Source organism: Drosophila montana, unplaced genomic scaffold (genome assembly GCF_035044405.1).
Source record: "Drosophila montana isolate Dmon_TW-CO22-7 unplaced genomic scaffold, ASM3504440v1 contig_1_1, whole genome shotgun sequence".
Classification (NCBI taxonomy): Eukaryota; Metazoa; Arthropoda; class Insecta; order Diptera; family Drosophilidae; genus Drosophila; species Drosophila montana.
In genome coordinates this window covers 1,912,310-2,056,488 of record NW_026996920.1, presented here as the reverse complement: position 1 = coordinate 2,056,488, position 144,179 = coordinate 1,912,310, and the positions used below count along the sequence as shown (strand labels likewise).

Sequence of the window (144,179 nt, the reverse complement as noted above, 5' to 3'; positions counted from 1 at the left end):
TCGCCGATCTGTTTGCAGATGTTTTTTAAACTACTTAATCTTCTTTAGTTTTAAGAGTACGTATTCAGTCATAGACGGATGAGTTATATATGTCAAACTGCAGCACATATCCAGTTTTTACTCAGAGACTTTAATATAGTCAAACCCTTGTCCAACCCGCCTTTTAAGACTAGGTACTGTGCGGCAGCCCATTGTTAACCCCTCTTAAAGACTCGTTACTTTGACAAACGTATTAAAGCATTTGTTACCAATGACATAAATATTATCTACTGTAATATATTGAAGTTGTGTGGCTATCTCTGGTTTGTAATGAAATGGCATTCTTCGTTTGAATCATAGAGAGAATTTAAAAATTCAGAGAGGTATCGCTGTCAGATTTAAATTTTCTCCAAGACAATCGCCACAGAAACACGCGCCGTTTTCAGATTATTGTTTCCTTCTCACACAGTTAAAAACAATTTACAGCAAACAAAAAGCAAACTTAATTATTTTATAAAAATATTTTTGTGCGTCAAAGAAAATTTTCAATTTTTCGCTCCCCTTAATACCCGAACAGTCCTTTTATTTTCAATGCTTCGTCGATATTAAATAAAAACAACAAAGAACATCTATCTTCGCGGTGTCGAGGAACGAATACCCTTGCGAAAACATAACGAATAATGTTTCGATAGCTATATGCATATCTGAATAGGTTATTGCTAAAAACTTAGAGTACACATGCTAATTGTGTGAGCTTGGTTTTCTAAACAGAATATGACTGACTATATTGACGCGGAGTTTGATACTGATCAAGGATATATACTTTATACAAACGGGGAGGTCTGTTTAAATGCGTAACAAAAGTATAATATTCTCTGGAAGGGTAAGGAAATAAAACGCCTCGCTACTGCTCTTTTTTTTTTTTTCTTATTTGTTGCTGCTTCCTTGTGTCGAATACCTGTATAGCTGAGCAGGTGGTAAGTACTTTTTTCCCTCCCTTTGTTTTCGTTTGGCGCGCAGTCGACAATTTTTTCTTTAAATATTTCCAGGGCAAAATCAGCTTAGGGGCTCATTATCCTTCAACGTTCATTCATGTAATTTTTAATTAATTTTCAGCGCCACAAAATCGAAACAAAGAGAAAACAAATTAATATACAAAGAATTGTGAAACCGTATATGGCATGGCTGCGGGTATGGACTGCCATTAACATTCGCACGCTTTTGGCTATTTGTGGCTAAAGTATCCCTTTTGCTTCTTTTTGCTTTACTTTTAATGAACAGTCAAAAAAAAAGTTATTTCCCTCCACAAATGTTGCACAACCAGACACTCTGTTTCCAGTCCAATAGAACATAACACAAGTAATCTTTAATGAATTAATAAGTACACTTTCTGTCTCTGCTCATTAGATTGTGGGTATGAGATGATGATTATAGTTTTATAAAATAACAACAATTATGTTGCTAGCTTTAGATGCCAAACTGATGAAGAGGCCGAACCATGATCAAAGAGCCAAGCCTCGTGCAAATCTGATGAGATTTGACCAAGTTATGGGGGTTTTTGACCTATGTCTCTAAAGGATATTTGAGGGTACCATTTTGACTAAGAATATGAATATATATGAATGTATGTATGTATGTATGTATGTATGTATGTATCTATGTATATATGTATGTATGTATGTATGTATGTATCTGTATATATGGATGCATGTATGAATGAAAGTAGGAATGATTGCATGAATGTGTTTATGTCTGTGTGTGTGAATGTGCGTGTTTGTGTTTGCGTGTGTGTATGTATGTGTGTGCGTATATATGTGCGTATGTATGCATCTGAATTGTCTTATAAAATCTCAATAGCAGAACAATTTGTCTAGCTGCATGGTAAATTTAAATAAGAAGACGTATTTATTAAAGCTGCCCTCCTCCTCGATTCTCAAAAATGTAAGTAAGGCTTGCAGGCTTCAACGCTGGAAGGTGAGGATCCGGAGGAGCACCAAGGGGGTGGAGCAGGTGGCGTATGTTTGTAGGTATGTATGCTTGTATGTTTGTATGTTTGTATGTTTGTATGTTTGTATGTATGTATGTATGTATGTATGTATGTACGTATGTATGTTTGTACGTATGTATGTATACATGCATGCATGTATGCATGTATGTATGTATGTATGTATGTATGTATGATTGTATGTATGTATGTATGTATGTATGTATGTATGTATGTATGTATGTATGTATGTATGTATGTATGTATGTATGTATATATGTATGTATGTATGTATGTATGTATGTATGTATGTATGTATGTATGTATGTATGTATGTATGTAAGTATGTATGTATGTGTATGAGTGTATATATGTATGTATGTGTATGAGTGTATATATGTATGTGTGTGTATGAATGTATATATGTATGCGTGTGTATGTATGTATTTTCACATAAATTTTGAGCAAGAATAATGTTGCCAGGCCTTGTCCGTGGAACGTTTAAAATAAGTTCTCTTAAAGACCTTTGAAAATGAGTTGCCAACGTTTTTCCACATATACGGATGGAATTTTCCGAATCCCCGTCTTAACGTGCACCTTTATCACTTAAGGTAACTACAGTGAAAATTTCAGCTTCCCAGCTCTTACGGTATGGGCTGTGCGTTGATCACCAATCAGTCAGTCAGTCAGTCATGACAAACAGTTTTATATATAGAGATATAGTCGGAGGAAAATGTCATGCAACCAATATTGTTTTTTCTTTCTTTTCCTTTTTCTTTTTCTTGTCCTTTTCGCTTTTCTAGTATGATTATGATTAGTATGATGACAAACAGATATACATTTAAAAACGCGTTAATTGATTTGTTTGTTTTCCTTGTTTTTTTGGTGCCCAAATAGTGCGAACCCATTTTACTTCTACCTCCTGCTATTACTGTCTGGCGTTGCTCTTTTATGCTTAATTAAATATTCATCAAACACACAATGGAAAACTTTTAAATACTCATCAAGTTGTGGCTTCCTCCTAAGATACAAACAAGGAGCATCTGTCTCTGCTTCGCAACCGTATTCCCCTGGTCTCGTTTCGATACCCTTATAGCAAGTTCGCACTAATCAATATCAACAAATCACCGTTTACTTTGTATTTTAAATCCATGTCCACCCTCTGTCTTTGGCCTTACCCACAACCTCTATGCATATAGCTGGAATTCCCCTATGGAACATTAAAATCTCGTTTATGTACAGAAAACTATAAACCTAAGAAGGAAATCTCAACCCTTTTGTTACACATTTCTTGTTTTGTTTATCGACGTTGTACGTGCAACAATATGAGCAACAACATCCACAGGGCTCAGGTCGAGAGTGCGCGACAAGGGATACTCTGAACCTTGTTCAAAAGTTTCAAACACTATTCGTACAGTTAACTTATTTTAACTTCATACCGAATTTGCTGTTCCCCGCACCGCCCCACAAAAAATGGGCCCAAAAATTAATTGACTTGAGCGGCTACGGGATTGGCACTACATTTTAATTGATTTGAGTGAGAGCATTCGAGTTTAGGAGAAAAAATTAAAAGAAACTTCCAGCGTTCTTAATTTAATTTCGGTAAACATATGTGTATACGAACATGGGAACACTTCCATGCAGTTCATTATCGTTGAAGAATATATAAAGAAAATAATAAAATATGTAAATTACATTTTGGAAATACACAAACGGTTTAGTAAGGGAAGTTGACCTATATCGCAATTGGGCAAAATTTGTATACTTTACTTTTAAATATAAAATTGCTTTTCATTCGACTTTGGAACATAGAATCAGTTTCATCGAACGCACTAACAGAAAATTTAATTCTGTTGCAAAGTAAATAAAACTGAATAAAGTCAGCAAAAAGAGTTCAGCGACAAATGAGCGTACGGGGGAATTATATATATGTATAAAGATAAAATATTATTACCAGATATCAACAGCTTCCAAAATCAGATTAGCCAGCTTCTAATAAGTAATACGTTTCACTGCTCTCTGCCAATACGACAGGCAACCCTCAATCAAGAGCTCTAGCTAATTTTAGTACTGCAGCCAACCAAAACGAATCTTCCATAAAACCCCTTTAAGAGCACACTTCTATCATTGCTATCATTGCCCTGAGTACAATTAACTAGCTGTAACGCCCATACATTAAGCAGCGCGAGGAATGCATAAATGGGAAAACAAAGGCTTTTTGATGTCACTCTGCTTGCGGGTGCTCCACTACTCTAGTATCGTACATCAAACGCGCTCCTCGTCATCATATGTGACATATTTGAAGGCAGATAAGCATAACTCACGGTATGTGGGGCTCGACAATAATTACACTAATGCATTTACAGGCAAATGGAATGTTTTAATGAATTTATATTTCGAGTGCCAAATAGGGTGAAAATTAAAGTCGAAGTAAAATCATATCAATATATATCAAACATTATTTTTGGTATAAGTTCCAAAATAGAACGACCTACAGTACCTTAAACAAGGTGATTGAACTGTATAGATTTTGTGCTTCCTAACTAAGAATATCTGTACATACCCAATACACAAACTCGAAATAATTTTGAGTAAACCACGGGAGGTTGACAAACATTAAAATTTATTTTGATCTGTGTATGCTATAGTAGGGCCTACACACTATACTTGGTGCCCTTGGCTCTTCTCATATTCGAGATATGCTTGGTCTGAATACAAAAAATTATCAATAATAAAAGAATTATCGGCAGCCAGACGGGCGACTAGTTGAACGAACATGACTGCCTGTCGAAGCGGCTATTAATGTTGAAGAGCACTTTATGGTATTTGGTTTTATTTTTTTTTTACCTATTTTTCATCGGTTCAGTAACTTTATAACCGACCAATAACAGCTTTAAGTTGGCTATCTGCAAAATTAATAAAGAGTTATAAATTTTTCTGATTTGCACATCCTCTTTCTGGATGGATCTTTAGAGAAGATTATAAGCTTCATTTTTGATTTGGTCACAGACAAAATATTTTGGGATCAATCTCTGTCAGTTTTTAAGCTAGTCACTAAATTTTGCCGTGAGGCTGCACGCCTCGAGAAAATCGTTATCTTCCCAAGTCTAAGAGTCAAATTTAAAATGAAGCTCGAGGGCAAATCAGAAAAGTCAATATCGCTTAATTAATTTGGCGGATGGCCAGTTTTAACCTGTTGTATTACGCAGTCGGCTGTACCGGACTGCAGCATTGATACTTGTCTCACTTTATGAACGAGTGTCGAAAAAGTACATATGTAAATAGTTCGATTTACATTTCAATGGGGTGTTACGTGGCATGCGTTTGTAAAGAGGAAGCGTTGTTAATCTCAAATGACCTAGAACTTGAACTGTTTTGTCCGATTTTCAATGTAGCAAAGCTAACGAGGTCGCCAATGCTTTTGTGATGTTTAGCGTTGTGCATCAATAATCGATTGGATTATGTAGGTTTATATGCTATACCCTGTAACCATTGCAAGGGATGTATTCCTACACCTTAGCACCTTTATCACTGGCATGTAATTTAAATTCTCTCTATAAGACATCGAATTGCACACCGAAAAAAACGTTTTTCTATCTTATAAAAATCCATATTTATATTGCTTTCATGACAATTTGACAATATCCACAGAATTTATTAAATATTTTAAATAATTAATTATATGAACAAATTTTTGAAAATTTATATAAATTAGAAAGTAAACAATGTTGAATATTTTGAAAATTCGTATTTTGTATTTAAGTATTTATATAGTAAAAATATTTGGAAAAGTCATTTATGTGAATTCTATAAACCATCGAAAAGATGATAATTTAGCCAATCAAGTTTTAGTTCGTGACCACGAATTTGATTAATCTAAATAACTATTACACCGTTCAATGATTCACGAAGATAACCAAACATAAAACTATGCCTTCACGGCAGTCTTTAAAAATGTATGCTTCCAATGAAAAATAATGATAAGATAACATAACAAAACTGGATACATCTTATTACAATTTTCTTTGGTTTGAGATTTGAGAGATTAAAAACATTAGAAAATAACACAGGGCAGCTGACTTGTTTCACTCGAAGCTTCAAAAATAAACCGACATTGAGCGCCGATGTCACCAAAGCTGCGACAGATCGCTGACGACGTTGTCTATTCTCTCTGCGCATCTAAAAACGGCTATAAAAGCAGTGTATTCATGCTTCCGATATCAGTGGGCGCAATGAACCTGGCCTCGCTCTACCAACGCGCTAACAAGGTGCAGCGTCACGATGCGAAGCTCATATTGGATGAGTACGCCACCATTCTTCAGTGGCGCTCCGATGGGCAAGACACTTTATTAGATGTTGGGTCCGGACCAGGAAATGTGCTAATGGACTTTGTGCATCCACTTCTACCGAAGAGCTATGAGCTGCTAGTTGGCACGGATGTCTCAAAAAAGATGGTGGGTTATGCGAACAAATTATACGAGCGTTACGCACGGACGCAGTTTCAAGTCCTCGACATTGGCTGCGAACAATTACCTGATCAGCTCAAGGGTCGATTTGACCACGTCACATCATTTTACTGCCTGCATTGGGTACAGAATCTCCAGACCGCTTTGCATAACATTTACAGTCTACTGCGAAATGAAGGTGGCGATTGCTTACTTGTCTTTCTGGCCACCAATCCAGTTTATGAAGTATACAAGGTGCTGCAAACTAATAGGAAATGGGCTACTTTTATGCAAGATGTGGAACAGTTCATTTCCCCTTTACATTATAGCGATGATCCTGTCAAGCAGTTTGATAAACTTTTAAACGAAGCTGGCTTCGTTTACAGGAATGTCGAGCTACGAAGCGAAGTTTTTGTCTACGAGGGGGTGCGCACATTAAAAGGTGAGACTGGTATTCTTTCGTTTGTTATTTATTTTATGAATTTACTTACTTTTTCAGACAATGTTAAGGCCGTTTGCCCTTTCCTGGAGCGTATTCCAACGTCCTTGCACGAGGAGTTTCTGGATGATTTTGTTGACATTGTTATCTCCATGAACCTCAAAGAAGATCAGAAATTCGATTGCGAAAACGATCGGTCAGAAGAACGCTTTATATCGCCTTATAAACTAGTCGTTGCCTATGCCCGAAAGTCGCCAGAGTTTATACGCAATGTGTATAGCGAAACTTCGAATATAAAAGGCGTTAAATAAAAGACATTATATAGCAGGGCAGAATATAATGGGATAGATCAATGTGTGTATGTAGTAGCTAAAAATAAACTATTAATATTATAGAATTTTAAACAAATTTACATTTTCATACCGTGAATCTATTGAAAATGGCTAAAAAGACTATTATGGTTTTGTGCATACTATATGTTACACACATACATACAGGCAGAAGGAAGCATCTCTGTCCGTCTGCCTGCCTATCCGTATGCTCGAAGGCGTTGAACTCAGAACCTGTAAAAGCTAGAGGCATGAGATTTTGAACGTAGGTCCTCCTAGTGCCAGCACAGTACGTTTTTGTACTTACTCCGTTTCCCAGCAACCGATAAGAATCGATATTTCAAGCAAATCTTGTAGGTCAGACGGTCATGGCTATTGATGCGGATCAAGGACATTTATACCCTTTTTATCCATTTTCAATGGATTGTGGGTATAAAAAGGGAATAAATGTTATTGAAAAGTAAAGTAGTAGAGACAGATGGGAATCCATAATATAGTTTTAAGTTATACTAAATTATATTATGTAAATATGTTAGAGGGATAGTGCAGGGGAATCACTGACCAGATGGAGGGAGCGTCATAATTCCTGGTAGGTCTGAAGGGAGCAGATTTTAGATTCCTTTTGATTTTCGTTTAATATATATTTGTAAATCACATAGTATATACATTATTAAAATGTTCAATATTCGGAGTCAGCTTGATTATCTAATCGCTGTGTGCATTCTAAGTAATGTCTGTTTTTGACATACTAATTATTGAAAAGAATTCCCTCACACCCAACTACGACGCTAATTTTTGCTGCCAGCGTGACTTCCACGTGATATGAGTTCTCAAAAATGTTGCAACAGAGTGCCGCTGCCGCTATGAAAGCTGAGGCGGTAAAAGGGTTGAAATCCTGTTACTCTTGGATATCATACTATATAGGATTTAGCAGTTATAATTATCCGCTACCTGAAGCTGAACACGGCAACAATTTTAATTGTTTTTCGGGCAAAAATGTACGTATGCAACGTTGTCGGCGGAATTTTCAAATGAGTTATTAACGCGACGGCGGCAAAATGTTGATCCAACAAATGCGCATCATGTCATTTATCATGGAGTGGAAGGCGTGAGGCAACAACAGCACCATAACATTTACAGTTTAAGAGTTGGACAGCTTCAAGGCAAGGCCTGCCGGTTTTATCAATTTTGTTGGGTCCCTTTGGTGGTGGGTTAGAAGTAGTAAATGTTTGTCTTAATCTTTGATTTTTGTTGCTGTTCTGTTCTGGCAAATGTAAACGACAGGAATTAATTTAGACAAATGATTTCTCAAGTGGAAAGCTTCAGCCACAGTTTTAGACGATTTGCCGGCTGTCAGTCTTGCCCCATCGCTATTTTTTTGGGATGTGCGAAGCGTTTGGGCGTGGCATGCGATTTGTGATACCCCATACAACAGCATCCGGAACCCCACTCAAAATTGTTTTCGCAAACACAAATTTTCGTATTGAAATTTGATTTATTTGTTAATTTGTTTGTAATGAATTTTCCGTTTGCTTCGCTGCGTGCACTGCCGAAGAGCCTGAGGGAGATGCCAGCGAGTAGTGGGAGCAGCTTGGTTGGGCGTCGTTTAATTGCCCGACAGTGGTGGAGACTGTGCTTGGCATTTGGTTTCTCTTGCATCATTTGTTTGGCTAATTCTCTTGGCTTAAAGACGAATAAGTTCTGCTTACAACCAAATTCTTATACTTTGATTTTTTAAAATAACAATTTAAAATTGAATTTTTGACCTAATGAAATTTTTTCTTCTTTCAATGGACATTGATTACATTGACCTTACATTGGCTGGAAAACATTTGTAAGATTGCTGTCATTAATATAATTAGTGTGAAAATACGTACGTTTTGAATGCATTATAAAAAAATATGTTAATTGTGTCGGTCAAATCTATTTAGCCAAACACGTCGTAATCTAATTGGAGTAAACATATAGAAAGGATCCTGATACGGCGTGTAAGCCCAGGTGGTCTGCAAGGCTACTTGCGTCTAAAGCTTTGAAATTGGGTACAAGGGTAACTGTGGAAATGTATGGAAGAGGCTCAAGGAAGCATCTCCGATCCCATAAAGTATGTATATTCCTTATCTAGATGATCAGCGGAGTAGATCTAGTCATATCCGTCTGCCATCTGTTTGACTGTCTCTCCATCTATGTTTTTCAACTGTTTTCATCAAAACTTATTAAGCTGCGGGGTGGAATTTCAAAAACTTCTGAAACAGGTATTCATTTACTTGTTGCAAATAAGTTCACAGCCGATCGGTCTAAATTTCAAACTTGACCCAAACAACCTCTGACCCCCCATTTCCCGGAACGTCTTAATTGAATTTTTATAAAAATATTTGGAAATGAGTTTAAGTCGACCGGATAAAAACCCACACACAAGTAGACACCTATAATACTAAAAAACCATTGAAGGCTTATTTCAGATCATGACCAAATCGTAAGTAAAAATAAGTTTAAAATTTGCTATTCAATAACCAATATATTTGGCGAGTTCGTTATTTCAGTCGGGAACCCAAATAGAAAATTATGCCCACAAATCAAAATGTAACTTATTTTTTGTGTTAACAAGAAGCTAGTGGTTCTACCTAATTTAAATATCTACCTGTGTTACGGTGCCATTCTTGCGTAGTAAATAGGAATTTTAATAAATCATATTGCAATATGGCGAAATATGCAAGCGCTTTTTCTGCTTTTTTGTTTACCTTTTTTTATTCGGCCAGCCCAATAATAAAATTTTTAAAGGGTTTGCCATTCCCGCCCTCCGTTTATGAATATTTCAACTAATTTTTCTTTGAAAAGTAAAAAACATGTTATGCTAAGCTAATTATGCACAACGTTTTTAACCCGGACTCGCGGGAAAGCAAAGAAAATCCTTTTTCATTTTGGCCACTTTATTACGTTTGCTTTGCTCGGCTTTGGTTTATTTTAATTTCATTTTATGATTTAACTTTACACCTGCTTGCAGCATGTCAGACGAAATGGGGGCAAAATGGGACAACGAAAACAATACCGGAAATAGCAACGACAACGCGATCACTGCAGCACTTCATTTAAAAATCCAAGTCCTGGCCGAGGCACTTAAGTGCTTTCACTCCTTTTCATTTTTGGCATGCCAGGTTTGAGACTATTACTTTTGCCTAAAATAATTTGAAACATTTTTGATGACGTCAACAACGACAATGTGAGATGGGCCCAAAGGGACGGCAGTAATACGAGGCATGCCGGGTCAACGGGTTACTTTGGGTTGCCTGCGAAAATCTTCGTGTAATCGGATAAGGTAATTGGAGGCTTTGTCTAGACATTAAGTGTACATAGTAAATTTGTTTTTCAAGTTGTTCGAACCGTGAGGGCGTAGCCAATGCTTGATGCACAGCTACTGTGCACAGTGGGGTAACCAAACCATTTTCTATACGACAATTTACACTGCATATGCATTATATTTTATAAAAATTTTATGCAGAATATAGTTTTATAACTTGGCACGAAACGTGGAATGCAATCAGCAGGTGAGTCGTTGCAGCCACGTTCATATTCGGACTGTACCTATCCCTCTCATGTGCGTCTATTTCCTTTTTCATTTTTTTTTTGTAAATAGTCAAACTAATTTTAAATTTTTTTACAAATAAGTATAAATATTTAATTACTTAAACTTAAGAAAGCTTCAACCATCCAAAAAGTAGGCTGCCTTATAAACAATTTCAATCCTAAGTTTTATTAAATATTTAGTATCCACAGTGCTCGCTCGGCAACAGTTACATCTTCGCTCTTTAATGAGTAGTTTGAAAGAGCCCTTTGCCTATTTCTGGCATAAAGTTTTTGGTAACATATGTTTGTATATACGGGCTGGACCTTTTTCGTACAGCAACGACAACAACGGTGGCTTTTAATAAATCGATTTTAATCATATTTTCATCTCTTGAGAAATTTAATAGTTTTTTACAATAACATTTTATGCGGCCTTTCTTCGTTCACTTACGGTCCCCACACACCGTCTGAGTCCAAAAACTAGTAGAGCAGCCAACTAAAATAATAATAACAGCAACAAATTTGCCACAACAACAACACTGAAAAGAATTCTAGTTGGGAGTGCCTGACTAGGAGATACCATGATTCCAGCGCCAAGCTGCCATTACGTGCAGTCTTCTTCTATAAAAAATCCTAAATGCCGTGCACTATGGGAAACGTTTTCTTGCTTAACTTCTGCTTTTGTAGCCCGATCTTTATAATATGAAATACAAAAGTTTGCTTATGCCGAGGCACAAGGTCCTCCCTTTAAAAATATGTTAGTTTATTTTTTTCTAATTTAGGAGAAAATGGGAGAGCTATTAAAAAAAAAAACAATTATTCTTAATCTGAATCTAGCTTATCTTAAAACGATAAACATTATGAAAAAATACGGAGAATCGAGGAAAAAGCATATACTAATTCGGTTCTTGATATTTTATAATTTATATTTCAAATTGCAAAAATATATACTTTAAAAAGACGTGCGTCCTTCTGTCTGTTACATACATTTACGCAAAAACATTATACCCTTCTTACCCGTTTTCAATGGGGTCAGGGTATAACAATAACTGTAAGCTCGTTGGTTTAAGTCCAAACAAAGAAACTGTAAAGTTTACGGGTCACACGATGCATGCTCCCATGACTCCACAGCACTATGCCGGCGACGATGGCGTCGTCTATGCAGCTTCCTGTGCATGGCAATAAAATTACTTTGGGCCAAAGTATGGTACAGTTTTCATACCATGACAATGGTAGCTTATGCTGCAAATAGTTTGCACGCCCTCGGAGCCGAGTTCCATGCTGCACAAAACATCATAATTAATGCAAAGCTGGCCAATGTATGCAACACCTGCGGTTTGTTTAAAAAGACCGCAAGAATTCCCAAACTGTAGCGAGTGCTTGGCACCCATTTCAGTGGAGGGCCTCCGTTCCGAAACCGTGTTTTAGTTATTGGCATTATTTTCCAAGTCGCTGACATTTTATGTTTATTTAATTGCAACAATTTTGTGAACAGCCGTTTCTGTCGGCCCCCAAGCTTGCCTGCGGGCCTGCTGCCTCGTTTTGTGGGTAAGTCCAATCAAATTTCAATTTAATTTCAATTTGGCATTCAATACGCTTCACTTTTCGATTTCAATGCTTTGCCGCTGGCATAAAATTGACTTGAATTTTATGGCATATTTTGCGGTCAACTGGACAACTGCTTTCATTGCCAGGACGAGGTCTGTGTCATTCCTCATCCCATTGAAAGCAGAAAAGGCCATGACGATACGGCATACTCTGGAGTTGTTCTGTCTCCACAAACGTTTGTGGTTTGCTACTTATAATTACATAGTAATTTTTCTAATTGCCAATGTCAATTGTTTTTAAGCATGTGTTGAATTGTAATCAGCTACTTAATGGATGGTTCTGTTTCTATAGCTTGCAAATGAGCTTACTTCTTGTTATCGTACTTTTAAAAAAAGGCCACTTGCGGTTTCATATTCAGAGCTTACCCTGACAGTTGGTTAGCCAACTACATTGAGTTGTTAGCCTTAACATGGTAATTTTTTCCGGATGAAACAGGCGACACATATGAGGGCGGAAAGTAATATTTGTCATCATGTTAAACTCAACAAAAATTAACGTTTCTATTATCAATGAATGTTATACTCTGTTCAAAAAGTACATAAGAAAGAATGGATATTTTTATCACGCCTAAAATTAAATACTCTTTATAGAAATATGGATTGGTGTACTTTTATAATGCATCATTATTACCAATCGATTGTACCAGTCAGAGCCATATGATATCGATTTGGTACGTTTTGCAGAAGTTGGACATGATATCGTGAAAACCATTTTCTATATCATAACTTTCTTTTGACGGATCTTTCCTATAATTCTTTATAATATACTGAAAAACTCGTATATGCCAAGGGAAACAAATATCAACCCAGTCAGATAGACGGACTGCATATATATATTGTATGTGGTCGGAGATGTCAGCTTTAATGCAAAAGACCCTCTGCAAATTAATTTCGCGTATACCTAGCAAAATTAATCTCTTAAAAAATGCATATTTGTATTAGACGTGTTCGTCAACGTAGTGTCCGTGACGCTCTGTTTAATGTTGTGGGACCAGTAACTTTTGGGTCTTGGACAGATTATGTGGCCACTTGATAAACTCAATTAGATTCATTACGCGCAAATTGCGCAAGTGTCCAATCTAACTTTGACCATCTGCTGACTGTCCTGTCTAAGCCCAGTCGTCGTTTCGGAAAAGGTCAGCAAAAATAACAAACGAGGGACACATTAAATAAATGATTATTACTCAGACTCTTTTAGCAACACGGAAAATAAAAGTACAGCTGAAATTTATTTTATTTGCAAAGGAGATACAAGTTCTTGCAGGCGTTGACTGCGAAACGGCAAATAAAAATTATCAACGTGTTCGACGTGCAAATAAAACTCTGTTCATATGAAAAATTATTATGATTGTTTCGAACTGGTCAGCATTGGTCCATAAAAACTGATTATGCCAGTTGATTAGATTATTTTCTGTGCAGGATTTTTGGATTTTATTAGCGAGACAATCGTATAAAGTCGATATACAATACACATACACATATATTTATGTTTATTGTTCAGCGATTTATGATCTGTGTTACACTCGATGTGGGCCATAAATATATAGGATTTTGTTACAACCCTGTTTTTACTGTCGCTCCGCCAAACCATAATTAAAATAATAATTTTCACGAAAAACTTAAGACCTTGTAATTATAATTGTCAGTTTTGTAGCCCAGCCGCGCGATTCAACCCTAGCACAAGGGTAACAGCAATAGACAAGGACGACGGCGGGGTCTCTCATTAAACATAATTCTTCTGTAAACAAAAGCTAGCGTAACTTGAGAACAAAATCGATGCGACGTCTACAAAACGCGCAGGGAGGGGAAGCATAATTATGTGGGGTGTTGCTATTACATCTTTATATTGCTCCAATGTAAGTAGGCATCACCCGTGGACAAGATTCAACTATGCCGCAAAACATGAAAGTTGCTAAAATCGATGCACAGATGTATGTAGACAACCATACTGATAAGATTCAAGTTTTCCTATTATCGTTAACCTGCAATATTTACAAATATTTGTTGTTAAAGAGTTTTCGCTGGAAGACTTGATAGAAAAAGCTTATAAAACCAAAAAGAAAAATCGGACTTCGATTTTATTACCGCCTCTAGTGGGGTCTCAACGTAAGTTGCGGCGTCAAAAAACTAACTACATCTCTTGTACTTGGCTTTCAAAATGTGAGTCGTCTTAATCTAAGATTTCTAACCTTGTTTAACCCTCGGAAATTTTTTAACTTTGTTAATTCTGCTATTCCTAAAGTCTTTGAGTTCGATTATGTCGAAGGCTTGTGAAGCGTAGTTCTGCAATCACTAACCTTCTGCAGTTTACTGTCCTAGTAATTGATTGTTTTAAGAAAAGAATACAGACTGACGTCATCTTATTGATTGTAATAAAGATAATTAATAATTAACTCACTAATTTTTCTGTAGTGATATCCGACATCCGAATATGAGCACCAAAAACGTCATTTGCTGCAAGGTGGGATTGATTTTGCAAAAAGTGTTAAACACCTCCCGAATCAAACTGAACAAAATAAGTTTGAGGCCCAAATGATGGTAAACAATAAAGTTTCATACAAATGTTTTCCACAATTATTTTTATATGTGTGCTTACCTGTAAATGGGATTTAATATAATTTATTTCGGAAGGGGGGAAGAATCCATGAAATAAAATTAATAAATCTGTCTACTTTCTACAAGAACATACTTCCCAAATGTGGCGTCTTTAGTCTTATAAACTCCGATAAAAATGAATACTTATCTATTTCAGTGAGTTATCGATCATTTAAAACAAATTTGATCTGCGCGGGAAATATTCAATAGATATTATTCGACTGTCAGACAGACAAGCAGACAGACATTGATGCTTAACTAAAATATATATACCTTATAAAGTTGGAGATACCTTTTTTTGCCTATTACATACATTTCCACAAATCTTTTTTAATCAATTTTCAATGGGATATAATAAAAATACCTAGATGTAGAAAGAAAAACATATATGTACATTCATGCGTTATTATTTTGTTTTGAAATTTAATTTTAATTTAAAAAAGCGAAGAAAAAGATACAAATAAAGCTTAAATTTGGGCTAATAGAAAAAAAAAAAATATTTCCAACTCATTGATTGCCATTTTTGTTTTGGGTTCCTAAGTTTGCATATTCCCGTACATGAAGTAGGAATCAAAATATTTCAACGGTATTTATATATGGGGATGAGCTGGGCATGCGACTCGCTCAACTCGTAGTCTATGAAATAATGAACGCATGAATGATTGCCGTACGAAAGCATTGCATATTTTTGGGCTGTTAAAGCCAGCGGATAGCCATATTTATACCCTGTACCTACACATAGTAATCAATAGCCCTGGCTACTTTTTCCTTCGAGTATTAATATCATTCATTAGCCTATGAATCGTACCCGGAATGCCCAATTGACTTAGACAGCTCATCTAGCAAGTAAAGTCGTGGATTACCTAATCTATATGATTCCATTATGAGGTAAAACCTGGGATCTCCACAAAGGATAACTTCTAGTCGAGCGCTCTCAACGAGATCATTTATACTTGATTTCTATTTGGTTGGTGAGGTATGTGCTTTTACTGTTGTTGTTGGTCTTTTATGAAAAAATACCAAAATCGGTTAATGTTTATTGAAAAGGCATAAAATTCGTTCTACTAGAATGGAAAATATGCTTTTGATACAATTATTGTGCCTATCTGCAGGCGCTGGCAAACCTGGGACAAGCCCGAACCCACCCTGAACCCAATGCAGACCCACCCCGAAACCTTTTATTTCCCACTTTGCGCATTGGCTTTTAAAAAAATATTTTTTTTTGCGTCTGTTCTTCGGCGATTTTTTCGCTCTTGCCGTCGGCGCTTCAGCATAAGCCCCCCTCCCGCCGAGGCCTGCAGTTATATGGGTCGCTTGCCGCTTGATAACAATTCTTGTAGCCCAGGCCAAGAATGGGGCGTCAAGCGGAAAGCAATTTCATGGCTATGGGGTGGAACAATGTGAAATTGGTAGAGATGATACTTTATTTTTTTTATTACTAACCTATATGACTGTTTGACATATAGTATCTATTGTTGAAGATGGTCAGTGCTATCATTGTTTTACTCGCTCAACTAGTTTCACAAATAAATACAAAAAACCAAATTTTGTAGGTGACTATTTAAAATTGCCAAGACAGTGTTCAACTAAAGTCAATAAATTAGCTGGACTTAGGCCAATTTGTAGGAAGGGTGTAGGAAGGAATTGACTTGCAGATACCTTGAACATAGCACACTTCCGAGTGGATGTCGATTATTACCACATTAATAAGGTTTATAAGGGAAATTAATACAACAAACTATCAACAATTCTAATTAAAAGTAGTTGTGTTTAGCTTTTTTAAGCTTTGCATAACAAGCGGTAAATATTTAACATAAATAACTGTTTTTTTTTCACTTTTTAATCTTGTTTTTCTTATTATTTTTAATCGATGCAGGGTATTACGAAGAAGAAAGAGTACAATGGCAACGAATGTCCGACATGGCATTATTCTGAACCTAGTTCCAAATATTTGTAAGACACGCACACTTTTCGCATAAAAGAACATAGATTTCATAGATGGCGAATTTAATCAATTGAACAGCACTAAAGGAGTTAATAAGTTCTTCCTAACATCAGTGGTAGGTTTTCACTTTTTCATATAAATTGTCCTTATTTATAATTCATCCTTATGGTCCTGAAGTTCGCAATGAAATTAATTTTTACCTAGTTAGTCTTCCAACCCAAGGTACTCTCCAAAAGTGCTATTAGTAAAAAGTTTAGCACCTTTGTACAATTAAAACATTCCAAGCAATTTCTTACCGTTCAGAAGTATTACCCTTAACAAACATAAAATTTTTCTAAAAATCGCAGCAGCTTCACATAAAATACACCTGCGGGGCTAGCAGGAACGAAAAAATCAAGAAAAACACGCAAAACAATTATTCTTAAGATATCTCTGCGGCAACATTAAAAGCCAATTTCACTTGATGACAATAGAAACAAAACGCAACAGCATCACCTGCCCTTGGGGGAAGATGTTAGGTCGACTGGCATCAGATATGCAAAGAATCAGCGGGGCAAACAAAACGTTGCGAACAACTGAAAGCCCAAGACTTTTGGTCTTTTTAGGCATCGACATGAAAAATAATGTCACCCCCAGCCATTGTCGTTTATATACTTTTTGGAGTCCCTCGACTGTGTGCTTTTAAAAACGCGTACTAAGTTTTTTTAAATGAAATTTTCTGACAAAGCTGCGTGCAGGTGGTAGGGGATTTTTCAAACTGTGCTTGAATGAAAGTATGACAAGTAGAACATGAACTTGATTCTAAAGTCGGAAAAGGTCATTTTGAATGCCTATTTAGTGCTCAAAGCTAGATAATGCATTGCAAGAATAAATATTTTAAGCAGTTTTTTTTTGTCTGATATGCAATATATATTTATATTTATCCTATTTTTATACCAAAAAAGGTTTTGTTCAATTGTATGCAACAAGCAAAAGAAGGTTCGCGAAATCCCGACTAGGGCACTTTTGTTTCTTATTCAAAATTTGATTTTATATCCAGATGGATTTTTTGTAATATTTTTTTATTTTATTTGTCGTTGCGTTTAAAAGCCAAAAAGCGTGAAAGCCTAAGGGCAGGGCTGCCCAAACATGGGCTTCTTTGCATTGCTCTGTATGAGTATAATTGTCACCATGGGTGTCGGTGAAGCCTGCTGCAGGCCATGTTGAATTGCCAAACCGTTTAAGCGCAAATTGTGGCAATTAAAAATGGGTCCATTGATAATACTCTGTCCTGCAAATGCCAACAACAAACAGATGTCAACAACCCGATAAGCAGTTGACAAAAAGTGTACTAAAACAAGTAAGAACGTTGCAGTCGGGTGTAACCGACTGTGCAATACTCAAATTACAGATAATGTTTGATAATTATCCTAAGCCCATCGAAAAACTGAAAAATGGGGTACCACTATTTTTGCGAATGTGTAAATCAGGCTGAAGAATCTTCTCTTTCATAAAATATAAATGTTCTTGTTCAAGACGTAGAGATTAGACAATATGGCTATGCTTATGCTTATACTATGCTTATAATTTGAGATAAAGTCGTGAAACTCAAGTTTTAAAATTATGGTAGATATCGGTTTTGACAGTTTGTCTTGGATACATATAGCGAACACTGCACAAAACCAATATACCCTTTCGTGTACAGTGTATAAATATACGAAACACGGGCCCAAAACCAATTTATATGCAAATGGTAGAGTCTAAAGCGACTGCCACGTCGGTAATGACAGCTCTGACGACGTCAATGTGCACATCAAGTCAATTGATGAAATTCATTGCATTTATTTGGGCATGAAACCATGAAATATGAAATATGTTGTAGAGTCCGCGATGCTTAACCCTTGGTGGACTGAAGCGCCTAGTGGCTACTTTTGAATTATGCATTAAAATTGAAATAAGCAAAACAAAACTTTATAGCGGAATTTGCATATCAAAGCATCTTTTCTGGCGGCATGTAAAGAGTTTAAATTCATTTTAATTATAATCAGATTTTACTAAAGGAGAGAGGGACGCAAGTAAAAATAATTCTGGCTACGAGTGCCTGACTAAGAGTCACTCTGGCTTTGTAAATGCACGTAAGAGACAGAAGGAAGGTATTCCCGAACCGAAGTAGATATATTCTTCATCAGAACGAGCGTTTCCTCTGTCTTATTAAGTATTATGGAAAATTGATAATATTTCGATAAACCTTCATTTCTTGCCATATTTCATTTCATTTTCATTTGCCATATCTTTCAGATAATAATATCTAAGAAGAGGTTTTAACACTGGAAGATCGGGAAAAACTTTTTCCCATCTCAAAATTTATGTGAAAATGGTTCCCTCAAATATCCTGTGTAGACATACATATGTCAAAATTTCCCACTCCCATAACTCCGCCAAATCTCATCAGATTTTCACGAGTTTTGGTTCTTTGTTCATGGTTTGTCCTCTAGATCAATTTGGCATCTTAATCTGGAAACATTATTATTGTTTTAAGGCTCGGTCCGTTTTGCTTCAAACTTATATTCAAAGCTCTTCATAAGAACGGGATATACCCGCTAGTTGTAAATATATTTCAAATTTTGTCCAACACTGCTTCCATTATTATGTCAGCGGTTACTGAAGAGGCCGGCGAATAACTTTTGTCTTATTTAAATTAAAAGTTTTCTTGAATGAAAGTTGTGTGCTCCTTTTATTTGGTCCATTTGGGTCGTAATTTGGCAAGTGTCAATTTCACTTGTAGGCCTGGAAACAAGGCACGGCATTAATTATTGAAATATTTATATCTGTATGCATGTGTATACATGTGTATTTTAAATGTTAAGACTAGGTATTTTAAAATTAAATCCAGGAAAAATATCAATTTTATAGTCATTAGAGTAAAACTCGCAATGTTAGGAAAAGGGTGTAGTTATAAAAAAGATCATAAACCTTTTCGGGTCAAAGAAGACTCTGTCTGTCTATTACATACAAATATTTGCACAAAACTATTATAATATTTGATCGATTTTCAATGATGAAACTATTCTGAGCATGATATACAAGAATATACATTTCCAATTTTAAGCTTGTAGATTTTATAGCTTCCAATATCAACGGCAGTGCTTCTTTCTGTCTGTTAAATAAGTTGGCACAAGACGATTATATTATTTTATTCGAAAGTTGATATCTGCATCCGACTGCACTGTTTTCTCTTGTTACTTTTAAATGTTTGCCCGCGAAAATTCAACGTCTTAAATTTCACCCTGCGTAAGTACTATAGTCTTTACTCTAAAAACTGCGGGGCGTCTCTGAACTTCCGCTCCCCCCTATCTTATTACCATTGGAAGCGTTCAATGTTATGCTTTCATTTCTGTTTGCGGAGTGTTTGTACTAGGCGCGTGCTTGCTGACGAAGAACAGACTGGATCCCGACCGTTGCAACCCTAGTTACCTTCCCAACTGATGCGCTTGCATAGATAATGCTGGCCGGCGAATGTTCAACTGCCCCTGCTGTTGTTGATGCTGATGATGACACTCATAACATTTCCTAGCTATTGCGCGGCGGCATTTTACCTGCACAAACTTTGATATATGGAGCTGGCTTCGAATTGGCACTGGTGCTTGCCGGAGGCAAACGGGTAAAGCCAAACCAAATGTAAACTTAAATGAAGGTAAAATGCATCAATGTCGGGGGAAGCTCAAACAATGCAATGCAACAACAACAATGCGCTGGATGCAAACACAACAAGAGAGTGGCGCCCAGAGAGGGATAGGCGAGCTAGGAGTGAGAATTGGACCTTATCAAGCGCCCGGTCAATTGGCAGTTGGCACTCGAATGCAATTTCAGTAATTAAAATAAACATTGTAACCGAGCCAGTGGTCAATGGTCGATGAAAGAGCCGTTTTCAGCTGTAACATTGTCATTATTATCATTCTCTTCCACATATCATTATCAGTTCTACACCGTGCATCTCCCTGCTGCGATGGTAAAATGAAAACGATAGCAATTTTCAGTTGTTACAGCGAAGCTTTTCTACCCTGATTAATTTCAGTTTTTATAAATACAACGTATAGTCGAGATATTCAATTTGAATATTAAATTATCGGGTGAAGCAAATGGAAAGAGCCTTTAAACAATATCGTTGTGCAGCATCAAAATTTTTATGTAGTAGTATTGTATATATATAGATATATGTAAATATGTATACACCAAACTTCATAGGTAAGCTAAGATAGTCTGTTGAGTTTCATGCAGAGCGAAATACCCCCAAATCCAAAAAGTATGCAATGGCTTTTGTGACAGGGCTGGACGAGAATTGACTTAATTAAATGCAATATTGAATGCGTTTTGGTCATTTGAGTGCGCAATTTTCCGTTTGTGGTTGTTTTTCTTGTGAGGCTGAGGGCATTGCCACTTGGTTTGTTTTTATGTTTGTTTAATTGTCGATGCGTCGCTTTATGCTTATTTATGATTTAATTAAGTGCCGTACAGCCGCAAAATGAGCATGCAATAGATGGAGTGATGGAGTGTGAGAGAAACGGACGTCTCGTCTGGGAGCTAACCTTTCTCCAATTTTTGTTGTCGATCAACTTCGTTTGAATTTGAATTCGAGATGTACCTATTGGCAATAACATGTCATGTACTTAATCTATTACACTCATATGTGTATTATAATAAAATTTATTTTTTTAGGTGATAAATGTAGTGCCAAAATGTACAAGGACAATACATTCACTATCATTTTTTGACTCCACAATCACATAAAATAAAAAAAGGTTTTACAGTAAAAAATCTATTGGGCGGACAGCAACGGGCGGATTATTTTCCAAATAAAGGAGCAATAGGTATGGCTATATTCATATCGGCTTTCGAGAAAATGTAATTTTTTCGTTAACGAGGTAAGGATAAGAAAAGTTTCCTGGATTTATTTAAATCGCGTCTCTGTCTCTTTTAAGTCCGAGAAATTATCAAAACATAATTTTTTTTTTTTACCAAATTTGCATTTCAGGGATTTGACCGATGATTTGAAACAAGCTTGATTTTAATAGGAAGGACCACGATCCAAATATCAAGTCTTAGGTTCTGTATAGTATACAGTTTTTGATTGATTAAATGCAGCCTTTTATTATCCGTTCGAGAATAAAGTTGAGAAAAGTTTTTCTTTTGAAACACCATAAATGGCCACATGCTTTTCACTTTACGTAAAGCATTATAACAAGGAGTCATCAGGCTTATGCTTGAACTTAAATAAACCCCATCAGTTTCGTATGAACACATACGTAAGCATTCACGCGACTGTAACCAACCCCTTTAATGCTTTCAGGGATTATTATTTATACATCGCACCCATGCGTGTGTGTGTTCGTGTATGTTAGTTTCGGTGTGTAATTATAAACATTTATACGTGTGCTCATTTGGACTGAATAAATCAGAAATATGATGAATACTAAATAAATGTGCCATGTTAAGGACATGATTCGGGTTATTCTGCCATAGCAATACTCTGAACACTTCTTGGCAAACCTTTGGAGCTAAGCCACCAAAAATGAGAGAAAACAACAGAACTCGAAAAACCGGTTTTTAATTAAGATTAAATGCACGAAGCGCACACATGTGGATTTAAATTTAAATGAGCCCAGGCCTATACGGAGGCCTTTGTTTGTCTGCTAGGGAGCTATTTGTCGAGCTCATTAATTTTACAAAAGCGTGTTAAAATATTCATTTATATTTAAATCGATTATACGGCATGTGCCCACAAAAAAATCATAGGTTTATGCTAACGCTGTATTCATATTTGGCCGTTAGGGATCAGAAAAAACTTATACATTCTGGCCAAAATTGTTACTTACCTTTGTGCATACGCTGGCAAAAGCTATAAATAAAAAAAATATTTGGCCTAAATTACTGACCCCTTTGTGATTATTGTACTGCCCAAACTTTAAGCACTAGAGAGCGTTTGCCAATTACACGTGGCATGGTTTGGATTCTTGACTCTCGATGAAGGGATAAAGGATTCTGAAGCTTGAGATTATTGTTTGCGTGGTCCTCCTACGGGGTTATTGGCTTGAAGGAAATTAGAAGGAAGATTGCTAATTATCGGAAGACTTTTTAGCGGATGCTACCTCTGATTTTGGGCAAAAATCACTCTCTAGAAGTACATAATCAAAATGATTTAATCATGAGAATCGAATATGATTGGCTCAAGTTATCATAATGGAACAAACAGTTTTATTACCGAAAAAATCAGGCAAGATTTGTGACAGTGTAATTATTCCTATGGTTCTCCGAACCCCTTTTTACTAAGTTTAATTAATTTACTGTTGTTTAATTTTGCGTCCTTATGATCGTTTTAAACAAAAAATCCTCTTCAACATCAAAGAGCAATAATTTGCATTCGACAGAAGCAACGTCGCTTCGTCAATTGTACATTATACACCTATTTATAAATCCTTCGTGGGGCTCTTTTAAATAGTACTTTGGGTAAATATTTATATTTCTTTTGTCAGCAGTTTTTTCAATAACTTTTAATACCAACATATACCATGTCAATAACAATGGACGTGGAATAAACGAAATTGGTATGCCGTCGGTTTTTGTTCCGGGGGTGTGCAGGACATTGGGTGAGATTATAGGCAAAAGTTGTGCAAAAAATTGTTAGCTCAGACGAACAGATACTAACACACACTCAGATAATATAATATGTGATATATAACCGCCCTTATGTGCCAACCGTTGTAATGAATAGCTCAGACTCGCATTTGCGTGGGCAATGAAACCGCACTTATCTGCGATTATGACTTTTTAAAATTACACTTTTTAGCACACATACCTAACAGAGGATAGAAGTGAATTCAAGACAAGGGAAATTTATTGATGCAAAAAAAAAAAGCCTGCTATTTGCCATATCCCAGGATATCAGCATATTCACACATGCCATATGGACGCTACCTCAATTTAAAACAGGAAATGCCTCTTGAAGTGATGCGTTCATTGGTTTGGGGGTTGACTTTGATTTACTTTTATTGATAGATTAAGAACGTCAAAAGGTAACGCTTACCCCAAAATTGTACTCAACCACCCTCCACCCGTATAAATGCGTTCGGTTTTGTGCATAAAAATTCACCAGAAATAATCATTTTTTAGTGGACTCGGATATACCCTATGCCCGCGAGTACAGTACCCTATGTTATGCATATTAGAATGAATAATTCTTCTTACTTATTCTATTCTACGATTGTCTACGACTTATTTGGAATTTTATCGCAGACTTTCGGTATTCAGTTCTCTCAATGAACTATTCCATGCCGAAATTTTTTAAATTTGAATTGTAAAAATTTATGATATATATTTTTTTATGATTACAGGGTATTGAAATGTGCGAGTATTGAAAATTGAGTGTGTAAGGAGCATTCTTCAATATTTTATGTCACAGTCAAAAAGTCACATTTGATGTTTATCTTTTGGTTATAAAACTGTACATTGGTAGTTTACAATTTTCACATCAGTTGCTGGAAGTCCGGACCAGCGACTTGTGTTAGGCGTTAAGGACAGATTCCTTACGAACTTAAGAGCCTTTCTTTAAATAATAGGCCGAGCGGATACTACCCGACTTTACCCGGGACAAGTCTTTAACTTTATATTCAGACATTAGTTTCCACCTGTTTCTTACCCGCGGGAAAATAGTAAGTTTACTTATTTGCCGTCGCCTCTTACCTATAAAATAACCACAGCACAGCATACAATACAATCGCATTAACTATTCTTTTATAGAATTAATAAAAGAGCATACGCACATATGTGTATGTGTGCACGTGCCTTACCGAAATTTTCATTTACAACTTCTGTGCTTCTGAACAGATGATATTGTTGGTATCAGTATGTACAAAGCAATATATAGTTGTTTTCTCTAGCTTATGTATGTTTTAATCAATTCCATACTGTTCCTAAATTTATTGGAATCGACCCATCCGAATCTGTTTTAAAAGCCAAACTTACTGTAAATGTCACCGATAATTTATTTCATTTTATCCCTCAGAGATTCATGACTGAAGTGTATTATTACAACTTTAAGACATCTTAACCTAACGCTTGTCTTCACGCTGAGTCCGAGATCGGCATCGGTTCAACTGTGCTCTCGAGATGCGGAGATCTCAGGTGAGTTCGAGAACCGATTAATAATGCATGTACCCTGTACAACTCAAGTTGCGATTAACTCGTGTACAAAAATTATTTATATGGACCTAAGCTAAGAACGACATGATGCTTTATAGATTCTCTCTAATCCATCGAGTAATAATACCTTTTGTTACTTACTACTTAATTGACCTGAGCTAACTTCCACTAAACCATATAAATTAAAGCAACAATATATACAACTGTCTGCGTGGCATGCATTAGCAAAGGTAACCTGCAGATTTAGGTTTCATTTATGCACCTATTTTAATTGTTGTAATAATAAAACGGGATGGTTGTTCTTGTAAACTGCGTGGTATAGTAAAAAACGTTGTGTGGGTAAGACCTAAATATTATATCGTTCTTTCCGAGGATAATTCATATTTCCTGTTCTTTTCTTTTTAATTAATTTCTGCCCCAAATACCTCCATTATACATTTTGGAGAAACACATACCTTTTTTGTCTATCTGCCAGAAGTTCGCTTATAAATAAAAACCGAAATGCTATAAATTTTATGCTAAATATAATTACGTGGAAGCATTGTTTTCATTTTGCGGGTGTAAAACTGTGTTAGATGTTCGTGTAATTGTTTTGTTTTGCACCTTGTACACGTCTCAGATCTTTTGCTTTCTAAGAGAGTCGTACATATAAAAATAAATGTTCGCAGTAGCAGCAATATTATTAAGACAATTATACCACATATAAAATAAAAGTATGCTCCAGCGTTTCCGTTAACCTACCCTATTCGAAGGACTAACAAGGATGCCACATTGACAAATTGTTTGTCGCTGTTTGTTAAGAAGAAAATTGAAATTAAAACCAAATAAAACAAGTGTGCACGCTGTAGTCGAGTGTGCTCGACTACAAAATACCCTGTGCCCCTCTGGCAATATAATATTTGTGTAACTAGCTTTCATATTTTTTGAGCTATGCTTAAAAACCAAGTCTTAAACTCGATTTTTATCGATATTTTGGAAATGGGAGGGGATATTGCTGAACTTTCTGAGATCGCTGCGTTCAAGTCGACGGACATAGAGGTGTCGACTGTGCCTGCTACATACATGTGCACAAAACCATAATACCCTTCCTCACCCAATTGGTACAGGATATCAAAATTAAAAAAATTCAAGAAGAGGCGTCTGAACTGTTAACAACTTCTTGTTGTGAGTCTGACAGGGAGGCTTTTCTATCTTGGTAAGGACAGTTTGAGGAATAGCGCTATGGGAAATTATCGCATTTTTGGTGATAAATCACGCAGGTGTCGTCGTTGCCTGTTGTTAAGCTTGTAGACTCTTTGTCTTTACGGTGGCTGTGGTCGCATTTAAAATTCACCAAGTTGCTACTGTTAACTACCCTACCGCTCAACATTTTAATATTTCATGTATAAGCGCAAGTAATTAAATTCAAGGAAAAGTTACAGCGAGTGCTGCAGTGTAAAAATGCCATAATTACACTGCACATTGTGTGGGCTTAGAACCCACCCCATAATACTCGCACATACGCCAAGCGTCATAACCTTTTACAGCCCGTAACGCCAGCTTCGTTTCTTGTCGACTCCTTGGCATTGTCGTATTCAATAACCCACGCTTAACAGTGGGTATACAGACGTGAGCAATTGAAATAGTCGGGAATATATTAAAAAACATAAATGAAGTCATAAACTTATTACCTTAATATAGACCCGAAACCTGGTTTGTTTAAATAATAATTTATAAATAATATTCCGATCATCTATATTGGGGCTTCGAACCCCTATATTTGTTGTATATTATTCATATGAATATTAACATAACTTATATATCGTTATATTCTTTATAAAATATAGTGAAAAATCAACGAAAATTAGCTTATGGTAATATTATTAATAATTAAAAATTTTAATTTATACTGTTATTAATTTCTTTGAATATTTCCTTTAAACATGAATGGTATGATTAAGGGGTATATTTATGTGCAGAACAAAGTCATATGTTGCACTTTCTTGTGGTGGCTGCTCATGTCTAGCACTAGCAACCACTCGCTTATGCTGATGGCGAAGGCTGTGGAAATGCGTACGACCGTAGCCGTCTTAATCCTTTTTCCATTATTATTTTCATAATTCTTATTTACGTGACGCCAAACATCTTCGCCATCGTCGGCTTGTATGTCGCCTGTTCTGCTGAGATTTTGTTCTATTCTTGTTGCTCCAACCACGTAGTCACCGCCATGGGGAGCGGCTGTCTCTTTCGTTTTGCTCTTTTTTAATGTTTGGCGAAAAATTATTTTCTTATAACTGAATTATTTACTGATTACTTGCCGTGCTTTCTCGCTGCCGCTGCTATTTACCAACCCCTTTTCCATCTCAAAAATGTATTGCTCATTCCACCAAGAAAAATATTGCCTATCTGCTTTTTAACATAAAGTGGATTTTTAATACCCTGAACCCATTGAAAATGGTTAAAAAGGGTATAATATTTTTGTGCAAATGTATGTAACAGGCTTAAGAAAGCATTTCTGACGCCATAAAATATATATATTTTTGATCAGCACGGCAAGCGAATTCGATTTACCCATGTCCTGCTCAGAACCTATAAGAGGTGGAGAATTTTAAACGTGGGTCCTTTAGTGCCAGCGCCGTTTCTAAGCAATCGATAAAAATCGACATCATATACCAATATCGATGTCGATTTTTTTTTTATCATATATCTCAGGTTTTATTATTTTGAGCAACCACATTTGGGTAGAAGAAGGTGAATGGTATTTGCTAGCTGAGCACTCCCGAAGAATACATTTGTATATATATAATTATTTCTTAACCTATTCAATCAGTAGCCAAACAATTTTTATGGCTTAGTAGCTGATCTTGTCTCGACTAGAGAAAAAACCTATTTGATCCTGCTCTAGGTTCAAATTTTTATGTAACATAGAATTTCACAATTTCCACTTACTACGATCTATTATGTAGCATTGTGTCTCGTTTATATTAGGGTTATAGTTAATATTAGAGTGTATAGCCAATTCCTTTAATTAGGCTCCACTATTTGTTGATAGGTCTTTTTTATATTTTTAAGTGAAAGTTCGATCTTAGAAGCCCGGCCGGTTGGTTAGTTCAGAGATATAGTTTCTGACAATATGATTATTCAATCAAAATACTCAAATATTCTGCTCTGTTAGCGTTTTGAAGGACTCGAGAAGTTATGCTATATGAATTGCATGTAGGAAGTTTTTTCTCAGTTAGAAGTAGACATTTGTGCATTCTCATCATCATCAATTCATCATTCAAAGACTGATTTTCTGTAACATGTGGAAGAGTGGAAAAGCCCAACGTTATCAACAGAGGCCACTGGCAGCATATTAATCGGTTAATATCTGTGACTTCGGCCCAATATAAATGCCAGCGTTTCTATCCAACGCGAAATAAATATTTTAAAGAGACTTCAAAGAAGATCGGATAGTAAGGAGGAAATGTTCAGACGAACATTTTCGAGATTTTTTCATACGTAGAATTCTCAATTTCTTAGCGTAAGTACAGTAAAAATGCCAGCTTCGTATCTCTTACGGCGTGGGCTGTGCGTTGCTCATCCATTCAGTGTGTCAGTTAGTCAAGACAAACAGTTTGAAGCCAAACTTATATGTCTCACGAGTAAGCATTACAGTGTTGAGCTAACTCATGCTCAATCCACAAAAGTTACTCACACTAAAATCTAGCCGTCCGTTTAGCGAGTCTCGACATCACTTTGGTGTCGGAGTTGTGCTTTTGGCACTTAATTCATTTGTGAATGTGACAAGTGGCTCAAAAGACGCTAAGCCGTAAGCTTATGGGCACGAGCAGAGACTGAGACCCGGACAGCTCCTTAATAAGAATTGGAGAGGTGTAGTAGCGAGTTGACAACATCGCTGTCAACGTTCAACTTTATGTTGATTACCTTTTTTGATTATGTCTAAGTGTATGAAAGCACACGGCACACGGCAAAAAGCTGGCAAAACAATAAACATAAACCAAATGACGACGGCGAGGATGCTGGCAAAGTCGACGCGCATGAAATATGATTGAAGTCGAAATAAAACAGAGCAACCACTTGCTGGGCCCCATGTGTAGAGCACTTGATGCGCAGGGGAAGGTGACAGTGGATGCCACTGGGGACCAAATTCGAGTTGAGTTGGAAAGGTGCGCCTCACACAGGACATAATCACTTGTGCCAGAAACAAAATTAAATCCAAGAAATATGCATAAACACACGAAACCAGAGCAACGGCCGCCTTCTGTGCTCCCAGGCCTTTTTGTATGCGAAATATTCTAATTGCAATAAAAAGAGACATTTGCTGCGACATAAAAGTAAGGGGTACAAGTCGCGCACTCAAAAACGGAGTTTCTGTTTCGACGACTCTGTAATAATCATCGAATAAATTATGCAAAAATCATTCCCATTGTTGTAAGTGGCTTGTCGTCGCCGGCATCTCTTATTAACCTTCTCCCCATCTTGTTTGAAAACATTTGGTATCACATTACATTTCCGTTATTGGGACAACACAGTATAGAAAGGAACATTTGAATTTTTAATAACGCTAAGTTCTTTTTTTCTTTTTTTTTAGCTCAGTGTGACAACTTTAACTTTTAACATATCCTAGAGTATTGAGCATAATGAAAAACTTCCTTGGATACGAATATGAACCAAAACCACCAAAAAGTGATGGATTTTGCGAAAAGCGCAAAACACCTCTCAAACGAATCTTTGAAAATGACTTTGAGGCCGATCGGTTGGTAAGCAAAAAATAAAGAGCAATATTTAGGGTCCTGTTGGACGCATAAACAGAAAGGCGGGCATTTGATACGTGGCTACCATAGGGTTAGTAAGTTTTGCCTGCTATTTGTCTGACCTAATAATTGGCACGCAGTCGCCTGCCGAATCGACTCTGACATGCCGATGCATTAACTGTCTGCTGCAGATATTTGTATAATGTGACCAACTACTGACGGATTTCTCTTACAATCTGTTTGTATGAACCGACTCGACCCGACTTTTGTAATTATTCTTAATATTAAAAAGGACTTCCTTGCAAATTTTAGACTCTGATGCTGGATCTTAGATTTTGAAGGCGTGACACACATCGCGTGATTGTGCCGAATAAATATTATTGTACTGATTAAAACGGAATAAAAGGGTATAATGATTAAAAGGGTATATTGACGCTGTGTCCGTTCCCGCATATGTATGCTTACTTTTAAAGGCAGATCAAGCTTGATGAATATACAGATATATATGTATTTATTCTTAGTATTCGTGTTTTGCTCATTCTCCGTTTTATATGTATATGATTGTTTCGTTGTGAAAATCTCCTGTACTTGACACCACCAAATTCTCAATGCAAGATTGGGCCATTTAGTTTCTTCATCTGTGATAAAAAACACATTTAACATTGAGGATTATCAAGAGTTTTATTTTCCACTTTGCTTGTATATATTTTTAAATTTGTACTCTGTTTATACGGACAATATTGCCATTATAGCAAGTCGATACCAAGAACTGTGGCTTATCGCTTGCTCAGCTTATTTGCACAGGCGATTGCTGAAAACCAATCGGCGTAAAATTGAAACCAGCGCGCAGGACATGCAAAAATCGTAAACAGGGATCAGGGCGGTTTCAATGTTTGGGTGCTACGGAAGGGCATGTGCCAGAGCATAATAATAAATAAAAAACAAATAAAAATGAAGTGAGCGCATTGTAAAAGTCAGTCAATGTTTGCCAACTTATGGGCGACGAAATATGAATTTTCAAATTAAACATACCGTTGGGAGTGCAGTAGGAGTTGCCTGCCTGACACGCACATGAACATCGATTGACTGACGCGCGATTTGACACGTTAAAAATGCATAAAAAAAAAATCCAAAGCCTGTCATCTGTAATTGTTGCACCAACCCCAAGGATGCTCAGGTTTGCTTCCCGTCGCGACGGTTCCGAATTTCGTATGCAAATCGACGACAGTCAACAGGAAAACCGCGTTGTTAAGCGTGAAATTTGTTTTTTACTCGTTACTGGGGTTCACTTTGGTTGACATACAATCAAATCGAATTTTAGCCAGAGAGTCATAAGAAAATATTTGAATAAAAACAAGCGTAACGAAAAAACGAACGTTTGGGGTGACGCTAGGCTCTTGAGTGGGTTCGACTTGACGCAGTTTTAAGACATATTATGCAAAGTGAACATGCAAATAAGTTGTGCTCGTGATAAGATTGCCGTTCACCGCTGTTGCTCATGTCGCCAAGATAAGAACTCCCCTTAAGATAAAAAATCCTCCATATGCCACATTGGGGAACAATTATACGCGAGTTTTATTTGATTGCTAAATGATTTTTGCCAAGTTAATTTCAAGAGTTCTGCCATATAAGCGGGGCGGTAGTGGCGGGTATTGCCCTTACTTGCCCGGGCCAAGTTTTTTGCATATTATACCCTGAACCTTTCGAAAATTGGCATGAAGGGTATTATGATATTATGTAACAGGCGAAATGAAGCATCTCCAACCCCATAATGTAGTATATATATTCTTGCTCAGTGTCAAAAATCGTTTTGATTTAGGCATCTCCGTTTGCCTGTCTGTCGATCCCTCCGTCAAAAAAATTTAGAAAGTAGGCTCCTCTCTAGTCCGCGGAGAGCGAGTATCTTTCAAATCAGCGATTACTTGCCTTATTTCCATCAAAGTGTAAGAAATCTATTAGGTAATCCGGTCGGTTGATCAAATTTCAGATCTTATAAAAAAAGATTTACACAGATCTAGAATAATTCAATTTTAATTAATTAATTTTTTCTCTCCACCACTTTTCATCACGGAGCTAAAATGGGTGTAGGGCAATAGTTCTAAACTTTTGGTTCTTAATTCAATTTTAACTGTACCGGACAAGGCCGGGAATCGCTATTCAGCATAAAGAAGTTTGCTTTCAAATACTTTTTAAATTTTTGGTAATATCGTCTTCCATTCACCAGTGCGACACTTAGCTAAGTGACACCATCTAAGTGTTCCCGGGCAAGGTCGGGAATTGCTAGTAGTGCTATGCAAACTTTTCTGTAAAGTCTCAATATACTTTTTAGTGCATTTATTAAGAGTTTCATATGCGTTTCAAATAAAAATGTTTAATTAAAATTTAATAATGTTGTAGTAATATTATATGTATTTACAAAATTCTATCAGTCCAATGTATATCTATCGACTTCTTTCTTCTACTTTCTTTTGTGGTCTCACGAGTATTATTCCGTAAAATCTTGAAGCTAGAATGTTTGTAATGGCAACTCGGCGCTAGATTCAGGTTATCTCCTATTCTGGCACTCCTGACGTACTTCATTTTGCTTTTTCAATATATATGATGATATATAATTATATAGCACAACAAGTAGCCAAAACCCAGTTCTCTACTAGGCATTTCAGTTGATTATATCTACAAGGCGATGCGATCGATTTCTTAATATAAGTAGACAGAAAATCATCTATAGACTATATCGTACACTCTGCTTAGTTACCAATTTGTATTTTAACTTCCTAAAACAGAAGTGCAAGGTAATAAATTATGAGTAGAAGTAAGCCGTTTCCCAAACAGCTGCGTCCATGAAATCAACATAAAAAGTCATTTATATATTTCACCGACGTTTTTTCTTTTAATGTATTCTGCAGTTGATGTTTTTGCTGCTACGGTTTTTTCTGCTTCACGCTTGTTACTCAGATTCATATTCCTGACGCGGGCGAAGCACCCAAAAGTATGCAAAGTATGTGGTACTGGAATGACTGAGATGGCGTCTAAGTTGTGTTCCCGTAACTCCGACATTCATTTATCTAACCGTCCGTGTCTTTGGCTTGTTTCTTTGTTGTTCCGCTTATTAGCTTACATTTTACGTGCGGTGTATTGTGACTTTTGGCAGGGGTTCAAAATAAAAGAAAAAATCAGAGAAAAGCAATGAGAAAAGCTATATGAAAAATTATGAAGGGGACGGACGGTTGTGTGCTGCGGCATAAAGGATGGTTATTTATATTAAAAACCATAATTTCAGTATTTTGTTTGTCATTTATTATCATTATTTACTTCTACTTTTAGTAGATGCTTTCTTGCCAAATAATTTGGTACGAATTTACTGAATAGGACTGACATCGATTTGCTTCATACTCATTTTCAACGATCGGGCTTCGTATTTTGCGTGAAATCCACCACATGGCCGAAAAGTCTGCTAATTCTGTATGAGCGAGCTATGGGCGAATGCATTATGAAACAAGTAAGAGTGCTCTGGTGAGGAGTGCCCGACTAGGCGATACCCTGAACCTTCTACTAACAACACCAAATTCAATAACTTCAGTATATGCTGCTTACTCTGCGCGCTCGTTGCCTTAGCCTTACACATTTTTTTTAACATTTTTAATAGGTTAAGGGTCGTGAAAATTACAGCCACACATACAACCTGCACAGTATACATTACAATCCCAATTGTAATTCTTTTATAGAATTAAAAAAGACGCGCTTATAGATATATGTGTGCACAGAAGTTCTTGCACTTTGCGCGTGCTTGCCAAGGTATAAATACGTTTTCTTTAATAACTTCTGTGTTTCTTAGCCGAACTTGATGAATTTTCTTCATTATATATTATTGTGCTACAGAATATTCAAATATTCGCCTAAAGAAATCATCAAACATGTGGCTTGATTGTGTTTTATACAGATTGTGTTAAATACATTTTCAGAAAGATCTCTGAAAACAGTTTTAAATTTTAAGCCAAAAATTCGCACTTGTACGTTGAATTTTCAACATCGTAGAGTTTTGAAAATAATTGGAGGACATGTTTAGATATGATTTTAAAAAATAGACGGACCTACGCAAAGTTTTGTGACCATGGCTAGATCAAATCAGCTGTTAATATTGATTAGGATTATATACCTTATGGTGTCGAAGGTGCCTCATTCTGCATGTTATATACACTTTGCGCAAAACCATTAGACAGGCCATAAACACCAATTTCAAAGTAAAGGACTGATAAAGTTCATCTACTCCAGGGTGCGTAAATATTAGGACTATTCTTTATATACTCCACGGTGCTGGCACAACCCTTGCTTGCGACATGATAAATGACCGGTGTTATTCAAATTAATTGATCAAATCCGAATGTCAGACTGAAATCTGCGAGAAATTGCCAAATTACGGCATCAAATGATTTAAGTGGCGCACGGCGGGAACGCGTCTCACATAACACAGGATGTGGATGGATATACCACTGTTCATGGAACCGTGGTATGAGCTGGGGATGCGTACCAGCTGGAAATTTGCATGTGTCATGAGAGTGTAAGAGTGCGGGTGTTTCAAGTGACACCCGGCGGGCCAGAGTGCACGGCTGACAGGATGAGAGTACCATGAGGTATATGTGTGTCAAACGGTATAGCTTCCGGTTGAGTGATTGAACAAATGAATGGCTTACAACCGGTCGGACGCGGGGAAAACGGACAGGAAGCCACATGCACACACATTCATGGCTGGGGGCTATACTGACCAAACACGTCGACTGTTTGCGGTTCGACCCAGACCCAGACCCAGACCCAGGCTCTTTAACCAGTTGGATGCCAACGGAGCCACAAATCCCCGCCAGCATATTTTTCGGTGCAAAAATTTCTGAAATTGAAATGGGAATTGCAAATTAACAGCAGCGATTTATTGCTTAGCAGGGCGACTGCGGACATGATTTGGATTCCTCATAGGATTGAGTAAGACATCATTTAGTCAGTAAATTGAGTTAGATTAATTGCATGTGCTCGTCGTCGTTTGAAAAGTACTGATTAATTTAAGAAATTTAACGTTCGGAAAACAGTTGCAGACAAACAAGGCCAACAATATTGAGGCTTGAACTTTAGTATACACTATACTGTGCAAATAAAACCTTATAATGGCTCACAATTGTAGTATTGGCATTATCCCACGTTTATCGAGTCTGACTGGCAAGTGACATAGCCACTTAACACCCACTCATGTCACACACACAATCCGCTTAGCTTAAATACCCGAAAGGCTAAATAAAAAAACGGTAGTGAAACCACCAAGCTACCACACACAGCAACTCAGTGTGAAGGGAGAATTGTGATGGCGACGACGAGGACTTTCTGCAAAATTTAACAAAAACAACAAGGGTGACACACCCTGCTCAAACTTTTTTCTACACTAATCGTCCCTTTATGCGTTGGTTTTCTTTTAGACAGGGTTGAACGAGCCTCCGTGTGTGTATATTGCTGGGCCAAACAACCACCAAGCACTACAAGGGAACGCGTTGCTAAAGTTTCAACTTGTGTGCAAAAGAAATGCCACCCGTTGAGGAAACTAAAGCAACAAGTGCCCACTTGAGAAAAACGCATTTTAATCGCCAAAAAATGAATGAAATCAATATGCACAATATACGAAGTGTGAATCCTATTAAGTAAGTCACCATGAATTGGGGGGACATTGCAGCATTTCTTAGTAGCTTAGAACTTTTAAATATAAATAAATATATATTAAGTTGATTTAATATATGCTGATCATACATTATAATCGTACAACCTCACCAACAAGTTCTCCATCAATTCAGTCAATGCATAGTACACTGTATGTCTCCGACAAGTACACCTTATAAATTCAAGAATCGAATGATAGAAATAAACAATGCAGTTCCGCAAACGTTTTTTTAAAGAGATTCTAATTTATAGCAAGCAATGCTACCCAAGACAGAATGCAGAAGAGACTTTGTCAACGTTGTTAAATTCTCAGGCTTGTTGGGCTAGTCGGGGGGAAACGACAGACTTGGCTGACCAAATGAGTGACCCTCTGTCTGGACTTTCAAAATTGTTTACCTTGGCATCAATTTCAATTTCCATGTGTACATTAAAAAAACAAAACGTAATTCAAATTTAAAAGTGTTTATGGCAGCGAAATGTAAATTTGTATTTGCACAAGCGAGCGAGTCCGCTAATATCAGTGACCGTACGAGTATAAAAAAACGGAATCTTTTTTGAGAAAAGCCACCCCCGTAATGCCCAACTGGGTTGAGATTTTAAACTCGTACAATATAAAGTCGACGGCCCTGCAGATTATTACTGAACGATAGGTAAGAATGCAGCAAGGTAACCTCCAATAGTATCAATTAACTGGCGTCACCTCGCGCAGCTTTATGTTTGATCTTAATTAGGGATCGCAGATTGAAAAAAGGATGCCAAGGCTGTTCATTATAAAATGGCAAATTGTGGAGGAAATAAGTAATTATGAATTTGAAGTAAATGGGATGAAAAAATGAAATATTTTTCATTACACAATTTCTTTATTATACCCTGAACCCATTAAAAATGGGTAAAAAGGAAGAAAGGCAGAAGGACGCATCTCCGATCCCATAAAGTGTATATATTCTTGATTAGCGTCAACAGCCGACTCGATCTAGCCATATCCGTCTGTCCGTCCGTCCGTATGTATAAACGCAAGGATCTCAGAACCTATAAGAGCTAGAGACTTTAAATTTAGCTGAAGGTCCTCCTAGTGCCCGCGCAGACTGAGTTTGTTTCTGATATTCGAAAACTTGCCCCGTTTCCAAGTAATCGATAAAAATCGATATCGAAATCTTGTTTTTTGAGCAATTTCGGTAAATAATATGAGCTGGAGTCACCAAACTTGACATGAAGCTTTAAGAATAGTATATATATGTCAAGTATCTTTCATTTTATACCTATCGCCTGTTGGAAGAAGAGGGTTCAGGGTAGCCCCTAGTCGGGAGCTCCCGACTAGAACCTCTTACTTGTTTTTGTCTTATTTTACGAAAATTGGGGTGGACTTTTCAAAAGCCGAAACTTTGTAACGAGAATGAGGGCTTTTCTAAACGGCTTTGCAATAGACATTGCCAATGCAACGGGCACATAGTATTTCAAAATGCAATTTTTAATAATAGCTTGGATTGAAGCTCGCTTTTGTTGTAATATAAAATCGCGTTGCATACTTGCAAGCGCATTGCATCGTCTGCAGCTGGCGTCGCCGGTTTGCCGATGGCCAGGATCTGGGAATGGCAAAACATTTTGCCGCATTTAATTAATTGTTCAATAAAATTAATAAACATTTGTGGCCCTGGCGAAATTGCAACGAGCCCCCTACCAGCACCCCCAACCCTTCCTGGTACACGCTGTCGTTCGGCTAAAATTCATGGAATTTTTTGGTGGCTGCAATGGCATTGCAATATGTGAACTGCCAGTGAGGCTGTTTTGACTGGACTGCAATCTGTGCATTGTTTGTACAAGCGTCAGAGCACCAATTGGAGTCTGCCCCGAGCGAGCACATGTGAAAAAGTCGTTTGGAGTAAAAACATTTTGTAAATTGCTTCATAAATATCAATTTGTAAAATAATAATTGTTGGTCGACTGTGTTTGGTTTGAGTTTCAACTGGTATGTGTGTCTGCTGTCTTTCTGTGCATATTGTGTTCTTTTGTATGAGGGGTCAAACGGTAACCGAAATGTTATGCATCGCTTTCTATTGCTGTTGACAAGGAGCGTCCCTTTATGGCTTGTTAACATTATGAAGTGTTGTTCCCTAAGACCATACTGATGTTTATGCCATGTGTGTCCCGTATAAAAGTTGTGTTTGACAGTAATAGAAGAAAGATGTATGATTAAATTTGGTGCTGTCATAGCTAGTGGCTAGAAAAGATATAATACGTAGTACCTTGGAGAACTGTTGCCATTCGCTTGAAGTTGGTGTATTTCAATTTAAATTTATATTTTATTTCATTTATTTAAGTGCCAGTTGTTCAGTACTGGCCCACCTATTATCGCATCACCAGTGAAAAGTTTTGCTCAAAAGTGCATGAACAATTTGGTTTGTAAAATTTCATTTTCGTTTTTTTTTTTTTATTGCCAACTCATAATTCCCATTACATTTACGCATTTGAAATGTGAAAATTCGTTCTCGTTCTCTGCCACTTCGACTGCCAAAATTGAAAAGTTCAAATTGAATTTGAATTCAATTTGGCTGCTATCACCACCAGTACTTGAGCAAAGGTTGTGCGGGCCAGGTTGTGCCAGACAATGAAAATCGAGTGTGTAATGGGTAGTTTACATGCTGCGTAGGCCTAAGAAGGGGGATGTAAAAATTGAATGAGCTGCCAAGAGGAATGCATTTTAGAAAGGGAGTGCATTTACCAATGTTGCAAAGTCAATTATTATGAGCAACTACATAAAATGTATCCGTGCAACTATTTTTGTCCAACGGACAGTTTTTAACTTTTCTTCATACATTGTATAACAAATGATTATCATGATTGACTGAAAGCTGAATTTCCAACTAGGCATAGATTAAATTATATGGTATTATTATTATTCTTATTATGTACTTTTGGTAATCGTAATAGATTTTGTATGCACATTCAAAATGCATAATATTGATGTTGTTCATTTCTAAGAAAAAGATAAAAACTGCAGACTGGAAAAGGCATTGATAAGCGTAGAATGAAATTTCATTTCAATTTATTTAAAATAAAAATATAAATAGTATAGTGGAGTGTCGACACCCCTGAATCACGTTTAAATTACATTTACATAGACAGTGTCCACGTTTCTCAGCATGATTTGCTTGATATTGATTGCTGTGATATTGATATTGTATCATGATAGTAGAAGAATCTGTGATTTTCTTACCATCAGCTGTTATTATCGAAAGACTTTATATATTTATCAATAATAGCTTGTATGTAATTAAAATTAATTTAAATAAAAATATCATCAACTGAAATTGATTTATGTTAGTTAATAATTAGTTAACAATTAATAATTAAACATTTTAATTGATTTTCTTAGCGGCACTGTCCATGGTTTAGTTATTTAAAGTAAATAACATTGTAACGCTTCTAGACCTCCATTAGTCCTCGTGAGAGACCACGTTTTTGCAACTACCACAGATTGAAAATTCATGCTGCGTGATTTCTAACCTTGTTCTTTTGGTATATTACGCCAACTTGGAGCTGTGTAAATGGCATCTCTCAGTCGGACATGCTCGCATAGACCACTCTTACTTGTTCTTTCAAATACTAATGCGAACGAACATAAATTTCATTAAAAATGCATTTACGGAAACTCGACCCACCGCAGTCGAAAAGTTTTGACCAACCCTCCACTTAGTTGTATAAAAATAGTCTACAGGAAACCCAGCTGCGACTCGGCCAATTTCAACTCCAACTTCAGTTCGTGTTTTTTGGGCTTAATATTCATGGTAATTGTATGCTGGGTTCAGCTGTTCACCGAATATTTTAGTAATATCTAAAAGGTCCTACCTACCCCTTAACGCGTCAACTACAAAATCAACAGCATAAAAGTTAAAAGCGATAAATATTTACCTTTTTAGCGGCCCTTCGACTCTGCCTATAAAAATTTTTTTAATTCTAGGTATAATTTTGTTGCACTTTTAGAGTAACTGTAAAGTCCAGCTAATGAGCTGTTGGGTGGAGGAGTTATATATAATCTTACAAATCCTTGAAAACAAGAAAGAAAATAAGAAGTAAAAATGTCCTTAGGGTGCACTAGATAAAATAACCTTGAAGAAGCTGTTTAAAAAAATCAAACAAAATCTCAGCCAATTGCTTCTAAAGAAGTTATACTATATAAGCTACGAAATAGTTGTTCATGAGATTTTCATATGTAAAAAGCATATTGAATGGCGAATAGTAAGTTGTGCCGCAGATATGTTATATAGTTATCCCATCTGGATACCTTAGTCTGCATTAAAGCAGCTAGCCGAAAGAGGCTATATTGGCCCTTGTCCTGATGCTCAATGGAGTCGGAGTTTCTCCACGATGCGTGACGCATTTTGTGAAAATATTATAATACCATCTGCAAGGGTATAAAAAAGTGTAACGAATAGCAAAATTAGGATAGGCAGGACTTGACAGAACCTGCCGTGGACACAAATTAGTCGCACCCTGCCGCGGTAAATGTCTTGAGTTACATTTTGATGACTTCTTTACATTTGGGGGGTCTGTGATCCCATTATGTAAAAAAATTACAGCTTTTAAATGTAAAAATTTCTTTTATGACAGAGACACCGCGTGGGGAGTTTTTATTTTGTTTCCGTTATTGTACTCAGCAGTTTCCGAAAATATTTAGCATAAAATTGCCATAACAATTTTAAACAGATTTTCGCCGTGTTTTGGTGTTGAATTGCGTCAAGTTGCAGGCATTTTATTTATTTTAAGTAATAAAATAGTTATTTAAAGTGATAAAATATTTAAGGAATAAGTTCGGTCCACACGATTTTCTTAAATGATAACATAAAACGATTAGATTAAGTAATTAAATAATAAGGACAACTTTCTCTATAAAGGAAATATCAATTGGCGTGGTATAAACTTCTGCTGATGTACACATGTACATGAGGTTAGACAAAATGGGCTAGTAGATACCCAACACCAATTGCTCAATTGCTGGCCTATTTCATAGGCTTATCTTAGTTGGAGAGGATGGTTCAAAGGGCAGGTGACGCGACGAAAAATCGATCTTAATGTCGAAATACCCATCACGCCATGACTATGCTATGTCTCGACTACGTTAAATTGGAAAAGGGGCTGTGTTTGGAAAAGGGGCTGTGTTTCTTGACTCTGTATTTGTCAGTTATTTTTCTCGTTTGCACTAGTGCGGAAGATATTAAAGCGCTAGTGAACTTTATAAGGATCTAAATGGAGAGCTAATCTACAAAAAAGTCAAAAGTGAGTACACATGCACATAAGTAAATAAATTGTAAATATGCTTATATGAGGTCTACATGTCAAAAAATCTAAAACGTTTTTGAAAACTATGAATTATAATATCGCGAAATTATCTTTATTTCGCTTGAGGTTTTAAAGCGGAACCATCTCTGTTGAGAATTTATTGTTATTTTAACTATTTAATGTATTCATACGCCCTGAGCAACTAAATTGTTTTGTGGTGCAAAGTGCAAGTGAAAGTACAAACGCGTTATTATTGTGAAATACTTTCTATCGCCTTTGGCCATTTTAAAATGTAATTTGTGTGAAATTAATTAAAAATAATACAGAGGTGTATCTAAAAATTGTTCAATTTTTTCAGGCTATAGTGCGTTGACGGGATTCAAGGGAAGATAGCGTTTAAAATACTCGAGTGATGCATTAAGTAAATCGGATTCAATTCCTGACGTCAGCGGACAGTCTGTCGAACAGCTGTTGTGCATGATATTCAATTATTAATATAATCTGTAATCGTGACGTCGTTTGATTTCCCTGTGTATTTTTTTTGTATTCAGAAAAAAAAATACGTATATTAAGCAATGAGTGACCTCAGAAAGCTTTTATTTGTTTATTTCATTAACATTCTGATTAAAAACATTTTTTTTAAGTTTTTACAATTTTATATAATAAATAAATTGTGAGTGAAAAATTCAAATCGATATCGAAACCCGGTTTTTTGGGCAGATGTCTTAACTTATATTACTCATCAATTTGAGTCACAATTTTAATAATGTTTTTTGCGAATATACGAAGAGCCTTTTTTAAGAGTTTTTCAATTTGGTTTGTTATACGCCCTGAATAAGGGTATATTGCAATTTTGTAGCTTACTGTGGGATATTTACAATGAAACAGATTGAGAATATTGTAAGGTATTTTAAAGATTCGCCTCATAGGTAGGTCGCTGGGGGGTAACCTTTGGAGGCGCCTCTCTGTGATAGGGTCAGTCAGGACCGTGTTCGGATGCCGCAGCAGTTAGTCGGCGTAGCGGCTGCAGAAGAAGTGGCTCTGATTCCGATCTATGCTAGATCGACATCGCCTTTAATGCCGTCTAAAGCATTTCTTCTTGCTGCGATGTGGGACCCAAAGATAAGCCTGCTAACGCCCAGATAGCAAAGTGAGCTGTCGTGCTTGATGGTCCATCCTCGAACCGTTAAATCTCACTAGCAGTGGCTCTAAGGTGCCTTTTATTTGTGGTGGTGCTTGTAATATAATTTCCGGATCTGCCTAAAACTATGCAATATAATTTTGCGTTCCCACCACTCACCAACCCAACCACTAAGTAAGCATCGCCACAATAGAAAATCCCTTACTACAAATAAAAGACACCCTGTTAAGAACCTTAAAAAATTAAATAATTGTCAACAATATATACTCGATATCATTGTGCCTTGATTAAATGCTTAAACAGAATAATACATTTTCATGAGTGCAACCAACCTAGCTGCCGCGTAGTCATAAATTCATGTAAATATACAGTACGCAGATTTATAGTTTGGAAAAATAATAATTATTTGCACACGGCCAAGCGAGCACGGAGAGACGGAGACATAAGCCCGACGGCAGCACAGGCCCCACAGCCTCTGTCCAAGGGGAATTGCCATCCACCACTAGATTCTTATGGCTGTACCTCTATCAACTTGTGCCTCAGTTTGTCTCTGATGCTGCTGGTGCTTATTAAAGGCTTGGACGCAGATTAGTTTATCATTTAATTATTTTTTGCCTTTGCGTCCAAAAAACAACCAAAAATATAATTAAATGGTTGTACCGAGGCTTATGAGAGCGTCTCCTTTGCGAAAAACCTTGTGTATATGAACATATAAATACATTTTGCACACTTTTAATTCGGTTATATTAGTTTGCCGAAATGATTCAATTTGTTGCTCGTGAGGGGCCGGTCGGCTAAAGAATTGCAATGGTAATCCCAGTGGAAATTTCATATATTTGATTTTGTCTCCAAATCAGATTTTGTGAAGAGTGTGTGGTATTAATAAAATAAACGCCTCTGTTTGTGTACAAATCTGTTCGGACGAAAAAGGGAAAAACACATTTGATCCCGTTAAAATTAATTTCTGGTTAGCTTTTTTAAACCCTTGTTGAAGGTATTATAATTTTGTAACGCATACAAGGAGATATCTCCGACCTCATAAAGTATTTATATTCTAGATCAGCAACAACAGCCTATGGTCTGATAGTAATACTTTTGAATGGCAAGTTTGGGTAAGATATTTTAATAAACAAAACAATTTTCAATACAAGTACCTAATTTTCGATCCAGCCGGTTCCAACATAGAGACTAGTTCACATAGAAACAGACAGACGGACAGTCGGACATGCCCATATTGATTCGGCTGTTGATACTGATCCAGATTATATATACTATATAGGGTAGGAGATGTCTCTTTCTATGCGTTACACATTTCGAGATACAATAATAATACCCTCTGCAAGGGTATAAAAATACTTTAAGCCGTGAAGAGCAAGTGTTTTAAAAACACAAAATGGCGATAGGTTGCTTAAAGCGTTGCCTAATCGCAATATATTTTGTTATTTATACAAACAACAATAATAACGCAAGTGAAAGTTCTTACACTCCCATTCTGCTTATGCCAAACAAGAACTGTCATGTGTATATCCACAAAATTAAGGTTTAAGGTAAGATTTTTCATGACATATCCTTGGAACCCGAAACACGTAACCAAATTTAGTTGAATTAACGAAAAAAAAAGTCAAATAATTTTGAACAAAGATCTTGGAAAGTGAGTTTAGTCCGATCGAAAAGTGTGACATCAACTGAAACTGTTTTCTGTGATTTTTTTACACTTTTGGGTGGAATTTTCTCCACGGTTGGTAACTCTTTCGGTTCGCTGAGTGCATTGATCACCAATCAGTCAGTCAGCGCAAACAGTTTTATATACTTATATTGCAAATTTATGTTTATTCAATTATTTTTTAAGAAAGTGTAATTGTTTAAGTAGTACAATCAGATTTACTTTAATCATTGACCCGGCTCCAAGGCTATATTTTGATTGTATACAAAAGTGCTGTTGGGTTGGCCTGGCGTTGAAACTCGGGAGTTACAGTTGTCAGTTGACACTTATGGCCAGCTGGTCAGCAGCCTGAACTGTCTAATTGTTTGAGTTCCTTTGTGACCTTTTTGGAAGGTGTCAAACGCATTTGCTGTCACACCTCCTCCGCCCAGGCACGTGCGAGGCTTTGATGCCGCCAACGTCACATTTCATATTGAAGTTGAATATTTGGTAGCTGACCACGGACTTTTACATATGACCATTAGGGGCTGGTTTATGGCGATTTTAACTTTGCCTTTGTCAACAGTTGCCTTTTAATTTCGCTTCATTTATATTAAAAAAGAAGACCAGAAGCAACACACTCTGCTCTCTAATTGCTGTCGAAATTTGTTTGTTAAGTGTTGGCCACCTCCCACAATACCACTCCCCTTCGCATGCGACTGTCGAAGACCAAAACACAGACGGGAGATTTTCAAACGGATGTTTTCACAATGTTACGTGTGCTTTGTTTATTTTCGTTTCCGTCCAGTCACAGTCCAGTCTCTCTCTTGCATAAATTCTCTGCTCTGATATCCATAACTTGTCAGTAATGTAGCATAAAATGATACCATAAATACAAATTACAGTCACAAATTATTGAATTGAAATACAACACTCTTAATATATACATTTAATGGCGCTTATTAATCCAATTCGATGGTTTGGTTTGCCCTAGCCAAGAACAATAATCTAATAAGAAAATTGACTTCCCGAATAACTGCAGGACTAGCATCAAAACATTTTGCAAATCTAATGAGCCTCAACGGCATAAAAATGAAAAAATTAAAAAACGAATGGAAAATAAAGTACATCTTGTTACGCAGAACTCTATATACCCTGTTTGATTTAAAAGACTTTGCCTACATTTGGTTATTCCATGCTTGTCGCTTAGTGTATATATAGATAAAATATATATAAAGTAAATGTTAAAAAATATATTTTATAATTATTGTCAATATTTATTTTCAATTAGTAATTTTTTGCATACTTAGCGTGAAAGCAAAAAAAGTAGAATTAATGTGACATTAATATTATAATTCTTGTTTTTTATTGTTTAAATGTTAACGAACATCAATAAAATATTGTTTAATGGCAAAAATATATGATTGTATAATATGTGTCAAGCTTTATGCTACAGTTTTGTTGTCTTTTCTTCAAGGGTATAAAAGTTAGCTTACGCGAGGCGACAAACATTTGGCGTGCATCAAAGCATTAAGCACAAAAATTGACAGCGCGTAGGTCGCTAACTTCGAGCTAAAACTGGTCGCTATTGTGGTTGGGGCGCATTGCTGGGGCTCTCGGCTCTCAGTGGGGTGCAAAATCAGGAATTAAAACGTCTTAATGGCTGTGTTTTTATGAGCTGTTTGTCTGTAAGGCATTGGGGTGGTTTGCTATTGTCCTTGGAATCTTCCTTAGCAAGTTGGTATGATGCCCTAAATTTAGTTTCTCCTTAAAGGTCCAAGCAAAAATATTATCTGTGACTTCTACTAGTCAATTTTCATGCGAATAGGGCAAAATAAAAAAATAAGACAAAATGCCTGTTTTTATGGCTTCACTTACACTTACTTTCTATATCTCAAATTTAGTGACGTCGGAATGTAGCTATGGTTCTTTTTGGTATTTTGTTGCTTATGCTTGTTCATACAATGAGGAATTTCCTGATCTTATAAAACATTCTAGTTGAATACGAACAAATATGTTTATTTAATTTGTATGACATCAACAGGTTTGTAGACAGCATGGTTTTTTTTTTTTTGATAACATAGTTTTGACAAAGTTTTGTAGCAAAAAATTGGAGTTGTCCAAAAATTGGTAAAAAATTGAAACTTGGACTTTTCCGTTCAACTCAGCAATGAGCACGGAAAACGATTTTACCAACAATTAATCTATTTAATTTATATTTGTGTAATAATTAAAATTTAACAGCCAGAAAATTTGGGTAACATTTTTGTGACTTTATATAGTCCGAATTTTGGATAACAGGGAAATCATCTAAATCGGCAAAACCGTTAGAAACTTTAAAATGTCTCTCTATCGACTAAAATTATTATTAAGATTGATATTTTAAGCGATGCCTTATTATGCAATTAGGGAAATACAGAAGGGAGGCAAAAAATAAAAAATCTTAAAATAATCGCAAAAAATAGAATAATTTTCTTAATTTCAAGTAATATAGTTGCAAAATGAAAGATTTAAAATTTTGTTAATGAAGCGTAATGCTTATGAAAATCTGTTAATGATTAGGATAAAATATTTACATCTATTTGAATGCCTTAGCCGTATTTTATACCCTAAAATCATTAAAACTGAGTAAGTAGGATATAATAGTTATGTGTTAACAGGAAGAAGGGGCTACATATATTCTTCATCAGAATAAACATTCGAGTCGCTCTAGCAACGTCAGTCTAGGGTCCATCACATTGCGACCTTCGACCTCAGTTAGTATGTGAATCTTATTTTGTTGAGCATATCTAAGAGCTTATGAAAGCTAATGGTAAAGAATCGGTATGTTAAGTGTACTAATCCAAAATAAAAAATCTGTTGAATCGGTGCATACACAGATAAGATTTTTGTGTATGCTGGTAAAGGTCTTGCTGGTGTAGTTGGTCGACCGGAACCCATTAACCCATTAATGGACTAAAAAAACGTTTTGCAAATAACTTTAATCCATTATTTATTAATAACCTTATTACAATGTAGAATTGTTTGTTTTTGTCTCAATTGTAATTTTAAATTCTTGTTTTGTTCTATGTATTTATTGATTTGTTCGATTTGCCTGCTTCGATAATTTTAATTATTTTCCACCAAATGTTTTAGGATTGCATTTTTGATTAGATCGTCATATTTGCACCAACAATCACCAAATTAATTAAATGCATTCAAGCATTTTTAATTGTTTAGCTAATTTGATGCTTATGTATTGGTTGTGCTGGTTGGGGGATGGGAACTTGGTCACACAAACATTGCATATTTTATGTGTTTGTATTATTGCCATTTGCTCTTTTTATGGTTGGTTGCCTATTGTTGTTTTGTAAGCTAGCCGATGGGTTAATATAAATATAAATTTATATATACAATTAAATTGCCACAACCGATTTTTGACGAATCAGTACGATTGCAAATGTTAAACTTATGACCACAAATTGTAATTCATCCACTTATTCATATATATTAGTATACACATAACTACAAAACTGCGCACTTCAAGCAGAACTGCTGAAAATTACCAATTATTAAAAGATTTAATTTGAATTTAACTCGATTGATAATTTTATATTTCCAAATTGATTTGACTCAGAGACAATAATTTGACACCTACTGCCAAAAATGCTAGATTTAAATATCGATTTTATCGATGGCATGAAAATGGGGCAAGCTAGCTTGATCTGCGCATAAGCTAGGAGCTACGTTCAAAATTCTTCGTCTCGAAGATCGACGCGATCGTCCAGGTAGGTGAACGGATAGACAGTCAGGTGGACATAGCTAGGTCAACTCCTATGTTGGTGCTGTGTTGGAATTTAAATTCTTTATACATTTGCACAAAACCATTATACACTTTTTACTAATTCTCTATGGGTTCATGTTAAACTCAATAGTTGTTTAAGCGTGAATGTTGCGGCTTGCCCAGGCTGAATACAATAGCTACATATGCAGCTAGCTGCATTTGATTGGACGCCCAATGGAGCATTATATTCGAAGACCGACTATTTGAAATCGGATACGTATTTACTCATCAGACAGCAATATGTATACTGCCGCTTGGTTTTCAAATGCGAGCAGCTAATAAATTAAACTAATGCGAATCGAAAAATGTTATTATTGCACGCCGGCCTTTTGTTTGGCGAACAATGCAGTGGCAACAATTACGTGGAACATTTTGAAAGCATGCTCATAGAGAAAACCTCTACAGGCCTGCCATACTGCCATAGTGTAAACAAAGGTGTCAGGGAATTTCTTAGTCTACCAGAAGCAAACAACCCGACAAACAATAAAAAATAGAAATGCAGGACCATTTTGACGGCAAACAGCGGAGGTACCAAAAGGATATCGCGTGCCAAAAAATCAGCATGTAAACACCGTGCAGAAGACAAAGGTATAATGGAGACTACGAAAAAGCTTTCAGCACAGCGCCAGCGATTGTCCTAACATTCAATTTCATCCCCAAAGTGTGTGTGTGTGTGTGATGTAAGGAATGCTTCCCTTTGAAAGCCAGCCGTTCTGCTTTGTTTTATTTTATTGTGATTTTATGTTAGTTGTTTTGTTTTGGCATATTGGCAAATATTAGTTTCATTCTTTCATAGAAAATGGTATGTCTCTTTGTTGATTTATAGTAGAATGTAGACTCAAGTAAGTAAAAGAACATATGTACGTATTTAACGGCATGCATATTTATGTATACTAAACATATTCTAGATTTTCAATCGATTATATATCTAATTCAGCTCACGACACTACTGATTCACATTACTGTTTACTGTTAAGCATTCTACTTGTAAGATGTAAGTTTATATATTATGGTCTAATTTAAGATCCAACTAGGATATACACCGAACTCATGCGAACTTTCTTCTATGCACATAAATACTATAACATACATGCGTACACTATACGTATACCAAAGCACACTGATTTTAACTTATTTAAATTATTCGCATTTATGTGTTTGTGGGAATCGCAGAAGGTATACAAGATCCCATACACCAAGTTCGGTGTATATAGGTCTTCAAATGATCGAGTTATGCATAAAAACCAAGTCTAAAAATCGATATTTATCGATGTGTGTGTGCGTGGAGATGCTTTCTTCTTTCTTATACTTACAGTTGCAATTGCACGCACGCAGAAAGAGTAACGGCAAACGGCTAGTAAGTAAAAATAAATATCTTATAATGAGGTAGACTTACAGCAGTTTAAGAATTTCACTTGTATCAATAACACAATAGCTGAAAATGTGTTGGTTGAATATAAATCAGAAGAAGATCTTTATTTATAGAACAGTTTGATAATCATAAACATTTTGACGATGTAAACCTAGTTATGCGTTCCAATTAGAAGTAGACTTAAGATAATATTTAATTATAATATAATTGGTGTCCCTTTTTTTTGCATTTGTCACTCATGGAAAACTGAAAAAATAGATATTAATTTTTAGTACCGTATAAAGCCAAATTAATTTAACTAATTGAATTTACATTTTTATTTAATTGATATTTACTTAGGCTTTTATGAAATCATTGGTTATATGTAGGCTATAATTGCATTAACTTAGGCTTCAGTAAGTACGCCTGTTGGAGTATGTGAAGCATTAAAAAATTTAAGCTCTTACAATTCCAGCACAAATCATTTTTCTACCCAATGCTGACAGTTCAAATTTTTACTTCTATGCTGTGCAAAATTTGTTTATTTCAAGTGTGCATACAACTTTAATACCAAGCCCAACGACCAAGAGCAACCAATCCCAACGAAAACACTTCTATGTTTGCCCCTCGCACAAACGCAAATCAATTAAATTCAATTAAATCCGGAAAACCACAAGCCAAGTGCATTTGTCTTGGGAAGGCGTTTAACCTTATCGCACAGTGTCAGTGGAGCCTCGTTGAAGTCCGGGCTACATCCATTGTTATGCTCTTGGACAACCCCGTGCTTAGCTGTCAATCTTATTCTAATTGAAATGCACACAGGCTCTGCGTCAGCTCACAAATTGACTTTTACGGACAAACAATTGAAATTGCAAGGCTCTGGGAGGCTCACAATTATAGGTTACACTAGCTTACAAAACATCGCCTTTTGTCTGCGCCTTAGATGCCGAATGCCATTTCATATCTAATATGCAACTCTTAATCGGTAAAACGTAAATAACACTTCTGTAGCGCTTTTATTTTTAGGGAGAAGCAAATCGTCGAATAAAGTTAAAGCTGCATTACATCATCTGCACATGCCGAATGTAAATGGAGTCCTTAAATCTAAATTATTTTTACATTTTTATGTGAATTTTTAGCCTTTAAAATATAAGTCTGGTCAATTCAATATGGTCAATTTATTCTATTTTATAATTTTTTCATTTTTTTCTGGATGCCTAGGATTATATTTACCTGGGTCGAAATTCATCGAAATAGGCGAACATATGAACAAAGCTAAATCAACTTAATCAGTAAAAGAGATACTTTTCTGGATCTGAGATGACTTTATCGATGCACTACATATTTTTTGGCACAACATTTCAAAGTTTTTTATGTAAGTACTGTTGAAAAATAATTTTGTTTGTAGACTAGTATTATAAAAATCAACAAGTTAACTGCATTGACTGCATTTTGGATGCCGGGTTTTTATCCTGCCATTCATTTAAGCCAGACTGCAGGACGTTGCATTTCATTGTTTCTCGAATTCAAATTGACTGTGCCACTTGACTTTTGTTTGGGATACCAGACAGTGAACTAACTAATCCTAGCTTCAGAATAAATTCAATGTTTTACGATATGCCCGAAATCTTTACCATTGTGTGTTTTCACGCTGTAAAAAATGCAGCTGAAGAGGACGCTTAATTAATTAAAAAAGTTTTCACCTTTTACACTTAATGTTTTTTTATGCCGCTGGCCCAAAAATGTTAAAAATTTTTATTTCGCACACGCTTGGGTTTGGCAAATTAGCACGGCTTCCTCGCATGCCTTGTTAAAATATTTGAAAATATTTAAATTGGCATTTTTTTTTTGTCAGTTTGCAGGTTTGCATTTTTGCTCCCATGTTATGAATATGAACAATGTCAAATTGTCGGCAAGCCGCCTCAAGGCACAAAGGTTAACAGCATGATGATACATTTATTTTTTTCTATAAAGATTGTTGTATCACATTGAGCGGGAAACGAACGAAGAGCTTGCATTTTCGACAGGCGGACTTTAAATTTGTTTGCTGTCAACGCATACCCGTATGGCAAACACTTTAAGTTTTATTTGCAAAATGCTGCGCATCCATATGAACATCGCAGAGCTACAACTAATCAAAACAAATTCAATTAAACGACACGAAATACGGAATGGCCAAGTGGCGGCCAGGCAAGCGGCAGTCCAAGCCCAAGTCTAAGGCCCAGCCTTTGCATGGGTTTCTTATCTGGCAGCACAATCCATTAAAATTGCACATCGTTTACACCAAAAATCAATTCGCCAAAGCATTTAGGCATTACAAATGCCAAGCCAGCCACTGACTAGCTATACGAGTAGACAGCCAACACGGGACTCGTCGACAGAATCCACGTCCTCATCCACGCTCGGCCACCAGTCGGGGGCCCGCTTCAAAATGAACGTTGATGCCCATAAATTTCATATACGGCGGTTGTGTTTTTCGTTTGTTTGTTCCTGGCTGCTGTTGTCGTCTGCCCTCTACAAAGCGATAAACGCAGCTTATAAGGCTGCAGTTCGTTCACCGGGTATTGCTTTGAAATAAATCCGCCAGATACTGCTACACAGCTATGTTTCTAAACAACCACGAGTGTCATTTGTACGGTATGTATGTTAGTTTTGAATATTGGGATTGCAATACAATCGAATAGGAACATTAAAAACGCAGCTTAAGAATTCAGTGTTCCAGTCGAGACGCCTCAGATAAAGGATGCCCCCTACTGTCATAACATTTGTTCATACTCCCTAATACTACCAGATGGAAACATTGCCTTATTTTAGTCACGTGAACTTTCATCAAGCTCGCCGTGTGTCATACTTAAAAAAGTTACTCAACATATCCTCTTAAATAAGTATATATCTAGAGCAAGAGTTGCGGATTTAGATGGGGTCCAAAATGTTATTATTCCTGCAAGGCGAATTTAAATTTAACAGGTTATAGCTCGGGAAATAAATGCATTAATTAACTACTAACAGAATCTAAAACAGAGTTAAGTATCGAATGAGAAATCATCATAAAAATGTACTTTTCTTGCATGTAGAAAATATATTCCAAATCTGATATATAGTCACACATATTAAGGAATTCATATATATAGATTCTTTCAAAGTGTTTATACACTTTGTTAGATAGAGAAAAAAGAGACATGCCTAGATTGACCAAATCGTTGAACAAGATCAAGACTACTTATACTATCAGTAGAAGGAGATGCTTTCTACTGGATGGATTTGAGCGTTACCTTAATAGTGCGTCTATCCGGCTCGACTGTCCAGTGAGCCGGTTGCTAGCAGAACCGGCCATACAACATTTTAGTTTGTGCAATATGTCCCTTCCATATATTGTATATTCTTTGGTACTCAACACACATCTGTACTCTGAAGAATACCGCCCTCAATATTAGCCTACCATTCAGAGCTCCTATCAGTGCAATGTGTCCCACGACAAATTAGTCGCTCGCAAGGAAGAAAATCCCGATGGACAATGTATGTGACACAATCGGAATAAATGCATTTTCTGTAGTACGGTGATCTCAGCCTACTGTATGCTGGTGGCGTCAGTTTGCCGTGCGTTTTATTAGTGGCACCTGAAACAGCAAGTTAAGATTAGAGTGCCGCCGCGAACTAAAAGTGTGCAGTCCCAGAAAGCACACGTTAAGCCGATGAGTTATGGCATGCATTAACACGCAGTAAAATGTGACTCAAACGCAGACTTGAAACTGATATTGAATATATTGTCTAATACATACGTACAGACGCATGTCTTTGGTTGCACACTCACACACACACACTCTCGCTCTTTCTCCACCTCTTTTTTTGCAAGTTTGAAACTTAAATAGGACATTTTGAGTATCCTTTATATAATATTTGTTTGAAGTTAAGTTTTTATTTCTTCTACTTCAATTCGTTTGTATGCTAAGACGTTCAGAAATGCTTTGCTTTATTTTGTTACTTCACGCTTGCAATTCCCAACAAGTTAAAGCTTCGAAAAGAGGATAATGCGTTTTAATCCTATAGTTTTCCTATAGTTTGTTGATAATGTTATACACAAAAAAAAGTAAGAGGCTCTAGTCGAGAGTTCTCGACTAAGAGATACCCTCTTTTGCCACGAATTAAAATAGCATCACATATACACAGCAAAGAATACAATACAATCGCACCTGCAATGCTGTAGATAGAAATCAATAATGACGCGCATGAAAGTGCGTGTGTAAATGTATGCAGAAATTCCTGCAATTTGCGCTGGCTTCCGCAAACTCGTGGCCAGCCAAACCACGGTTTCTTTAATAAATTTTGTGTTTCTTAACCGATCTTAATGAAATTGTGAAATGTAGATATTATTGTGCTATAGAATATTCGTGTATTCTCAAAAAGACAATTTCAATAAAATTGTGGCTTAAATTGATGGGCAATACAAATTGGTTTATCCACTTGATTTATGGCTATGGGGTGGCGATAGTTATAAAATGAAAGATACTTGATATATATATATATATATATACTATTCTAGAAGAATCATGTAAGGTTTGGTGACTCTAGCTCTAGAGTAGGGGCGTAAAGGTGTGTTTTTGTGAGTTTTTATAGAAGGATGATCGAATGCCGACTGCAGGGTATCTCTAAGACTTGCAATCCCGACTAGAGAATTCTTATTTGTTTCCATATTACTTCATACAAGCTAAGCATGTAAACGACACGCGTCTGACTCTAATTTGAATTCTTAAATCGGTTATTTTGCTGTTTTGTGTAGTTCAGTTAACCTGCATACATTACCCTATTGCTCTACAAAATTAAAACTTTGCTTACAAAGTTTACTCAAAAAAAATGTAAGGCGTTATTTGATTTAACATATCGCGCCCGTTTCCATTAATGAAACAGTAACAGATGAACAAACGCAAAGTTTTGTATATTTTATCCGCACCATCCCTTGCCACAAATCAGAAGATAAATTGTTTTTGTTCATGATTTATACACAACAATATGGTGTTGACTTCCCAGCAGTCTCCCTAGCCTACTTTTTCAAGGAATTACTTCCCTCTCGCCTTTTAAAGAAAGCAAAAAATAATAATGTTGTTTGTGTATCTGATGCCTTTTTATTTCAATTTCAAAGCGCGAATCTGCTTTAGAGTAAATTTAATATTGTAAAATGTGAAAGAAAATTGATTTTACCAGTAATGTTGTACAACAGTCATATCCAAATGGCTTCTATACACTCTGTTAATAACAAGTAAGAACGCTGCAGTCGGGTGTGCTTGACTACAAAATGCCACCCGCCTTTAATTCTTTTTATCAAAAAATATACAAAAATGAGTTTGCAGGCACTTATACGATTTATGCAAATAATAAAATATTGGGTGTTTTGTCTTAAGCTAACCGATTATTAGCCCGATTGTACAAAAATTGAAATATATTCTATACAGTCTTCTCACCGATTTCTACCCTGGGGAATGGGTTTTTCGAAAAGGCAAGAGATTTGCTTATTGTATGAAATCATCATCAGATTTGTATACTCACTCTCTTGCTTTGGAGTCGATTAGGACATGTGGAGGCGATGAAGGCGATGTTCGAAAACCTTACGATTGAGGACCTCAATCAGTTTTCCAGGATCGTTAGGCTTGTTGCATATTTCCTTCGCTGAAAAGTGATCCAGGTACTCGTCACGTTTGCAGTAGAGGCAAACACCATTGATATACTCCTCCTCGCATAGCGTAGCGTTCGTGGATCGCGCCCAATCTGCGTTATTTAGTTGCTTAAACAGATCTCCAATATAAATGCGAGCCGAGGCCACAGCGGAAAATGCATTGGACGCAACAGTTGTAATTGGATTGTGCTCCAGGTTTAAGACCAAGAGATTCTTTAGCTTATTGAAAAGGCCGCTAGTAAGAAAAGAACAGTGTGGAATTGTAGAGCAAGAAGAAGGTTATCAGCACATGAGGACCTACCCTTGTATGCGATCCAAATTGTTGTGGGCCAGGTGAATTTCAAGCAGCATTGGTGAGTGGTGGAAAAGTTCGTCCGGTAGCCTGGCAATGTTGTTGCGCTCTAAGTGTAGCATCAGCAGTTGCTTTTGCGATTTGAGGAAATCCCTGCCCAGATAACTAATGTTGCTACGAATGCCAATGTAGGATAGATTCTCGGATTTCCAAAATAGCTCGGCGGGCACATTGTCGCCGCAGTTGTGCAACTCGAAGCCGCGGAGCTTGGTCATGTGCCACAACTCTTTTGAGCTAAGCAAGGACATATCCACACTGCTGTTCTTTAGCGAGCAGTCAAGCGACAGTTGGAGCAACTCCGTCTGCTTGGCAAAAATCTCGCTGGCCACGCTAGCCATATTCCTGACAACAATTGATAGCCTCGTCAAATGTTTGAGAGGATGCAGCAATGTGCCTGGCAAATCACTTCTGCCCTTTAGCGTGAGTTCGGTGATCTCGGTAACATTCTCGAAAAAATTTGCGGGTAGCATCGCCTTAAACCCAATTAAAGAGATTTTTTTGAGCCCGGGGTAATTTGTAAAATGTTGTTCCAGCAGCTCATCTCGCTCGTCGCGCGTCTCAAAGTAGTTGGAGACCTCCAGTTCGGTGTAGTTACTAACACCCAGCTTCAAAAGCAGGCTGCGTATAGTTTGCGGGTTGGGTATTGCGCAGTTGTCGATGCTTAGCCGACCAATGCTACCGGCCTTGAGAGGTGGCAAGTAACCAAAGCCGCGTACATCAAAAATGCTGCAACTGATACTGTAGAGCTGGGATGAGCTGCTAAGAGTTACCATACCGCACTTGATGCGCTTATCCTGGCACTCGCACTCATTGTTACTCTTCAATAATGACTCACAGCCCTCTTTGGTGGTATATATTGCAGGTGCTTCCTCAGAGACAGTTGCATTGTCCTGCATGCTGGACACGAAAAGGTTCAGCAACAAGAACGCGACCAACATCCTCGAGTTGTGCTTCGGCATCGACTGAACGCTGTAAGGAAACAAAGTCAGCATAAATAAAGTAGAGTAGCAGAACCAAAACTCAACCATCAAATGTGTTTACCTGCCTACCTACTTACCATTGCTTCATTAAAAAGCTGATCTCACCTCTCAGGTAAGGTAAAATTTCAATGGAAATGAAATGCGCTGGAAATTTAGACAGAATTTCTGCTCTACTAGGATGTAGCCATTTTGCAAATTACCTGGAAGTTCTTCTCTTTCTTAAAGGCCATCTACTTGCCTATCTATCTATCTGCAATTTACTGTGCAACTTGTTGCATATATTCATTAGAGATGAGAGCGTGTAGTCTTACGTGTCACGAACACAATCGCCGCTGTACGATGTTAAGAAAAAACAATACGATTTAGGAATCCTGTGTTTTTATTATGAAATTTGTAGCGCAAAGAATGTGACATGTCCGACCTTATACAGTTTATATACTCTTAATTAGTGTAAAAAAAAAGAATTATTTACCCAATAAACTGAATCTAAAGAGCGATATTTATCTATTTATTTCTAGTGAACATGATCTGCACTTCTCGAATTCCAATTATGACCTTAATCGATATCGACGCGATCAAAGGCATGATATATTATATAGGATCGGGCTCGGGTAAGTTAAAATTTAAAGTCGTTCTCTAGGTAAATTTTGCTTAAATATATATAGAAAGCATTTTAAACAAATTCTATCCAAGACTGTATCTGACAGGTTGAGTCGATATAGCTTTTTCCGCTTTTTTGCCTGTTTCTTCACAAACTAGCTTTTATACTCTTTTGTCTTTTTAGGAAGCCTTGTGCTAGCATGTGCAAAGCGTCACAGAATGGTTTTATTTGTCAGGATGGTATCATGCATTCCATGCCTTTAATTATTTATTATTTCAACTTTCATCGAGTTATTGAGTCCGCGGTTTCTATATGTCCGCTCTGCACAACATCACAAACCTGACTTTCGATAATTGCTTACATTTCTAGAAATCAACATGTGTCTTATACAGCTATCTTACACTACTATCTATCTGTCTGTTGACATTTGGATGAATTTAAGAGCTTATATATTTTCTTGATCAGGACGAGCAGTGTTTTCGAGCATATACCAAAAATCTCATTTAGATCTGATGATAAGCACTAAAGCGGGCAGGTGAATTTAAATCCTACTTTTCTTAGTTAATTTGCATAGGGTAATAGGGCTTAAGAACAGTAGAATAGGATTTCAAATTTGGCTTTATGGGCAGAGTTTTATTTTATTTACTTTTTGTTTAATTGAGCCATATCTCAGAAAGTCATTTTTTAACCAATGCATTTGAAAGTGAGTATAAGTCTGTGTTTTCTGTATTGAGCGAACAATCACTAAAAATAAAAAAAAATCGATATAATAAAATGTTGAAATTTGTTTGGCACACAAAACCGAAACTTACTTAAAATATATACAACTTAATATGGATACATAATTATATCATTTAAGCCCTTACTATCTGCTTATTATCTTCTCATATGTATGTGGATTCTGTGCGACTCCAAAAGTTCAATGCGCCTTTTAGTTCGCATTCAATAAGAGCATGTCGATCAACTATGCTGTGCGACTGTATTTTTTGTTGTTGTGTGCTGCTGCGGCTTGGTTGTGGATATGGCTGCTTGGTTCAAAAATTACATTTCATTCTGGTTTTTAGTTTCATTACAAATGCAAAAATGCAAAATGGCAAGTCGGCCATTATCTTCATTCGCGTCTGCTGATCGATAATCGCAGGCAGACTATCCAGTCCAAGTTGAAGTCGAAGTCGAAGTCGAAGACCGGGCCTGGTGAATCGTTCGAGGCGTTCATGCGTAAATGGCTGCCCACCTTTACGCAGTTGCACTCGCAGATCTGCCCAATGCATTTGAATTTGCAGCCGCCAGCCTTATGATCACATCAACATGAACCAATCAGCCGGCCAGGCTCACGCCAGGCCACTTTCCTCCATCTCATTCCCCGTCCCCTGCTGGAGGCTTCAGGCAGCGCGGTGGCAAACATTTTTTACGATTTGCTTTTGGTGCCTCGAATCGCCGTTTCGTATTCCCAAGAGCTAAATCAATAAATTACGTGACAGGCATGCAGAAAACTTGATTACTCCCAACTAAATGTGTACATGGACTGAGCGTACTCCAACGATCTTCGTTCATTTCGTTCATTTTGATTGAATCAATCAAAAATAAGCATTTATATTTAAAGGCAAGACGTCATATATCTTCCGAGATCTTTCGTATAGGCAACCCAATAAATTATTACCAACGCAAGCCAATATAAGCTTTGGTTTTGGATTCGAGCATTTCGTTTGATAATATCCATTTCTTCAACGCAAGAAATATAAAATTCGTTTCTCCCCTGTTCATGTTAGCTTTATCTACCTTGGTAAAGTTGCAGTGAATTCCACTTAGATTGCAAATAGGAAGTCTGCAGCGCGCTTTAAAGCCAATCCTGAACTGATCTTAAAACTTAAAAAAAAAAAACAAAATTACTATATGATCTGTAGGACATTTTTAGGGCTTTAACATGTCATATAATAGTATGTATGTAGCACAGCCCAAGTCTACACCTCTAGATGGGGCAGGCACAAGTTTGAAAAAATAATATCCTGGATACGTACGAGACTCTGTCTCTAGCTCTTAAAGGCACCAAGATATGGTGAAAACCTTACTTGAAAATCTAATTTGATCGATTTCGTTAAAATAGAAAAGTTAGTTATCAATGATTCGAAACAAAATACATAAGGACAGACCGTCGATCAGGCGGGCAGCTAAATGCTTTTGATGCTTTTTTTGATTAAGGGTATATATAAACGCAGGTTCTATGATCTATTCTAAATACTCGATACTTCCTCATTTCCCTGAAAGCGATAAAAACAATCGGCAACATCTCAAGCCCTTTGATTATGGTTATAAGATTTGGGGACTCTAAATTTGGTATGTATATTGACAAGAAATGGGGCATAAGAACTCTTACTCGTGGCAAGTTTAATTAGCTTTCTTAAGACTTATCCCAAGCCTTATGACACAAAAATCAAGAGCATATTTTAGTGGCATTTAACTGTTTCCAAATTAATATTAAATAATTTACGGTTTGTTTAAAGTTTGCATCAACTTGGCGTTCAATAATCCAAGCGGGGATTCAGTGGCCTCAAAAGTTGATGAATTCTGGCAATCGAGGCAAGGGAGTGAGAGGGGGTGGATGAACTGGAAGCCATGTTACTATTGAACTTTATTGTGCCACAAATCTTCATTGATTTTGATTTCTTGGACTGCAATGTGGAATCGCCTTATTCTAAAGCTTTTTCCCAGACTCGCTGAACGGACTTCAGGCCAGCTCGAATGGGAAATACTTTTGTAAGACTACCACACAACATGACAAGCAAATAAATGGTCTTAATCCAGGCCAGACAAAGGGCTGCTCTCATAAAAGGGCAAGGCATGGACTCGGCTTCAGCTAATAACTCACTCACACACTCCGCCGTGAATGTCTGGGCGTCTAATGGAATAGCCATGAATGGGGTTGGTGGTCTTCTATTTATGCGATTTGCATTTGATTTATTTATTGTAAATTATACGCCGCATGCAAATTGGTAGCTATACAAAAAAAAAATTAAGTTGTTGCGCTATGGTTTTCCAAGAAACGTTTCCAGTTGCGCCAAAATTGGCCTGAAGGGCTTTTCCGTTGCTCAAATAATAATTCGCTTCAAATTCGAATACGCACGTTTCATAACAGAAATAATATACCAAGTACAAGAAGGCAGCCAAAACATATTATGTAGCCCGGAGCGCCCACGCAATGAGAAAGCGTCTCTGCCAAACCCTTTGCCTTAGGCCTGACCGTCCGTATCCCACTCGCCCCCTTACCCGTGGCGCCCTTAGTGGCAAATCAAATAGACGCATGAAATTTAATAGCACGTACAATTTTTGACATTTGCCTTTGAAAACAAATGAAAATGGAAATGGAAATGGTAATGGCAACATGAACTGGGGCAACGCCCATACCGCGCAATTTGGGTGTTTGGACTGTTTAGTGCAGGGAATGGTAGTTTTTTCTATTTGGCTTATTTCTATGTTTCCGCCTGTTTATTTATTTTAATTAAAATGGACACGTGTTGCTGTTTTCTTGTTTTCATTTGTCAGGGAAACATTGCGACAAGAAACGGAATAATGGCCTTCTGGAGATGTTTTGCAGTACGAGAAGTAAAAGAAATTGTGAAAAGTGTAACTAAGAACTGTTTTAATTCTGACTGTCAACAATTACGTCAGTAACCAAGTAAACTGGCACTACAGAAAGCCTTAGGACATGGTAAGTTGTGTTAACCCGTTGACAAACAGCTAAAATAATTTATTTTAGGGAAAACCGTATGATTTATATATTTGTCCTTGTAAGGGAGTTAACCAAAATAAGATCTAGAATCTAACATTGTTAATGAGCCAGCCAGAAATAACGTTGAGCATTATAAAGATGAATTTTCGTGCTTAAAATTTAATTTTTCTTCAACTGGCTTGAGTACGAAGAGTTTATATGTGAATCAATATTTTTACAACAGCCTTAAGTTGGTTTGCGCTCCTTAGTTACGTTGCATGCTCCCATGACAATTGCTATTGTCTACCATAAAGAAATGGGCGTGGCCATTCATGTTGCACAGTGTTCAACAGCAAATTTGCATACCGCCTCCTTGCAGAAGCTGCAGCTCGCGCATAAATGCCCCTGAGTGGTATTTGCAAAATTGCGCTGGTATATGAATGCCTAAATCATGATCGTGCCTAGAAAACGGCTAAGTCTCTTAACAGCCAGTCACCGGCTGCTTATCGCCTTAAAATAAAAAGAAGCTGGTAGCCAGTAGCCGGCCGGTCGTCAGAAGTCCGAAATTAGCAAAGCCGGATTGCTGCCGTTCAATGCCTAAGCCAGATTGTTGTTGTTGCTGTTTTTTTGAATGATGTTTAATGTTTTAATGCACTTGCAGCTATTTTTAAAGTGCGTTGCAAATTATAGAAATGACTACGGAGCGCTGAGCGGACTGAGCGGGACACAGGCTCCATTCCAGGAGTCAACGGCATTAATTCTATGCAATTAATGGAAATTATGAGTGGAACATTGAAATTCCTTGTGAACATCGCCCAGGACAACCGAGCCAAAAACCGAGCGACTCAATTGCGAACTTTGTAGCAACGTATCGGGGGTTCGGCTTGGGTGGCCCTCTTCAGAATATTTTCATTCCAGATTGCTTGCCAAATGAAAGAAAATTAAATTTTTCACTGTCTACTTAATTGAAACATTAGCCGAAAACATTTTATCTACTCTGTCCCAGTTATGTTCTGTTTCTGTCTTTTTCTCTTTTGGCCCTGTGTTCATTTACATTCAAATTAACTCGTAATGAAAACGAGTTCACAAACTTTGACTTTGGGGGTTGCGGCATTTAATTAGTTGTTCTGATTGTTGTTGTTACTGATGTTTGTTGGCCATTTCTTTTAGCTTAGTCAGTTCAATTATCCACGCACAATGTGCTGCGCCATCGTAGAAAGCTTTATGGTCTGTTTGTTTAGACACTATCAAAGCTCGTTTGTTGAATTTAATGTGAGCTCAAATAAAATCAGTTAACGCAAGAGCGCTCTGAAATGGAGCGCTCGACTAGTTAATACCCTGAACGCAGCGCCGAGCTGCCGTTAAAAATTGTCAAACATCCTTCTACACCAAAACACGCATAGATCGGATGTGCTTCTTCCTTAGCCCGCATATCATCAAGAATTCGCTCCTGAATATCTTCGGTGTTTCTTCTCCGATCCTTAGGTTTGAAATGTATGAAAGTATCAGAGCCCAAGGTTATACAAAAAGGAGATTCTTCAAGTTTTGGATCCTTCAAAAGAACTCGGAATTTCAGAATACTATACTGTATTCGATTTCATGGATATGGAAAAGATTTTTGATAACTGGACACAAACTTGATTTGTGCGTGATATAAAGGAAGACGTACGTTTCAATTTTGAAGTCTCCAACTCTAGTATACCAAAACGCGACAAGAATGTTTAGTATCTATAAGGTCGGAGACGCGTCCTTCTACCTGTTGCATACTCTTGGCCAAAACCATTATACCCTTTTTAACAATTGTCAATGAGTTGGGGTATACAAAAGTACGAACACGTATTGAACTATTTATTTGTTGCCTCCAAGGTGTTGGGTTTCCCAATGCATGAAGTCATTTTAGAGTGAATATATTCATGCCAATTTTAATGTAGGTGGTCTCATCTCATGTCGAGATAAGATTTGGATGTGAAACAACTCAATCGAATATTCCGTTGGTTATCGAAAAAATCGTACATTTGTTTGCATACTTTTTGATACCAAACACTCAAATCTAGGGCCATTGCCCATTCACCATTTACCACAGCACTTGGACATGGACCCCATTTTTTGCACACACTGCACAAACTGCAATCAAAGTCTGCTGCATCATCCGTCCCAAGCTGCCAGGCATGCCCTCCACTTCCCGTCATTTTGGCACTTCAAATTGGCAAACAAACAAGCTCACGTTCAAATGAAATGTGAGCATAAATAGACATTTTTCACACAGCTCCCGTCACCGTCACATTTGCCAAGGTAAACAACTTGAATGCGTCCTGGCGGGGACGAGGAAACAGAATTAAGGGGAAGCATTGCTCATACGGCGAGATGCACGGAGTGGCTAAGAGTGAGAGAAATATATGGAGATGGCAAGACAGAGAGAGAGAGAGCGACATACAGCTAAAGAAATGGAACGGTATGGGAGCGGGGATGGAAGCAATTCACTTGACACGCAAATGTGCATAAACAAGGCATGAATATTCATGCACAGATACATATAGTCACTTCTGTGGCTGCAACTTGAAAGGGTCTCGTTGTCCTGGTCTGTGATATCTCGACTAAGAGATGAAATGCAATGCGCATAGAAAAATTTGTCCGCAAATGTTTGCACATATGGTTTAGGAAGCGTCGGCTGCTGGGGCACATTGGCCAAGTTGACTGAACCGGGTGTTTGGTGTAATACATGTTATGCAATCTTCACAGCACATGAATGAGCGATGTTTGCCAGTCTTTTGAAATGATCTAAGCAGGTCGTTCACATCGAGCCCTTCGATATTAAAATTTCAACTGACTAAAAACATTTGCACAACAATCATAAATCCTTGTCAATCACACGCGGGACACACTCCCCTGTCCCTCCTACTGCTTCGAACGACAGCCATCATCATCAGCCTTATCCTAATCCTCAGACCCCATATGATTCCAACAGCAAACCATCTATTGCCTATCGCTAGTTGCAACTTTCGGGCTTCGAGACAACAGCTTCGGCGACGACTTCGACTTCTGACTTGCGTAAGCGGAACTGATTACATCTGTCGTCATTGCCAACGTTTTTGAAGCTGCGTGACAAAAATTTTTGACTGTCGCCGTCATTTATTTGATGCGTCGCTTTGACAGCTGTGTCTTCGATAGCGACTTTGACTAGCCCTTGACGGTGGCTGAAAAAGTTTCGTCGTGATTGGGTGTAGGCTGTTTTGTGCTGCTCTCATTGATAGTAAGTTTAATTCTTTTCATCTTCTTGCCAACAATAGCCTACAATCAATCATTGTATATTAAACGTACAAATATTATATAAATATTGGTGGTTTTCGACATGAACGAGATGAGTGCTGCACAATGTTTTTCTACAATAGTATGTGAGATGTTATTTAACACTGTTTTCTGCAAAACAGAAGCACAATATTTCATTGAAAACAACAACGAACAATCCTCTTTTTGTGTACAACTGCATATAATTCTTTTGGTTTTTGCAGTTTTTCGTTGCTTCAAGCGTTACAATTCGCAACGAGTTTAAAGTCCGAATGAATGGGACCGGGACTTACTTAAAATAGCTTCACCATGACCTTACCTCTGTGTTTATGTATTTTGGTTGTTGTATAAAATAAGAAGAAGAAAAACTCCGTATTGATAGCCAGCATGCAATTTTACTTTAAAAAAGGACTTCATTTACATTTGTAATTCAACAAAGCCTGATAAATACAATTTAAGATTACGCTAAATACATCATAAATTAAAATGTTTAAAAAAATGCAAAGCAATACGGCTTGGCCGCAAACCCAACGGTAGCCGATTTAGGCTTTTGTCGGCAAAACAACATTAACAAAATTGTTTAATTTGAGCTGCAAATTGCTTGCAAAGTAAAGTGACTGAAACCAACACCGAAACCGCAAGAGTTTATGGCCCGCTCGCTCCTAACAGTATCTCATTGTCAGGCCTAAATCATATTTAACGATCAATAAAAGAAACAACTAAGAAGTCGTCTGAGACTTTGGATCTCCTTCCAAAGCGTCCAGACGCATTGTCAGTGTGCATTCGGATTTTGTTTCCTTAGAACTCATCCTCTGTTTTTCGTTTTGTGTGGGCTAGTTCAGGGTAGAGTTGAACATCGCAAATTGAGTGCCCGAGCGGTAACTTCAAAGCTTCGACGGCAACTTTGTTGTCAGGCCGAGCTACTTGTTACAGAAATTCCATCTCGGATCTCTATTACTTTGCTGTCATAGCGTTAGCAGCGACAGCCCAATAAAGGCTACCGAGGATTTGCAGACTATCACAACTATCGTCTATCGAGCTAATACAAAACAAACATAAAAACCAGACATTACTAACTACAACATTGTAAACAATTCTATCAATGGTTTACCTATCATTGCTTTATCAGTCTGTGGTACTTTATTTACTGAGTACTTCACATTGACAGCTGTAGCTGGACACATGCAATAAAGAATTTAATAAATTTATCGAAGCCACGTGGAGATCAAATTGCAATTTTCCAACAGCTGTCCAAAAAAATTAGCTTTTATTTCAAAAAATAACAGCGGATATTAGGACAACATTATTTCCGCTCATTTTAATATCAAGCGCGTGGAGAAACAGTACAAATTCGAAAGATAAACACACAAATCAAAATCATCCTAAGCCAAAGGAAAGTGAAACCCGAATAGGAAAGAGATTTTAAAAAATTCAAACATTCTTGGCATTTTTGGGGTAATTTCTGTAACAAATTTTATGATGGAGGGGAGAGCTTATAAAGGAAGCACGTGCTGGGAGTTTTCATGATATTGTTAAAAAAACACCGCAAAATCTTATTAAAAAATTAAACGACTTATTTGGTTTCTGTTTTTTCCTTTTCAGTAGCATTAGCGAGCCTCAAAGAAACAGAAAAGGTTGTTGGTATTGGGGGTGTATCAAATGCATTGGGCAATATCACGAGCAACTGCAATTATTGTTGGTAATAAACATAGAAACAAGTAAAAAGTGGCAGTGGGGTGTAAGAGACCGCGCAATACTCTTTTCTATGTATAATAACAGCTTAACTCAGTGGAAGAGAGTCTCGTTGACTTTTACCATAAAGTATTGACTTTAAGACTTTGGGAAATATTGATTTTTAGAATAAGCTGAGGGGTGAATGGGCGAGGCTGCAACAATTTTGTTAAAATTTTTCAATATTGGTGAGACAAGATCTAATAATATTATTTGATTTCCAGAATGAATGTCCATGAATAGTCAACCAGCAGAAGTTACGACAGATACCAATACCAGTCTATATGTTAAGCTTCAATAGCCGCGAAAATACGGAACGCGAATAAAGGAATGGAGTTTGCGCGAAACCACTCTCTTTCACTTTGTGAACAGTGTATAATGAAAAGAACATAAAAAGCAGGCGCTTACAGCGAAATGGCATTTAGCCAGGTAACCCACTGTGCACAGTAGGCAAAGCTACGCAGGGTGGGGAACAACGACTAATGCACAAAGGAAATTATAATAAGCGCAGCATTTCCTTGTACGATTCCCCCAAATAAGAGGAAAATAAGAGACGCCGCAAAGTAAGTAATGTAAATCGTCTGACGGCCCTTGGTTTGTCATGTTTTGCCCATGCCCGGCATTTATCGGACTTATATAAAGGCTTTTCCTCGAAGGAGTCTCGTGTTTCGTTTTATTATTATACAGAAGTCAGTAGGTGGTCAAGGCGGGTGGAGCCCTATTTTTTACAAGACTTGTCATATTGCAACGACTTCTCGCCTGGCTTATTATTATTTTTATTTAGCTTTTTATTTTCTCCGACAGGGCCGTTTCGTATTGTACACTACCTTCCATAAATGGATTACGGCAATTAGACTGTGTAACCGGAGCCAAGACGGGTGCAAGCCAAGTAGCTAGCGAAAATTACGTTGTATACTCGACTGTTGATGCTAATCAAGAATATTTATACTAAATGTAACCCCGTTTTGGTTTTTTATACATAGATTCTATGGATACAGGGTATAATGGGGAATAACCTGTCATAACACGAACACATTGTTCATTTTATGAAAGCAAGCTAGAGATTGTAGAGCAATACAACTTGTCAATAATTCGATTAAATATGGAGTATGTTTTGTTCTGTTGGAAATACCACAATTGATCAGACTTACATCAAAAATTTGATAAAGCTTGAATCCGAACGCATGAGAAGCGTGAAAATAAAATAAGATTTGTGAAAATAGTAAAGCACGCAAATGTTGTTTGAGAACACATAATATTTAATATTTAATAACTAATTTTTCGACCGGTTCTTCCTATAGAGCTATATAATATAGTAGTGCGACCTTGTCAAGACTTAGCCTATATATAAGCAGCGTAATAACTAGTAAATGCCGGGTTATCTTGTGTTTTATGCAAAAACCTACTTTTCGAACGAAAAGTCCTATTGTCCGATCCGGCCGGTTCCGTCGGGCACATACAATCTCTCATCTCCATTATTAACCCAGAAGGTGTGGATTTACCGAGAACATCACATCACAAATGAATTTTCCAAATAACTTTCTTACTTTTACGGTTCGCAATCAGTTAAACATATATCATAGACTAATGCACTACTAAAAAGATTATCGAATCGATCGCAATGGATATTTCAAAGCTATGATTAACATTCTTTTACATTTCATTTTAGTTTTCGATTTCTTGGTAGTCATTCGAAAAGTAATTAAACAGCAGCCAATCATCATTAGGCAATGCTACAAAATATACTAAATGATTCGGTTGAGTTGTAAAAACGGATTTCACAGATACCAGCAATAAATTATTCGTCGATTGCATGGACAAACACAAGATTAAAAAGTTGCAGTTGGACTCTCCCGACTGTGTACTACTCTATTTCTAGTGTAACAAAAGTAAGAGAAAGAATCTCCTTTTATTATGGGCGTGGCAGCGGATCCTTGTTGTTAATTTGCCGTCGACAGAGATTCATTAGTAATGCAACATCTCGAACTTTTCGATCGCTAAAACTTTGATAGACATCGAGATTTGTGAAAAGATGAGTTGGTTAGAGTATTAGTAAGTAAGTAAAAGGTAATCGTCTAGATTGACAGACCGACAGACACGAAACCGATATACTGTTTTCGGTTGAGAACACAGTATCATAACAAATTTGAATCTATACAAATATGTACCGTGAAATTAAACAAATAATGTTTCAGGAAAGTAGGCGAATCAACTCGAAAAACTCGAAACAACCTGGAGGTTATTAATGATCTGATGTATCAATCCCCTTTTAGGCCAGCATATAAAGCACACACACGGCATACTTAAAATAACTGTTAGCATACCTGGCAAACGTGTGTGCTTTCTTCTTTCTTTTTGCTGTTCCCATAGACGTTCATTCTTGGCTATATATATTAGATATGTACGTGGTGCGGATGTAATTAATTTTCGTTATAGTTGTTTGAAAATATTTGCAATGCGACTGAAAACTCTGCGAATACTTTGAAGTGCACAAAATGCCAAGCCGAAACAAAAATTCATCGAGTATTTTGTTGGAGAAGAGAATAGTTTGCAATTGGGTTTGTGCCACACAGCTACCCATCAAAGACATTTAAATATTTTGCGGTTTATTCTGCATGCTTCAGCCAGGACAGCGCTCCCAGGGCCATAGCTACTACCGGGACAGGACATGTAGACAAAAGTGTTGTCTGTAGCTCGTTGAATACTGGGCACATGCGACATTCTTTTTTATGCCACACTCAAACTAATGTGAGATTTATGCTGGAATCATGCAAAAGCCGCCCTTGCTTGACATTTATAAAATTTGTGCGGAATTTTAGACGAGCAACTTGAAAGCCGCATCCCGAGCAGCGAAACAAGAAACTGTTTCGCATAGCGTCTGCCCCAGCAGCAGTCATTCCCGTAGTCATGTAGTCGTGGTAGTTAGTATTATGATCAAATTATGGGCGTATGTGTTCTCGGCTTCTTTTTGAGCTACTTTTAAGTTTTAATTTATATGCAAATAAGCTGCCTGTCGACGCTGTTTTGCGGTTCGTCAGCCATTTTTCAAGCAAGAAACTCAAACTACAAGCACAAAGCTGCAAATAATGACACATTGAGCGAAATTTGATGACAATTGCAATCTATTTCCAGCTGGCCACTGCGTGCTACACGTTGACAAATAAGCTGGTCGGAGTTTATTGATCACTTGCGAGGTAAGAATCAAATTCATATTTTGTTAGTTTAACGTTTAACTCATAGACGAAGCTCAATATGTAGCAATAATACACAAATAGTTTCGAAAATATATTCATTCAAAGCATTTATTTAAACTCATATACGCTTGTCAAATCAAACCAAATCTGGTATATTTTTTTACATTTTAATAAATGCCGGATAATGCTCGCTAGTTTCTTATATATTTAAATAACTGCCTTTTGCTGTCTATTTACCATCTACATATATTTTCGATTCAACTTGTTTGAGCAAAGTAACGAACTGAGAGCTTTATTGTGATACATATATAAAGATAGAAAATGTGGAGGGATGATACCCTTCAGAAATGTAAACAAACTTTGCAGAAAATATCCCCGGCTTCACACCAATACCTTTTTATTTGAATTAATACTTTGAGTTATTAAAATCTATCATATGAAATATTTGATTCTCTGTAGTGCTTACTTTAGTTTAAAATTTACCTAAAGAAAATTGATTAAAACAGAGGGATTATAATATTCTGAAACCTTGTTGACCGTACCCACACCACCTGAAACACCTGCCAATTCCGCAACCCCAATACTCCAAACTAAACAAAACACATATTATCGGACTGCCAACACTTTCGCAGACTCAGACAAAAACATTTTCCAATAGCGACCCCTTTTCAACCCTTTTAAAGTGAACCGTAAAAAACTATTCGAAATTCATAAATCATTAAGCATGTTATACGAATTATAGTAAAGGTAACCACGCACAAATTTCATAATATAAACATCAACTCATAAACACTCAATGTAAAAATCCATTAATATTTACCATCTACATTCTTATTTAAGGCTAAGGCTTACAATAACTTTAATTTAGCTGTAATTTTATCAGAAATAATATATTAAAGTTGGAGCTAGAGATTCGGTATTCAAAACAGATTAAGAATCTACATTCTCTATTAAGTGGAAAAAGTCTGCTTCTGATACCCATTTAATTAAAGTCAATTATTACCAAGCGTAAATAAAGCAGCCAAAATCCATTGATCAATAATATTGATGATCATTTTGGCGTTCAGCAGAGCCAAGTTGTCTTGAGGCAGCTGCCGAAAAAAAACTATCGCTTCTTTTTTATTTACTAATAATTAAATGTTCAGGCTGGGAATACGTGCAAGCTGCCAAACAGATAAAAAGCAACAACAACAACAAAACGAATATGGTGCTAAATGAGAGCTTTGCCAGTGGATTTATTTGACTGGGGCTGTTTATTAGCCGCAAACGGCAGTTGGCAATCATAATCACAATCGTACTCGTAGTCGTACATGTAATCGGCAATCGTCATAATTTATGGGGCCTGCTGGCGGACCCCATCAAAAAGCCACGACAAAATTGATAAAAAGAGAGAGAGAGAAAAAAAAACAGAACACAAAAGGACAGTCGGCAAACAACAGGCGACAGTTGTATTGGACAAAAAACTAATGGAATCGAAGCCCAGTGGCAATTGGGAATCGAAAATTGGCAAGAGGCGACAACAACTGAAAGCAATGCTCGACAGCTGCCAGCATTCACACGTCATTTAATTTCGATTAGTCCACAGACAAACGACCCAACACACAACAAATAAAGCGAACAAATTTGTCTTGCAATTGGAAAGCGCGGCAAATTCTCGTAATATCGGCCAAGAGACACCTGACCTGCTCCTGAGCATAATTGTCGCCTTTGAAATGTACAAAATGCCTAATTGGCACCTGAGGGCGCGTGCATCATGCGACAGGGGATAAATCAACAGGATGGGATGGGAGCTTCCAGTAAGTGCCCTCTAATCGCCGGCTTGCATTCTGACGGCTTGCAGTTTCATATTTGGCAGTTTCCACATTCGTTCCCATGCCTAGGTCACTAATTTCTTGATTGATTATAGCCACGTCTCAGTGGCGGGCTTAATTAAATAAATACATTAGGCAGACCTGAGTTCCAGCTATTTCTCGCTATGACTAGCTAGCTGACTGATTAAGTCTTATTTAAGATTTAGCCTCTGGGATACGCCATGCACCTAATGACAGGCCCAGCGATAAGTGTGAGAACTGGATTCCCAAACATTATGCGAGGGACAACTGTCACAATCAGAATTTGAAATAGGATTGTGTTACTTATACACTCAGAAGCATTTTATTTTCAATCTTCTTAGTATCTACAAACTAAATAGTGATGAATAGCGTACATTTTCATGACATATTGGCATATCTAGTCATATTCCTGCCTCTCCTCATAGTCTAACTCTTCCGGCTAGTCCCGTTTAGGAGTCTATAGAATTAGGAACAAGACTTTTGCCAAGCAAAAAGGATAAAAATAAAACGTTTAACACGCAACGAACAATAACAACAAAAGAAGCAGCGACGTCAACGTTAACACAGGGGGCTATGTTTTTTGTGTAGCGGCCGCTTTGTAAATGATTATTAGTCCAGTTGCCGACAGGCCCTGAACGCATCCGAGGTAGGAACACTGGAGGTAGAGACTTGCCCGAAGCGTCGCACCGCGTCGCGTCGCGTCGCAGCGATAGCAGCAGGACATGTTGCTTGGGGTCGTCGAGGGTCGTGTTGCATGCCTATGTGTTCTCGTCGAGTAGTGAACGGGGTTCAGGTACAAGTCGGCCTTACACGAAAATAGCTGGCATTCCTTTTGAAGTTTACGCACAAATATGCCCCATCCCCGTCCCCATCCCCAGCCACATCCCCAGCCACATCCCCAGCCCCAGCCATGTTGCCCATCAGCGTGCCAGGCAGCCAACAGGATAATAATTAACGCAATAATCATCGATGAATGAATATGAGTGAGCAGCGAGCGAGCAGCGAGAGATGACCTGTTTGGCATGGCGAGTGCGCTTAACCCGCTGCCAGCTATCCATGTGCCCGGATGTCCAACGCCATGAAAGGTTCCCAGATGCCTGACCGGTCACCCACACAAGCCCCGGCTTGGGGGACCCCCCCTTTTATTTCTGGTGCGTGTGTTCATTTTGTAATTTGCGTAGGTGATGCCATGGAATTTGATTTTCACACGTGTTACTGCTGCCGCAGCTGCTGCCCCCCGTCTCCTTTTCCTTTTTGTTGTTCATTTTATTGTTAATAATAATGCAAATACTCTGTACAATTATCTTCCAGCCGATGATTCCGCACACGCGCCGCATAAAAATAGAAGTCCAAAATAAACGTCAGACCTGCGACTAGCGAGCGTACAAGAAGAACTCAAATAAATAAGTATGAGTTACACGCAGGCCAAAGCTCACGAGCGAGTCGTAATACCCATAATTGTAAATATATGAAATGATGACAACTTTAAACACTCAAGATGTTCATTGCTGACAACTTAAACTGTTGCCCTTTGGTGCACTATTATAAATCACGGCCAATTTGCGAATTGTACGAGGGTCACCTGAGTTGGCAGTTGCTCTCACGTGCCTCAAATGCCTTACAACTGGCTTGGGATGAAATTTTGCGAGGACTTGACAGCTTTGCGGCCTGTTGACAAGAAACTACTTGTGGTGTACATCGGGCAAATAAATATTTATACGAGTCCATTCATACATATGCACAGTGTAAGTTAAGTCTAGTTACACACGAATGCAAGTCTCGGAACGCTCAAATTATACAAACAAGAACAACGATTAAATACCCTGGTAGGTGAGGAAAAGTGTTCCGCTCCAACGCATTTTTCACCCCATTTTTCCTATAGATACTTAGTCCGATAATAATAAGATCCTACACAAGTTTGGCTTAGATATTTCGAAAAACAAAAGGTGATTTATATATATATTAGTTTGATCTGCAATAGAAAGACGGATCTAGAGGCAAGTCTTTATAAAAACGGACAAACGGGCAGGGCAATATCAACAACCTTTATACTTATCAAGAATATATGTACTTCTTGGGGTCGGAGATGTCTCCTTCCATTCATGACAAATTAAAATACCCTCCACAGGGCCACAAGCATGCAAAATGCATTGCACTAACGCAATCGACTGAGGAAGGGGCCCAGGCTTTTGCCCTATTTTAATGGCAGATAAGCATCAAGAGCCGCTCAGCCATTTTGTTGGACGAAAAGTTAGCGTGTGTTTTGTAATTTATCAAAACATTTGATTTAGTTGTAAGAGCTGCAACTTAATTTCTGGACTCTCTGAGAAAGAAATGTAAAACTTGCAACTACCACCGACGGATGTTCCGCAATGTTTGGTGCTTTGTAAATACAAATTTAGTAGTTGTCAATTTTAGACTGTGTGCATTTCTTAATATAAATTAAAATAAAGTTTATACCAGCAGCAATGCAAACAAATATGTGTGTATCCACTGAAATCTAAAATATATAAATTAATATTGCTAAAAGACTCCAAAATATGTTTGTCCAAAAAGCATCTCATTTGAATGATGTAAATTTTGTTAAAGTCCGATTTTGGCTTAATATGTCGTTATACTTTAATGCAAATTGGACATTTATATCGATACGAAGAGGATGTTGACTTATGCGACATCTCTATAAAAATGTCAATAAGCTATTAATGTTTTTTTTTCTTTTTTAATTATAGATTGATTAAATATACATACATAGTAATCAAATGACGAGTATTATCCCAAAGAAATGTGAGTTCAAATTAGGAGAATCGCAGCGAAGAATGAAGAAGAAGCTCATAAACGAAAGTTCCCAGATTCGACTTCAGATAATAAAGTTCAAGCAGGTAAGTATGAGCAAAAGTTATTGATAAGAAACTTAATAAATTTGTTCTGGTCTTCCTGAAAACGCATTTTTAATTCTTTGCAGATGTTTCGACGTTGCCAAATCAAAATCAGTTTTGCAGCAAGCGAAAAAAATGTACATTAAATGGTGGAAAGTATATATTAATATACTTATGTATACACCATTTACGTGCACATACATATGTATAAATAAATAAACAAGAAGCTGATAGGCAGGCGGTGGTCCGGGTGATGGGCGGGACAATGCCGGCATAAGCAGCGCGATAATAAAACACATACATACACCGACACACTATTGAGAACGTGAACTTTAAATAAGGAAAGGATTTATGTGTGAAGGCTCCAATTGCGTTTTTTTATTTAAATCTATACGCATATTTGTTTTTTTATTATTATTCATTCACACGTTTTGCGGCTGTTATTCGGCTATCGGCTACATTAATACTTACAAAAGCGTAGAAATTACTAAATAGCATCTGCAGACGCCGCTGTCTGAGCAACAACAATTGCAGAGTCTTTTTGGCAGCCAATACAAGAGCCGAGAGCCAACTGCTGCTGCATCTGTTTGTATGCAGATATTTGTATTTGTTGGGTTCAGCTCTCGCATGCATTGGTATTTGTTTCGTTATTGCGCTCTCTGAGCGTGCGTATGTGTTAGTGTACGTCTCTCTCTCTCGGTATTTGCTTGCTTGTGTGTGGACGAAATGGTTGTTCAATTCCCATTTCTATTTCATTGCGAGATTTCGTTTCTATGCCAGTCGCTTGACTCCGCCCTCAAACGCGACGCGCCGCAGTGTTCCGTTCTCATTTCGTTCCTTATATACAAACCGACTGCGCTGTGTTTTTGCTTTTGCTTTTCTGTTATTGCATTTGCTGTCTTTGTATATTCCCTTGGTTTTTAAGAGTACCTTTTTCATTATTTACTTAAGAGCTTTTGCGTCTGTTTTTACAATTTTATTATTGTATGTGTGCGTTTATGTTCTCCTGCCTGCTATGCATTTGTTTATGCATCTCGTTTTACAATTTAAAGGCATTTTCATTCATTCGGCTCCCCGCCACCCGCACCCATTCAAGAAAATATTGTACTATATTGAATAAATATTTTCTTTCCAAGGTAATAACAATATTTTGGTTTAAGTCTCTGCCTAATTTGGGCCGCTGTCAGGTCTGGGTTAGCTGTCCTGTCGCTGCTGCTGGTCTCTGGCCAATTTAAAATTTATGCTTTTGCAATTTTGTTGGGCCATTCGGCGCTGCAGCAGTAGTTTTTAATGAAAATTTTATGACAATGATAAAATACAAATGCATTCTTTGGGAATTCTTATTCGAATGCAATTAAAGTTCCTAAAATCGTTCTTCTCGTTTCTTCTCTCTTTTTTCAATTTGTCCGCATTCTTATATCCATTATTTTATTGCTATTTCTGCTCGCCTCGAAACACCTCAGCATTTCATTCATTTGCAGTTTTCTTCTGTTGTTCGTGTTTTATGACTTTTTCTTAAGCTCTTCTTAACTGCCTCACCCGCACCAGGCACAGGACTCTGCTTCGTGCAGTTGGCAACATCTGCGTAATGCAATTTTCTTGACTTGCCAGTGAAAATTTGCTTTTCCTAGCGCTTGCTCTGTGCTCCCGATTTTCTTCATTTTTCCTGCAATTATACTGTTGCCAGCTGCCATCTTTATTCCTTGCTGCCACTGCATTTGAATTTCGCGGCAACGCCCACAATGCTGGCAGCCGCAGGCATCGCAGTTGCAGCAGCCAAAAGTTTTTCCCAAGCTCATAATATGATTTCTTTTTATCAAATCGAGCATCTTTATATTAGTTCTGGTTTGTACACATTTATATGCGAATGCATATGTATTTCTATACTGTAGGCGCCTTGACGTATAAGAACGCACCTCTTTTTTAACCACGACTTTTTAATGCTCTTGACAGTGCCAGCGAGTGGCAGACGGCAAGCGAAATATCTTAATATGAACAGTTTTTGAAATCCCAAACATTATTTTGCTTTTTATTAGGGCTCTGCTCGTATCGAGTGATCAGCAAAAAGACATCCGACAATGCTGTGTACATAGAATACGACATACATATGTATATGTAAGTCTGCAAGTGGATGGGCGCCTTACGTTACTTTATATCTCTATCCGATGGCTGGCCATATCCTGAGTGTCCTTTGTTAAAAGTTTATGACACTGCCCAAGTTTCACGTCGCCAGAGAAGTGACAATAATTCAAAGGTACACAAAAGGCTAGCTCACTTCACCTACAAATTTATGATCACCCCAACCATTCTGGGCAGCCAGTCCCCAATCCCCATGCTTTGCTCGAACATTTTTGGCATTTTTTATTTCAAATTTGGCAAAACGACTTATTTTATAGTGCAGAAAGCCCATAAATACCAGTAAGGCTTAAAGAGAAAGCCTTTAAGACGCAAACTTGTTTTCTCTATATTTATACCCTATTACTATGCACGTAGAAGGCGCGATTTCCAAATGTCGATCTGCAATTGGTGAAGTTGATCACATCCAGAGATAGATTGATTGGTTAATCAATCAAGAGATTGATTATTTCAAGATAGAGAGTTAGGAAATCAAATGTTTTTGTTTTTGTCAATACATTTGCCAGCCACATTTGTGATTTACGCCTGTGGAGCCCAAGAGTAAGAATGCACTACTTCCCAAACTTCTAGTCCTTGCCTTGAGTAATGGGTAGAGGTCATCAATATGACTTCGTTATGCTGATTATGTTACCAACGCACTCCCGACCAGAACCATTTTATCATATTTGCTTAATATATTAGAATTTCTATGGAAGTTTCTCACCCGTATGTTTTCCCATTTCCATCCCCTGTCCACGATTCCATTTTTTATTATCAGTTTGCTGACTGACTTGTGAAAACTTTGCTCAGCAGTTTTTGACATTTTCTATGATGGATTGCACTTTATGCTAATTGAGTTTAAACACACATACACACACACTTACACACGGACATCTTTCCGAATCACTGTTTCCCTGCTCTATCGCCTTTTTTTGCAGTCATTGCCTTTTTTTTCGCCAGCAACTTCTGTTCTATTTGTGCCCCGGCTGGAATGGGTTTAAGGGTTCCAAGTGGTGGCAAGGCCAACAACCAGAGGGCTTGGCTGCAATCATATAGCGTCGGAGTTGCTGGAAATCGCCGAGAATCAGGGAAATGAAGTCGGGCTTATGTGAAGCATGTTAACTTTTTCATTTACAGCCCAAATACCCGACTGTTCCTATAGTAGCCCGTAATTAGAAAAACGAAAAACTTCTTTGTAATTCGACCCTATATTCCCTTGCTGCCAGCAGGATCTGTGCAAAGTCACAAATAGTATAAAAACAGAGAGTCTAACCTGACTAAGTTTTGATAAGATAACAGCAGTTGTTATTGGATAGTTTCCATACCGGAGACAACTTTTGGCCACAAGCTGAACCTTTTAAATTAATTTTCTAGCAATCACAATGCATATGCATTAAACAAATTGTCGAAAATTAGAAAATTATATGCGCCAGACAGAAGAATAAAAATACAAATGAGCATATCAATGCAGAGACAAACAAATTTTGTAAAAATTGCCTTGGCCTGATGATGATGTATGATGATGGATTGTCAACTTAATTACAATGCCAAACAAAGGCAAATTGCATAAAACACTTTTCCGAGAGTACATTTTCACATTGTGTGATGCCAACTGGCCGCAACTTCCCAACTGGCTTTACAAATGCGAGTATGCAAAAGCAAACATTCAAGGGACAAAAGGACTCGACGGGCAACATGCGGCATCTGAATAAAGAGCAAGGGCAGCAGCAGCAGCAGCAGCACCGGGAGCAGGAGCAGGAGGGGAGTGACGGCTTAGCTGCCTAATCTTGGTTGCAATTGTTCACCAGGCGACGTCCACAGACGGCAGCAGGCGTCGGCAGGCGGCAAGCGGCAGCGAAAATCAACGTTTCGAGCAGACCATATATTCTTTATAGTGCTGGAACGAACCCAAAACCGCATAATAATTACACTATCACATTCCACGCACACATGGCTCACATGTCCTGCATCCTTCCGCGCACTTAATAAGCATAGCATCGTAAATTAGAATGTTTTTGCTTTTTCACACAATTAAAGTCAACACACAGCCCCGTGGGGAAGCAATTAAAATTCTCAGTCGCCGTGCATTGTTTTCTTCTCTTGCCGTTTAGTTTTCGCTTGTCATGTGATATATGTTGACATGGGGCTTTGATATAGAGACGCACTGCAATTCTATTAATTATTGTCAGAGCGAGTCCATCTCTCGATCTGTGAATAGCGCCCGGAAACTTAGACCGTCTCTGATTTATACGAGTTTCAGCCACTTCACTAAAAGGCGCTCAATCATTGAGCTAATCGACTGGCTGAAAATGAGTCCTTCGTAACTTCTTCGACTTCCTCCTACTCTACACGCACGCTCTGAGGGTTAATTATTTAATTTAAGGCCTTTTAGACAAGTGACAAGATATTGCAGTAGTTTTATCTTGCGGTTCTTCTCCTCTGTTGGCCAAATGAAAAGTTTAATTCATTTTTTAGACACAAATGTTTCCTTTGTCCCGCCCCCAAACATTGCTTCCTTCGACTCTTGAGCCTTTCCTCGTTTGCTGACCTTTTAATGGCATCAATTAAAATTTTGCGTACGTGACAAGAATTTCGTGCAGCACTTCGAAACTTCACTTTTGATGTTTAGGCCAAGGAATTAGCCACGAGAGAAGCCCATCAGCAACAACATCCAACAACATAAAGTGTAAAATTTTAAATTTTGAAGCGTAAAATTAAATTTATAAAAAGAGAACGAACTCAAGTGAAGAAGACGCACCAAAGCAGACGACTGGAAGTCAGATGACTTCAAAAAGAGGCCAAACATTGTGGGCGTTGCCAGATGTTGCACCAATAACAAGTAACAATCAAAAAGGGCTTGCCAATGTGCGCCAGGCTCGCTGATGATGGCAGAAATGTGAATAGGATTGCCGGGGGTACTACAAGTTAACAATTATTGGCATTTAGATAAGTTCCAATAGGAGTCGACAGATGAACAAAACAATTAACTTAAATGTTAATATCTAACAAATACATACATGTCCATGCTGCGACATTCTTTTATAAGTGCTTTGAACGTCTTTTAAATTGCCTTTCGGAGTAATACAATTATGCAACTACCTATTTATAATACAATAATTATTAATAGATATGCTGCACAAATTTGTATGCTTTTATACTTTATGGGGTCGGAGCTGTTTTCTTCTCCCTGTTACATACGTTTGCTTTAAAACAATTTACCATTTTTACCCATTTTCAGTGGGTTCAGGATATAAATATATCAAACTTAATTTTGTTCCACGCCCACGAATAGTAAATAAAAAGAAACTATTATAATATTCTACATATTTTTATAGTTGGCCTATTACCTGTTTCTGTTTTACAATTTCACCAAAAGGAGAAAATATTAATCGTTTCTATAAAAATATGTCAAAAGATATATGGAGAGTAGTATAAGATAGAATGCATTTTTATAACAAATGATTTCTTGCATAGAAAATCATAATAGTTGATGTTATGATAATTATATGATGTAATATTCTAATATTTTTTTATAACTGCTTAAGTGTTAAAAGGAATGATTGTTAGCTTGGTCGCGATATTCTGAAAAAGCCAATAGCATACCCTATAAAAAAACTCAATTTTCGGCCAAATTCGATAGCATATCCTTCCATATTGTATCTCCCACTACGCTTGATCAATAAACAAATAGCAGGCCGCAACGCATTTATTTGTGCAATGGTGCGTGAAATAAATGTCAACCGCAACTTAAACCGCATATGCTGATATCGCCCCCAGTCTCTCGTGGTGGTAACCCACCCGAGACTCGAGTCCCGAGGCCCGAGACCGCCGCACATGTCCCAGGCGCAGGCACATGCTTGGAACTATAGCCAGACGGGGGCGATATGAGTCGTCGCTTTATCTTTTTATTGGCTGCCGTCGTCACCGTCGTCGAATCCCTAGACACAGAAAGCGAAACAAGTGCCACATTACGAGCTTGTTTTTTTTTTTTTTTTCAATTTTTCCAGTCAATTTTTCATGCGATTTTCCCTCAGCTTTTTGCGATGTTAATTTTTTGGCATCTTCGATATTTGCAATGTGCGAAAAGGCCTCCCATATACGTACGCAGGCAGACTTAGGATTATGATTCCGATTTTATTTCCTATCGCGACACACATGGGAGTTGACTTAGCGCAGTAGTTGGGGCAACGAGTGTTGCTAATAAATTTCACATCCAACAGAGTGTCGAACCGATAGACAACTATGGGACGTGGATGTGAATGTGGATGTGGACATGGACATGGACAGAAGTTCAACGAAGATTGATCTGGCGGAATAAATGGGGCTCGTGCGAAGAGTGGGTGAGAGTCCAACGAGAATGACTGCCAACGGCTGACTGCAGGCGATTTCGGCTAGCTGAGTCGAGTATTATTCATTGTTTTCGCTCCTAAAGGGCAGACACCCCAAGCGATGGCTGTATAAAAACAAAAACTTGGCCAGACGGTGACAAAGCGCAAATAAATTTTCGGTGAGCACATGAAACGGAGAGCGGGGCTCAACAGACATTTAAACGTTTGTACAAGCCCATGAAATGTCCTTGCCAGAGAGACAAACGACAGAGGAAAAAATTTGGTAACTGGTCAGGGGCTCTCCATGGACTTGACTGCGTTTGGGGAGCCAAACACATTTAGTCAGTCAATAAAACTTGTTAACGCCGTAATTGCCGGCAATTTATTTATGTGGCTAGAATTAAGGAGTGGGCCTTCGATTGGTCTGAGTAGTTTCAATTTCGCATAGAGTCGAGCAAATCTTTTTGGTTTACCTCACAAATAATTAAAAATTTATTAGAACGCACATAAATTGTCCAATAGCACGCTATGCGCAAAGTACTGGGAATGCAACAGCTCCAGCTTGATTAATTTAAATTGGATATTAGACTTAGACCTTTGACTCGGACCCAGAAACAGCGACGGCAACTTGGACTTTGCATGCTTGGTAAAAATAAAGTTGTCGCAAGTGTTGCCCCTAAGCTCTTTTGGGGGAAGTGAGACCCACCATAGCTCTCGATGTGAATGAGCCGTGACGCCAACATTCGCCATACACAACTCGGAAGAGCGTTCTAATTGTAAATTAAGTTTAGCCCTGGGCAATGGACCATGGCAATGGCGATGCCAGAAGTGATAAGTAAGACTATGTACTGTGTTAGTCAGAAGTACTTAGCTGCCACACATTAATGATTAGTAGCTTGATGTCTTCACTGGCCAAATAAAAAAGAATATTCGAGCAGCTAAGATATATTTTCTCAGTAGCTTGATGACTTTACTTGCCAAATAAAAATGATATTCAAGCAGCTAAGATACATTTTCTCACCTCCTACTGTCCCCTTTACTCTAACAAAGGAATTTTAGTTACATTTAAGTTTTGTAAAGCAGCACGCTTTGATCAAGTTTACTTAATTGTTATGCGGTAGTATACCATATGCATAGAAAATAGATTTTCAATTGCAACCATTAGCACAATTTGTAAGACACTGCCTCTTTCGAATAATGGCATATAAATATATATATAGCATAATAGCTAGTATCTAGTTTGGTTTTTTGTTCTCATTGTGCCGATGTGTTAGTCCCAGTTACACTCTAGGAAAATTGTTTCTATGTCTAGCATATGCACTCTTCATGAGAGTGACAAAAATGCATAATGTCATTGTCAGACATCATTGAAAAAACTGACTTGCTTGGCAATTCCCTTTTTCTAGCCGGTAGGCCTTTTCGCATGAAATAAATGTAAATATCATTAAGTTCGTAGAATAAGATTTTTTTTTTTGCATTTTATAAACTCTTTGCTGGTCATCGTTGCCCCATCCAAAGATCAAATAACAGCACTTTGTTTTCATAGTCAAACGGCTAACAATTTGCATAAGCATCGCGACATCGACAATCCACACGCCGCCCACCAGCAAGGCCCCTACCTACAACTAAGCCTCATCAAAGGGTTGGCATCAGAAAAGTGGGCGACTGAAGTGAGTATATATGTTTCTCCGTTGGTGGTTCTGCTGTTCTGTTAGTGGGTATTTTCCCTCATTGTCGTTTTTACGCCACGCTGAATGTAATAGAAAGCATCCAAGCGTCCAATACCCAATATGGCTAACATCCCTATCCACGACTCTCTCCTGTTTTGCAACTCAAATGTTGAAGACTCGAAGCATTTTGTTTCAAGTGTCAAATCTATAACAAGTAGGAGCGCGCTTTTAGATAGTGTCCGAATAGGTGATACCCTGTACTTAGCTCCGAGGTAACATAACACAATCAATCTGTGGCTGTGTTTTTTTTAATAGGAAATACTTGTTGAAATGTGTGGGACTTAAATATTGCATTAATATGTGAGTTTATGCCAAAGTGCAAGATTATAACTAAAAGATCAAATTGGGGATATTCTTATTTTATCGAAAACGGAAAATTTTTTGAATACTGAATTGGGGATCTCTAGCTCGGATCTTGACTCTAACTAGGAGTATAGACAGTCTAGGGCCGGCCATGCCTACTTCTCCCCGTTAAATACATTTGGACAACTGCAAATCCTTTTATAGACACATTTGCAATGGGCACAGGGTATAATGGGTACAGCACATGCAGACGATTAAAGCTTTAGTTGCATTGAAGGGTTTCACATGTTCGAAAAGGGGCTGCGTCAGTTGGAGGCGCGTTAGTTTAACAACTGGCAGAAAAGATTCCAGGGATTAAATTTAATTGTTGCGGCTTTGAAATGAACAATTTTTACATAAAAGTTTTTCACCTTGGACCATGAATGGAAACTTTGTACAGCTAAATTTAATTGAAATGAAATGTCTGTTTGTCATGATATCGTAAAGCGCACAACACTTATTTCTTGCTGCCATTAGCATAAGTTGTTGGCATGGGTTTTGTTTAGTTCGAAAGGTGTCTGCCTTACATATTAGAAGAGGCTACCTGCATGTCCGATCACTTAAGACTGTCTGTAAAAGCCATGGACTGCTAGCTCGCAAAATAATTATATTAAAATTCAAGTTATAATTTTCATTAACTTGGTTAAAACTTTCAATGTACATTAGCTTAAATATTGTATACGGTATGGAAAAAAAACAAAAATATTTTTAATAGCTTAAATTTGAAATGAAAATTTCATGTTCTATGTAGAAAAATGCATGTAAATTCTGTTATTTATTATGTTGTTTTTTAAATAATTTAAAGTATGCAGTCACTTTGCCTTTCACTAATAATAATATAATAATTCTTATTATAATGCAAAAATTATTGCAAATGATCAAAGATTAAAGCCAATCAGATCAGTTTTGACCGAGCTACGAGGTTGGGAAAATTTGACCTATGTCTTTATACTTAGGATATTTGAGCGTACCATTTTTACATGAATTTTAACCAAGAATAATGTTGTCAGATTAAGATGCTAAATTGATCAACTTGATATATACTAGTTTTGTACAAATGTATAGGCACAATATCAACCCCATTTAGTATATAAGTTAAAGGACGAGGAGCGAGATAATCTAGCCATGTCCGTTGGTACGAACGTATTGACCATGATATCTACAGTCTACACTTTCAATCTATAATATTGAAATAATATTGAAATATATGTTCATATATAGTAATCGCAGTACAGGTTTATCATTTAATATACAACTTCGCCAATTTTCTTAATATCAGATCAAATCATAGAGATTATACGGGCTGGAGATACAAAAGCTGGTATTTAGGTTTCAAGATCAGATCAAGAATGTTTAACTTGAAATTGAATTGAATTAGTAGCTGTGTATTCTATAATAATTAAAGGATCGTAAAGTTAAAGTTGATCAGTTCAATCGACTATTTTTTTAAACTAGCATAGAATTTTTCTGAATTCTCGTTAGTTACTAAACATACACTTTTGTGAAGAAGCAATCAAAACAATTTTCCTAACATATTGCATTTCTTCCTAAGAATGTTTGTACACTATAAGGCTGTCATGTTAGTACAACTATATTTCATCCATATTATTTTTTTAATAGATACTTTACATTGTACTCGACCCTAATGCCTTATTAGAGGGAAAGCTGCATGCTATGTTAGGAAGAAAAAGCAATGTCGGTTGCATTTTAGCAATAATCAGAAAGCTAAAGGGATAGTGAAACAATTTAATATGATTGATAGCCCCTTCCTCGGTTTACGCCTTTTTCAACTGTGCACCCCATACAAAATCTACCATCACTTAATGAAGTCACAAATCAAGTCGCAGTCTGGCCTGAAGCTCGCATGTTTGCCTGCATGCAACCAATTTCTGACTATGACAGCCTCACAAAAGTTCAAATCTGATGATACATTGTGGCAGGAACTGCAGTCCACATATACAACGCAACACAACACAACACCAGATTTAGTCTCTCAATTGCAGTTGCAGCAAAGAGTCTCGCAGTTCATTGTTTCAGTTTTGAGTTCGTGTTGTGGTACCAAAATTTTCAAACTGTAACCAAATGCCTAGGCCAAGAGCAGGAGCAGGAGCTGAAACGGATGCGGGACCTGGACGTGCAAGAGTCGCTGGTTTATGAAATAAAGGCAAAGATAAGCGCCGAGCCGAGTCGCCCCGAACACATCCAAAAAACCTTGGCAGTGGTGGCGGCAAATTGCATATTGCATGCGACCTGGACGTGTTGTGGTAGGGGCGAGGCATAACAGTGTGAAAGGCACAGGCTGCACAGAGAGATGCACACGGCCTGATAGGAGACGGAGTGGGATGTCAGAAAGTTGACAATGTGCGAACAAATAATTCCATCAGCAAGAACAAAAGCGTCGAGTGTTTGTTTGGGTGGCGACGCGTCTGTACCACTTCCCCTTACATCCCAGTCCCTGTCCCTGTCCCTGTCCATGCCTGCCCTTGTTCAAAGAACCAATGCATATGCATGTGCAAGGACTCCAATATGGGGCTGACAATATGTTACAGATGATAGCCACACAGTCGGTAATCTAGCAACGCCCCCAACACTTGTGTCCGCCTCGACAATCATTGCTAAAATTTATGAATTGCCCAGGAAGAGTAGAGCAGAAGGGAAATAGAGATATGTTTCTGCCTCTTACGCAACCAGCTCATGCAACAAATATTCACTTGGGTTTGAAATCAAGATAACATTGTTTTTTTGCATAATATATTTTTAGGTCCAGCCCGAATTCAAAGGAAAAAATGTTAATAGTTATGGTGGTAAATAAATTAAATGAACGTATATAACAAAACAAAAATGCACTCAATAATTAAAATGTTTGTACTCTAGGAGACAGTTTTATTATATTGTTTACAAGAATAAAAATAAAAAGTTGTGTGTATGTGTAGGAAAAAGTGTATATGTAAAACTAACCTGCTGATATGACGTAGTCGGCTGGCTTAGACTATTACCTTTTAAACAATTATTTCTAAGTTTTAAAGATGTATTGAGTATACCAACCGAATCTTGACCGAAATCGCTGATCATAAAAATGGGGGTCAAGGGTTGACTACATCTCCAACATACCTATTGCATCAAAGTGCACTCTATTTATTCCTTACTTTTCGTCCATTAGAAAATTTAAGCCATCTAAGCCTTTTCCAAATAGAGTTGTGTGTGGCAACCAATATTTTTGTCAAGAATTTTAAATGTTTGTTTTGTTCTTCAAATTTTAGATTTTACTTTATCGACTATTTTCCGCCCGTGGACATTTTAAATCGTGGACCCTTCATTTTTCATCGAAGAAATAAATGTTCACTAAGATCTTTGAAAATGAGTTTGAAACCGATCCAATGTTTGTAGCGGGTATACCACAGTTGCGGTTGGAATTGCCAAAATCGCTGAAACATATGTTTATTAAGTTCTAATGTAGGGCTTTGAAATAATAAGACGATCGGCCGAAACAAAAAAATTCGCTCACCGCGGAAGCTTGGAGTCTGCAAAAAGTGTGAAACACGTATCAAATGATTTTTCAGAAGGTCCTGGAAAATGAATTTGATAACGAAACTTCATCCGCCAAATCTTTAACGCCCATATCCACCAAGGGATAGATTAAAAACAAGTGTGATTCCCCCCTCAAATGAAGTTGAGCAAAGATCTATGAAAATGCGTTAGAGGCCGATCGGATAGTAAACAAAAAAGTTTCATACAACCGTTTTTCGCGATTTTACCACATTTGTGACTGTAATTTCACAAATCCGTGTATTAGCTTTATTTATTTTATGGGGTCGGATATGTTTCCTTCTGCCTGTTACATACATGAGCACAAAAACATTATGCCCTTTTTTTTTTATCGATTTTCAGTAGGTTCAGGATATGAAGATAATTTAAACTGTCATGCATGCCTTCGTCTGACAGTTAAATTATATATTTTGCCCTTTTAGGGGTAATTTTATGAAGGAAGGAAAACGAAAATATTTAATATTCAACGATTTAAAAAATGTAATTTACGATTGAATCACAGTTTGGAAACTAACAAGTACATGCTTTGATAATATTTTCCACTTCCGAGTTTTCTTTTGGTTTTTGGTCAAATAACATATATACCATAACGCAGCCTATATTGGCATATTTGGTCCCCTATTGGTTGGCGTACTTGCCAGTTAATTTCGGGCGGTCCGCGGAAGCGTCCCACCTACCTTGCAACATTCGCAACACTCAATGGTTCTTGTTCATTTGTCGTACTCTTGTAACACCCAACGAAAGCTATATTTTTTGCATGCATACCAAAAATTTGCATATAAATGCGAAAACACATTCAGGCTAACAAAAAGCAGCGCCAAAGCAATGGCTGTGAGGAAGGAGGCCCCAACGGACCCCGGCTGTTGATATGGATGCAGCTGAAAATGGGGGCAGCTCCAAGTGCAGTGAAATAAATAAAATTTTTGTGCGAACGGCCATCGAAAATGTACGTGAAAGTAATTAACTAGCAACTGGGCAAGACGGGACGGGATGGGCGGTGCTGGGTGTTGGCAGAGAGAACTGGAGAGAGGAAATGTGCGCAGAAACTACCAGGGAAACTACACTCCATACCCATCTACCCATTATCCTTCTCCCATTCTCGCATATGCAAATTTGCCAAATGCAATGCACTTTTGGCTGATGGTGGACATCGTTGTCGTTCTCGTCGTCGTCGTCGGTTGCAGGCGGCCATTGCACAGCTCAATTGCATGTAGAGAATAGAGCCGGCCGTACGGCGCTCACACTTGCCCGCCGTACACCCATTGCCGGCAAAATAATATCATTTGCGATCAAAGTAATTATTTTGCTTTGGTCTACAGAATAATTACGGCTTCTGCGCCGCGGCCCGGCATTGAATGGCCGGCGCGGCGCTTTGGTTGGCTGACTGCTCGTCTCCTACCAGCGGACCAACGAACCAGTTGGTTTTCAACTGGCAATGGGCTCTGCTCATGGTTGACACTTTCCGAGTATTTGCGGCGGCCATTTTGGCGCTCTGTTTTATGCTGTTCCAAATGAAATGTCGTGTACCGCAGTCTAATGCAAAATGCAAAATGCCTGAAATATGCGTTTGTATATGGCCAGCAATTTTCGAACCTGTCACGACGCCATTTTGTATATGCATGTGACTTTTAAAAACCAACCAACTGGCAATAGGAAAACCCCAACCATCTTTATGCTAACGTTTAGTATGCAATTGCATGTAACCCACGAAAAATACAAAATGGGGTTATAACATTAATAAACTTTATTAATCATGGCGACCGACATATTAAATTAATCAGCTGATTGTTAAGAGGAGAATTTTAAAGTTTCTTCTTAGAAATATAGACTTTTGCAATTTGTGGGAGCGCAATGTTTACCTTGAATTTAAGGGAAGGTTTAGAAAATCATCAATTATCTACATTTTCATGTTTTGAAATTTTAGCTTTATGTTTATTGATTTTTTGTACATTATTAGCTTACAAATAAGATTTCATTAGAAGAGGATATTTACAAAATACACTTATTTAAAGCCCAGAACCTCTTATTTGTATTTAGTATTTATATCCTTTTAAGTACTTATATCCTGGGTAAATACAAATATGTATGAACAAAAGAAGAACTAGTACCTTGGCAGATACATAGCAGATGTACAAAATATTGCAACACTTGGAATTTCGTTCCAAGTTCCTATTGAAGTTATAAATTATTTTACGCATATTTCAGACACATATTAAACTCATATTTGTCTTAAAAACGAAGAGTTTTTTATAAAAGAATTTTTGACCGATGCGCTTAGTGATAAAGTAGTCCAATGTTTACTTCTTAAGAAACAAAAACCTTTTTTTTTGTGCAAAAACTAATTTTTTGGGGGAAGTAGTCAGACATAGAAGTCCGATTGAACCGCAGCTTTGTAGATGCTTGCCTGAACACAATGACAATAATTAAATGAATAAAAAAATGGTTGTACTGAATCGATTTTTGTTTTTTATTTTAATTAGTTAGCAATATCGGGTTTTCTGCAAATTCTTCATACCTTAACTTCAAAGAATGAAAATCTTCAGTTGGCAACAATCTGCACAATCTCCAAAAATAAGAAAACTCCAACTCCTTTAAGCTTCTACCGAAAAAAAGCAATCAAAATGCAGAGCGCAACCAAAGTAGCGGATGCGGGAATAACACCATGGCTTCGGGCTATACCACCAAACTGCATTCCAAATCAACAACAGAAGCTAACAAAACATGCATCAAACTCATCCACAACCCCATCAGCAGAGGCAGCGGCGAAGTAGACAACAGAGGCAACAGCATGGCGCAAGGTAGCAGTCGAAAATGGACTACGATGAGATGATGATGATGAAGGCAAGGAGGCCTGCCTCCGCCTGGCCTGGTGTCTCGCCCGCCTAAGTCAGCAACTATTCCATCAGCCCGACAACTTTTACAACAACAACAACAACAACAACAACAAAAACAATAACAACAACAACGACCCGGTTCGAAGCTTATTACTTACCAAACAACTCCAGCAGATTGTAATGAACTTGAGACATTTGATTGACTTTACTCGCGACTGCGACTGCGACTGCGACTCCGCCATGTTGCAATGAAAAATCGCAGCACTATGTATGAATGATGAATGCCAATCCCCGTCCCAGGCAGACAGACCCTGTTGTGGCAACATGGAAGCCACAGCCGCTGAGCAATATCTAAATGTGAATTTTATGCATTTTATACAAGGTGAGCAAGGCACAGTGGCATATGAAACTACAAATTTATTTTAAATTTGCAAGCATTATTCGGGCGGGTCAATGTTGAAAATTTAAGATCAATTTTCTTCATTAGGTAGATCGAGTATTTGAATTTTGCGAATATTATTGCGAGAGTACCATTTTAGGCTTACATTTTACTTTAACAATTAAAAATTGATAAAGATGGCATAAGTCGAACAAATGTAAGCAATAGGCAGAAGAAGAACAATGACTATAAGTAAATAATATTGTTCGGCTCTTTTGTTTGGGAAAATAAATCTCAAACTTCAAAATATACCACTATTATGGAAAAGCACAGTTGAAAGAAATGATTTTCAAAGATCTATAAAAATCTATAAAATTTATTTAAAGTTGCATTTCACATTATACAAATATTATACCACCAGGTAAATAAAATACTGGTGAGACTTAAATCGCAAAAATCTATTTAAAGCAAAATTTTTAACAGAAAAGAATACGAAATTAAAAAAGTTTACAGTATCTTAGGTTAGTACATAAGCCAATCCGCTTGGCAAATGCACAAACCTCAAGAAGTGTATATACGCTTAGTATAACAAAAAACTAAAGATGAAACTATATACGTATAAATTTTTTTTCAAAAATTAATCGATTTGTTTTCACTGTAGCAGAAGGAAGCCTTCAGCTCTGTGGCCCAGCAAGCACAACCTGAAATCCTTGGCGATTCTTGGCGGGATACATCTCTTAAACGTGCACATGTATGTAGAAATATAACATTATATAATATAATATTCACATATATTTATATATATACATGTATATGTATATATGTACTTATGTATATCATATAGAGCTTTAGGCGCGGCACAGCTATCCTTAACGGCAGATGGTAGAGAGATGCAAAGGTGTATAGAAGATGTAGAGAGGACAGAAGAGGAGGACAACATCTTTCGTTTTGAGTAGGTTGCCAAAGTGGTAAAAGCGCGGAAGACTGAGTGCAGACATTGCTAATAATTGCGAGTATGTTTCGTGAATTTGTAATTTTAAAATTATTATTGTCAGAGTTTCAGGGGAGGAGCGCAGATGCAGCGCGCGGCTGGAGTTGATAGCGTTGAAACTTAGCTTAGCAAAAACAAAAACATGGTGCGCATTGTTTTTGTTGGAATGAATTTTATGTGATTTAATACCCTGTAAGTATAAATACTCGAAAACGAATAGTTGCATGGGTCCCAAAAATGTTAAATAACTTTAATTTATATGTAAGGAATTTCTTGCTCTCCAATCTTCGTAAGTTACAGATCATTTAATGTGCCTTTGGCCATTTCTTACGCAATTTCAGCATTGATAAAAAGAAAACAAGTAAAGTGCGCTAGTCGAAAGCATTTCAAAAGTAGATACCCTACACACAAGTCTCCTCTCAACGAACATTTCAACTTAATTAAAGACATATATAACATACGCTTCAAAAACGTGCATTTCTGATACCCACTTGCTCGAACTTTACATGAGAATGCCCGACTGGGCGATAATAATAATTTTCACCCATTATAACAGGTTAAGGAATATGTAACTACGTTATAAATTATAGACAATAACTAGGTTTAGAAGGGATTTTAGTCCCGTTGTATGGCTTGAATCCGAAAAACAAACTTTCGTGTATACTACATACTGGCATGTATCAAATGAATTTTTACAATGATCTATGATAATGAGCCAGTCGACAGTTTTATGTATAAAGGAACACAGTGAGCTGATAAAAAAAATTAAACTACATTTTAGAACAATCGTTTCTCTTGCACCCACGTAAATATGTACTGCCTGCAACCAAAATTATGGATCTATGAAAAGTTTCAAGACATAAGTTTCAGCTGACGGTTGATTTTGCAAAGAAATTGTTCGTCGCGGATGTAGACACTGATCAGTATCAAGAATACAATAACGATCTTGTAGGGGTCAGAGACCTCTGTGTGTTACCCACGGTACCACAAAATTATAATATCCCTTGCAAGGGTATAATAATTAAACCCTGGCATTGTCGTTAATTTACACGCAACCCAACAACGAGGTCTGAGACCCCACATATTGACTTGAGCTCCACTGTTTGTTCATATAAATAATTAAATAAAAAATTTGGCGCAGGACCAACAACAATAAAGCAAAAAGGACCTTTTTTATGCGGCTGTGATTTTTTCACGCTAACACACACATGTGCGACGTACATACGTGTGTGTGTGTATGTTCGGGTGTCAACAAAAGACAAAATAACGTTTATTGTTTGGCCTTTTTCATCGCAACCACGACCCTGCGCCGCCCCATTTGCTTTCTGTACTGTTATGTCCATCTCCACAAAGATTTTTTGTCTTTTTTTTTTTTGCTGCGTGACCGGTGAATGAAAATAAAAGCCAGGATTTCAATTCCCTTACAGCTGGTTTTTGAAATTTATATTTAAGATATTTATATTTATATAATGAAATGCGTTAATTTCTTGATCAGGAAGAAAATATAATACTTGTCTACCTGTCTTCCTCAGAGTTTCTTTACCGCCAACGTTACCTAAAAGAAAGATCGGCATCTTCCCCCCCAAAAAAAGTAAATAAAGTAAGGGAACGAAAAAGCCCAATTAGATTTAAGCTTGTTTTCCAATATCTTTGTGAGAAGTTATTTGATAAGTTTTTCAAACATTTAATGAACGAAAGTCTATTTTTCGGCTTCAAGATTCGGTCGGGAAACATTGGATCTAATCTTGGGTTCTTTATTAGTCGGACTTTAAACTTATTTTCATGTAAAATATAAACTTAGACGTAAAGTTCAGGATTTTCTGAGCCCCTTTTTAATGGCTATAAAAGTTTTGTGCAATTGTATGTAACAGACAGGAAATGTACCGCATAAAGTATATATATTCTTGATCAGGACGACAAGCTGTGTCAATTTATGTCGGGCACTTCCGACTAGAGACCTTCTACTTGCTTCACATGCATGTGTATATACCTAACTACACGTAGAATCACAAACGCTGTTTGCCAAGTTTGGACAACCCCTCCAACTTTCACCGAGCTTAATTTGTTTCTACACAGATTTTCTATCTGTGCTACCACAAAAAGTACACCAAGTTATTTTCTATTTACCTTGACGCAAACAACATTTGCCAGCTGAAAAGTAAAATCTAAATGAATTATTGGATCCATTAGCAAAATCCATTTACACAAATTTAATGCAAAAGCAGCTTCAGTACTGTCAGGCAGAAAAACTTTATACACTTCGTTGAACTTTTGGCAGTGGCTAAGTTCTTAAGGGTTGGGGCATGTTTTGGTACATTTCGGGGTTCGACGTTTGCAAGGCGATGCTGTGGGGTTGGGGAGAAATAAAAACTTAACAATTAAAAAATAAGCACGCCAAAGAAAACATTTTGAGATTTACGCATAATGCGTAAAGGGTTGCGACTCAAGTGAAATAACTGGGTTCAGTCTGAGACCTCAACAGTTGCATTAAAAACAAGTTAGACCTTCCAACTCGTCAATTCCCAACCACAACATACTCTGTTCTCGCTCAAAACAGACAAAGAAGAGCCTTGTCTATTACTAGTTCAACAAAACCGTCTGATCATTCTCATAGTCAAACATTGGTCAAATGGATACAACCAATATCAATTCATAGATAGTTTAGCATAGATGTATTTCAAAAAGAGTTGGAATAATATTGAAAAATTGAATGTTTGCAGGTAGGCGAACATTGCAATATATTACTTTTCTTCGCGAACAGAGTATATACAGACAAAGGTTAACAGCCAGTCTGTAATATTGGCCTGTAGCGTATAAAGCTTTTACACAGTAATGGGGAAATTTGGGGTTGATTTGGAAAAAGAAAATATTGTTTTAACTTTTTTCGGCAAGGCTAAGTCGAACTAAGTAGTAAGATGTTAAAATGCTTATTCCTAATTCTAGAGAATTGAATTATAAGGAAATTATTTAGTTTGAAAATGCCTGTACTGGATCACCAAATATACATACATGAATATTATTTATATCTAACAAAGTTTTATTGTATACACAATTAACATTAAATGTATATATTAATATATGATATAGTGGAATAGAAAAAAAAATAGAATATGGGGCTTAATGGAATTTAATGAAAAGATTATTTTTATTTAATCTTAAAACGTTTTAAAATATTCCCAATAATAATGTACTTATTTGTTTAATATTGTGTGCATAAAAAAGTGTTTTATATTTAATATATATTATTTACCACAGCAGTTGGAGTAGAATCAATGGACATTTTTTAATTTATTTACAAACCACTTAATTTGTTGTTATTCTGTTTTAATTACATTCTGTATACGGCGTTAAATTTGAAATTAAAAATGCATGCGCCGCCATTGTGGCAGAGTTTTTTCTGGTTTTGATGAAAGCCGTTGACATTAATGCATTCAGCTCTTACATAAAAAAATATATATATTAATAAATGTAGCTCACATCAATATGTATACATATACAATTATACAAATAATTATGGTTTGGAAATTCCCTGTGGTTATACCTTTTAAGCTTTTAAAATGAAAGCTAAAGCAGCAGTTAAGAATATTGACACCTAAATCAGTCTATCAATCATGCCTCAACGCAAAATTCGAAAAAATAGACGAATTCGGGGACAGTTTTTATTTGTAAATGAAATTATCAATATTTAGGTCCTAAAATTGTAAATTGCAAATATTTTGGTGCATATATGAATATGCCAAATATAATAAAAGCTTGGTTATTTTTGCCCATATTCTAAATAATATATAATATAACACTGCAGACTTAAATGAGGAGTATGTTCAAGTCGGACGCACCCCATTTTACACTTAACTTGCATTTTATTTATATTGGAAAAAAAACATATTTATTATATTATTATTTATGACTATATTTTGTGATACAATTAAGATAAAATATTTTAATTTTTTCCAGCCGCCGTTTTTATGTAACTCATTTTAGGTTTTACCGAAATTAATTATTAATATGAAGGAAAAAAACAAAGAACTCTTATTGGTGGTCATAACCGTACCATATAAGGATAATTCGTACTTTGATGCTGTGTTTTTTTAGCCGAAAGTAGTAGCAAATGATAATCAACTGGTGGTAGCTTGTAAAAATTATCTATATCATATTTGAACGCGAAAGCACACCCACCAAATCTTTGACATCCATTTTGATCAGGGAGGAATGGATTTTCCGAAAAGTGTGAGAATTAATTTGAACAAATTTGAGGCCGAGGTAAACATAAAAGTTTCATAAAACCGAACTTCGCGATTTTTCCACACTTACGGGTGGAATTTCCCACAATCCCGTCCATCACAAAAAGTAACTACAGTAAAAATCTCAGCTTCCTAGTTCTTACGGTTTGGGCTGTGCGCTGATCACCAATCAGTCAGTTAGTCAGTCAATCAGTCAGTCAGTCAGTCAGTCAGTCAGTCAGTCAGTCAGTCAGTCAGTCAGTCAGTCAGTCAGTCACTCAGTCGGTCACTCAGTCGGTCACTCAGTCAGTCAGTAAGTCAGTCGGATAAGCAGTTTTTTGTAAAGAGATATGTTTTTTAAGTGTAGACATTGATTTCAGAGAGCTAAAGTAATAAAATAATAATAACCAATGTTGCCCCTGCCACATGCCACCACTAAGGATTCTTCAATAGCTTTTTCTGACACTTGGACCCGGGCTGGAATTGGCGAATCAGGTCAAAACCAAGAGGAGCCCAAGCTTAACCAACATGCAGTCACTCAGTAAACTGCAACCGGTAACCCGATATCAAGCAACGAAACAAAAGCAAATTGAGCAGAAAACCAGAAGGCGCCAGCTCAGCCACTGGTCAATCTTGAACCCTTGGCCGGTATTTTGACACTTGCCGTTTGTAAACAACAGTTGTTAAGGCTTATAATAAATATGAGCAACAGCACGAAGGTCACCCCGAAAGCGAAGTCTTTCAAGTTTGGTGATATGTGGCGTCCTCATGCCAGCGTGCGGTTTTTTCGATCGCATTATCTTAAGCAAACAATGAAAGGATAAGCAGAAAAATATAAAAATATTGTTTTGAATCAACGGCCAAAGTCAGCTTCGCTTTGGGCAGCTAGTTTAGTTCTTATCAAGAATAAGATTAGAATTTCGGGCTTAGTAAACATAAAGTTATCAAGTTTTGGCCTAATCAAGTTAGACGCCGGGCATAATTTTATTATAATTTTACTCTCGTCCCTTTGGGCTTGAGTTGTTGTTCTTGAAAAATACATTACAAATTGTCAATATACACATTATTATTATTCTAATGAAAAATCAGCCCGGGAAAACTGTACCGCTTGCAAAAAGAATGGACTTATAAAACTAACGTAGAAATAGTCGGATTACCTTTATTGGCTAACATAAAACTGTTTGTACTGATTGACTGAGGGATTGGTGGTTAGGGCACAGTCCAAACCATGAGAGAATCAGAAATTTTATCTTCAGTTACCGTATGTCAATTTTGGTCCCAGCTAAGGAGTTGATGTAGAAAACTTATTTACAAAATTGGAGAAGGAATGCAAAATTATGTTGTTTACCCTCCAATCGGCTTCAAGCTCATATTCAGGACCTTCTTTGAAGATGTGTTTCACTCTGCCGGAATACTTAAAGAAAAACATTTGACCCGGGCAATGCCGACTTATAACCGTTCGTATACATATACATTTAAATAAAATTAAATATTGTTCCAACATTTTTGGAAAATGCACACACAGAAAACATACAAGGCTTCAAAATAAATGTAAAAACTTATTTAATAGTGCATACATTTTAAAAGCTCTAAAATGTTTATGTGGCGCTTGTCAAAAAATCCGTTTTAGGACATTTAAGATTCGACTACATTTTGTTGTTTTTAGGCTATTTGAATTCCCCGTGCTTAATGACACTATGTACCCATTAAAAATTGGTAAGAAGAGGTATATTACAGATATGCAAATGTATGTAACAGGCCATTTTAAGATTCTTTGATGATGATATTCCTTATCAGCGTTAAGAAGCAAGTCAATCTGCCCATGCTTATCTGTTATGTTTGTCAATTTGTGTGAACGCATCTTGAAAACTATAAAAACTGGGGATTACAATCTTAAAATATTATTTTCGAATATCAAGGGCGAAAGAAATTCATATTTTATTTTCGCTAGAGCTAGAGAGACCAAGTGTACAAGATAGGTATTCGTGGATTTATATAAAGTTCCCCCTTCTTTGATATAACACCCACCGTTCCTAACAAAATTAAAAAGCACATTTTTAAAGGTAAAGCCCTGCGCTTTGGTACACACTTGGACGTTATATTTATGCTCTAAACAACTCATAAACACCGAAGCTATGCGAGAATTCAAAGCCCACTATGTGGGGCTGAGAGAAGTAAAAGAACAGCCACTGCGTTAATTGCGCAGCTTGTGTTTTTGTTTATGCTTGTAAAATAAAAACTCGGATGTTTGTTAGGGCGTTGGGCATAGGGTGTCTCCTAGTCGGACCATCTCGACCAACTAGAGCACTCCAGTTTTTAATTTCATTTTTCAAACGTCCCTTTGATACTTGCATGCCGCATTAACACCCTCCTCATTTATCGCATCGGCTGACTGATGAACTGGCGAACCCTGGTCTGAAAATTTGATATACCTTCTGCCCTATTTTTAGGTGGGCGGCCGGGAGTGCTTTAATTTTATTTGCACACAAATGCGCGTCAATTTTAAGAAAAATTCTGACGTCTCATCGTGTTTCTGTTTCTTTTTTGTGGCCAATGCAAATAACATTCATTATAAATTTCTAATTATATCACCGGACTAACGAGACCAACCCAAAAGCCCCTCACAAAAGTTTATTTTTTCAGCGTTTTTTTAGTAGTCAACCTTAAAAAATGTCAAGCCACATTTGACAATGATGAATCTTCTCTGGGAGCAACCCTCGAAAATAGCAGGAGGAAAACTCAGCTGATAAACTGATTATGCACATCAATTGAGCAGCACTCTTCATTTGGCGTGCGCTGCTAACGGCAATTGTTTTGTGAAAATTAAATTCTCTTTTGTGTCTCATATTGCATTGTAAGTAAGCCCTCTACCAACAGCAAAGTTGGTGGCTTTCTAATTACAAATAGGTAAAAAGGCAAATGCTTTGCGGCTTTGTGCACCTGCTGCCAAAGGAACATTGAAATAATGAAAGGTGAATAGGGATGGAGCCCCAAATTGGCAAAGGTATTTGTTAAAATTATTATTGGACTTAATTATGCCAAGTCGGCTCGCGAGGGGGATGTATCTGTAGAAACAAAGAATGTATATGAACAGACGCCAAACTAGAGCGGGTAGGAACGGAAAGAAAACAAAATTCCCAGAAATAAAAAGAAAAGCAGGCAAATAACTTAAAGTGAGAAATAAATTTGTGCTTTAAGGTCTTAAGCAATTTTTATTAATTACAGTACCAAAATTATAATACTAACTGGATTCTTATTTATTAACAACCAGTTGGTACCCAGCCTTGAGCGGCTTTAAATTTTTGAACAAGCTAGTAAATCGCCCCGATTTGGTAAATGAAGAGCATAGTCTTTTGTATAGATACATAGATAGGTAGTATATAAGCCAGCAATGCCATGTCTGAAGCGTTGCACCACAAGGAATGCACTGACACGTCGCCTCGTTGAACCACACCCCTAACCACTGGTGGTGCAACATGGTACGGAACAAATCTGTTCGTGCTCCGAGTCAGATACCGGATGTAACCTAGTCAGACATTTTAGTCCTAAACCAAAGCATTTCCCATATATTTATATATGTATCTCATTTCGCTATTAATAGCTATTTGACTATTATAGCTTGACTGATAATATATTGGCAAATACCCGTCCAATATTTGCTTTTGACCAATGCCAAGAGTAAATATCAGCAAATAGCTGCAGTCCATTAGTGCTTTAGAAGCTAGTATGTGTATTAACCTAAGAGACTTGCGGTTGTTGTACGCTGACCATAAACATCCAGAGGTGACACGTAATACAATGCTACCAGTATTATATTTCTAATTTATTTGATTAACCTATTTTCTCGCACAAAGCGAGAATTCCATAACAAATATTTAATCTCAAAGTAAATACCCAAAGACTCGGTGGCTGTTTAACTTGCGCTCTGCTCTTGCTGATATTAATCAAACAACAATAACAGACATACTTGTAGATGTTGGCACGGATTGGAGCAACTACATATGTATGTAGGTATGTATGTACATACGTATGTACATACATGCGTGCAGACGTAACATCGCACACTCGAAATCAGGGCTCTTTGCAGATTAACTATGCGCCTCCTTGCACACTCAGCACGCCTCTCGCATTGTGATACGCCCCTTGTCAACGCTAAGCAGCGTGTGAGGATTACTCTTAAGTTCGAGCAAAGCATTCTTTTGCTGCCCCTGATAGACAATGCTCGCATGTCCTGTGTATAATTGGTTGTGACACATGCGAATCATGCTCACGCACACACACACACTTAGTTTGCCGGTATTATTGTGACGGATGTAATTTGGAACCGGCTATGTGTGAGCCTACAAATATCTTTACGTGTTTGTTTCGGGTATTTAATGCTTCAATTAATTTTTGATTTAAGTGCTGCCCCGTTGTCTCAACTGTCAGCTGCTGTAATGACGCTCGTTTTTAAAGCCCAGCAGGTTGCCTTATTAGGATTCCTTAAGACAGCTTGAAGATCATTCAGCTCTGATAATAGTAAGAACTGTAAACAAAGCGATAAGAGAGTGGCTTGTGAAGCAGAATATCATAACAATAGGAATAACAAGAATTGTGAAATACATTCGGGCTGCTGCAGATTTAATAATCCTTCAAACAGTCGCAACAGCTTTCCGATATATATCTATAATCCACACAACGATGGTTGCCCACAAAACGTCAATTACAAGGCGGCTGTTTTTGTCAATGTGTAATACGTGGGTTATTGTGCGTAGCTTAGTTAATACATTCATAACCGATTTTTTGAGATTGTTAACCGAATAGATTATTTGTGCGTCTAGCTCTAATAAGCTCCAAGAGATTAATAATAATCCCTATTTAAAAATCGATTCCAACCGATTTCGTGTGAACAGAGTAAGTTATCGAATATTTCAAATTAACTGGTCTACGCACGTCATAAGAGGACCTTCGCTGAGTATCTACCTCTTTAGTCTCTGAGATCGAAAAGGTCGCACTTACGGACGGACATACAGACAGCTAGATCGACTCGGTACTAGCCAATAATATATATACTCAATGGGTTCAGAGTATACATTGGATTTCAGTTTTAAGCCATGCTTAATAGCTCAAGCTGTAGTTAAGTTTACCCAACTTGAAGTCAGTAGCTTTCTTAATAGAATTTGTATTTATTAATATGCTCAAATACTTGGAAAAAATGCATACGTGCACATACCTATATGTTAATATATGCATGTATGAATACTTGCAAAACATGCTATCTTCGGCACACCGAATATTAAATACCCTCTGATATATGGCTTACTAAAATCTAAGTTTTCGACAAATTCTAATACATAATTAAATGATCATGATATCTTCCTAGCAAAAACGCTTTCCATACAAGAAGATAATTTTCGACTCATCATTTCTTATAAAATATACTGGTCCAATACTGCCAGGACTGCAACAATAAATGATGATAGCTGTTAATACTGATCAAGAATATATTCACTTGCGTTGCTCATTTTATGACAAAGTTATAATACGGTCTAAAAGAGTATCAAAGTGACAGATGTAAACAAGTTTCGTTGGGTATAACCGACTGCGCAACACCCTGTTCACAGTGTAAAACCAGTTCAAATCAGTCGATAAGTGCCTTTTTGAGTATTATCTTGGTAATTTAATGAGTGAGGGCGTCGGTGGCCGTAAAGCTTTAAATGTAGCGAAAATGTGACTTCACAGCGAGAGACTGACGAACTTTGCCCAAAGCCAATATACTTGTGTTCTCTTTGCAAACCGAGTAAATAAAATAAAAATCCCAGAAAATATTGTTCCATTGCCAGACAAACACCATGAAATCGCTTCGCAATACAAAAATCCTGATAAGGGCATCATCATTATAACAACCGCGCTGAGATAAGCTTTTCGTTCTCGAATGAGAATCAAGTCTCAAATATAACAAATAACAAATATAACATATCGAGACAGTTTTATTTATACATTCAGAAAGTTCACACGTACTTTTGATACTTATTCAAATGAAACTTTTGCTGCTCAGCCTGTTGGGCGTGCTCAGCGTAACACGCGGCGCTAACAATCGCAATTCGAATCTTATTTGCTACTATGACTCGGCCTCATATTTGCGCCCGGGCCTAGCTAAGTTGGATGCGTACCATTTGGATTTAGCCCTTCAATTCTGCACACATCTGGTATATGGCTATGTGGGCCTCAAGCCAGGCACTCTTGAGCTGTATAGCTTAAATGTGGACTTGGATATGTTTCACTTTAAGGACATAACTCAGCTGCGTGACAGATTTCCGCATCTGAAGGTGCTCTTGAGTATTGGTGGCGATCGAGATGTGGACGAGTCGCATCCTAACAAATACCTGGAGCTGCTGGAAGCGAACCGCACGGAGCAACAAAACTTTATTGATAGCAGCATGGTGATGCTGCGTAGAAATGGCTTCGACGGATTGGACTTGGCGTTCCAGTTCCCTAAAAACAAGCCGAGAAAAGTGCATGGAGCCATTGGCACTTACTGGAAACAGTTCAAGAAATTGTTCACTGGCGACTTTATTGTTGATCCTTCGTCGGCACAGCACAAGGAACAGTTTACTGAGCTTGCGAGAAATTTAAGAAATACCTTTCAGAGCGCCAATCTCTTATTAACATTAACGGTGTTACCCAATGTGAACTCGACTTGTAAGTTCTGTCTGAATTTTCTTATATTATATTTATAACAACAATGTATCTGCATTTCAGGGTATTTTGACGTTCCCAAGCTGCATCCATTAATGGACTTTATTAACCTGGCAGCATTCGATTTTCTCACACCCGTGCGTAATCCCGAGGAAGCCGACTACACTGCTCCAATATTTCATTTTGACGAGCAACAGCGTCTGCCCCACTATAATGTTGAGTTCCAGTTGAACTACTGGTTGCAGAATCACTGTCCACCGCAGAAGCTGAATTTGGGCATTGCCACGTATGGACGAGCCTGGAAGCTTTCCAAAGACTCGGGGCTAAGTGGCTTGCCAGTTGTTCCAAGCACCCTTGGACCCGGCCAAGGCGATCTTCAAGTTGCCAGCAGCGAAGGCCTGCTTAGCTGGCCAGAAATCTGTGCAAAGTTACCTCTGAATCAAACGGCAGTCTATCGTGGTGCAAATGCGCCATTACGCAAGGTCACGGACCTCACACAGAAATACGGAAACTATGCCTTACGTCCAGCTGATGAAGAAGGCGAGCACGGACTGTGGGTAAGCTACGATGATCCCGACTTTGCGGGCATCAAGGCTGCCTATGCCAAAAGCAAGGACCTTGGCGGAGTGGCACTGTTCGACCTAGGCTATGACGACTTTCGCGGTCTCTGCACAGGCCAGAAGTTTCCCATTGTGCGCTCAGTAAAATACTTTATGGGTTAAATTGTAGAGTTTTTCATGAGCAAATTTTTTGTAATGCTAATCAGCGAACTTGTGTCAATGTTTTACTTCTGACCTCGTATATTTGAACCGCAGTCTGAAGCGACTCAATAACATTGCTTACGCAATTGAACTATTCTAAGAGCAAATGTAAAATAAAAACTTGATTTGACTGGCTCTCTTTATCTGGTAATAACAAAATGTGCTGTGTTCCTCTCCATGAAAGCTTTTGCTATCGTCATCGTCGGTCGGCAGCTTCATTTGTCGTTTGCCGTTTGTCGTTTGCGTTTTCGGTTTCCATTTCAGCTTCAGTTCGATTTCATTTAATCGTCGATGCGGTCGTGAGTCTTGTCTGCTAAGTATTTTTCTAATACTGCAGCATGAAGCTGTTCTTTTTGCTTTCGTTTTTCACGGGCTTTCTTGTGACTGTCACACTCGGAGCATCTAACTTAGTGTGCTATTATGATTCATCAAGCTACACACGCGAAGGTAAGGGGGCATTTTCGGGTGTTAATTGAAAACCTTATTTAATTGGTTAGTTAAAATTGGAATTCCCTGACAGAGGATATTATTATTTTGTTAACTAGAATTGGAATTCCCTTCAGAGGATATTGTAAGGCTGCCGCAATCAATTATCAGTATTGACATGTCCGTATGACTCTGGGGCCGTGGCTCAGAGACTTTAAAAACCAGGCTCAATTTACCATACGCGAATAATGTGTATTTCATATCTTGATAACTCTACCTGTTAGTTAAATTGTAATTGTAGTTGTACATATAAACATGTTTCAGTTCAAGCCCACAAGGACAGTGTAAATATTGGTACAGGGTATTTTCAAGTCGATTACTATTGGTACCATTAGCAAGAGTTTATTTTCAACTGTTCCACAATTTCATTAGAAATCTATTTTTAATCGAAAATATGTATATTTTTGTTAAATATATTTTTGTATGCCATATGCAGATTAAGCTTAGATTTTGTCAAACCTCCCTTTTAATCAATTATGAATTATTTCAAATTGTATTTTGTTGTTTATACGTTTTGAAAACTTGAAGCGGATCGTGTGCGTGCTTCTCTGTAATAACATCAAAACCAGTCTCCTCGTCGAGCACACTCCGCGTTTTGCTAAAGATCAAACTAAATTCAGACGCAAATCTGATAACACATGTTAAAAGCTTTTAATTAGCATATTTCGTACTAACCCATTGAAAAATCCGTTTATATTACGTATTAAACTATAAAACACAATTTAACTTCTTAATATTAAGTTCATTTTAAAACCAGCACGTAAACATATCGCGAGAGGCTGTCGCGTAGTTGTGACTGGAGGTCAGTGGCTTATCAGTTGAGTTGAGGTTCGAGAGAGTAGCTCTTACTCTAAACGAGCCGAGCTCACAAATATGCTCTCTCTCTCTCTCTCTCTATGTATATATATATATCTCTCTCTATATTGTTATTAAAAGTATGATGATCTATGAAAACTGGCAATTTCAAAGGCAAACAATTAAATACAAGGTCACCTCGCCAACTTACTGACAATAATAAAACAGCAACAGCAATAAAGTAGCACAAAATTGTTATCCAAACGTGACAGTTTTTTAAAAACAAGAGCTTGAGCCGCTCACACAATCCACGCGCTTGAAATCGAAATCTGAGTGTACAACTCGCTGCGAGTCCAGCGCGACAACTGCCCCAGCAACATTTCTCCGCTTGAGACCCAACAAGTGACTAACATTATGACGACGTAATGAACAGTGGAACCAAATGTAATTCGTTTAGAGATCGCACCCGATTCATAAAATGGAAAAACTGTGGGCGTCAAACTACAATTTAAAAACATAGATCTTTTTATTTAATTACATAAATAAATCAATTATATAAATTTATCAATTTATACACGTAACTATAAACACAAAAACAGTCTAGAATTGATAATCAACGTGTTAAAAGATAACACACTATTTTTGGGATCATTTTTAATCACTCTTAGGCAACTGTGTACATTCAAGTGAATAATGAATACTGCGAAGTATAAATTCAACAAGACTGTTGTTGCTCTTAATTGAGCCCCTGCGGGACAATGATCCCAATGTGTGGTGCACTATAGGGAAATTGGATCGTTTATGTCGGAAAAGCCATTGTTGATCCAATTGCACACATAAACCGACTTTGATGTAAATAAATAAGAAATACATCAAACTGTAAGCCGGGGCTGATAGCTAAGCCAGAGCTGTTAAGATGACAGTTGGTGAAATAAAAAAGCTTTACAGAAAGTCTTTTATTAAGTTTTTAATAATTTATCAATTTCAATTTCAAGCTTAAAATAACAATTTATAGTCTAACTTCTAGTCTGACTCTATTCATAATGTGAACAAGAGCATTTAAATATTTCTTCACCACTGTTGAAGCTAGAGAGGAATTCGTTACAATCGCGAAAATCGATTTTTCACAGCCTTAGACTGCTGATGACCTCCTCAGAGGATCGAACCATCGATTTTCTGATTGTTTTTGTCCATGTCTGGAAGCTTATAAAAGCTACAGGTCCTAAATTAAGCTTTCAGGCTCTTGTTGATATAAACATATCCAAAGTATTTCAATTTTTGTGAAATAAGTTGATCTTAGTCTGGTGAGTCTAGTAAGATCTTTACTGCAGTAGTCTGTTACTCTTTCAACAAAGTAAGAATTTTCACTTATTTCATGTTTAATAATCAACCTCTAATAACCGCTGCAGGATTAGGCAAACTGTTGAATCCGGACTTGGAAATCGCCTTGCAGTTCTGCTCGCACTTGGTCTACGGATATGTGGGCCTTCGTGGCGACAACTATCAGGCATACAGCTTGAATGAAAATTTGGACATCTATAAGCATCAGTTTTCCGAAATAACAGCCTTCAAGCGAAAATATCCACATTTAAAGGTGCTACTAAGCGTGGGCGGCGATCGTGACATCGATGTGGAACATCCAAACAAGTACATTGAGCTACTCGAAGGGGAGAAGGTGCGACAGACGGGATTCATCCAGTCGGCCTACTCGTTGGTTAAGAACTATGGCTTTGATGGCTTGGATCTAGCATATCAGTTCCCTAGAAACAAGCCCAGAAAAGTGCACAGTGAGCTGGGCACAGTTTGGAAAAGCTTCAAGAAGCTATTTACTGGCGACTTTATAGTTGATAACAATGCGGCCCTGCATAAGGAGCAGTTTACAGCGTTTGTTCGAGATTTGAAGGATTCGCTACGTGCTGATGGATTTTTACTAAGTTTGACTGTGCTCCCGAATGTTAACTCCACCTGTGAGTATTAAAAGATAATTGTCATTTAAGAAAATGCATTAGTACCCAATTTTTCCCAGGGTACTTTGACATACCAGCGCTGAACGGGCTCGTTGACTTTGTCAACTTGGCCGCCTTTGACTTTCTAACGCCGACTCGCAATCCCGAAGAGGCAGATTATACGGCTCCACTGTACGAATTGGCAGCCCAAGACCGCCTCCCGCACTACAATGTTGATTTTCAGGTGCAATATTGGCTTCAGCAAGGGTTTCCAGCCAGCAAGCTTAATTTAGGAGTTGCCAGCTATGGAAACGCATGGAAACTGTCTAGCGAATCAGGCCTTGAAGGGACTCCCATTGTCCGTCAAACCGAAGGACCTGCTCCGGAAGGTCTGCAATCTCAAAAGGCTGGTCTGCTTAGCTACCCAGAGATCTGCGCTAAGCTGTCTAATCCGCAAAATCAATATCTCAAGGGAAATGATGCGCCATTAAGGCGTGTAAGCGATCCTTCCAAGCGATACGGGAACTACGCATATCGCGCGGTCGATGGGGCCATAACTGAGGGTATTTGGGTTAGTTATGATGATCCCGATGCCGCCTCGAACAAGGCAGCCTATGTACGTGCCAAGAATCTGGGCGGTGTAGCTTTATTCGACCTAGGCTACGACGATTTCCGTGGACAGTGCACTAGTGACAAATATCCAATCCTGCGCTCTATTAAATATCGACTTTAATTTTAATTGTGCTCAACTAAAGCTCATATAAATAAACAGACGATGAAATTTCTCGGCTTATCAGTTTACCGCCTACCAATTGTTTGTTTAGTCCAGTTGGGAAATGGGTATGTATTGATGTGGCAGACTAAGCAAATTAATATTTGTATATTTTAAAGCGCTTAATAAAATAAAGCTAAAGATTCGTTGAAGCTTATCGCGTTACAACTTTTTAGTAAGTCATAAACAAATACTTTTAAGTTTTGTAAATTACCCAAACAGAGTGATCTCATTGGCCTCGACGTCATTTGTCACTCTCTGTTCACTGTACACAAACAAAAACAGTTCCGAGAAATTTGTTGATAATATAAAGCCTATTGTTCGGCCCCTTGAGTCTACAAAGCTCGCTTGATGCGATTTCCGTTGCCATATGAATTTAGTTGCGGTTTGTCTCTCGTTTCGTGCGGACGTATTTAATTGCGATCTTGTTACCCCCTGTCCCCAGGCTGCTCTTTCTCTCGCTAGCTAGCTGCTCTCCAAATCTACAAAAATGCGCTCTTTGTGGCCCTTGTGGCTCGGGCTAGCGATGACTTTGCTGCTCTCAGAGCCGCAGTCAATCAACGCCGCGCCCCATCTGATATGCTTCTACGACTCTAGTGGCTTTGAGCGACAAGGTAAATATATTTAAATGCTCTCCACATTGCTTACTCTCTTCTGATCTGTGCGTTGCTCTCCCACAGGCCTTGCTCAGTTCTCACTCACGGATTTGGAGCTGGCACTGCAGTTTTGCACGCACGTGATATATGGCTATGCTGGCATCAATCCAGACACCTTTGAGGTAAAAAGCCTTAACCAACGGCTGGACTTTGAGCGTCGACATTTTGCGCAAATAACGGCGTTTAAGGAGAAGTACCCATATATTAAATTTTTATTAAGTGTGGGCGGCGATCGTGATGTTCAGCAAGAAGAGAAATACATCCAGCTCCTGGAGGCAGGCAGCCAGGCACAAGCGCGTTTCATTAGCTCGGCTAGAGATGTCATACGTCGCTTTAATTTCGATGGTCTGGATCTCGCTTTCCAGCTGCCGCGCAATAAGCCCCGCAAGATTCACTCTGATGTGGGAATGGCCTGGAAAAGCTTCAAAAAATTCTTCACAGGCGATTTCATTGTGGACCCTGACTCTGAAACGCATAAGACACAGATGACAAATTTTGTCAAGGATCTCAGTAGTGCGCTTAAAGTCAACGATCTGCTGCTAAGTCTCACCGTTCTGCCCAATGTCAATTCCAGCTGTGAGTTCGCTATATTCTTGGCTTAATTGTATATCATTAAACTAATGTTTGTTAATATCTTATCCTCAGGGTACTTCGATGCTCCTGCCATCGCTGATAAAGTGGATTTTATTAACCTCGGCACGTTCGACTTTCTCACGCCCACTCGCAATCCCGAGGAAGCTGATTTCTCAGCTCCACTTTACGAGGCATTTGGCCAGAACCGACTGGCACACTACAATGTCCACTTTCAAATGGAACACTGGCTGCTACAGCGTGTGCCAGCTAACAAGCTGAACATTGGTATTGCCACCTATGGACGAGCCTGGAAACTAACCACAGATTCTGGTACCACTGGAGAGCCCGCTGTGGCTGCTGATGGTCCAGCGGCTGCCGGTCCACAAACCAAGACAGAAGGACTTCTAAATTGGGCTGAGATCTGTCAACTACTTCCCAATCCTAGCAATGCGAATAGCAAAGGCGCCGCCGCTCCCATACGACGCGTTCCCGATCCCACAAAGCGTTATGGCAGCTATGCTTATCGCCTGGCCGATGAGGACGGCCAGTATGGCTTGTGGGTTAGCTATGATGATCCTGATACAGCTGGCAGCAAGGCACAATATGCGCGTGTCAAGAATCTCGGAGGCGTCGCTTTGTTCGACTTAACTCAGGATGACTTCCGAGGTCAGTGCACCGGAGACCGCTTCCCCATGCTGCGCGCTATCAAGTATCGACTACTCTGATGTCTACCTCTGCATATATACATATCAAGTAGCCCTTTTCCAAATGTCACTAAGTTGCGCCGCTGGCTGCCGAAGCTGGCCCCAGTGTGTGTCCTCTTGCTAATTAATTACAAAGTTGTAAACTAAAATGCGCCGCAAATTATTTCATTGGCCTGGGGACAACTACTGCAACTACATATAATAGTGTTCGCTTGACTCGCTCTCTGGCTGTGGATCTGGGTTAAATTGTCTGCCTTTGCATTGGATTTCGTTGGCACCCAGCGGTGAAACGCTCCCTTTATCTCTTTCGCCTTGCTACCATCTTGCTAAAATGGTTTGTTATTTTTTGCTTATTTCGTCGTTTCTTTCGGTTCTGCTTGCCCTGCCATAGAGATTTACAGATTTCAGCACATACGGCGGCTTTGCCTGCGCCGGCGCGGCTTTCCAATTGTTATTCACTGTACCCATTGAGAATGAGTAAAAAGGGGTACATGGTTTTGCGCACATGTAGGTATGTGTTTAACAAGCAGATGGAGGCATCTTCCCCGCCATAGAGTGTATATGTTTTCGACAGCTCAGTCGGTCTAGCCATGTCCGTCAGTCTTATATGCATGGAAGGAGGTAAAGAAATGGGTACAGGGTGTATTCTAGTCAGGCACAATTGCCTCGGCAGTTGTTTGTGTAATTGGCGCAACGTTCCATAGTCAAATCGAGCTATATATGTAAGCGCAGTCGGCTGTCTGGCCGATGAAACCAACCAGACCTTCCACCTTTCCTCCTTCCTGCTCCGACCTTGCATCTTTCGTTTACTAACAGAAACGATGAAAAGGCGCCCGTGCCAAGGGTAGGACGAAAGCTGAAACTGTTAGAAAGAGACCGATTGAAGATCAATGACAATAAGACGGCGTCGTTGGCTGACGACAACAACACGATTGAAGACAACTAAATCAAGCAAATTCCATGCCCACATATATTTTGGGTAATACACTTGGTTAAAAAGAGTCTGGCATGGTTAAAACAACATTTCTGTCGTTGAAATTACGAGGAATCTTAATATGAATACTCTTCCATAAAACGTGAAGGCGCCCTAACAGGACACATACCTTTGAAGGGTTTTGTCCGTTTATGAAAGATGTGTGCTCATGGGAGATGGCCGCTTATCGGAGAGGCTCAAACTTTTTATTTTTATTTTATTTATTATTTATTTCTGCGGCCTGTGATTTGCCAATATTGAACCTTCGAAAACTTTCATAAATTTGAGAGGTAAAGGCAAACAATTTTCAATTTTTCTAAAAGATAAAAATATATTATAGAAAAAAAATGTCTTGATGCCATATTTGTGCTCTGAGGCAGATATTCGGTTATGTAATAAGTTTATTAAAAAAAATATATATATATAATATTAACACGTGTTAAAGAAGAAACTTATGTGGATAATCTGCAATTTCAATCCATTCTCAAACCGTATGGCATAAACATGTACATCTGTATCTAAAGAAGAATTACCGACTTAATTATGTTATTGAAGCGCCCGGATATGAGAATGCATTTGGTATCCAAAGAATTATGGAAGGATTGCGACGAAATTTGTCCGCTTATGTAAGCTGTCCGTGATGGGAGCTCTCACTGTCTATAGTAGACTTTCGATTTGTTTCTACTAAGCAGAAGAAGGGTTTAAATCTTAATCTTCAAATCTGTATTCTTTCCAATATTCAATAAGAGCTATTGAATCGCTAATCCCCAGTAATTCTACAGTGAACAGTAATTTTAATTTGACTGCTACGCTCTTGTTTGATTAACTTATGCAATTCATTGAAATAATATTTACGTAAAGTAGTCATAAAGTATGCACATAACTGCGTACCATAACCCTTGTTAATACTATGCAAGAATAATTGCCTATTTTAGAGTCTTTCTAGTCGACAGATATACAAATTATTTGAAAATCGTGATATTGTTAGGCAAACTAAGCTCTAAAATTATTCGCAATTGGCGCAATGCCCTTACAGAATGCAAAATATGCATTTAGTGGCAATTGACCGTGGCGGCTTCTTGCCAGATCTTGATATAGCTCACACACAAATGCTAACTTAAGTCCTTAGTCAGGGCAGAAAAGTGTCTACAGTATACCACAAAAAAAAGAGGGGAAAAAAAAACAAACCTGGCATAGCCTACAAGTTGTAAACATGGCATTGTTTAGCAGAATCTGTCGCCAAGCTACGGTCTCAGATCCCAGTACTCTGCTATATCCCATCGAAAGAAAGATCGTGTCTGCTGCTCATAGCTCGACTCCGACTCCCGCTCCAGCCCCCTGGCAGCTTGTCGCCTTATCTAATTAAGGCACATTGGCGGTAGTGGTGCAACAAGACCTCTGCATGATATTTGCTTTGCGATTATTGGCAGCCTGCGCCCCATGCGAATGACAAATATGTTGCCTATGCTTCCCCAAGCTGGCTGCACTCCAAGCTGCTGCCTTCTGTGGAAGGCTCACAGTCGCCAGCCTGGGGCTACCTCTTTAAATAAAGATATTTTCGCCCTCATTACGCTCTGTGTCCTTTTGTTTTCTGATTTTTTTTATTTGCGGTGGCCGATGAAGTGTCGCTGATTGCGCGTTGTATTGTTTTGGTTAGTCGAAGATGTCCACGATGGCGATAAGAAATGCATGCATGTACATTGCTTGAAGTCAGGATTTGGTCAATTTGCGAACATTCAGATACCACTGATATTATTAGCTGCTGCACTGTCACCATGGACAGAGATTTTCGTATACATTGGGTAAGCGTTTAGTACCATGGACTTTGCTTAATCCGGAAAATAATTTTACAAAATTCGGAGCCTTCGTTATTTACGCTTTCTGTATGATTGTGCAATATTGAAGTATGTATTATTGCAAGCAATGCTTGTGCATACCCTGTATTTAACTTGAGCAGCACAGGCTACACTCCGAATTTCCCATCTCTATATAATTCAAGCAAATGACTGACCTAAAAAGAATTAGGAGCAAAACTTTAAATTGTTCAAAGTAAAACACCGAATGGTTTCAATTTTTCATCAGGGTTAATACACAATAAAATTGTTTGTATAGGGTGTTTAAGTTATATATTAAGAAATTAAATAATAATGGTTCATGGTCATATTTTGTACCTACACAAGTACTGTGACCTCAACGAAAAAATACATTACTTTTGGAATACTCTATCTGCCAAGTTATTATTCTAGGTGCCGAGTTAAAGTTTTATTCACCAAATTTGTTCAGTTGGTTTACTTTTGGCACGCCCACTTCTCTTTTTATTTAATTTTGTAGAAAGACGAATTGAAATTTTAATTGGATAAGTGGGAGAGAGAGTACTCAACACGAATATAGTCACATCATTTTGTAACAGGGTATAAAAATACCTTAGCTCTTATGTATGTGTATCTTTTCCTTCAGCTGTCTGGCTATGAGTGAAACATTTTGCAAACCTTTGCCAAACTTATGTGCGCCTTGCTCATTGCAGTCGTTTGCTTGCTTCGAGTCAGTTATTTTATTGTTTTGTTCATTTCAAATAAATCACGATATTTTATGGACTTAGCTCTGCTCGGCTCACATGTTTTCATCATCGTTAATCGAGTTCATATTTTAGAAGCCTGGAATTTAGCTGTCCATCTCCTTTTTCGTTCAATTGTCAGCGGGTTGTCACACTAAATGATTTAAGCCTAGTACCGGATGACGATCCCTGGGCGCCAAGTGGCGCCAAGCCAAGCCAGAAACTTGCAAGCATTCTGCAGAGCTCTCCATTCCTTTATAAATGTTTAACACCCAGCTCGTGGCAGCCAATTCATTATTATTTTAAGGATTCACTTTATTGCTTCTGCTTTTTAGTTTATACTCTTTATCCATTATTGAATATTAAATACCAAGTCTAATACTTTACTGCAGCCCTGATACATATTGATACATAGAATGTAAGTCCAATTTTAAAATCTGTCTTATTCAAAGTTTACTCTTTCCCAGCGCCGAAATTGAGGACACACGCATAATCGGAAAGACTCCGCAAAACATTCACAATTCCTACGTACTATTTTTCTTTTCGTTTTTTCTTTTTAAACGGAGTATAATAAGTAAGAGCGCTCAGCCCCAAACTGCTGTAACATTCATTCGGAACACACATGCGCACAACACGAGACTGCAATCTCAAACAATAGTTTTTAGCTTCAGCCTTACATAGTTTAGGACTTAAATGAGACAACCCAGTAAGTAATTGTATGGAAACCCCTATAAATCACCTATCATAAGCTTATGGAAATGAAAAGCGCTGTTCTACATAATTTAAGGTAAACTTTATCTTTACAATATGAATCCAAAATTTTGATGCTTTTATTGAGATTTTCAATTAAAGCCTTAGTCAGCAATTGATGAGAATGTGTGTTTTCTTTTACTAAAAGGCGCATCTCTAAAGACCTGGGCATTCAGTTCAACTTTCGTTCGGATTAAAGAAGAATGTCTTATACGCGGAGCATCAAACATATCTTTTTTGTCTTGATGACATTGGCAAAGTATTTCCTAGTACAAGAACATTGTTCTTGTGGTTGTTGATTTTTTATTCTTGAAAAAGCGACAATAAAAATGTGGCATAAACATTGGCCTGATACAAGTTAAAGTTATTGTTGCTAAATGAAATAAACAAGTCATACAATTATGCAACAACAAAAAATAAAGGAGAAGTGTGTTAAAAACTAAAAGTTTTGTTTATTTTCATACAGATTTTTCGCGCCAATTAAATTCAATTAGCTGTCGGCAGCGGCACGATGCTCTATGATGTGGATAGCTAACCATATAATACACAGTTCTAGAGTCGCCTTTTTCAACTCACACTGAGTTTTCCCTCTGTGTACGTACTGCCATGTGTATAACGACCGTAGCAAGTTGTAGCGCCACAGCGTCATAAAAGGTTATTTTAAACAAATAAACACGTGGAATTAATGAAGAAACGTGTGTGGCGTTTAATAGTTTACGTATAAACAAACAAGTTAAAGTGCTCTAATCGAGAGTGTCCGATGAGGGGATACCCTGCATGTGGAAACATACGTTTTTGACTTAGATTTATTTAAAATCCATAATTGTTTTTACTAAATAAATATAATACACATTACCACACATGCCTTGACTTGTGTATAGTACACGAAAATCCACATACCAAGTTTTTCTTATTTGTCTTTTATAATCGATTGTTTCAATATTGACGTTCTATGGAAAGGGGGAAAGTTATTGAAAAAACAAATATAGGTTCGTTCTGCGTATAATATATTATAAATATTAATATACGGTCTGTAGCTTTTGTAATTTCCGAGATCGACGCATTCATAAATAGACAGACGGAATATAAATATATACTTCATGGGGTCGTAGATGCTTTCTATTCTGCATATTGCATACATTCCCATAAAACCGTCATCCCCTTTTTACTCAGCTTAGCGGTACAGGGTATTGTATAAATTTGAAACAGACAGAAAGAAGCATCACCGACCCCGTTATCACGACGATGAGCTAAGTCGATCAGATCATGACCGACCTAATATGCCGGTATATCACACGCAAAACAAAAGAAAACCCGCAATTCAAGTGGTATAGCCAGGCGCACACTCTTCGATAATATATTTAAAACCTGGCTATTTCATGACGATCGAACTGTCACAACGAAAGTTATTCAAGAATGCGCCGCCAATAGTTTAGGGCTGAGGGAAGAAGCTAAACAAAATGGAGTTACTGCACCTCAGAGTATCTTCTTGTCGCGCTCTCCAGACTGGAACACCTTTACTTGTTAACATTACTAAGAGGTCCCTCGGAAATGATTAATTAAACGTGATTAATTAAAACAAAATAGCAATGTCATGTGCATACAAGTATGCGTCCCCTCACCCGAGCCACTAATTAATTTAGTAGATCAGCGAATGTGTACGCAATTTAAATTTTTAGATAAAGACAACTAAACTATTTTCCCTAGGCTTGCGGTCACCAATGAATGAACATAAACATTTTCAACTTTTAATTGCCGCACTAAAAACGAAACAAAACAAGCTACATGGAAGAAGAAAACGTGTGAAACTGTTGGAGATTAAGAGCAACTATCTGGCTGCAACTGAAAGACTGGATGACAGAATGGGGCTGGCCGTAAGGAGGCAGACTGATGACGACGCGCCTAAAACAAACAAATAAATGCCAAGTAAATGGCCAACAACGTCGCTGGCGGCACGCTTTGCTCGGGCTTAATTAAATCGAGGAAAAAACAATAAAACTACATACATCCATCAGTGCGGGATCGGTATCGAGTCTGGCTGAGATTTTATTACGCCTTGTGCGCCATGCAATAATTCAAAAAATACTTTGCAGTATATCATTATAATCAAAAAGTTTTACAGCGACGTCTACCACCCAGCGTGTGCGCCGTTTACTTTGGGGTATCCGGGAACATTACCAGGACTTATGATTCCCCATTAAAAATGTTTAGATGCACAAATAAACACTCGTAAAATCACCCTGGCATGAGCCCATGCTATTTCCATTTCGATTGTAAACAATTCTAAATTGAAAGCTAGTGTGCCAATATTTTACATCAAGAGCTATTTAACTACATGCACTCACATCTTGAATTCAATCAACTTAAATAATCAGACATAGTGTGCTTTTTAAATGCGTATTTATATTATTATTTATTTACGATTTCCTTACATACATTTAATTTCATTTGGTTTCATTGATCACAAGCTTTGTGATATTCCAATAATATTTGAATAAAAACAAAGGTTCGAAATTTATCCTGGACATTATTAAGACCAACGTAATAATGCAATGCCAATAGAAGCTAGAAAGTTAAAGTTTGTACTCATTTTTGAAAATTCTTTCCACTTGGATAGAAAAACTGGGTCAAAGGTTGTATGTGCGAAAATTTATTTTTATTTTGTAAGTAAATACCAAAGACCAAGATCATACCTCCAAAAATTAGGTACTTGACTACTTGGTGACAAAAGGGGAAGGTATCTAAAAAGCGAAATATCGATTTTCATCGATTTCATAGAAGCGATTATTTGAGACAAACTTAGTTTGCGCGAAGACTCCATTTGACTAAACTAACTGCTAACCGAACTATGATCAGAGTATTTTGCGTTGTCGGTTGCACCCAACTTCAACGATCTTACTTGTGTGAATAAGTATCGAGATAAGGATTACGATTTGGCCAACATATTCCAAAAAATCATCAAAAAAGGTTGACTTTAAAAAATAATGGCTTTTTGGTCAACAACTATTTTTAACCCATCGATTTTTAATTTGTTTTAATGCCAATTGATAATAGGTATCCGTACGAATGCAAGAAGGTATATAATTTCAAAATCAGACGATATTTATCCGAGATCTACAGAAATAATCATCAAAAAATATTTAATTTTCAAACCGTCCCAGTTTTTTGAGAAAAAACGTGATGTAACCCCTTTTAACCGATTTGGGCCAAAATTTAGATTTTCATTTTGATGCCAATCGATAATACTTATCCTTACGAGTCCAAAATGGCATAAAATTACAGAATCTGACATTATTTGGCCGACATAATCCAAAAAATCATCAAGAAAGGTTTTCTTAATAAACGAATCGTTTTTTGGTCCACACCTTTTTATAACCCATCGATTTTTAACTTGTATGAATGCCAATTGATAGTAGGGATCTGTACGAATTCAAAAAGGTATAAAATTTCAAAATCAGACGTTATGTATCCGAAATATTGAAAAAAATGCATCAAAAAAGTTCCGATTTTCGAACCGACCCCGTTTTTGAGAAAAAACGTGATGTAACCCCTTGCCATTTGACCGATTAGGGCCAAAATTTAGATTTTCACTTGTTTGATGCCAATCGATAGTACTGATCCTAATTAGTCCTAAATGGTATAAAATTCCAGAATCTGACATTATTTGGCCGAGATATTCCAAAAAATCATCAAGAAAGGTTTTCTTAATAAACGAATCGATTTTTGGTCCACACCTTTTTTTAACCCATCGATTTTTAACTTGTATAAAAGCTAATTGATAGTAGGGATCTGTACGAATTCAAAAAGGTATAAAATTTCAAAATCAGACGTTATTTACCCGAGATATTCAAAAAAAATGCTTCAAAAAAGTTCCGATTTTCGAACCGACCCCGTTTTTGAGAAAAAACGTGATGTAACCCCTTGCCATTTGACCGATTTGGGCCAAAATTTAGATTTTCACTTGTTTGATGCCAATCGATAGTACTGATCCTTACGAGTCCAAAATGGTATAAAAATCCAGAATTTGACATTATTTGGCCGAGCTATTCCAAAAAATCGTCAAGAAAGGTTTTATTAACAAACGAATCGTTTTTTGGTCAACACCTTTTTGTAACCCATCGATTTTTAACTTGTATGAATGCCAATTGATAGTAGGGATCTGTTCGAATTCAAGAAGGTATAAAATTTCAAAATCAGACGTTATGTACCCGAGATATTCAAAAAAAATGCTTCAAAAAAGTTCCGATTTTCGAACCGACCCCGTTTTTGAGAAAAAACGTGATGTAACCCCTTGCCATTTGACCGATTTGGGCCAAAATTTAGATTTTCACTTGTTTGATGCCAATCGATAGTACTGATCCTTACGAGTCCAAAATGGTATAAAATTCCACAATCTGATATTATTTGGCCGAGATATTCCAAAAAATCATCAAGAAAGGTTTTCTTAATAAACGAATCGTTTTTTGGTCCACACCTTTTTTACACCCATCGATTTTTAACTTGTATGAATGCCACTTGATAGTAGGGATCTGTACGAATTCAAAAAGGTATAAAATTTCAAAATCAGACTTTATGTACCCGAAATATTGAAAGAAATGCATCAAAAAAGTTCCGATTTTCGAACCGACCCCGTTTTTGAGAAAAAACGTGATGTAACCCCTTGCCATTTGACCGATTTGGGCCAAAATTTAGATTTTCATTTTTTTGATGCCAATCGATAGTACTGATCCTTACGAGTCCAAAATGGTATAAAATTCCAGAATCTGAAATTATTTGGCCGAGATATTCCAAAAAATCATCAAGAAAGGTTTTCTTAATAAACGAATCGTTTTTTGGTCCACACCTTTTTTTAACCCATCGATTTTTAACTTGTATGAGAGCCAATTGATAGTAGGGATCTGTACGAATTCAAAAAGATATAAAATTTCAAAATCAGACTTTATGTACCCGAAATATTGAAAAAAATGCATCAAAAAAGTTCCGATTTTCGAACCGACCCCGTTTTTGAGAAAAAACGTGATGTAACCCCTTGCCATTTAACCGATTTGGGCCAAAATTTAGATTTTCATTTTTTTGATGCCAATCGATAGTACTGATCCTTACTAGTCCAAAATGGTATAAAATTCCAGAATCTGACATTATTTGTCCGAGATATTCCAAAAAATCATCAAGAAAGGTTTTCTTAATAAACGAATCGTTTTTTGGTCCACACCTTTTTTTAACCCATCGATTTTTAACCTGTATAAATGCCAATTGATAGTAGGGATCTGTACGAATTCAAAAAGGTATAAAATTTCAAAATCAGACGTTATGTACCCGAAATATTGAAAGAAATGCATCAAAAAAGTTCCGATTTTCGAACCGACCCCGTTTTTGAGAAAAAACGTGATGTAACCCCTTGCCATTTGACCGATTTGGGCCAAAATTTAGATTTTCATTTTTTTGATGCCAATCGATAGTACTGATCCTTACGAGTCCAAAATGGTATAAAATTCCAGAATCTGAAATTATTTGGCCGAGATATTCCAAAAAATCATCAAGAAAGGTTTTCTTAATAAACGAATCGTTTTTTGGTCCACACCTTTTTTTAACCCATCGATTTTTAACTTGTATGAATGCCAATTGATAGTAGGGATCTGTACGAATTCAAAAAGATATAAAATTTCAAAATCAGACGTTATGTACCCGAAATATTGAAAAAAATGCATCAAAAAAGTTCCGATTTTCGAACCGACCCCGTTTTTGAGAAAAAACGTGATGTAACCCCTTGCCATTTGACCGATTTGGGCCAAAATTTAGATTTTCACTTTTTTGATGCCAATCAATAGTACTGATCCTTACGAGTCCAAAATGGTATAAAATTCCAGAATCTGACATTATTTGGCCGAGATATTCCAAAAAATCATCAAGAAAGGTTTTCTTAATAAACGAATCGTTTTTTGGTCCACACCTTTTTTTAACCCATCGATTTTTAACTTGTATGATAGCCAATTGATAGTAGGGATCCGTACGAATTCAAAAAGGTATAAAATTTCAAAATCAGACGTTATGTACCCGAAATATTGAAAGAAATGCATCAAAAAAGTTCCGATTTTCGAACCGACCCCGTTTTTGAGAAAAAACGTGATGTAACCCCTTGCCATTTGACCGATTTGGGCCAAAATTTAGATTTTCACTTGTTTGATGCCAATCGATAGTACTGATCCTTACGAGTCCAAAATGGTATAAAATTCCACAATCTGACATTATTTGGCCGAGATATTCCAAAAAATCATCAAGAAAGGTTTTCTTAATAAACGAATCGTTTTTTGGTCCACACCTTTTTTACACCCATCGATTTTTAACTTGTATAAATGCCAATTGATAGTAGGGATCTGTACGAATTCAAAAAGGTATAAAATTTCAAAATCAGACGTTATGTACCCGAAATATAGAAAAAAATGCATCAAAAAAGTTCCGATTTTCGAACCGACCCCGTTTTTGAGAAAAAACGTGATGTAACCCCTTGCCATTTGACCGATTTGGGCCAAAATTTAGATTTTCACTTGTTTGATGCCAATCGATAGTACTGATCCTTACGAGTCCAAAATGGTATAATGTTCCAGAGTCTGACATTATTTGGCCGAGATATTCCAAAAAATCATCAAGAAAGGTTTTCTTAATAAACGAATCGTTTTTTGGTCCACACCTTTTTTACACCCATCGATTTTTAACTTGTATGAATGCCACTTGATAGAAGGGATCCGTACGAATTCAAAAAGGTATAAAACTTCAAAATCAGACTTTATTTACCCGTTATATAAAAAAAAAATTATCAAAAAAGTTCCGATTTTCGAACCGACACCGTTTTTGAGAAAAAACGTGATGTAACCCCTTGCCATTTGACCGATTTGGGCCAAAATTTAGATTTTCACTTGTTTGATGCCAATCGATAGTACTGATCCTTACGAGTCCAAAATGGTATAAAGTTCCAGAGTCTGACATTATTTGGCCGAGATATTCCAAAAAATCATCAAGAAAGGTTTTCTTAATAAACGAATCGTTTTTTGGTCCACACCTTTTTTACACCCATCGATTTTTAACTTGTATGAATGCCACTTGATAGAAGGGATCCGTACGAATTCAAAAAGGTATAAAACTTCAAAATCAGACTTTATTTACCCGTGATATAAAAAAAAAATTATCAAAAAAGTTCCGATTTTCGAACCGACCCCGTTTTTGAGAAAAAACGTGATGTAACCCCTTGCCATTTGACCGATTTGGGCCAAAATTTAGATTTTCACTTGTTTGATGCCAATCGATAGTACTGATCCTTACGAGTCCAAAATGGTATAAAATTCCAGAATCTGACATTATTTGGCCGAGATATTCCAAAAAATCATCAAGAAAGGTGTTCTTAATAAACGAATCGTTTTTTGGCCCACACCTTTTTTACACCCATCGATTTTTAACTTGTATGAATGCCAATTGATAGTAGGGATCTGTACGAATTCAAAAAGATATAAAATTTCAAAATCAGACGTTATGTACCCGAAATATTGAAAAAAATGCATCACAAAAGTTCCGATTTTCGAACCGACCCCGTTTTTGAGAAAAAACGTGATGTAACCCCTTGCCATTTGACCGATTTGGGCCAACATTTAGATTTTCACTTGTTTGATGCCAATCGATAGTACTGATCCTTACGAGTCCAAAATGGTATAAAATTCCAGAGTCTGACATTATTTGGCCGAGATATTCCAAAAAATCATCAAGAAAGGTTTTCTTAATAAACGAATCGTTTTTTGGTCCACACCTTTTTTTAACCCATCGATTTTTAACTTGTATGAATGCCACTTGATAGAAGGGATCCGTACGAATTCAAAAAGGTATAAAACTTCAAAATCAGACTTTATTTACCCGTGATATAAAAAAAAAATTATCAAAAAAGTTCCGATTTTCGAACCGACCCCGTTTTTGAGAAAAAACGTGATTTAACCCCTTGCCATTTGACCGATTTGGGCCAAAATTTAGATTTTCACTTGTTTGATGCCAATCGATAGTACTGATCCTTACGAGTCCAAAATGGTATAAAATTCCACAATCTGACATTATTTGGCCGAGATATTCCAAAAAATCATCAAGAAAGGTTTTCTTAATAAACGAATCGTTTTTTGGCCCACACCTTTTTTACACCCATCGATTTTTAACTTGTATGAATGCCAATTGATAGTAGGGATCTGTACGAATTCAAAGAGATATAAAATTTCAAAATCAGACGTTATGTACCCGAAATATTGAAAAAAATGCATCAAAAAAGTTCCGATTTTCGAACCGACACCGTTTTTGAGAAAAAACGTGATGTAACCCCTTGCCATTTGACCGATTTGGGCCAAAATTTAGATTTTCACTTGTTTGATGCCAATCGATAGTACTGATCCTTACGAGTCCAAAATGGTATAAAATTCCAGAGTCTGACATTATTTGGCCGAGATATTCCAAAAAATCATCAAGAAAGGTTTTCTTAATAAACGAATCGTTTTTTGGTCCACACCTTTTTTTAACCCATCGATTTTTAACTTGTATGAAAGCCAATTGATAGTAGGGATCCGTACGAATTGAAGAAGGTATAAAATTTCAAAATCAGACGTTATGTACCCGAAATATTGAAAAAAATGCATCAAAAAAGTTCCGATTTTCGAACCGACCCCGTTTTTGAGAAAAAACGTGATTTAACCCCTTGCCATTTGACCGATTTGGGCCAAAATTTAGATTTTCACTTGTTTGATGCCAATCGATAGTACTGATCCTTACGAGTCTAAAATGGTATAAAATTCCACAATCTGACATTATTTGGCCGAGATATTCCAAAAAATCATCAAGAAAGGTTTTCTTAATGAACGAATCGTTTTTTGGTCCACACCTTTTTTACACCCATCGATTTTTAGCTTGTATGCATGCCACTTGATAGAAGGGATCCGTACGAATTCAAAAAGGTATAAAACTTCAAAATCAGACTTTATTTACCCGTGATATAAAAAAAAAATTATCAAAAAAGGTCCGATTTTCGAACCGACCCCGTTTTTGAGAAAAAACGTGATGTAACCCCTTGCCATTTGACCGATTTGGGCCAAAATTTAGATTTTCACTTTTTTGATGCCAATCAATAGTACTGATCCTTACGAGTCCAAAATGGTATAAAATTCCAGAATCTGACATTATTTGGCCGAGATATTCCAAAAAATCATCAAGAAAGGTTTTCTTAATAAACGAATCGTTTTTTGGTCCACACCTTTTTTACACCCATCGATTTTTAACTTGTATGAATGCCACTTGATAGAAGGGATCCGTACGAATTCAAAAAGGTATAAAACTTCAAAATCAGACTTTATTTACCCGTGATATAAAAAAAAAATTATCAAAAAAGTTCCGATTTTCGAACCGACCCCGTTTTTGAGAAAAAACGTGATGTAACCCCTTGCCATTTGACCGATTTGGGCCAAAATTTAGATTTTCACTTGTTTGATGCCAATCGATAGTACTGATCCTTACGAGTCCAAAATGGTATAAAATTCCAGAATCTGACATTATTTGGCCGAGATATTCCAAAAAATCATCAAGAAAGGTTTTCTTAATAAACGAATCGTTTTTTGGCCCACACCTTTTTTACACCCATCGATTTTTAACTTGTATGAATGCCAATTGATAGTAGGGATCTGTACGAATTCAAAAAGATATAAAATTTCAAAATCAGACGTTATGTACCCGAAATATTGAAAAAAATGCATCACAAAAGTTCCGATTTTCGAACCGACCCCGTTTTTGAGAAAAAACGTGATGTAACCCCTTGCCATTTGACCGATTTGGGCCAACATTTAGATTTTCACTTGTTTGATGCCAATCGATAGTACTGATCCTTACGAGTCCAAAATGGTATAAAATTCCAGAGTCTGACATTATTTGGCCGAGATATTCCAAAAAATCATCAAGAAAGGTTTTCTTAATAAACGAATCGTTTTTTGGTCCACACCTTTTTTTAACCCATCGATTTTTAACTTGTATGAATGCCACTTGATAGAAGGGATCCGTACGAATTCAAAAAGGTATAAAACTTCAAAATCAGACTTTATTTACCCGTGATATAAAAAAAAAATTATCAAAAAAGTTCCGATTTTCGAACCGACCCCGTTTTTGAGAAAAAACGTGATGTAACCCCTTGCCATTTGACCGATTTGGGCCAAAATTTAGATTTTCACTTGTTTGATGCCAATCGATAGTACTGATCCTTACGAGTCCAAAATGGTATAAAATTCCAGAGTCTGACATTATTTGGCCGAGATATTCCAAAAAATCATCAAGAAAGGTTTTCTTAATAAACGAATCGTTTTTTGGTCCACACCTTTTTTTAACCCATCGATTTTTAACTTGTATGAAAGCCAATTGATAGTAGGGATCCGTACGAATTCAAGAAGGTATAAAATTTCAAAATCAGACGTTATGTACCCGAAATATTGAAAAAAATGCATCAAAAAAGTTCCGATTTTCGAACCGACCCCGTTTTTGAGAAAAAACGTGATGTAACCCCTTGCCATTTGACCGATTAGGGCCAAAATTTAGATTTTCACTTGTTTGATGCCAATCGATAGTACTGATCCTTACGAGTCTAAAATGGTATAAAATTCCACAATCTGACATTATTTGGCCGAGATATTCCAAAAAATCATCAAGAAAGGTTTTCTTAATGAACGAATCGTTTTTTGGTCCACACCTTTTTTACACCCATCGATTTTTAGCTTGTATGCATGCCACTTGATAGAAGGGATCCGTACGAATTCAAAAAGGTATAAAACTTCAAAATCAGACTTTATTTACCCGTGATATAAAAAAAAAATTATCAAAAAAGGTCCGATTTTCGAACCGACCCCGTTTTTGAGAAAAAACGTGATGTAACCCCTTGCCATTTGACCGATTTGGGCCAAAATTTAGATTTTCATTTTTTTGATGCCAATCGATAGTACTGATCCTTACGAGTCCAAAATGGTATAAAATTCCTGAATCTGACATTATTTGGCCGAGATATTCCAAAAAATCATCAAGAAAGGTTTTCTTAATAAACGAATCGTTTTTTGGTCCACACCTTTTTTTAACCCATCGATTTTTAACTTGTATAAATGCCAATTGATAGTAGGGATCTGTACGAATTCAAAAAGGTATAAAATTTCAAAATCAGACGTTATGTACCCGAAATATTGAAAAAAATGCATCAAAAAAGTTCCGATTTTCGAACCGACCCCGTTTTTGAGAAAAAACGTGATGTAACCCCTTGCCATTTGACCGATTTGGGCCAAAATTTAGATTTTCACTTGTTTGATGCCAATCGATAGTACTGATCCTTACGAGTCCAAAATGGTATAAAATTCCACAATCTGACATTATTTGGCCGAGATATTCCAAAAAATCATCAAGAAAGGTTTTCTTAATAAACGAATCGTTTTTTGGTCCACACCTTTTTTTAACCCATCGATTTTTAACTTGTATGAAAGCCAATTGATAGTCGGGATCCGTACGAATTCAAGAAGGTATAAAATTTCAAAATCAGACGTTATGTACCCGAAATATTGAAAAAAATGCATCAAAAAAGGTCCGATTTTCGAACCGACCCCGTTTTTGAGAAAAAACGTGATGTAACCCCTTGCCATTTGACCGATTTGGGCCAAAATTTAGATTTTCACTTGTTTGATGCCAATCGATAGTACTGATCCTTACGAGTCCAAAATGGTATAAAATTCCACAATCTGACATTATTTGGCCGAGATATTCCAAAAAATCATCAAGAAAGGTTTTCTTAATAAACGAATCGTTTTTTGGCCCACACCTTTTTTACACCCATCGATTTTTAACTTGTATGAATGCCAATTGATAGTAGGGATCTGTACGAATTCAAAAAGATATAAAATTTCAAAATCAGACGTTATGTACCCGAAATATTGAAAAAAATGCATCAAAAAAGTTCCGATTTTCGAACCGACCCCGTTTTTGAGAAAAAACGTGATGTAACCCCTTGCCATTTGACCGATTTGGGCCAAAATTTAGATTTTCACTTGTTTGATGCCAATCGATAGTACTGATCCTTACGAGTCCAAAATGGTATAAAATTCCAGAATCTGACATTATTTGGCCGAGATATTCCAAAAAATCATCAAGAAAGGTTTTCTTAATAAACGAATCGTTTTTTGGTCCACACCTTTTTTTAACCCATCGATTTTTAACTTGTATGAAAGCCAATTGATAGTAGGGATCCGTACGAATTCAAGAAGGTATAAAATTTCAAAATCAGACGTTATGTACCCGAAATATTGACAAAAATGCATCAAAAAAGTTCCGATTTTCGAACCGACCCCGTTTTTGAGAAAAAACGTGATGTAACCCCTTGCCATTTGACCGATTAGGGCCAAAATTTAGATTTTCACTTGTTTGATGCCAATCGATAGTACTGATCCTTACGAGTCTAAAATGGTATAAAATTCCACAATCTGACATTATTTGGCCGAGATATTCCAAAAAATCATCAAGAAAGGTTTTCTTAATAAACGAATCGTTTTTTGGTCCACACCTTTTTTACACCCATCGATTTTTAACTTGTATGAATGCCACTTGATAGAAGGGATCCGTACGAATTCAAAAAGGTATAAAACTTCAAAATCAGACTTTATTTACCCGTGATATAAAAAAAAAATTATCAAAAAAGGTCCGATTTTCGAACCGACCCCGTTTTTGAGAAAAAACGTGATGTAACCCCTTGCCATTTGACCGATTTGGGCCAAAATTTAGATTTTCACTTGTTTGATGCCAATCGATAGTACTGATCCTTACGAGTCCAAAATGGTATAAAATTCCACAATCTGACATTATTTGGCCGAGATATTCCAAAAAATCATCAAGAAAGGTTTTCTTAATAAACGAATCGTTTTTTGGCCCACACCTTTTTTACACCCATCGATTTTTAACTTGTATGAATGCCAATTGATAGTAGGGATCTGTACGAATTCAAAAAGATATAAAATTTCAAAATCAGACGTTATGTACCCGAAATATTGAAAAAAATGCATCAAAAAAGTTCCGATTTTCGAACCGACCCCGTTTTTGAGAAAAAACGTGATGTAACCCCTTGCCATTTGACCGATTTGGGCCAAAATTTAGATTTTCACTTGTTTGATGCCAATCGATAGTACTGATCCTTACGAGTCCAAAATGGTATAAAATTCCAGAATCTGACATTATTTGGCCGAGATATTCCAAAAAATCATCAAGAAAGGTTTTCTTAATAAACGAATCGTTTTTTGGTCCACACCTTTTTTTAACCCATCGATTTTTAACTTGTATGAAAGCCAATTGATAGTAGGGATCCGTACGAATTCAAGAAGGTATAAAATTTCAAAATCAGACGTTATGTACCCGAAATATTGAAAAAAATGCATCAAAAAAGTTCCGATTTTCGAACCGACCCCGTTTTTGAGAAAAAACGTGATGTAACCCCTTGCCATTTGACCGATTAGGGCCAAAATTTAGATTTTCACTTGTTTGATGCCAATCGATAGTACTGATCCTTACGAGTCTAAAATGGTATAAAATTCCACAATCTGACATTATTTGGCCGAGATATTCCAAAAAATCATCAAGAAAGGTTTTCTTAATAAACGAATCGTTTTTTGGTCCACACCTTTTTTACACCCATCGATTTTTAACTTGTATGAATGCCACTTGATAGAAGGGATCCGTACGAATTCAAAAAGGTATAAAACTTCAAAATCAGACTTTATTTACCCGTGATATAAAAAAAAAATTATCAAAAAAGGTCCGATTTTCGAACCGACCCCGTTTTTGAGAAAAAACGTGATGTAACCCCTTGCCATTTGACCGATTTGGGCCAAAATTTAGATTTTCACTTTTTTGATGCCAATCAATAGTACTGATCCTTACGAGTCCAAAATGGTATAAAATTCCAGAATCTGACATAATTTGGCCGAGATATTCCAAAAAATCATCAAGAATGGTTTTCTTAATAAACGAATCGTTTTTTGGTCCACACCTTTTTTTAACCCATCGATTTTTAACTTGTATAAATGCCAATTGATAGTAGGGATCTGTACGAATTCAAAAAGGTATAAAATTTCAAAATCAGACGTTATGTACCCGAAATATTGAAAAAAATGCATCAAAAAAGTTCCGATTTTCGAACCGACCCCGTTTTTGAGAAAAAACGTGATGTAACCCCTTGCCATTTGACCGATTTGGGCCAAAATTTAGATTTTCACTTGTTTGATGCCAATCGATAGTACTGATCCTTACGAGTCCAAAATGGTATAAAATTCCACAATCTGACATTATTTGGCCGAGATATTCCAAAAAATCATCAAGAAAGGTTTTCTTAATAAACGAATCGTTTTTTGGTCCACACCTTTTTTACACCCATCGATTTTTAACTTGTATGAATGCCACTTGATAGTAGGGATCCGTACGAATTCAAAAAGGTATAAAATTTCAAAATCAGACGTTATGTACCCGAAATATTGAAAAAAATGCATCAAAAAAGTTCCGATTTTCGAACCGACCCCGTTTTTGAGAAAAAACGTGATGTAACCCCTTGCCATTTGACCGATTTGGGCCAAAATTTAGATTTTCACTTGTTTGATGCCAATCGATAGTACTGATCCTTACGAGTCCAAAATGGTATAAAATTCCACAATCTGACATTATTTGGCCGAGATATTCCAAAAAATCATCAAGAAAGGTTTTCTTAATAAACGAATCGTTTTTTGGTCCACACCTTTTTTACACCCATCGATTTTTAACTTGTATGAATGCCACTTGATAGAAGGGATCCGTACGAATTCAAAAAGGTATAAAACTTCAAAATCAGACTTTATTTACCCGTGATATAAAAAAAAATTATCAAAAAAGGTCCGATTTTCGAACCGACCCCGTTTTTGAGAAAAAACGTGATGTAACCCCTTGCCATTTGACCGATTTGGGCCAAAATTTAGATTTTCACTTTTTTGATGCCAATCAATAGTAATGATCCTTACTAGTCCAAAATGGTATAAAATTCCAGAATCTGACATAATTTGGCCGAGATATTCAAAAAAATCATCAAGAATGGTTTTCTTAATAAACGAATCGTTTTTTGGTCCACACCTTTTTTTAACCCATCGATTTTTAACTTGTATAAATGCCAATTGATAGTAGGGATCTGTACGAATTCAAAAAGGTATAAAATTTCAAAATCAGACGTTATGTACCCCAAATATAGAAAAAAATGCATCAAAAAAGTTCTGATTTTCGAACCGACCCCGTTTTTGAGAAAAAACGTGATGTAACCCCTTGCCATTTGACCGATTTGGGCCAAAATTTAGATTTTCACTTGTTTGATGCCAATCGATAGTACTGATCCTTACGAGTCCAAAATGGTATAAAGTTCCAGAGTCTGACATTATTTGGCCGAGATATTCCAAAAAATCATCAAGAAAGGTTTTCTTAATAAACGAATCGTTTTTTGGTCCACACCTTTTTTTAACCCATCGATTTTTAACTTGTATAAATGCCAATTGATAGTAGGGATCTGTACGAATTCAAAAAGGTATAAAATTTCAAAATCAGACGTTATGTACCCGAAATATTGAAAAAAATGCATCAAAAAAGTTCCGATTTTCGAACCGACCCCGTTTTTGAGAAAAAACGTGATGTAACCCCTTGCCATTTGACCGATTTGGGCCAAAATTTAGATTTTCACTTGTTTGATGCCAATCGATAGTACTGATCCTTACGAGTCCAAAATGGTATAAAATTCCACAATCTGACATTATTTGGCCGAGATATTCCAAAAAATCATCAAGAAAGGTTTTCTTAATAAACGAATCGTTTTTTGGTCCACACCTTTTTTTAACCCATCGATTTTTAACTTGTATGAAAGCCAATTGATAGTCGGGATCCGTACGAATTCAAGAAGGTATAAAATTTCAAAATCAGACGTTATGTACCCGAAATATTGAAAAAAATGCATCAAAAAAGGTCAGATTTTCGAACCGACCCCGTTTTTGAGAAAAAACGTGATGTAACCCCTTGCCATTTGACCGATTTGGGCCAAAATTTAGATTTTCACTTGTTTGATGCCAATCGATAGTACTGATCCTTACGAGTCCAAAATGGTATAAAATTCCACAATCTGACATTATTTGGCCGAGATATTCCAAAAAATCATCAAGAAAGGTTTTCTTAATAAACGAATCGTTTTTTGGCCCACACCTTTTTTACACCCATCGATTTTTAACTTGTATGAATGCCAATTGATAGTAGGGATCTGTACGAATTCAAAAAGATATAAAATTTCAAAATCAGACGTTATGTACCCGAAATATTGAAAAAAATGCATCAAAAAAGTTCCGATTTTCGAACCGACCCCGTTTTTGAGAAAAAACGTGATGTAACCCCTTGCCATTTGACCGATTTGGGCCAAAATTTAGATTTTCACTTGTTTGATGCCAATCGATAGTACTGATCCTTACGAGTCCAAAATGGTATAAAATTCCAGAATCTGACATTATTTGGCCGAGATATTCCAAAAAATCATCAAGAAAGGTTTTCTTAATAAACGAATCGTTTTTTGGTCCACACCTTTTTTTAACCCATCGATTTTTAACTTGTATGAAAGCCAATTGATAGTAGGGATCCGTACGAATTCAAGAAGGTATAAAATTTCAAAATCAGACGTTATGTACCCGAAATATTGACAAAAATGCATCAAAAAAGTTCCGATTTTCGAACCGACCCCGTTTTTGAGAAAAAACGTGATGTAACCCCTTGCCATTTGACCGATTAGGGCCAAAATTTAGATTTTCACTTGTTTGATGCCAATCGATAGTACTGATCCTTACGAGTCTAAAATGGTATAAAATTCCACAATCTGACATTATTTGGCCGAGATATTCCAAAAAATCATCAAGAAAGGTTTTCTTAATAAACGAATCGTTTTTTGGTCCACACCTTTTTTACACCCATCGATTTTTAACTTGTATGAATGCCACTTGATAGAAGGGATCCGTACGAATTCAAAAAGGTATAAAACTTCAAAATCAGACTTTATTTACCCGTGATATAAAAAAAAAATTATCAAAAAAGGTCCGATTTTCGAACCGACCCCGTTTTTGAGAAAAAACGTGATGTAACCCCTTGCCATTTGACCGATTTGGGCCAAAATTTAGATTTTCACTTTTTTGATGCCAATCAATAGTAATGATCCTTACTAGTCCCAAATGGTATAAAATTCCAGAATCTGACATAATTTGGCCGAGATATTCCAAAAAATCATCAAGAATGGTTTTCTTAATAAACGAATCGTTTTTTGGTCCACACCTTTTTTTAACCCATCGATTTTTAACTTGTATAAATGCCAATTGATAGTAGGGATCTGTACGAATTCAAAAAGGTATAAAATTTCAAAATCAGACGTTATGTACCCGAAATATTGAAAAAAATGCATCAAAAAAGTTCCGATTTTCGAACCGACCCCGTTTTTGAGAAAAAACGTGATGTAACCCCTTGCCATTTGACCGATTTGGGCCAAAATTTAGATTTTCACTTGTTTGATGCCAATCGATAGTACTGATCCTTACGAGTCCAAAATGGTATAAAATTCCACAATCTGATATTATTTGGCCGAGATATTCCAAAAAATCATCAAGAAAGGTTTTCTTAATAAACGAATCGTTTTTTGGTCCACACCTTTTTTACACCCATCGATTTTTAACTTGTATGAATGCCACTTGATAGTAGGGATCTGTACGAATTCAAAAAGGTATAAAATTTCAAAATCAGACTTTATGTACCCGAAAAAACGTGATGTAACCCCTTGCCATTTGACCGATTTGGGCCAAAATTTAGATTTTCACTTTTTTGATGCCAATCAATAATACTGATCCTTACGAGTCCAAAATGGTATAAAATTCCAGAATCTGACATTATTTGGCCGAGATATTCCAAAAAATCATCAAGAAAGGTTTTCTTAATAAACGAATCGTTTTTTGGTCCACACCTTTTTTTAACCCATCGATTTTTAACTTGTATAAATGCCAATTGATAGTAGGGATCTGTACGAATTCAAAAAGGTATAAAATTTCAAAATCAGACGTTATGTACCCGAAATATAGAAAAAAATGCATCAAAAAAGTTCTGATTTTCGAACCGACCCCGTTTTTGAGAAAAAACGTGATGTAACCCCTTGCCATTTGACCGATTTGGGCCAAAATTTAGATTTTCACTTGTTTGATGCCAATCGATAGTACTGATCCTTACGAGTCCAAAATGGTATAAAGTTCCAGAGTCTGACATTATTTGGCCGAGATATTCCAAAAAATCATCAAGAAAGGTTTTCTTAATAAACGAATCGTTTTTTGGTCCACACCTTTTTTACACCCATCGATTTTTAACTTGTATGAATGCCACTTGATAGAAGGGATCCGTACGAATTCAAAAAGGTATAAAACTTCAAAATCAGACTTTATTTACCCGTGATATAAAAAAAAAATTATCAAAAAAGTTCCGATTTTCGAACCGACCCCGTTTTTGAGAAAAAACGTGATGTAACCCCTTGCCATTTGACCGATTTGGGCCAAAATTTAGATTTTCACTTGTTTGATGCCAATCGATAGTACTGATCCTTACGAGTCCAAAATGGTATAAAGTTCCAGAGTCTGACATTATTTGGCCGAGATATTCCAAAAAATCATCAAGAAAGGTTTTCTTAATAAACGAATCGTTTTTTGGTCCACACCTTTTTTACACCCATCGATTTTTAACTTGTATGAATGCCACTTGATAGAAGGGATCCGTACGAATTCAAAAAGGTATAAAACTTCAAAATCAGACTTTATTTACCCGTGATATAAAAAAAAAATTATCAAAAAAGTTCCGATTTTCGAACCGACCCCGTTTTTGAGAAAAAACGTGATGTAACCCCTTGCCATTTGACCGATTTGGGCCAAAATTTAGATTTTCACTTGTTTGATGCCAATCGATAGTACTGATCCTTACGAGTCCAAAATGGTATAAAATTCCACAATCTGACATTATTTGGCCGAGATATTCCAAAAAATCATCAAGAAAGGTTTTCTTAATAAACGAATCGTTTTTTGGCCCACACCTTTTTTACACCCATCGATTTTTAACTTGTATGAATGCCAATTGATAGTAGGGATCTGTACGAATTCAAAAAGATATAAAATTTCAAAATCAGACGTTATGTACCCGAAATATTGAAAAAAATGCATCAAAAAAGTTCCGATTTTCGAACCGACCCCGTTTTTGAGAAAAAACGTGATGTAACCCCTTGCCATTTGACCAATTTGGGCCAAAATTTAGATTTTCACTTTTTTGATGCCAATCAATAGTAATGATCCTTACTAGTCCCAAATGGTATAAAATTCCAGAATCTGACATAATTTGGCCGAGATATTCCAAAAAATCATCAAGAATGGTTTTCTTAATAAACGAATCGTTTTTTGGTCCACACCTTTTTTTAACCCATCGATTTTTAACTTGTATAAATGCCAATTGATAGTAGGGATCTGTACGAATTCAAAAAGGTATAAAATTTCAAAATCAGACGTTATGTACCCGAAATATTGAAAAAAATGCATCAAAAAAGGTCCGATTTTCGAACCGACCCCGTTTTTGAGAAAAAACGTGATGTAACCCCTTGCCATTTGACCGATTTGGGCCAAAATTTAGATTTTCACTTGTTAGATGCCAATCGATAGTACTGATCCTTACGAGTCCAAAATGGTATAAAATTCCACAATCTGATATTATTTGGCCGAGATATTCCAAAAAATCATCAAGAAAGGTTTTCTTAATAAACGAATCGTTTTTTGGTCCACACCTTTTTTACACCCATCGATTTTTAACTTGTATGAATGCCACTTGATAGTAGGGATCTGTACGAATTCAAAAAGGTATAAAATTTCAAAATCAGACTTTATGTACCCGAAAAAACGTGATGTAACCCCTTGCCATTTGACCGATTTGGGCCAAAATTTAGATTTTCACTTTTTTGATGCCAATCAATAATACTGATCCTTACGAGTCCAAAATGGTATAAAATTCCAGAATCTGACATTATTTGGCCGAGATATTCCAAAAAATCATCAAGAAAGGTTTTCTTAATAAACGAATCGTTTTTTGGTCCACACCTTTTTTTAACCCATCGATTTTTAACTTGTATGATAGCCAATTGATAGTAGGGATCCGTACGAATTCAAAAAGGTATAAAATTTCCAATCAGACGTTATGTACCCGAAATATTGAAAGAAATGCATCAAAAAAGTTCCGATTTTCGAACCGACCCCGTTTTGAGAAAAAACGTGATGTAACCCCTTGCCATTTGACCGATTTGGGCCAAAATTTAGATTTTCACTTTTTTGATGCCAATCAATAGTAATGATCCTTACTAGTCCAAAATGGTATAAAATTCCAGAATCTGACATAATTTGGCCGAGATATTCCAAAAAATCATCAAGAATGGTTTTCTTAATAAACGAATCGTTTTTTGGTCCACACCTTTTTTTAACCCATCGATTTTTAACTTGTATAAATGCCAATTGATAGTAGGGATCTGTACGAATTCAAAAAGGTATAAAATTTCAAAATCAGACGTTATGTACCCGAAATATAGAAAAAAATGCATCAAAAAAGTTCTGATTTTCGAACCGACCCCGTTTTTGAGAAAAAACGTGATGTAACCCCTTGCCATTTGACCGATTTGGGCCAAAATTTAGATTTTCACTTGTTTGATGCCAATCGATAGTACTGATCCTTACGAGTCTAAAATGGTATAAAATTCCACAATCTGACATTATTTGGCCGAGATATTCCAAAAAATCATCAAGAAAGGTTTTCTTAATAAACGAATCGTTTTTTGGCCCACACCTTTTTTACACCCATCGATTTTTAACTTGTATGAATGCCAATTGATAGTAGGGATCTGTACGAATTCAAAAAGATATAAAATTTCAAAATCAGACGTTATGTACCCGAAATATTGAAAAAAATGCATCAAAAAAGTTCCGATTTTCGAACCGACCCCGTTTTTGAGAAAAAACGTGATGTAACCCCTTGCCATTTGACCGATTTGGGCCAAAATTTAGATTTTCACTTGTTTGATGCCAATCGATAGTACTGATCCTTACGAGTCCAAAATGGTATAAAATTCCAGAGTCTGACATTATTTGGCCGAGATATTCCAAAAAATCATCAAGAAAGGTTTTCTTAATAAACGAATCGTTTTTTGGTCCACACCTTTTTTTAACCCATCGATTTTTAACTTGTATGAATGCCACTTGATAGAAGGGATCCGTACGAATTCAAAAAGGTATAAAACTTAAAAATCAGACTTTATTTACCCGTGATATAAAAAAAAAATTATCAAAAAAGTTCCGATTTTCGAACCGACCCCGTTTTTGAGAAAAAACGTGATGTAACCCCTTGCCATTTGACCGATTTGGGCCAAAATTTAGATTTTCACTTGTTTGATGCCAATCGATAGTACTGATCCTTACGAGTCCAAAATGGTATAAAATTCCACAATCTGACATTATTTGGCCGAGATATTCCAAAAAATCATCAAGAAAGGTTTTCTTAATAAACGAATCGTTTTTTGGCCCACACCTTTTTTACACCCATCGATTTTTAACTTGTATGAATGCCAATTGATAGTAGGGATCTGTACGAATTCAAAAAGATATAAAATTTCAAAATCAGACGTTATGTACCCGAAATATTGAAAAAAATGCATCAAAAAAGTTCCGATTTTCGAACCGACCCCGTTTTTGAGAAAAAACGTGATGTAACCCCTTGCCATTTGACCGATTTGGGCCAAAATTTAGATTTTCACTTGTTTGATGCCAATCGATAGTACTGATCCTTACGAGTCCAAAATGGTATAAAGTTCCAGAGTCTGACATTATTTGGCCGAGATATTCCAAAAAATCATCAAGAAAGGTTTTCTTAATAAACGAATCGTTTTTTGGTCCACACCTTTTTTACACCCATCGATTTTTAACTTGTATGAATGCCACTTGATAGAAGGGATCCGTACGAATTCAAAAAGGTATAAAACTTCAAAATCAGACTTTATTTACCCGTGATATAAAAAAAAAATTATCAAAAAAGTTCCGATTTTCGAACCGACCCCGTTTTTGAGAAAAAACGTGATGTAACCCCTTGCCATTTGACCGATTTGGGCCAAAATTTAGATTTTAACTTGTTTGATGCCAATCGATAGTACTGATCCTTACGAGTCCAAAATGGTATAAAATTCCACAATCTGACATTATTTGGCCGAGATATTCCAAAAAATCATCAAGAAAGGTTTTCTTAATAAACGAATCGTTTTTTGGCCCACACCTTTTTTACACCCATCGATTTTTAACTTGTATGAATGCCAATTGATAGTAGGGATCTGTACGAATTCAAAAAGATATAAAATTTCAAAATCAGACGTTATGTACCCGAAATATTGAAAAAAATGCATCAAAAAAGTTCCGATTTTCGAACCGACCCCGTTTTTGAGAAAAAACGTGATGTAACCCCTTGCCATTTGACCGATTTGGGCCAAAATTTAGATTTTCACTTGTTTGATGCCAATCGATAGTACTGATCCTTACGAGTCCAAAATGGTATAAAATTCCAGAATCTGACATTATTTGGCCGAGATATTCCAAAAAATCATCAAGAAAGGTTTTCTTAATAAACGAATCGTTTTTTGGTCCACACCTTTTTTTAACCCATCGATTTTTAACTTGTATGAATGCCAATTGATAGTAGGGATCTGTACGAATTCAAAAAGATATAAAATTTCAAAATCAGACGTTATGTACCCGAAATATTGAAAAAAATGCATCAAAAAAGTTCCGATTTTCGAACCGACCCCGTTTTTGAGAAAAAACGTGATGTAACCCCTTGCCATTTGACCGATTTGGGCCAAAATTTAGATTTTCACTTGTTTGATGCCAATCGATAGTACTGATCCTTACGAGTCCAAAATGGTATAAAATTCCAGAATCTGACATTATTTGGCCGAGATATTCCAAAAAATCATCAAGAAAGGTTTTCTTAATAAACGAATCGTTTTTTGGTCCACACCTTTTTTTAACCCATCGATTTTTAACTTGTATGAAAGCCAATTGATAGTAGGGATCCGTACGAATTCAAGAAGGTATAAAATTTCAAAATCAGACGTTATGTACCCGAAATATTGAAAAAAATGCATCAAAAAAGTTCCGATTTTCGAACCGACCCCGTTTTTGAGAAAAAACGTGATGTAACCCCTTGCCATTTGACCGATTAGGGCCAAAATTTAGATTTTCACTTGTTTGATGCCAATCGATAGTACTGATCCTTACGAGTCTAAAATGGTATAAAATTCCACAATCTGACATTATTTGGCCGAGATATTCCAAAAAATCATCAAGAAAGGTTTTCTTAATAAACGAATCGTTTTTTGGTCCACACCTTTTTTTAACCCATCGATTTTTAACTTGTATGAATGCCACTTGATAGAAGGGATCCGTACGAATTCAAAAAGGTATAAAACTTCAAAATCAGACTTTATTTACCCGTGATATAAAAAAAAAATTATCAAAAAAGGTCCGATTTTCGAACCGACCCCGTTTTTGAGAAAAAACGTGATGTAACCCCTTGCCATTTGACCGATTTGGGCCAAAATTTAGATTTTCACTTTTTTGATACCAATCAATAGTACTGATCCTTACGAGTCCAAAATGGTATAAAATTCCAGAATCTGACATTATTTGGCCGAGATATTCCAAAAAATCATCAAGAAAGGTTTTCTTAATAAACGAATCGTTTTTTGGTCCACACCTTTTTTTAACCCATCGATTTTTAACTTGTATGATAGCCAATTGATAGTAGGGATCCGTACGAATTCAAAAAGGTATAAAATTTCAAAATCAGACGTTATGTACCCGAAATATTGAAAGAAATGCATCAAAAAAGTTCCGATTTTCGAACCGACCCCGTTTTTGAGAAAAAACGTGATGTAACCCCTTGCCATTTGACCGATTTGGGCCAAAATTTAGATTTTCACTTGTTTGATGCCAATCGATAGTACTGATCCTTACGAGTCCAAAATGGTATAAAATTCCAGAATCTGACATTATTTGGCCGAGATATTCCAAAAAATCATCAAGAAAGGTTTTCTTAATAAACGAATCGTTTTTTGGTCCACACCTTTTTTACACCCATCGATTTTTAACTTGTATGAATGCCACTTGATAGTAGGGATCCGTACGAATTCAAAAAGGTATAAAACTTCAAAATCAGACTTTATTTACCCGTGATATAAAAAAAAAATTATCAAAAAAGGTCCGATTTTCGAACCGACCCCGTTTTTGAGAAAAAACGTGATGTAACCCCTTGCCATTTGACCGATTTGGGCCAAAATTTAGATTTTCACTTTTTTGATGCCAATCAATAGTACTGATCCTTACGAGTCCAAAATGGTATAAAATTCCAGAATCTGACATTATTTGGCCGAGATATTCCAAAAAATCATCAAGAAAGGTTTTCTTAATAAACGAATCGTTTTTTGGTCCACACCTTTTTTTAACCCATCGATTTTTAACTTGTATGATAGCCAATTGATAGTAGGGATCCGTACGAATTCAAAAAGGTATAAAATTTCAAAATCAGACGTTATGTACCCGAAATATTGAAAGAAATGCATCAAAAAAGTTCCGATTTTCGAACCGACCCCGTTTTTGGGAAAAAACGTGATGTAACCCCTTGCCATTTGACCGATTTGGGCCAAAATTTAGATTTTCATTTTTTTGATGCCAATCGATAGTACTCATCCTTACGAGTCCAAAATGGTATAAAATTCCAATATCAGTCACTATTTGGCCATGACGTACCAAAAAATCATCAAAAAAGGTTGACTTTACAAACGAATCATTTTTTGGTCAAAAACTTCTTTTAACCCATCGAAGGAAGATGATACTTTCAGAAGTATAAATAAGCTACTATTTAATAAGTTAACGAAGTTAAAATATACTAACCAATACCTATGTTTGTATAATTTTTTCAGTAGGCCACCCGGCTTACTCACGCTTGCTTTCTTATATTTTGTAGTACAGAGCATGTATTCACTTAAAATTGGTGAAACTCAGCCGCTGGCCCTTTTAATAGGTATTTTTGTCATTTGGCGCCAGTAAAAAAGAACTGTCTCACAGGTTCTAACTGTCTCTAAATGAATACTGTTCGACGGCAAAGTTGTTTTTAGGTAAAGCAAACAACTGACAAGACATATAGAAATAATGCGTGCCCATATTTCACGATTATGTCAGCCGCTTGTGTTCAAGCCCCCGCGTGGGGTCTTCGTGGCTAGAGGGCACGGGATTTAGAGTACTCTGCAGAATTGCGTGCGCACGCGTACAGCGCCAAAACGAATTAAGCCTGATACACTAACCACTGATAATTCAATTTTTGTTATTTTCTGTACAGATGACAGACGACCAGAACTGGTCCTTTGCATTCAATTTGTACAACTGTTAAACACGCACATCATATCAACAACAATTTGGCAGTTCGATTTGCGACTACATGAGAAATCTGCACGTGACACGCAAGAAGCGATGCGAGTTTGTGTTTAAGCCAAAGTGTTGTAATTGCTGTTGTTGTAGATTCTGAGGTTGTAGGTTGTTATGGCTGCTGAAATTCTTGCATATCATCCCTGTAATCTCGGCTACTGTTAGAAAGCAATCCATTGAATAAATGAATGAGTTAAATCAAACAAACATTGTATATATTTTGGATAATGTATGCAAAAATTAACCAAAGGGCTGCCTCTGCCAAACCCTCTGCCGCTTTTCCTACACTTCTATGGCTGTTATCAGCTGTCAAATTTGCCAAATCACGATGACGTATCACTAAATCGCGTTTGACATTCCCGCTTTTAACATCGCAAAAGGGTTGCATATTAATTTCTTGGGGTTACCCAAAAAACGAATTACGAGCTCTCCTTGCGTCTGGCGTGTGAAGACTTAGATAAGGATGCGGGTCTATTGCCTAAGCAATAGAGAGCATTAGTGTTGGAGATGGTGTCCAGTGATGGTAAACGCGATGTTGCATGTGTGTATGAATATAGCTATATATGTCTTATGTCGATGTTAATAGACACCAAAAAAGAATTATAAACATTAGTTTATCAAAAAGTAGAAAAAGTAGAAAGGGATGTCATATAACTAAAATTCAGCTGTTATGTCGTTTGTCCACATTTTACAACGCATGTCGAATGGGAAAACCAGTCGTAAATGACTTGAATGTTTATAGTCCGTTTGTCCAAACCTAAACTATCCTTTTTTTTTTGCATATTAATAAATAGACAATCCCATTCCATTGTAGGTGTTTTAGAATATGTGTGAACTGTTTTTAGCGTTGTACTCTTACAGGAAGGAATATAGGAAACAAAAAACTTAACGTTTAGCAAATGGCATCAATTACTTAAATATGCCAAAAAGAAAAAAGTTTGAAATGAACATGTTCTTTCATTTTTTTAAGTGCAGCACACTTTCAATTTAAATTAAATAGAAATCCCGTCATACCACCCCAAAGAGGAAAACCACACCATCCATCATGTACCACTGTATGTCCTGGCAAATAGTGCTGTCATCGATCAGCTCATATGTTCAGCTGCCTACGCGCTCAGTTCTATGCAACACGTTTGCGCTGACAAATTAAAGCGCACAAACAATAAAAAACTCGACCAAAAAATCGACTTGCACAATAGCATTTTCGAAACTGATGACGAATGTTTTAGGAATTAAGATGGATCGCCTGGCATGACGGCCGAAAAAAAAAACAGAAAACTGAATCAATAATAAAAAAGGATACACAGCGACAACCAAATGAATGGCAAAGGAATAAGCTGAGTTAGGAGTGTTGTACGAAGAAGTCGATGCATAAGTAATAAAAAACCAAAGCATCTTCGACGACTTTGCCATCTGATGTAGTCACTGAAAGCAGCAGCATGACGCGACACTTTTGCTTCCTATCGACATGGTCATGTCAGTCAGTCTCAATCTCCCAATTCCCCAGCCAGGGGCAGCGGTTCTAACAGCAGCTAAATCAGACACGCCGGCCGAAAAGAGTTTGATTTCAAATTGAATTGAAGTAAATGACGTTAAAAACAACATAATGTTCCGAGGCCTATACAGAATCTATGTGTTTCCTATTGTTGCTGTCGGCGATGGTAAAGACTTTAATGCCTTAATGTTTAATATCGCGGCGCTAAATCATCCAGTCATGGCGCCGCAAGACGTACGTTTGGATGAAGGATAGAGGATGGAGGATGGAGGACTTCGCATAAATGCAGGGAATAAGCAGACAATCATTTACAATGCCTAAATTTTTAATAAATATTCGTAACTCACATGCTTGCAAGGAAAACGTCTAGGATGAGGGTTCACTGTGCACAGCACACAACCCCTCGCCCACTGCCTTTCGCCGAGTTCTTTTTTAATCAGAACAGGAATCTGATACTTGTACAAAAGGCTTTTCTTTGTAAACACACATCCTGAACTTTGCGAAGCAGCAAAAGCTACAATAACAACTATGACAAGCATACATGGAGCGGCAGAGAGGGAAGGTCGTTTATTGTATGGATTTTGCGCATATTTACACATATGAAAAACATGTTAACCAGAAAATTAATTATAAAATTTTCAAAAACCTTAACAATGTCTACAATATGGCGTTTATTTTACTCAAACAAGAACTAACTAACTGGCAACTGTTGTGTGAACGTGGCTCTGAGTGGGTATATGCAAGCTCTTTCTGTATAAGTGGCAAGGCATCTTTTATACAGTCGCATCGATTTTTGATATCTTTAATGTTGGTATAAGTTACAGTAAGTAAACCAATAAAGGCCTCAATATTTACTTCAATGGCGATTGCTAAGAAACACAGTTCAATTTTAGAAAGAAATACAAATCTTGTTATATTTAATTCTGTTGTCTAACAGGAATAAGAGATTTGAATTTGTTAAACTATTCTATATAATGACATAACCTAACTTTTTTTAGCTTAATATAATTTTTTGTACTTAGATTCAGAATTAGTTTGCCACATCACCCTGTATATATACATGCAGAGTTTTCATTCTTATACACTTTCCCCTCGCAATATTATATACGTAAGTATAATAAATACATAAATTTTATATATACATATGTATATACGTATACGTGTACAGACATTGTTTAAGGCACAATGCCATTGCAAGTAGCAGGAATTGGAAGAGGAACAAAAGACAGCTAGAAGAAATAAAAGTTCACTAGTCGAGAGCGTCTGACTAGGAGATACCCTGCACACAGCTCCGACAAACCGGTACAAACATCAATTACAAAACAGCTTTAGCATGGAGGCACCTAAGTGGTATGCTTCCGAGACAACGGGAAATTCACGGAATATAATAACTACTGCTGTTCACTGAGTGTTCAAAACGATATTTATCGATAACTTGGAGATTTCATTAGAATTTGCGTTCTCTAGCGGGACAAACAGAATTAGCTCCTCCGCCTAATCAATTAACTTTATGGAAATAAATATGCTTCATTCTGTCTGCTAGACACATTTGCATTTTACCATTTCTCACTCATCTTTAATGGGAACAGGGTATAAGCATAATTTAAATATCCCATAAGAAATTTAGGATTTCTTTTTTTTTGGCTCTGAGGCGCCTTGCACACAACTAAGGGGCTTTCCGAGAAGGGAAAGGATATGGATTTTGTGTGGTAAAATTAAACATGGCATCTATGTATCTAAGAAAATGGCAAAGGCGCACACGGAAACAAAAAACGGGCACAATTTGCGGCCTGGTTGGCTTGAGAAGCATATCATCTGGAAAAGACGAAAAGGTGAATGAGTTAAACGAAGGGAAACAAAGGTATTTGCGGGGACCTCACGAACTCAGCACCAATCCAGCGCTAAGAAACTGTTACCAATAGCTGCTGCAGCTGTTGTCACCTGTGCCCAGACAGAATGTGTAAATCACAGAATCTGCTCAGCAAATGCAAAAAAAATAAGGAATAAAAAAATTTACATAATGTGTGGTCTGGTCACATAACGGTAATATATTAAAAGACCAAGAGTGCGGAGTGCGGCGAATGAGTATCTTTCGGGTATGAACAGCCCGCAGACACCAGAGAAGGCTCGAAAGAACAAAAGATAATAATACTTATAAATAACGGATCGAATTGCATTCACACACAATTTATGATTATTTTTCAGAAAATTATGATAATCAGTGGTTACTCTATAAGAAAACTTCGACTGGCAGTTAGGAAAAAATATGCAAAAAGCAAGTAAAAAATGAAGAAAACAAAAGACAAGAAGAGTCCTTCAGTTGGTTGCTGGCGCATTTCTCAAAATAAAAGTATCGAATTAGCAATATAATATCAGATGTCCTGTACAGGCACAGGCAGAACGAACAAGGGGACTACTGCCGGCAGTTCCACTTCCACTTGAATTGCCAGCCGGCATGCTGCTGGTGCTGCTCAGACTCAGTCTCCTCCACCTCAAACTTAGTTCTTTGGTCATGTTATGCGCAGATTGTTGTCATTACCTCGGGTTACGTCAGCTGCAAGGACCTTTGCCAAAGGCTGGCACACACAAGTAACACAACGGAATCAAACCGCAATTCCGCGCCCTCAACATATGTAAGCCTAATTCCAAACCCAGTTGCATGTTGCTGCTACATTTATAAGTACTTAGTTCCTTTTTTACCCATTACAAGAGGCAACCGCATTTAAGAACTTGTTCGCCTGAGTGCATTAGAATCGCTTTCGTATAGAATCGGGGTCGCTGCAGCCACTATAGCGCCTGGCTTCTCGAGGATTTATGAAATAATGTACACAAAATATGTTTTTTATAATTCTTTGTTTTCTGTTCTTTTGCGAGTGTATTCGACAAGGGAAAACTACGAACAAAAGGTGACGTGGCACATTGTGAGCGGGTTTTTGTTGTACTGAGCGGATTTCGTACCGACTACGGGCTACTTCATCAAATCGCTTTCGAACAGAGAACTTGGCCAGCAAAGTAGCCGCACCTGTCGGATTAATGCAAAAAGGTAAATCTTGTGCGGCATGTATTTATATTCTCACCATATATGTGCTCTTATAATTCGCACAGTCTTATTTGTCAAATGACAATTTTTTGCTTACGATCAGTTTACTTCGAGGACACAATAAAATGGGAATGCGTCTGTCAGGGGGGTATATACATATGTATACTCTTTTTTGAAATAAACAAAAAAATCTGTAAGTATCCTTTAAGTTTTTTAAACAGAAAGCATATCGAAAGAAGTGATATCACTAATCAAACCTTGAGGCTTTTGCCGATCACTAAAAATGTCGCTTATCTCGTTAAAGTCTATGTTTCTGGAGGCCCTTCGACATACGTGCTATTATCAGTGTCATTATCAGGAAAAGTTCTTAAATGGATTGTGTGCCTCAGCTCCGGATCCATCTATCATACTTAGTATAAATGCACTTCTTGCTGACAAGCAACTGTCACCACCAGCACCCGACGCCAAGTATTCGTAAAGCTAATTTTAAAGCTTATCTTTCTGTTGCCTGTGATTTTCACATAAATAAATCGCAACCATAACTAAAAAAAAAAAGAAGAAAAACAACCAACCAAGCAACAAAACGTCAATGGCCAGACACGTAAACATTGGCCGAAAAGGGCTTTTTTTCTGGACGTTGCTTATAAATCAGTTGCGCTTCTTTTAATAAATTGTAATTGAGTCGCGCTTCGCCATTCGCGATTGCGGCCATGTGCAGCTCATAGATACTTTTGTATCTGTGGGCACTCGGTAGGTTGAAGCTGCACGGCGATAGGCAACTGCGATTCCAATCGCGTGTGGGAATGCAGACGAGGTGATGTCGATCCTTATGGCTTGGCGACGACCCTAAATAAGCCTCTTGTTGTTGTTGTTGTAGTAGTTATGTACATGATGCTTGCCGGCTGTCGCCACTTATGACGCTCCGAGTATCTATCCTCCTCTTACAACTCTGCTGCGTGGCATGCTTGGAAATCACGTAATGAAAAATGTTTTGTGTGCAATTTTTCTTTTCATTTGTTTCGTGATTCTCCTCCTCTCGCTTTTGTTGCTGCAGTTGTTGTTTGTATGTTGAGCAGCAATAAAACTCATTGAACACGAGTTGCTTTTCAGAAACACGAACAATTAATGCAACATATGTTTGCTTGGGACCGTACCAAACCATACTATAAGAAATCAAGTAAGAACTTTCCCGTCGGGTGTAACCGACTGTGCAATACTTGCTCCACAGTGTAACTGCCGATTAAATCAGTTGAGAAGATTGATTATTGCTACCTGACTTCAAGCTGTGGCTTTATGTAATGACGATTTTTTAATTTGTATAAGTATTTGCGTCTTATATCTTTCTCAGTGGGCGTGGCCAAGCAATTTGAATGCTTTGAATGGCGGATGTCCACGAGTATGTAGTCCATTTACAATTCCATAGCTGGCAGTCGTACGGTCATCAAGATGGGCCTTTGCACAAAGCCAATATACCCTTTTCACTTCGTGAACTGAGTATAAAAGTGCACGTTCTTCGATCCTTTTTGTAGTCAATGCCTTAAACAAATCGAATTAGTTGGCAACGCGACGCAGCACTGTTTGGCAATTGATGCACAACACGCGAACTGTAAACAGAATTCGAATGAATTTTTTAAGGCTTTAATTCAACGAAGCTGCTATACCCTTCCACATGAGACTAGTTAAAGAATGCAACTTAAAAAAAAAACATCAAAACCGCTCGAATTGCGTTGATACCTTGTGATATATTAGCTAGGTAACATTAGTCAGTGATATTTAAAAGATAGGATGTAACCATATCTTGAACATAAGAAAAATATATAACATAAGAAAAATATCTTTCCACTTTTAACATCCGCTAAAACTGTACACATATGTTACCTTGTTAATTAAAACACTTGAATTATATATTATGGAATGTTAAAAAAAAAACCATGTACTCTTCAAAGAATCGGCTTACAATGAATTTAAGTATTTAATTTTCAACTGAACTAAATTTTATATTTGATACAAATTCCAAAAATGTTGAAAAAAACTTCACATTTTTTAATGGAATTATGCTATGAAATATTCAAGAAATAAGTTGAGTTGTTATGTGTGAATGCAATATTGTCTTAGCTGAATTTAATATTGTCATAGCTGCTTTTAGAAATGTTAGATTGATAGTTTATAGTTCTATAATACACTGTTAATAATAAAATTTTAAAAATAAAAATGTGTAATCACTATGATGGACAAGTTTCACAAAAAGTCGTAAAGTCCTCACTGCAAGGTATTCAACCTTTCTTTCATAACGATGATGAGGCTACACGCCTCTTGTGCAAGCCAAAAAAAGTTCCTGGACTAACACAAACTTAGATGCTCACACGAGGCAAATCGCTCGATCGAATGTACTGATATAAATTATCCCAATTGCAATAGGAGCGCGTAAGGTGCACAAATACAAAATGCAATCGCAGATGCATTATAAAAAATTCTCTTTTTAATTGTCTCTAAGCAATCCCTAACCAATTTCGGATTACCTTTTTAATTGCTTAAGGCTTAGGCGTATTTGTATTGGGCTTAAAAGTCTTTTACAGGCCGGTGCATTTCTCAATTTTCTGCATTTTATTTCGCTTTCAGTGTGTGTGTGGGTGCAATAAGCGGCTTTGATCAGGTTCATGTTTGGGCCGTGGGTCAGTATATTTTGAGGACGGGGGGTTGGGTAAGAGTGGTACAATGAAGTTGGGGAAAAAAAACAAAAAACGAGTCCTCACAAGTTAGGTCTAAAGCAACACATACAACTTAACAGCATCTCAATCAATGCGTGGCTACAATAAAATTAGAATAGAATTTTAAACAGAAATATTTAAGCTATAAACATATTAATATTTCTAAGCGCTGCACAAAAACTTTATTTCCGAACAGAGTATAAGATTTAATAGCTGAT

The 144,179-nt window shown here is 37.0% G+C and overlaps 5 protein-coding genes across 6 annotated transcripts; 4 read left to right on the top strand and 1 right to left on the bottom strand.

Annotated features, from left to right (window-relative positions):
• The first annotated feature begins 6,172 nt into the window (after nucleotides 1–6,172).
• jhamt (juvenile hormone acid methyltransferase) lies at nucleotides 6,173–7,255 on the top strand. Its single transcript, XM_064679266.1, has 2 exons — nucleotides 6,173–6,850; nucleotides 6,908–7,255. Exons 1-2 carry the CDS (start codon nucleotides 6,196–6,198, stop codon nucleotides 7,156–7,158), a joined length of 906 nt encoding a protein of 301 aa, XP_064535336.1. The 5' UTR covers nucleotides 6,173–6,195; the 3' UTR covers nucleotides 7,159–7,255.
• A 41,587-nt stretch (nucleotides 7,256–48,842) lies between these two features.
• LOC135426385 (leucine-rich repeat-containing protein 15) lies at nucleotides 48,843–102,526 on the bottom strand. 2 transcript variants are annotated; one of them, XM_064679457.1, is made up of 4 exons: nucleotides 75,788–75,843; nucleotides 54,693–55,712; nucleotides 54,265–54,626; nucleotides 48,843–48,990 (listed from the first exon to the last, which is right to left on the bottom strand). In XM_064679457.1, exons 1-3 carry the CDS (start codon nucleotides 75,826–75,828, stop codon nucleotides 54,284–54,286), a joined length of 1,404 nt encoding a protein of 467 aa, XP_064535527.1. In that variant the 5' UTR covers nucleotides 75,829–75,843; the 3' UTR covers nucleotides 48,843–48,990; nucleotides 54,265–54,283. The 2 variants fall into 2 exon arrangements, with proteins under 2 accessions (XP_064535527.1, XP_064535528.1); XM_064679458.1 differs by lacking the exon at nucleotides 75,788–75,843 and adding an exon at nucleotides 102,365–102,526 and having other exon boundaries at nucleotides 48,844–48,990.
• Nucleotides 99,398–101,002, top strand: Idgf1 (Imaginal disc growth factor 1). The gene is made up of 2 exons (XM_064679460.1): nucleotides 99,398–100,114; nucleotides 100,175–101,002. The coding sequence occupies exons 1-2, from the start codon at nucleotides 99,451–99,453 to the stop codon at nucleotides 100,831–100,833; spliced, it is 1,323 nt and encodes a 440-aa protein (XP_064535530.1). The 5' UTR covers nucleotides 99,398–99,450; the 3' UTR covers nucleotides 100,834–101,002.
• Nucleotides 101,134–104,907, top strand: Idgf2 (Imaginal disc growth factor 2). The gene is made up of 3 exons (XM_064679461.1): nucleotides 101,134–101,319; nucleotides 103,563–104,120; nucleotides 104,180–104,907. Exons 1-3 carry the CDS (start codon nucleotides 101,211–101,213, stop codon nucleotides 104,830–104,832), a joined length of 1,320 nt encoding a protein of 439 aa, XP_064535531.1. The 5' UTR covers nucleotides 101,134–101,210; the 3' UTR covers nucleotides 104,833–104,907.
• Nucleotides 104,908–105,242: 335 nt separating this feature from the next.
• Idgf3 (Imaginal disc growth factor 3) lies at nucleotides 105,243–106,953 on the top strand. Its single transcript, XM_064679459.1, has 3 exons — nucleotides 105,243–105,485; nucleotides 105,552–106,103; nucleotides 106,173–106,953. The coding sequence occupies exons 1-3, from the start codon at nucleotides 105,362–105,364 to the stop codon at nucleotides 106,823–106,825; spliced, it is 1,329 nt and encodes a 442-aa protein (XP_064535529.1). The 5' UTR covers nucleotides 105,243–105,361; the 3' UTR covers nucleotides 106,826–106,953.
• The last annotated feature ends 37,226 nt before the right edge of the window (nucleotides 106,954–144,179 follow it).

What these genes read in the sequence shown, in the direction of transcription:
- jhamt (XM_064679266.1), top strand. Translation starts at nt 6,196, where the DNA reads ATGAACCTGGCCTCGCTCTACCAACGCGCTAACAAGGTGCAGCGTCAC. An exon ending in GGGGGTGCGCACATTAAAAG is followed by an intron (nt 6,851 to 6,907) that starts GTGAGACTGGTA and finishes TTACTTTTTCAG; the next exon opens with ACAATGTTAAGGCCGTTTGC.
- LOC135426385 (XM_064679457.1), bottom strand. Translation starts at nt 75,828, where the DNA reads ATGGAATCGTGGACAGGGGATGGAAATGGGAAAACATACGG. An exon ending in GGAAATGGGAAAACATACGG is followed by an intron (nt 55,713 to 75,787) that starts GTGAGAAACTTC and finishes GTTTCCTTACAG; the next exon opens with CGTTCAGTCGATGCCGAAGC. An exon ending in AATTTGGATCGCATACAAGG is followed by an intron (nt 54,627 to 54,692) that starts GTAGGTCCTCAT and finishes TTTTCTTACTAG; the next exon opens with CGGCCTTTTCAATAAGCTAA.
- Idgf1 (XM_064679460.1), top strand. Translation starts at nt 99,451, where the DNA reads ATGAAACTTTTGCTGCTCAGCCTGTTGGGCGTGCTCAGCGTAACACGC. An exon ending in ACCCAATGTGAACTCGACTT is followed by an intron (nt 100,115 to 100,174) that starts GTAAGTTCTGTC and finishes TCTGCATTTCAG; the next exon opens with GGTATTTTGACGTTCCCAAG.
- Idgf3 (XM_064679459.1), top strand. Translation starts at nt 105,362, where the DNA reads ATGCGCTCTTTGTGGCCCTTGTGGCTCGGGCTAGCGATGACTTTGCTG. An exon ending in TAGTGGCTTTGAGCGACAAG is followed by an intron (nt 105,486 to 105,551) that starts GTAAATATATTT and finishes GCTCTCCCACAG; the next exon opens with GCCTTGCTCAGTTCTCACTC. An exon ending in GCCCAATGTCAATTCCAGCT is followed by an intron (nt 106,104 to 106,172) that starts GTGAGTTCGCTA and finishes TCTTATCCTCAG; the next exon opens with GGTACTTCGATGCTCCTGCC.
- Idgf2 (XM_064679461.1), top strand. Translation starts at nt 101,211, where the DNA reads ATGAAGCTGTTCTTTTTGCTTTCGTTTTTCACGGGCTTTCTTGTGACT. An exon ending in ATCAAGCTACACACGCGAAG is followed by an intron (nt 101,320 to 103,562) that starts GTAAGGGGGCAT and finishes TAACCGCTGCAG; the next exon opens with GATTAGGCAAACTGTTGAAT. An exon ending in CCCGAATGTTAACTCCACCT is followed by an intron (nt 104,121 to 104,179) that starts GTGAGTATTAAA and finishes AATTTTTCCCAG; the next exon opens with GGTACTTTGACATACCAGCG.